At 37.7% G+C, this 102,336-nt stretch overlaps 5 protein-coding genes across 5 annotated transcripts; 1 reads left to right on the top strand and 4 right to left on the bottom strand.

Moving 5' to 3' along the window:
- Positions 1–541: 541 nt before the first annotated feature.
- Positions 542–21,822, bottom strand: si:dkey-121b10.7 (heparan sulfate glucosamine 3-O-sulfotransferase 6). The gene is made up of 2 exons (XM_041973082.1): positions 21,029–21,822; positions 542–3,412 (listed from the first exon to the last, which is right to left on the bottom strand). Exons 1-2 carry the CDS (start codon positions 21,499–21,501, stop codon positions 2,794–2,796), a joined length of 1,092 nt encoding a protein of 363 aa, XP_041829016.1. The 5' UTR covers positions 21,502–21,822; the 3' UTR covers positions 542–2,793.
- Positions 21,823–41,952: 20,130 nt separating this feature from the next.
- On the bottom strand, positions 41,953–44,912 carry msrb1b (methionine sulfoxide reductase B1b). Its single transcript, XM_041974128.1, has 4 exons — positions 44,723–44,912; positions 44,033–44,175; positions 43,827–43,944; positions 41,953–42,549 (listed from the first exon to the last, which is right to left on the bottom strand). The coding sequence occupies exons 1-4, from the start codon at positions 44,775–44,777 to the stop codon at positions 42,533–42,535; spliced, it is 333 nt and encodes a 110-aa protein (XP_041830062.1). The 5' UTR covers positions 44,778–44,912; the 3' UTR covers positions 41,953–42,532.
- A 774-nt stretch (positions 44,913–45,686) lies between these two features.
- Positions 45,687–47,120, bottom strand: neurl2 (neuralized E3 ubiquitin protein ligase 2). Its single transcript, XM_041974127.1, has 2 exons — positions 46,158–47,120; positions 45,687–45,856 (listed from the first exon to the last, which is right to left on the bottom strand). Exons 1-2 carry the CDS (start codon positions 46,924–46,926, stop codon positions 45,741–45,743), a joined length of 885 nt encoding a protein of 294 aa, XP_041830061.1. The 5' UTR covers positions 46,927–47,120; the 3' UTR covers positions 45,687–45,740.
- A 3,149-nt stretch (positions 47,121–50,269) lies between these two features.
- Positions 50,270–67,832, top strand: tex2l (testis expressed 2, like). Its single transcript, XM_041973023.1, has 12 exons — positions 50,270–50,419; positions 55,779–57,214; positions 58,974–59,174; positions 59,713–60,046; positions 60,935–61,182; positions 61,362–61,511; positions 61,602–61,701; positions 62,293–62,428; positions 63,344–63,481; positions 63,812–64,021; positions 66,588–66,708; positions 66,788–67,832. The coding sequence occupies exons 2-12, from the start codon at positions 55,820–55,822 to the stop codon at positions 66,944–66,946; spliced, it is 3,192 nt and encodes a 1,063-aa protein (XP_041828957.1). The 5' UTR covers positions 50,270–50,419; positions 55,779–55,819; the 3' UTR covers positions 66,947–67,832.
- A 14,028-nt stretch (positions 67,833–81,860) lies between these two features.
- LOC121631978 (NADPH oxidase organizer 1-like) lies at positions 81,861–85,382 on the bottom strand. Its single transcript, XM_041973095.1, has 8 exons — positions 85,115–85,382; positions 84,930–85,010; positions 84,743–84,815; positions 84,328–84,511; positions 84,041–84,243; positions 83,834–83,935; positions 83,436–83,553; positions 81,861–83,287 (listed from the first exon to the last, which is right to left on the bottom strand). The coding sequence occupies exons 1-8, from the start codon at positions 85,187–85,189 to the stop codon at positions 82,642–82,644; spliced, it is 1,482 nt and encodes a 493-aa protein (XP_041829029.1). The 5' UTR covers positions 85,190–85,382; the 3' UTR covers positions 81,861–82,641.
- Positions 85,383–102,336: the final 16,954 nt, after the last annotated feature.

Genomic DNA, 102,336 nt, shown 5'->3' with positions numbered 1-102,336 from the left:
AATAATATTTTAAAATATATGATAGTGACCTGTGCTTGACCCCAGTGTTAAATCAAAACGACAGTAGAACATGGTGCCTATAAGCACATACCCCACCACCTATAAACTAAATAGACAGCTATTGATTTGTGCCATCTCCCCTCAGTGGAGGTCCCAGAGGTTGAGAATGCAATATTAATGGATTGGAGGGAGGAAGGGGGGGAGTTTGGGGGATGTACTGCATGACTCTGTGTGTGATTATTTGTGTCGGTGTGGGCATATGTCTCTGAAAGCATGCATCCACACCCATAGCTCATTCAGGGCATCTCCATTAACCAGCATGGCTGTAGCGGTCAGCAGTTTATGGCGACCTGGATCACAGGTCAGGGGGGAGCAGAGAGGTCAAAGATTCCCCAATCACCTCAGTGAGTTGATTGCTTACTCATCAGAAAAGCCTCTGTCCTGAGTTAACTTCAAATATAGCCCTTAGATGCCTTCAGTCATATGACCCTCCCTTAATCCCCCCCACCACTTGATTCACTTCGCTCAAGTTGGAGGTGACAACTCTTTTACAGTATGTTTGAATGAGCAGCTAAATATTTAGCTTGCTCATTTGTTTTCCTGTCAATCATAGAACAGACCATTTTCCAAGTCCTCGCTGGCAGCAGCGCGCAGCCAGCAGCAACAGGAAATGAGCTGACTGGTTAAAATATACACGATACAGGTAAGATGGTGGGTGACAAGCTGAACATAACATGACGATCACAAGTTGAGATTCTTCATGACCCTTTTTATGTAGCTGTAATAATGACATTGGTACTGCTTATTGTCAAAACTTCATTCTATTGTTGCAGGAGTATTATCTAAAGTTGGGCAATCTCTTATTTGTTGTATTAAACTTTTTGATGAGGGTAGAGATGAAAAAACACTGGCCTATTGGTTTGTAGTTTTGTGTGACTGGTCTAGAATAAAGAGATGGTGATTACTTAGTTGATATGTATGTGTACATTTGAACAAGTGTGAGCATATGCTTGATGTGTATTGGTAGAGATTAGAGCTGTGGTTGTATAATTCTAAAGGGATATTTAATTCATCCTTGAAATGTTTTTTGCTTTTTTTTTTTTTTTTTTGGTGAGCCTGAAACCTTTTTCCGTTTTCCTATCTGCCATCTTCATTAACTCTAATATACTTATATTTACACATCTTAAAAAGTCTCACAAGTATTCCTTTTGACCCCAAAATTATTCATGTAGACCTTGTGGTTGCGGAGATATTCTCATTACTTTATGGGGATGCAATTTTCAAGCAGAGGCCATGAAAACAGACACAGGGCTCAAAAGGATTATCAAAAACCTTCTGACATCAGTTCACACTAAGTTTCAGTTGTGTGTTTTTCTCTCTAAAGGTTTAAATAAAACAAATTTATTTTGATAATTTAGCATTTTCCTTAAAAATATCACAGCATAAATTAAAGGAAAGGTCACTTATAGGACTAAATGTGGGAGAAATAAGCTGTATGATCAGTTCATGCACTGCTGCAAATGTAGAAACTGAAATAGTAAAAGATGGTAAGTCTTACATTAGAGAGTGAATCCAAAAAACAGTTAAATTTTTCAGAAAGCCAGCTAATGTTGAATGAGAGATTGTATTAAATAACAGCAGCTAATGGAACAGAAACCCAAGACTTCTGCTTTATACCCTTTTTCCTTTTATCCATTGAGGGATTGCCTGAGCACATTTCAAGAGCTTAACACTTGATTTTAGGGAGATTTCAACATGATGTAAATAAATGTCAGTTTTACTAAGTCTTAAAATTCTACAAAAGTGACAGACTGCGTTTTGTAGTCTGTTTTTCCCCGTGTCTGGTAATTCTCTTCCAAAAGGAAATCATCTGCCCAACAGATGTACATTGTCTTCTTCACTTGTTTGGAATGAATACAAAGAGAAGGAAGTGATTTTTTCCCCCAGAAATGCAGCACATAAATATTACTAAGATCTTTTGGAATAAAAGATTTAGTCAGAATTTTCAGCAGATTTTAAAATACAAAATTCTCAAAGAAAAAAATCTCTACAACAGTTTGTCTGCTAATAAATTAACCCTTTTATAACAATGCACAGTTACATGAAATTACAGTTTGTGGAGGTGAGACTCCGCAAACAGTTGCAGATGTTCTTTTCAGATTTATTTCCCCCAATACATTGCTGTGTAATGTATTGGGGGTAATAAATAAGAGCAAAATCACAGCATGGGTATGTTTAACATGTATCAGGCATTGAATCTTTGCTACATCTTAGAGAAAAAAATAAATAAAAACAGGCTATGTAATGATTTTGCATTGAGAACAATGAAAGAGAAATTAACTTTGTACAGCTGTATACACTATAAACGTCTTCTCAGATATCCAGAGGTGATTGAACTGAATCATGATGAATGTTATGTCTCACCAGCACGCATTCATATTCAATGTGATTGTACCATTGTGCAAAATTCAAATAAGTTGGTCTTGGTTGTGTTTGTCAAGGCTTGTAAGCCGTTTTCATTTAAGACTGTGGGAACATCTCTTTGCAGCATTGGCTAGTTTGGCTTGTGCTTGTTTCATTGCAGCAGCCCTCATAAGTTTTTGCATTTTTAAATGGCTCTGAAGGTTGAACTTGTAACAAATGTCACTGACATTACTTTTCTAAGGCTGACATATTTGTTGGCATTAGGTTATCTTCACTTAGTTAATAAAAGAATGGCATGTTTTCCATAATCAAGGGCGCAGACAGTAAGACTGATACTGAGAATTTGTAAGATCTTTGGTAAGTAGCCATTCAGTTCCAGCCAAAATCATGGCCAGTCATTTGATAAAACTTGAGATTAAATGGTCTGTAAAAATCTCTGAGTCTGAGCAGGACCTCCGATGGTATCTGAGGATGGGGTCTGCCCTTTGACTTCCCCAGGCAACGTGGCCTGCTGCTCCCCTCAGGCTTCTTCAGGCAGGGGAAACCTTTGGTCTGGTTGAAGTAGAAGTGCTTATCTGTAACCACACGTTTAAGCCCTAGAAAGTCTTGGACCCGGCCCATCTCACCTGCTGGGTCTGTCACGAGACGTTCCCCGCTAACAAAAAGAAACCGTGAGAGAGGGAAGAAACGCAGCCAGTTCTCTAAATGCTTAGCGTAGATGCCAATGCGTATAGCGCTCCAGGACGTGTCAATGAGGCCCGTGGTGGCATTGCGGAAGGCCAAGTTCTGGAAGGATGGGAGCCCGGGAGATTTGGACAGAGTCTGAGTGTAATCAGAAACAGCCCTGGTCACAGGATCTCGCACCACCACGATGAGTTTGGTGAGGCGGCTCATGGAGAGGACACGCCGAGGAGCTTCTTTGGTGATGAAATAACTTGGAGTCTTCTCCATGGTAATCTGACCCTCTAGGGTACGAGGCATCAAGTTCCTTTATGAAAAGAGAGAGAGAAAAAAAGATTACACCAAAGCTATGACAGAAATACTCTCTTCTTTGTATACAGTATATATATAAATATAAAGATACATTCCCCTGATATTCTCAGCACATTCCTTTGATGTTGCCTCACTTGCCTTAGGCTTTTTGATTTGACTTTGTCATTAGAGGACCAAATCTGTGATTACAGAGAGATAAACATGGCCTTTACTCCTGGCCCTGATAGAGCGACCATGTCAGTACTGACTAAGAGAGAGTCTGTGAACAGCTACAGCAGAAAAAGAACCACGAGGCTATATTAACATCAGGAAAGTAATTTCCTCTCATCCGCTGCTTCCTCCTAAACAAGCTCGTAGCTGCTGCTCTTGTTCCTCATCGTATTTCCCTGAAATAATAGCTCCATTTCAGTCATACCATTAGCATTTGTAATCTTATAGCAGGGTTGCATAACCATCACTGAAACATTTTGCTCTTCCTTTTCATGAGAACTAAATGTTAATTTTTATGACATTTTGTTAATATGCTACAAGTTCATTATTTATTCATTAATTATATGTGCCACTTAGTCCATTATGGGTCGTGGGTAAGCTGGAGCCTATCCCAGCATTTTAGCAGGTGAGAGGCAGGGTGCACCCTGGACAGGTCACCAGTCCATCGCAGGGCCAACACAGAAAGAGACAAACAACCATTAACACATACTCACTTCTTGAGTTTAGAATGACCAGTTTACCTAACATGCATGTCTTTGGACAGTGGGAGTAAGCCAGAGAACCCATGCATACACGGGGAGAACATACAAACTCTACACAGAAAGTCCACCGCCCCCCAGGTTTGAACCTCCCCCCAGCCGAGGCTCGAACCAGCGACCTTCTTGTTGTGAGGCTGCTGTGCATGGTGAGGATTGTAGCTCAAATTATAATGAGTTTCATAACTAGCCAACATTTACTTTACTTACTTACCCAATGATAACTTTTTGAATTAATAAAAGGGAAAAACTGCATTTTAACCTGGATGCTGTTTTTCCAGATGAATCAACCCAAAAAAATACTACTGCAATGTGGCCTGACCCAAGAATGAATGCCAAGTGTACCAATGTCCATAAAAGCCAGTGATGATGCCTTTCCCCCCTAGTGTCAAATAAGAATGAAAAAATATATGCTTTTTGTCCACCATATTTAACTATACAATAAAAAAGAAAAAATGTTAACACCTTTTCACAGCAAATTTTTGAATGACCCACAGGTAAACCCACAGGTAATACCAACATTAAAAATAACTATTTTCTCAGCAGTAATCAAGTGTTGCAGGAACCCATGATGGTGTGACATTTAGTCAATATGCAAATTATCAGAACTATGAAACTTAAAATCATATCTGTGTTTTTTAAATGTTTTCAATGGAGGATTGTTCTTGCTGACATATGAGTGGATGAACACACTTAGACAATCTCATACCTGTCACATCTTATCAAAACCAATACAAATACAAACTAAAATAAAGAAAACAAAGGCAATTAGACTACAATTTCCATTTACTTAAAGCTACTTTTTTTCAGCTTGTGTAGCTACTGAGTGATTCCTAAAGAAAATACTGCTCAATATAACTTGTTATTTGTTCTGGTCCTATCTTGATTGTTAATTTGTCAGTAGTTTTAGGCACCTGTGGCTTTTAGGGAACTTAGTTACCCAATCCTCACCTAAGGATTCACTGATTCATACTATGAGAAGTTGAAGCAGAGTGACTCCAAAAGTTCAACAAACTCTGTCCAAAGCCTGTATTTGATGAAGGGATCCTGTAGTGTGCCAGAGCAGACTTGAAATAAATTGAGGGCAATGGGAGGGAAAAGAAAACCTATTTGCCCAGTTTCATTTACTATATGCTACCGTAACTCTGACATGGAATTTTCTAACCTCTGCCTTGTCCTATTAAAAGAACAAAACATACAGTTTGTTTGATAGAGAAAGAAAAGATTTAAATAAAAGACTCAGTTTGACTTATAGGAATCTAAGCAGTGAAGAATGCCAGTGTTGCAACTTTGAAAGATCCCTCAGTTAATTTCCATGCTTCCCTTTCCCTCATCAGCAGTCATGTGGTGGTGGTTGGGTCAGAGACTTCGTGGTTGGTCTGTAAGTTGAGGGGCTTATGAAGCTTATGTCTGTGGTGATGCAGCTATGAGGGCAACACCAAACACACAACTTCTGGTATTCATGAGAAATCTCTGACTTCTCTTAGAAAGAAGGAGCAAAACAAAATTAGGAAAAATGCAACAAATTCTAAAGGGGAGGTTAGTTTTGGAAAACAATGCTGGTTGTATGGCTTCCTTTTTCTGTTGGGATGTTTTACATTGAGCATTTTGAGCCAAGGCATGAAGTTAGATTTTTGAACCATGGTTCACAAGCTATTTGCGGTCACCATATGATATGAGGGGCAATATTATATTAATAGATCTGGAAGAAAGAAGCCACATGTCATATTTATAACCAAGAAAAGCTAAAAGAAAAACACAAACAAGACAAAAAAAAAAAAAAAAAGACAAAGTTTTTTTTCTGTAAACCTCCTCAGCCTACCTCATCTACCTTTGTTTCCCAAATCTTCCAGAATAATTCTTAAAAAAAACTTCAGAGAGCATGTCTGGGCAATTAAGTCTTCCCAGTGAAAAAGATGGGAGAGCTGCATCCTTTAATTAACATTTTTTAACTGCAGTGTATTTTGACCCTTTAATACTACCTTCGCATGAGTCAACTTCTCTTCTAAACTCATCCTCCTTTCATAAAGCATGACACTGACTGGGGAAACTACAACTCTTTTGCATTTCTTTATTTCACAGAATACAAAGAAAACACTGTGAAAGATAAAATGCAAGGCTCCTTTTAATGTTTTTCTCTTTTTCTGTGTGCCTGTATGTTTGATTTTATGCAGTTGGCCTAATGGAACCCACAGTGTCCCACTTTAGGTTTACAAGGGCTTCTATTGACATGATGCTTACATGTTGGATTGCGTTCCACTCTGTGATCTCAGACCACAAAACAGAGAGAAACAGACAAATGTGGTTTACAGAAGAGAGGAGATACAGTAGAAGAGTGGACATAAATTGGAGTTTGGGAAATGGGAAAGCTGCAGCAAGTCAAAATGGCACACCATTCCATTATTAAACTTGGATTAGGACTTTGAAACATTTATATCTCATAAAGATGAAAAGGCCATTATTTTTATCTGACAGCTTTTGTGGTGTGTTTAAGGAAACCTAGCAACCTGATGTTTGTTTTCATCACACCTTTAACGTTTGCATGTGGAGTAGGAATGCCGCTAGATTTCAGTAGTACACAGATGTGAGATTATCTGTGCGTATGATTGCGTTCAGGCTGGGTGCTGCAGTCAGTGTGGGTGGCCTGAGGTTTATTACGGCATGGTTAAAGGACTGTAGACTTGTGGGCTACTGTTTATCACTAGAATGTGAGGTGTGAGCAGTGTGTTCTGACATCAAAAGCAAAAGGGCTGCTTAGTGGGGAGAGGTAGACAAACCGATAATTTGAGTAGTATTTTCCATCCCTGCTCCACAAACCAAGATGACGTAACTACACACTCAGTCAAACCTGAGTTAATGACAGAATCTGAAGCTGACACTTTTACGGCACAAAAGTTGATTATTCTACAGAAATTTGTTAATTTATTTAATCATGCATCCTTCTCTCTTCCTCATTCCTCCATCTATCTATCTTTTATCCTTCTCATACTTCTCTGGATGAGATAGGCTTAGACTTAATATTAAAGACTTCAATGTAAAATGTTGTATATTCACAAATTGGTTAGATTGACTAGTAAAACTTGTGTTTTGGCATACAAGCCTTCACCTAGGACCCAAGGAACTTAATGGAGTCCTTTTGTTTTCTTTTTGGAATTTTTCATATATATCAAATCTTTAATTAGTTTTAAAAGACTAACACACTGACCACCTCTTCTTTTAATCACGCTCCATATGAGTTTTGTAACTGAGACCGGTTGCTGTAGTTATGGATGCAAAAAAATGTTTGCCATTCTAACTTGATACAGGGTTTCAGCTTAACAGCTTGGGACCATATTTTTTGTATACATTTTCTGTTGTATAATGTAATATACTTTGAATGGTATTGTAATGAGTGCAAAATGTGGTTTGGCAATGTCTTGCTGAAATAAGCAAGGTCTTCTCTAGGCTGCATGGCAGCATATTTCTTTAAAAAATGCTAATATTGTTTATTTTTTATTGTGCTTTCAAAGATGTTCTGATTACTTATACAGTTTTTATTTCAACTGTGTGCCAGTAACGAACCATGTGGTCCTTCTCCTCTCACTGAGACCATGCAGCATGCATGATTTTTTAAAGAATTTTAGCTTTTGCTTGGCCAGACCACAGGATGGTTTTCCAATTTTAAATAATCCTAAACCAAGATAAGATGGTAGGGTTTCTGAATCTTGTAATATATTGTATATATTTGTATATATATTTTTCCCATTATGAAGAGATGACAAACTCCATTCACTGTCAATGGTTTTCAGACGTGTTCCTGAGCCAACATGGTGATTTCCAGTAAGAAGAATGTTTTGTTTATTTTTTCTTTCTTCCTTTTTTGGCTTCCTATTAGTATGAAGGTCATGCTCATCAAGTTTGGTCTTGCATGTAGAGATTTTAAATTATATGAATTTTCTAATTCTTTGCAGTCATATGTGATGAACTATTTTCTTACACAGGCATTTACACAGTAGACACTTTCCCAACTTATAAAGGACCTCTCTGGGATACAATTTTTTATATGCAACCTTTCCTATTGCCAGTTTACCTGATTATTTGTGAGCGGTTGCTTTAGTTTCACACATCCTTTCCAGTCTTTTGTTTTAACTTTCGTGAAACACATTGCAGGTCATTTAAAAATTAACATGAGCACCAACTTCTTTGGAAACAAGGAAGTCGTTCAAAAGAAGAAAAAAGGCTAGACTGACACAATAGCCTCAGAATTTTCCCTGTACTTCTTTGCAACTTGAAACAGTTTTATTGTCTGTGGTTGCTGATATTTGAATGAGGTGGTTTAAGATTTTAAAGTAAAAACAGACACCTGCAGGAATGCTGTAAACACGAGACCTTTCATTGCTTTTTCCAAAGGGCAGCACATACATCAACCATTCTCATGTCTGTTTGTGCACAAAGCATTTTGCTCTCTTTGCGCTCTCCTACGACACACACATGCACACATGTGTGCACAGTAACCAGCTGACCTTACCCTCCACAGGACAGATCCACATCTGGTAGCAATGAAGTTCTTAGTTTGTGTGTTCATGTTAATGTGTGTATGGCAGAATAAGGAAAGCGTTTTCTGGGTTAGGAAGTTTTCCTCTGGTCCTGAGTATCTGAGCTCAAAAAGCTGTGATCCATACCGGCTTTGCTGGGCCTGAGGCCAGACCCCCGGACCCTCTTAATCCCCATCAGGCTGTACTGTGCGGAAATGGACTCTTCCACCCTGAAGGTCAGCTGCACATGGTTGTGATTCAGAGGCCGAGACCACCAGGGATCACAGGGATCATGTAATGCAACATGTCATCATGTGCAGATTTCTCTCCCATGCATGTTTTGTTTCCTTTCTCCATCCCTCTATTTCTCTTCGCTTCACCTCCGCTCTTTTCTTCACTTTTCCAACTGACTCCCATTCTTTCTCTTAAAACTTCAAAGCCAGTTTGCCTCCACTGTATCCTTCAGAGGGAGAATGTATGAGAATGCATTTGACGTGTGAAGGAATTTTAAAACACACTAACAACCTTGAACCACCACAGAGTGACACCATGTTTGCCTATGTGTGTTCAAAGATCTGCTTAAACGACTGTGTGCAGGGAGAGGTTTGTCATTATACTGTCTGCAAATACAGGGCAAAGGAGTTTCTCTGGGCTGATTAGAAGTCAGCAGGGAATGTATGCAGTTCAATGAAAGGGGAAGTAAAGTAGTGCTACTCTTTGTGTCTGTTGGAGTTGGGCCATTGCATTAGATGGATAATGTTTCTGGCCCGTATTTGGACTTTTATTTAATGTACCTGCCATGTACAACTACATATCCCACTTTTTTTTCCTTTTTAAAAATTTTCTGTTGTAAGGTTGCCAACCCCAAGTTTTAGGGCCTAAATAATTGATTTAAAGTAACTGGATCAGGGTTTCTTTGCCTTTTGTTCATGTCTCTAAATTAGGTTAATAATGTTTTAACTGTGAAGTCTTTGATAGGCTAATTAATAACACATATATTTTAGTTTAAGCAGTTTTTAATAGTCAAATAGGAGCCTAAGCAATAAGACTAATATTCACCTATCCAGCACATGTGTGTATTAATCGTTTAAAATCTGAGATACCCCAATTTGGGACTTTAAGAACAGCTGATGCCAAAATATGCCAAAGGAAGGGCAGTTGTCTACCAACTGGAACATTGGTGGACCAATTCCTGACACTGAACCACACATTGCCTCCCCTGTCTATCAGGGTTTAAATGCATATAGCAGGTAAAAAAGCTCTTAGTATAAAACAATAGAAGTGCTGTGCATGAGTGAATGTGACATGTAGTGTAAAAGCCCTTTGGGTGATCAACATATGACTAGAAAAGTGGTATATAAGTAGAGTAAATTTACCATCTTAATTATTCTTCATAGGTAACACATATAGTCTACTGATATTAACACACTTAACAAATCTCACATGTTCCCTTTACTTTGTCCCTAAAAGTATTTAAATAGACCTCATGGTACCCATATCGCCATAGGTATTCAATTTTCAATCAGAAGCCTAAAAATGTGTGCATGGATCAAAGCATTAACTAATAATATATTTATGTCATAGCAATACTTCACCTAGTCAAGTTTAAAATGATAAATCTCCAGGTTAGGGAGCTTCTGATCTAATAGCACTCACTGAAAGACCAGAAAACATAACCACTAAAATAAAAAATGTAGCTCTAATGTTTCTTCCAGGAAAAGAAGAACACAGGCATTATTAAAGAAAATATAGCCTATTGAAAACCTTAATAAATATAAGCCTTTTTATTAGCTTCTAAGATTTTTATTTTTTTTTTTTTTTATGGACCTGAATTCAAAGCTTTTATACTTTCCAAGACCTGGACATACCCTGTCCTGCACTAAATTGTTAGTGCAACCCTTTTACACAATTTCTGTGTGACATAAATCCATTTTGTTCACAGCTCATGGTTCTGTAGCTCGCCTCAGTGTGTGTGTGTGTGGCAAGCTATTACACACAAATGTTGCTGTCTGGTAGACGTGCCAGGGTGGTGACAAGTATTTTTACCGATGAGGTTTGCATCACTGGGGTAGGTCTGTAGGAAAGAGTGGAAAAATGCATCTAACTGAGAGGAAAAATAGAAGGATAACAGTTAATAGACATATCTCAAGGACTGAGAGCGGTGGGTGAGTGAGACGAGGTCAGTCAGAGTTTCCTCTGAGAAACCAGGACGGCCCTAATGACAGAGGACAATCTGTCAGTTTGACAGTGGAAGAGCTGGAAGCTTTTATGTGTGAATGCTTGTGTGACTCTCAACAAAGCCACTAACCTTTAGCTAATGTTATTACTACTGTTGGTATTGCTGATACTGCACAGCTGCCAAAACCTGGACTGGGTGGACATGAGAAGCACAGAGGGAGGATCAAGCTCGTGCTACTCATAGTTGTATGTTGATTATAATGTGCACATGGAGCAGAAAAACTTTCTCACTTATGGCTACCACATACACTCATATGGCATGCTAGTGCTTTAAGTTTTGAGACTCACTGTTAGTGGAGCTAGGAGTTAGTTAACTTATTTTAAAGACTAATCTAAGCTGATTACATAACACATAGAAGGAAAACATCTAGCATGATAACAGTATTGCTAAAGCTAAATTTAAAATTAGTCACAAAAGCTAAGCAGCTCCCTATTTTATCAGGGTTTATTTGTTTGTCCTGATAAAACAGTGTAAACAGTGTTTTTTAAAGCTTTAAAAGTTCTTTTTGACAGTACTACCTGGTTGCTAGGTCTGGTTGCAAAAACGCAAGAATATACCAGTCTGTAAGTGTAACCATTAGAAAGCAAATACAGGAATTTTTCCAGAAAATTATGCAGTTGATTTTAAATGCTTCTAATGATCTTAAAATTTTTTTTTTAAAGGAAAAAATAACTTAACCAAATTAAAAACAAATCAGCCAAAACTAGACGGGGAAAACTGCTAGCATGATAAAATATTGTTCCAGCTAAATATCACATTATGCACAAAAGCTGAACCGCTTTTAGGGGTTATATATTCTTCCTCTGGTTAAACATTTTATATTCATTTTAGGCTTTGAAAGTGAATAAAATAGCTATTCTTTCCAGGATAACTTCCTGACTAAGTTTGCTAGGTGTAACAAAAACACAAGAACAGCATCAGTTTCCTCAATCAACCATTAGGAAGGAAGTAAATAGAGGAATTTCCCCTGAGAAATTATTGCCTTAAAATTGCTTTTAAATGCCCTTAATGATGTTGAATAAATGAGGAAGAAATAACACAACCAAAAAATAAACAAGTAAGTGGAAACCACAATCCAGAGTGAATGAGTGACAGGAAGAAAGGATGTGATGATTATATAATTTAGACAGCATAACAGCCTGTAATGACAGACGAAGGAATTAAGGCAAGGCCTCTAAAACTGAATGTATGTGTCCATACGAATGAGTGTAAGTAATTGTGTGTGTTTGTCACTGTCACTGATTGCTCCCACCCCTTGTGAATTATCAAATGGGAAAATCTAAAGTTGTGTTCCTGCCAGGCCCATAGTGGCCTGCTTATGTAGCTTTATCTCAGAGCTTCCTCAGGCCTGTGGGGCCACACCCTGCCTTCATCCAATGTCCTGAACACAGGATGGAGGGCGGGACACACATATTAGCTGCAGAGACGCACAGATTACATAGAAACTCTTCCGTTATCCTGCAACTTCAGTGATATCATCACATCCTTGCCATAGATGATTATATGAATGCAATATATATATATATATTATATATATATATATATATATTATATATATTTTATATTTTTTTCCCTATATATATATATATAGGGAAAAAAATATTCAGCAAAAAAATTTTTTTCCTTCAATTAGAATATTTGTCTAAAGTTGTTTTGTTTTGATGTTTGTATATAAAAGCTTGGGTTCTGGGATGCTGTAATGCACTTTTGCATGCACTGATTTTTTCTTTTACCCATAATCTTCTGGACCAAACAATTAGTTAATTAGCTAGCATGTTTATGCAAAAACATACTGTAATGTTTACCTTTCACTTTCTCTTAGATTTTCTAAATATATACACAATCACACTTCTGCTAGTGTTACACCAACTGACTTAATTTGCCCACCTGGCCAGTCCTGACCAAGGAGAACACCCATCCGATCCCAAAAACCCACCTCTGAGGATTTCCAGCCTTCATCCTTGTGGTTTCTCAGCTCATTGTTAGCAGCATCTTAAGTTGAAAAATGTAAATCCCTGCTGGTAGAGTCCCAGTTTTTGAAATTGGAAACAAACCATTCAACTGCTGCTGTTAGTGCCATCTATCAGGCTGTTCAGGGTGGACTCAAGTCTTGGCTACATTAACGCACGCATCAAACACACACCCACACAGCAGAATTTGGATGGAGATGAAGAAGGAACTAGTGTTGGTTTCCAGATTTCCACCCATCACCATGTCTTGTCTGATGTTTTGCTTGTACTCAAATTCCGCTCTAGCTCTGTGTGCCAGAGTATGAAGCATAATTAACCCAATTTCCTCTCAAAACTTCAACAGACATCATTAACAATAAACTATTTATTTTAAGCTGGGTAAGTGAAATTAGTTGAAATTTTACTGGGAACATTTTAGAGCAAACCCAGTCTGGAAAATGTTTAGGATGATATGAAAAAGGTTCATTAGGATAAATGCAGTTCTTCTGGGATTTAATTAGACTTTTATTCAATTGCAGTCAGTATGAACCAAAGATATTTCATTTTTGTTTAAATCTTTATTTCATTTATTGATATCCATATAGCATATAGCAGGATTTCAGGTCTGCAACATATTCCAAAAAAGGTGGGATAGGGGAAATTTAGACATGAGGTATGGAAAAACGTTATTTCAAACAGGTAATCTTAATGAGGGATTAAAATCAGTACTTGATGCAAAAGCAGCATTCATGAAGGGATGAGATGGGCACATAATATCAATTCTGTTCCATTTGTCTTTATTTGTATTGAGCAATTTCAACAAAGTCATCTAAAGACACTTCTACAGATCCAGTCCAATTCAACACAATTTGTAGTCGACTTATAACCTAATTAAAACAAATCCATTACATGATCCACATGATAAATTGCTTAGAAACTACTGGCTTCTGATTTAAATTCACAAAAGCATTTTAAAGCTTTTCTATACAAAATAATGTCTGAGGTTAACCTTGCCCATAGGAAGTGTCAACTTCCTTGGACCAGGAGGCTTCCACACTGAAAACATCTCTGGTCAGACGACTCAATCTGAACATTTTAAATTTGTTCAGTCTTTTTAATGAATGAACTAATTAATTACTATTATAATTTTTATTTATTTTTTATTATATATTTTTCAACATAAGAAAATAAAGACATCATAGATTGTTAACAGCAATAAGTCCAACAGCTGGGGTCTATCTGTATGGGGTGGGGGTTGTGGGGGGTATGGGATATTTTTTCAGTGCTCAAGGTAAAGGTACTTCACACTTCTTTGTTTGCATTCTAACCCAGAAAAGTATATTTCAGATTACTGCAGAGCAACATATGCTGCCCTCCAGATAAGATCTTTTGGATTATGGGATGTCAATGAATTTTTAAACAAGACAATGGAAAACCACATTCTGCTCACATTACAAAGAGGGTGCCTGACTGGTATTACTGTTGTCCTGGCCTCTTTTAATTTTCCTGTTACTTTGCATTTACCAAACTGCCTCAACTTTTCATTATTTGTTTAGTAAATATTAGGTTTCTTTTGGGGATTTTCATAGTGGATCAAGGTTATGAAAGAAACTAATGCCTATTGAAGAACTTTATAAATATGAACCTTTTTATTAGCTTCTGAGTTTTTTTCCCTTTGGATCTTCGTTTTTTCACCTGCTTTCAAAAAAGTGACTAAGTCAAACTTCCTGTGTTTGTCCTTCTTTCCTTATTTACATTGTTCTCGCTCATCTAAGACAAATGACTAATGGCAGACAGCTAAAGACAAAGAACAAAACAATAGGCTGGGCAGAAATACAGGCAGATGAAAAAGAGAAAAGCAGGAGGAAGTAGAATATGTTGCTGTCCATTAGACATGGCAGCTCATCAGTCATTTTCTGCTCTAGTCCAGGACAAGGATAATTTAAGGAGTTGGTGGCTGACAAGAAGTAAAAATGTGCTTTGAGTCTTTTACTTAAAATGCACATAGTGACTGTCTGGTTTTAAAACCCAGAAAACTGGGATTACTGTTATGAACAACAAAAGCTCTTTCCTCCTTCATTTGTTTACTCACTCAATGTTCATCACTCAGTCTCTTTATTGAGATGGCATGAGGCATGCTGGGAGAGGAGAGGTCCACAAGTGAGGAGCTGTCAAAAAACTGATGACTGAGTAGGATCAGGTCTTTGTTAAACAGCTAAAAATCCATATCCATTCCACAACAATTGATCAAGTCATGTCGGATTACGCCTTAATAGTTTTCCCAGCTTCATTCACATGTTGTATTCATTCAGACAAAAATCCCTTTACATTTAAACACCAGTACATGTCATCTTACATGTATTAGAGCTGACAGACATGGTTGGTAGAGTTGCTCATGTTTATGGATGTAACTGACTTGAGTTATACTCACAAAGTACCAAACCATGTATTCTGCACAAAGCCTTCTTTCATGCAACAAGATCTATACATTTCTTTTTTCTCCAAATTCTGCACTGAAAGCTTCGCTTCCCTTTGTCAGCCTGAAAAACACTCACCACAACATGCAGCTTCCAAGAATGTGAGCAGGGAGGAATTTCACTGGAGAATCCCTTGTGATTGGGAGACAAGTCTGACAGGAAATAAAAACCTGGGCATTCTTGTCTAGGGAGCACATCTAGTGCTCCTCTGTATTACAAAGCATGGTTCCTTTATGAAACAATGAGAAAAAGAAATGTTGCTTACTTAAAGGAGGGAAAGAGAAAGAAAGGCTGTCAGATGCAAGAATGCATCTAGTGGCTTTATTACACAGTTTGAGTGACCTGAACAAGCTAATAAATCCACTTAAGCAACCCTCAGACTGAGGGGCATAAATGTCAGCCATGGATGGGAGTAACAGCTTCTTGTCAACAAGATTGAATATTCAGAAGTTAATTCATTTCTGCCGCAACAGCATGATAAGGGCAGAGAGAAGGAAATCAATAGAAAGAACCCATTTTAGGAGATCGATATCAAGAAATGACATTTATATCTGTGGGATCTTTGTAGTGCCAAGAAAAGGCAGAGATGCTGAGACAAACAGGAGAGTGGATGGCTTATACATAGTAAATGAATCCGAGCTCACACACATGCTCACAAAACACTTGCAAACCATGAATGTCTTAGTCCTCATTCTCCACCACAAAACCACACAATCGTTTCCAGTAGATGGCAAAGCCAAGACTTTTCCACATATAAGCATTTTTTTCTGAATTCACAATTTGCCAAATGCTTCCTTTAAGGATGTCCATGTGTTTTACTTGGTTAGCAACTGAAGACAAGGGCCAGGTCTCTTTCTCTCTACTCAAAAACACAGCGCGTACTTGGAAAAGAAGAGCTCTGTCAGAGGATAAATGTCTAAGTGATAGTTTCCAGCCCACTTTCAGATGATATGGTTGGCATTGCATGCTACAGTTCAGTTTAAAATTGATCTGTAAGAATTACCGGGTTCGTAGTATGTAATTATGCTAAAATTAATATCAATTTTTGAAGAATAAATTATATTAGGAAATGCAGAATAGGCACAGAATCAGAAAGTGGAAAAGGAAGGGACAAGAAAGTCAGATGTGAAAGTCAAAAGTGATTATGTATTAGGCCACAGAACAGTGCAGGGAGAGAAATGAGGCCGAAATAAATAAATCAGTTCTTTTATTAAACCAAAAATGTACAATATTTTGAGAAAGAGAATTATATTCCCAATGTAAAATGTAGAAGAGTAATAGAGACAAAAGAAACATTCAAACAAAATTAAAAGTAATTTAAAAGAGAACAATAAAGGCCATAATATTTTCTCAGGTGCATTTGATTGAACTACAGCTTATAATTTGGAGGGTTTTATCCTATCCATTACTCATTTTAACTGCTTTAGCAATCATCATTTTAGCTTTGTTATAATTTGTCATAAAATATTATTAACAGTACACATTTTTTTTTTAAATAAAGTATTTTACTTCTACAGACATGCACATTGATGTTTTTGTCTTTTTTAATCTTATTTTAACTTTTACTTAGTGTATTGATTTTTCTATTTGATCTATGAAAATGTTTATAAAATAATATCTTGCCATGTTAATATGAAATAATTTTCCTATAAAAAAACACCTGGATCCTTTTCTTGTCCTGTTTATCACTGAGGCAAAAGTGGTAATTACAATGTATGTATGTATACTAATGTAGTTAATCTTTATACGTGGCAAAGTATTGGTGACTCAATAATATCCAATGAAGTTGCTAATGTATGATCCACACCCATGCACACATTTAAAAACAGCCTTTAAATATGTGTCCACTGTAGTGGACACTATGCATCAAAGGGTTAACCAACAATTAGCCAATGTTTCTTACGTGATATCTGCAAGTAAACAAACATATTCATCTAATACTATTGTCTTTTTATAACATTCACCTATTACCTTAATTTAAGTAGTTTAACCATTTATTGATTAATTTAGTAATCATCCATTATCTATTTCTTTAGCTACTTTAGCTAAACTTTAGCTAACATTCAAACAAAAGCTAAAAATAAATAAATACATAAATAAAAAATCCCAAACTACAAATTCCATATTTATTATCTATTACTTTAAACAACACTATTTACTTTAAACCATTTAGTCTATTGCTTGATTTAGTATCTCAGTCATTAATTATCCACTAGTCTTTAGCTGACTTTTAGCTAACATATATATATGTTAGCTAAAAGTCAGCTAAAGACTAGTGGATAATTAATGACTGAACAAACTGACTGAACAACAAAAAAGCTCCTGGTTAGAAATCTATCTGTGCCAATCAAACATTCATCTATTCCATATGAATACAGATATTTCCCTATATTTCTTGTTGCTTGTTTAAATGAAGGTGAAGTACACAACCCCGGGGTACAATAAACCTCTTCTGTGAATGAAGGTGGAAGGTGTACAAAGACTAAAACATTCGTCACACCACTGTTACGAGGTGAGTGAGTGTCTGGATGGAGGTGTTGACTAATGCTTCATAAGGCCTTGTTTAACTGCAACCAGGGCCCTAATCCATCTCAGTCCCTCTGTATGTCCCTGAGCTGTCCATGTTAATGTCTGACCTGTCATTATACTGGTCCAATTCACACAGTGCTGACATGAGCTGTCGGCAGATTAGGATGAAGCAAAAACACACTTTCATTATTACCTCAAAAGAGAGGTAGAGAAAAAAAGCATTTTATGTCATGTTTGTGTTGAAGAAAGAACAAGGTAAGGTCATGGTATTATCAACATAAAGCAGTAAAAAGAGCACTAAAAGGCCCTGTCACCTTTAATCCTATTCAGTGTATCATTCAGTAAGTACAAAGCTTGACATTTATCTTTTTCACAACTCTTGCATTTCTTGCCCAGAAATAGACACTTAAAGACCATTTGAATCAACAGACTGGATCCCATAATGTCAAATATACAATAAATTAATCACCAAGCATGAACAAACATGCTATCCAGGTTTAAAAAAGTACCCCACCTGATTGCTTTAGTCAAGCACTTCCTGAGAGTAGGCATAAAGCCGTAGAGATGTTATAACCTATATGTTCCATTGAGTAGCTTAGAAGGATCATTCACTGGATATACAATTCTTTCAAAACCTCTCTTTTTGGCTTCTTTTTAAACTTTACTTTTATTTGTGTTTCTTTTAGGAACAGGAAAACAACGCCACAAACCCATAACGTCAAAAGAAGGAAGAAAACACCCTGGGTTAAATAAACTTCTTAAAATTAAAGGTTTTATGTGACCAACATCAATACCAGTGGCACGAAAGGCCCCCATGTTGGATCTCTCCATGTCCTTATCTCTCTGAAAAAAGACAAGCACTTAAAAAGACCACGCAGACGAACTCAGGCTAGGATGTACCAACATTACTGTGCAAGAGAACATAACTCTACAGAGCAGAAAGGAGTGGTAGTCAAGTTATGCTATACAAAGGTATGTGCTTATTGTCACATTCAGTGTGCATACACGCACATTTATGTCAAGGTATGGTCAGAATTCAACTTGCCCTTTAAATGCACCACCATCCTTGTCCCAGTTTTCATGCACTGCAAGAGAAGTGCTGCTGACTTGAGTATCTCTGAAGCTACAACACAATGAACTGTGTAAAAAAAGATAAATAAATATATAAAAACACTAAAAACTTTCTTCCACATTTTACTTTTTTTTGAGACACCATCATACATGTGAGTGTGGCTGAATTTACCAATTCAGTTTGCTGAATCAGCAACAAAAAGAGCCTAACCAATGATTGAACATTGGTTAGGCTCATTGGTTACATTGGTTATGCAGTTATAACTGCAGAGTTTTGCACTGTACACCTTCCCTCATTTCAGGATCTTAGACCCGAAACAGTTAATTAATCTATCAACAAAAAGAAAAGAATCAATACAAAATTGTTTCAGTCACTTGAAAGAAAAAATATAATAAGGTGCGAGTCACAAGTAGACCATAAACTGAGTAAACCTTCTGGGATATTGACCAATAATAGGACAAAACAATCAATATGAGGATGTCACAACCAATCACCTTATCAATTACAGAGTACCTATTCCTCATATTTAATGATGATGACCTCATGTGTTTCTTCCAATGTTCTTCTCATAAAATATTTTCAAACAACACATATGGTGAATTCACTTCAAATTTAGTTTAAACTCTAATGGCAAACATGTATGTGGCGTGTTTACTGCACCATAATAAGTATATGTATTACCACCTTAAGATTATTTCAGTGTTCTTATTTCTAAAAAATAATAGCCTGTCTTTTAAAAGTTGCTCAGTAATTTTAATGTGAACTGCATGCGTCAGGGAGGCCCTGTCTCTTCCTCTTCCTCAAGCAAATCTAAACTTAGTAATGACACAACAAAACAGCACTTGTGCAAACACACTTTGATCACTGTTGTCACTTGGTGACATTCCACTTGCTGCGAACTGATCATTACCCAGCTGGACAGATCTTGCCTGGTGCCTTCCTCATACATTTCTTTTCCACACCTTCACACTGTGACCTTGCACTGCTGATCCTGATCTGATATGAGATGGTCATATCCAACTTATTTTCATTTTCAATTCCTTTCTCCGCATGCTGCTATCCCATAATCCTCACAGTTTGTCTAGTTCTCATTGAAAAAAACATAGTCTGCACAATTCATGACCAGAGGTATATCTCTATCAGCGTTAGCCACCTGAAGGCGTAGGGTCATCCACAGCACCATCATACACAATAAACCCATCCTCCCTCTGTGATAGAGACGAAGTTTTCTCAGGAGACCAACACAGACACTCAGGGAAGCAGCGTGTCAGCTCAATAAACAGCAATTTATTGGCAGGGGACTGAATACACCGCCATCCCTGGAAGCTATCAGCAGACCATCTTATTGGTACTGAGAGATATTAATGAAGAAAAGAGACTAGGAGAGAAAAAGGAGTGGGAGTAACTGATTGCATCTGATTGAGCCTTTTGGTTTATTTTTCACTCTTTATGTGCACTATTGATGGCATATTTGATCTTACTTCTGTTATTTTAGCAATTAATAAATATGCAAAAACCAGAAAATACAGAAGTAGGCAAAAAAAAAAAAAAAAAAAAAAAGGAAATGCGTCTTGAAGCTCTTCACATGTGGCATATAACTATAATATCAGTTACAGACGGTGCAGTTTGATGCCAAGAAGATTATGAAGAAATAAAATGATCTCAAGTTCTTTCTACTCAACTTCTTAATCAAGCTTTCTGGTCAAATAAGTACATTTACAAGCACTTTAGTAACTGATTGACAACACTTGTTTATATTTATGTCATTCTTAAAGAAATTAATTCGTTAAATCACGTAATGTTTCTAAGTCATTGCTCAAGTGCTTAAAGCCTTTAAAAAGTCCCAAACAAGGGATAAAAAACCTTAAATTTGTTTCACAATGCTTTTTCGGAGAGAAATAAAAGATTTCAAGACAGGAGGTACAACTTCTAATCAGAAATCCATATCATCTGAAGTAAACTTTGGCCTTTAGAGTTCATTATCGTTCCAATTATTTACCCTTTAAGAGCCTGGATTTTTTAAAATTCCGATTTAATAAGGAAAGAAAAAGTAAAAGACAGAAGTAAAGAAAAAGACGGGTTTACCTGTACCATTCCAGTCCCTTTTCGTAGAAGCGGTCAAAGAAGTGCGGCTCTGCGCCTACGGCTCTCACGTCCGGGTGGATGCGCAGGAACTCCAGCAGAGCCCGAGTGCCACCTTTCTTCACCCCGATGATGATGGCCTGAGGGAACTTTTTGCTGCCAAAAGTATTAGCTATAGAAATATTATTGGCTGGTTTACCGTTTTTTGATAGGTCTGAAAGCTGTTCCCGAACAAACGAGGCAGGGGACGCGTTATACGCGCCGCGCTGTTCAGTTTCTTGCCCATCGTTTGAGATAATTCTGTTTTGAAGATTACCCTGATGGTCATATACAGGTCGGGGCAGGGAGTCACAATATCCGCTGAGACAGTAAAAGAGGTAAGTGAAAAGAATTATCATTGTAAAGAAGACGGACAGCTTGGACTGCGCCTTCAGGTGTCCAAAGTTGAACGCAGCTCTCCATTTACTACATCCCATGGGTCGCAATCACAATCACGAGGATACAACGCACGAAACATGGCATGTAAAGTGACCTCATACTACTGTCTTTCACCGTTACTCAGAGAGTAACTGAATTCACTTTATTTGTTTGTGCCACAACAAGAGGCGCAAAACCTGCCCAAAGCGCATCAAAAAGCTCCAAATGTCCCTATAGCTCGTTATCCTCAAAGTGTGTCTGTGTCTTGATTCAAAGCACAATAGACAGCATATTGATTTCTTCAATGGTTCTTCAAAGTCTCAGCCAGTCTTCATGTTTCTGTCGCGCTCCGCTCCGTTCCGTCTGTGCGCTCCCGTGGGCTCCCTGGTAGCGGCTCTATAGGAAACCCTCAGCAGCCCTTCCAGTCTGACTGCCAAATCCACGCCTTGTTTATCAAACACACCCCCTTCAGTCCTCAGCTTGTGCCACACTGACATTACAGAGAAAATTATTAACAGAGAGGTGCTTCCTCCCCAAGTTGACAAAGCGCAAATACTCTCATGTCACCTTATCATTCGATCAATTTTAGGGGAAAATAGTTAAATTATTATGCAGTAGAGAGTTAAAAAGATCCGAAAAAATATTGAAAAATGATTGAAACTGATTGCAGACCAATGACGTATATTTTTTTTAATTTCCCTTTTGCATCACTGCAACCACTCTTAAACTATCTGTATATTTAGAAACCTTGAGCTTCAGGCTGTCTCTGCTCTGATTGTGCAGCTACTGGCCACCTGCTGTCTGCTGACCAGCCTGACCACACACCCCCCTGGTGCCAGCCATGACATACACATCTAACCCTGTCACTCCTGACCAACTGGGGCAGACAGGAGTCGTGATCTTTCTCTTTTTCTTTTCATCCTTGAGTGTCTCTGTGAAACCACAGTAAATATGGCAAACAAGTGGTAACCCAGAACACTGTCAGTTATTTGTCCAGCTATGCACTTTCTCTTTCTATTAAAATATAAAGACAAACAGGAACATTCTGCAATTATTTAGAGAGAAGTACAGAAAAATCCCATAAAAAATATTTTTTCACTTTATTTACCGGTCAGAATACATGTGCAAAACAAGTTCTTAAATACATAATATGTAAAGCTTTAACACAGTGATAGAATTCTGTTGTTATTGTGGCTGTCTTTTCTACAACCTAAGGATGTTTACTGATGAAAATCAGATGAAGTGGTGTTAGAAATACCTATATAAACGTGTGCACTCTTAATAAAATATCAAGTAAATGGCTACACTGTTACTTTTGTGATTTAGTTGAAAATTTTAATGCTACACTTCTTATAGATTTTGGTCATATGCTTCTTTGAGTCACATTTTCTAAAATAAAACATGAGTCTTCAAGTCTAAATCTTTGGTCCAAATGATCTATCAGCACCAAAATGTGAACTAACAGTTCCCTTATGATTTGGTGCAATTTAATGGTAGCTACAATGTGTTGTTGGATGGCTTAACTTTTTTCCTACAGAGTACCTACATTTTATTACTACTAAGTTAAAATGAAATACAGATGTGACAATTTTCAATTCTTGGACAGTGTTTGAGACTTGCACAAGCTTCTGAAGGTCAGCTAGTGGGCAACAAGTTCAATCTTAACTTGAAGCACATTTAGTGCTATTTCAATTTTTTCATATAATAATCCATTCTCACCACTGATTTATCTCACATTCAGCCTGGCTCAAGAGTACCCTGTTGATAAAACTTGAATCCATCAAACTTCAGTGTTTGAAACAACAACTGAAAATACACCTTGAGACCACAGTCAAATATTTAGTTATCATTGCTGTTGTAGGATTCATTGCCAAGATAGGAGGAGAAGCTTATCCACATTCATGGGGTTGTAAAAAGATATATTTTACATTAAACCATGGCATTTTCCTTAACCTTAACCAAACAAGATAGTGCCTAAATTTAAACAAGTCGAGAAATAATATAATTTAAACCAAACAATGTAATTTCCTTAAGACCAAACAGATAGTTTTGCTATTATTTTTACTCTGAACAGGTGGTTTCATAGCTTTAAACTAACTGATTATTTATAAACCTAACCATGTTGTTAAAGTCTATGCAAACTAAAATCACGATGTTTTCTTAAACTTAACCATGTACTATTGTCTAAACCTAACACAGCAATATTGTTGTCAAAACCTAAACAAGTCATACAAGGATATAATTTAAACAAAACAATATAATTTCCCTAAAGAAATAGTTTTAATTTTACTGATGAATGTTAAACAGGTAGTTTTGTTGCTTAAACCAAATTACTGTTTTTTTCAAAGAATCTTAATTTGTTGTACAGCAAGCAGTAAAAATAATCAGTCAGTGCACAATCACACAAACAACAATAAATATCTAAAATGACTTTGGATGGATGGATGGATGGATGGATGGATGGATGGATGGATGGATGGATAGATAGATAGATAGATAGATAGATAGATAGATAGATAGATAGATAGATAGATAGATAGATAGATAGATAGATAGATAGATAGATAGATAGATAGATAGATAGATAGAAAATAGAGCTACTTAATCAGCTTATTCAACAGGGCAATGACTGCAGGGACAAAAGAATATTTATGTCTGTTAGTCTTGCTTCTTGGTAGGATGTACCTGTGCTCTGATGGTAGTAGCAGGAAATCATGAGCCAAGGGGTGACTTTGATCCGCAAGGATTGAACAGGCCTTGCTTTGGACTCTAGTGTGGTACAGAGCTGAGAGGTCATTCAGGGAGATCCCTGCAATTTTCCCACACAGTCTTACAAACCCCTGCAATCTATTCTTGTTTATTAGGGAAAGGGAACCATACCAAAAGATAAAAAGAGAACTTTTAAAGGGATTCAATAAAACAAGAATAAAACATAGGCAAGGCAGTTTATTTGCATAGCACATTTCATGTACAGGACAATTCAAAGTGCTTTACATAAAACAAAGGCATTACAGATATTAAGAAATAGTAAAAGGCATCAACACATAACCAGAATCACAATAAAATAATACATTACATTAAAATGATTAAATGCAAGTTAAGTTAAAAAGTTATCATGCAGATTTCATGCATAGGCACATGAGAAAAGAAATGTTTTTAACCTGGATTTAAAAATGTCTACATTTGGTGAAAGCTTAATCTTCACTGGCAGTTTGTTCCACTTGTTTGCAGCATAACAGTTAAATGCTGCTTCTCCATGTTTAGTCTGGACTCTGTTCTGGACTAGTTGACCAGAGTTTTTGGATCTAAGAGCTCTGCTAGGTTTATATTCTCTGAACATATCACAGATGTATTCTGGGCCTAAACCGTTTTGGGATTTGTAAACAATCAGAAGGGTTTTAAAATCTATTCTGTGACTGACAGGAAGCCAGTGTAAAGATTTCAAAACTGGTGTGATGTGTTCAGATCTCTTAGTCCTGGTTAAAACTTTAGCAGCAGTGTTTTGTATGAGCTGCAGATGTTTAATGCTCTTTTTAGGAAGTCCTGTTAAAAGACCATTACAGTGATCCAGCCTACTGGAGATGAATGCATGGATGAGTTTCTCTTGGTCTCATCCAGGTGTTTATTTGCTCCAGACACTGACACAGTTAGTCTATTAGGTTGCAGTTCTCTGGTGACAGAGACACATAAAGTTGTGTATCATCTGCATAACTTTGATAATTAATGCTATAGTTCTGTAATATTTGACCCAAAAACATATGCATAAAAGTCCTGTCAACATTAAAACTATTAAGCTTCCGATAAAAAAGGTAAGCCTTCGTGCACACAGAGTCGAAATAAAGGTCAAAGGACAGTTTGTCATCCAGGTGGGTGCTCAGGTATTAGTAAGTATTAAACTGCTCTTTTGCCTGGACCTAACCATGTCATAAAGAGTCTGTGCTGACCCAAACCATTATGTTTTCCTAAAATCAATATATTTTTATTTTTACTCTTTTAAAAAAATTAAATTAAGAAAAAGTTAAAGAATTCTACTAACAACGCTATTGCATATGCCCGAGAGTCCAACCAGTATACAGTACATTGTCTACATGTTAATTCAAGTGATTTTCCTGCATGTCTATTTAAAGTGACTAGAAGAATTTTGTAAACCACCAAACTCAAACCTTAACAAACTTTAACTTAATTTTTAGGTCCGTGTAGCTTGCTTCAAAATTTCAATAACACAATATTTTATGGTTCTAAATTGTGCGATTTTTGTTCAGTAAGAGAAAACATTTCATAATTCTTGATCAAGTCCTTTCCAATAATACTTAGTAGAGCTGACATATACTAAAGTTCATGCCAATTAGTGAACTAAATATGAGCCTCCAGTTTTAACAATTTCCAAAACTAGTTTTAAATATTATGTTTTAAAGTATAAATCACAAATTATTGACACCTTCACCTTATAAACTGAAATATAAATAAGGCTCAACATGGCAGTGTATTCATAAAATGATAAATCTAAAAAAAATAACAATACTTATCGACCCTGGTTTCCTCCAACCTGGCAGTATGTCAATTTCTTAGTCTCCAAACTGAGAAGACATCATTTACCCGTCTGTACTCTTCCAGCACTCCTTGGTATTGATCTGTTGTGATGCTGAAAAACAATCAGAGATGTGCCACTGTGTTGTCAAAGTAATCAATAATGTTTATGCATGCCATACAGATCAGTGATCTCCTTGGAATAATTACCGGGTTTGAAGAATTTAGTGTAATGTATGGGCCTGTTTTCTGATTTCGGACAGCTTTGTTAAGGTGTTACTTCACACTCTGTACCACACTGTTTACATCTTCAGTCTGTCATTTTCTCTGCTCTAACCACTTTCCTTGTGGAAAACTGTTGGTTTTTCCTCAATGGATTTGCTTAAATTTAATCTAATTTTAAGCTTGTTGTTTAGCCCTACAAACAAACCTGTTTTGCTGTATAGCAAAGTAATGTTCAGTAGTCATGCCCTGGGAGTGACCAAAAACACTGTCAAAGGTTGATTGTTATTACCAGAAAGTCACCATTGTGGTTTCACATGGGATGCAGCTCTGTTTTGTTGTTCAATATTCACATTAGACATTTACATGGTATGTGAGAAATGTTTTAAAGTCAAATTCAGGTTTTAACTTATGGCAAACAGTCAGCAAATTGGAGTTGTAAACTGGCCAGCTTTGCAATATATATTCATAAGACTTCTATTACCTGAAAAACTTAATTTGATTTTTTTATTAGTTTATTCACCAGAGTTACTTTCTCTTTGTTGATAGACACTATTTCTAGAGCTGGAACAAAGTACCAAAAAGCAGTTAACGCTACAGTAAGTTAGTCATTTGTAATCACATTTCAAAATCTATGATATGTAAAAATTAAATGGGAAAAAAAATTAAAAGGGTCATTACAACCATATTGTAATTACAGACCAAGAGGGGGAAAAAAGACACACACCCACACTATCATATCAGGATTGTTATACAAGATCATGTACTGTGTCAGCAATTCAGTCCTGAATGGCTGCACTTTATGGGAACTTTGTCTATTATGAGAGCTAACAGGGGAATACCTGAACTACAGGGAGGCATTTTCTCTCTCTTTGACACACACCTGTGTCTGTGTGTGGTATCTTCTGTGTTGAATTCCTATCCAGCCCTGTAAGGTCTGCGACTGTGGGAAGACAGACAGCTGTACAAAGTCAAAATGATGACCTGTGACTGCTTTAAAGACAGGATCAGTTTCAAGTGTTGTGTTTCTCTTCCTGAGACTTTGATCATTTATTGTTGGACCCACTGGAGTACTACTGCACATGTTTTTCAGTTCAGTCTAAATTTATTTACAGTAATTTATTTAAAAAAAAAAAAACAGTCTTAAATGAGTTACCTTTTTTTCCAGATATTTCAAACATCACAGTTTGTGACTGTGCTCAGACTTCCTGTTTTATCTCTCTTTTTATAGGCTTTCTGTTTTGTTGTTTCTTATAATAGCTAATCCTGTTTCTGTTTCAGGTCAGAGTGAACCCACAAGAGCTTTCAAAGCATCTAGAAGGGCGTTGTAGTCATTGTCCCCCAAGAGAATAGAGATTATTACACCAGTATTGCTGGTTCACCAAGGACACAATGCATAAGACAAGTTATTGAAGAGCTGTTATTCACCTGGATGGAATGTGATTACACACACACATACAGAAACTTTTTTTCCAGTCTCACCTTCCCAAGACATAAACATTTAAAGAATTTAAGCGTAAATTGCTTTACAAGCCGGGACTTTTAAAAGCACACTTTACAATTATTACTAAATCATTTTAAATATATAATTTAAGTCATTAGTAATCTGGGACTTTACTACTTTCTGGCCATTTATTTACTTCCCAGTGTTCCTCAGTATATTTCTTTAGTTAAAAATACCAAAGTGATAAAGGATTTAGCTCCTTGTTCTCTGTTTTTATGAGGACCTTTCACAAAAATAGCTTGTGAATTTGGGCCAGTAATGATTTAGATTGACCGATGGGTGACATCACTGAGCTATGTCTACTTACAATGACAAATATATGCCCAAAACAAAGTATATATTAGTTTTTGTTTAAAATTTGAGTAGTGACACATGGACAAGGCATTGGAAAATGAAAGGTATTACAATTCCTTTCAAGGAGAAATTAGAATCAGATTTTTTTCTTTTTCTGAATCGTTTTATTTCGTTAAGTCTTGCTGTCATTGTACTTTCAGCACAAAAAGTAGAAGAACCATTAAAAAATAAAAGCAAATAAAAAATAAAAGTAATATAGCTATAAACATAATATTAACATAGTATTTATATAGTATTTACAGGTTGAGGTAGTGCATATTAATTTCTGTTAGTTTTTTTTTTTGTATATGATTAACTTATTTTCTTCTACATCTAATGTAGTGTTTAACTTTATATTGGAACTAGATGAAAAGATTAATCCACGGATGTTTTATTCATAATAGAGAAAATATGAGAGGAAAGCATTTTTATTGCAAACTGGCAATCCTGCTGCTGGTTGTTTCTGATGGTCCTAACATATCTCTGCTTACCCCTCCTGCTAGTTTGGTGCTGTGAGACAGCTGAAAAATAAACTGAACAGACACATACTTACCTCAACAACAAAATATCAAGGCCAAACTCTTTGAATACCAGTTACTTTTATTCACCGCAGAAAACACTGCAGAAATTTGTTCCTGGCACCAAAGATGCTGCCAAGAAAACATTACACACAAACAAAATGCATCGATACCGAGCAGTCGTCTGTTTCGTCTCTGCATTTCTGCAGAGAGAGTGCTGAGTGTTGTGCAAAAGCCAGTTGCAGGGCCATATTCTCAGCCATAACTTCAGGGCAGAGTTCTGCGGCGAGCTGGGTAAGTATAGGGCACGGCAGCTATGTACACTATCACATGGGTGTGGCTATGAACTGGCTGCTTGCAAAATGCTTTCAATAGAGGAGTAAAGAAGGCACGTAAAGTACCAGGCATGCCTGCACATGATTGTTACGTCATTGTGTGACACAGGGAAATCAAAGGACAGTAATAAATGCTGTTTACCAGTTGACAGCTGAGTCATGAGGGTGAGAGCAACATTGATACTCAGCTGTAAGTCTTTTCCTACTTACACTTTTATGGCACTACACCGGAATTAAGCAAAGGCCAATGTATATGATAGAATAGAAAACTTTTCAAGGAAGCAACATCAGTATTGAATAAACTGTAAAGGAGAGAAGCCCATAATTTAAGTTGAAAACCAAAGGGGAACAAATATATTTCAGATGTTTCTGCTAAGTAGAAACATTTTTGTTTTACATTAAAGCAAATATTTAGACTTTTATTTATTTATTTATTTTTATAAATGTGTTCCCTGCATAATAGGGTTGGGGGGAAACCTACAATGATCGGTAGAGCTTTGCTGACAGCTTGTTTACTGACTGTACGCTTCCTGCATTTGGGGCCCATTCAAAACCATGCAGAGTAGCAATACAGGGAGAGATAAGGATTCAGGTGTGCCATTCTGTGAGGTTCAGACAAAACATTAAAGAGAAAATTTTTTTTATCTCTGTTTAAGATTATGTTGTAGGATGAACAGAAAAAAAATTCTCAGAAAAAAAATTCTCAGAGTCATTTAGAAAATTGTGACTTAAAATATTAATTTTCTAGAACAAATTTAATTTATTATATTTTATTTTATTTGTTCCAAATAGACATCATTTTAATTGTTCTGCATTTTTGAGGTAGTTGAGTTTAAAATTAGCTTGAAAAGTTTGTTTACCTATTGGAGTTCTCTGTAGCCACAGAAACATTACTTATGTTCATGTTTGTGCTGTGATAAAACCTAAAGCTAAACATCTTCATTAACTACTGTCACACCCGCACCAGTCCCTGTCATCCTCTGCCTTGCCAATCTCCACAGTAATCACTCCCCTGATCATTCACACCAGTGTTCAGTCACCTGCCCCAGCTTTATAATCACCAGCTCCTGTCAACCTTTTTTTTTTAATGTTTGGGAAAGATTCAAATAAACAGATTTCCCAAAAACTTTCCATGAGCAGCTAACCCAGTTTCACAGTAAATGAACTTTGTTGGTTTTTAGCTTAGCTAAGAGCAAGCTCTATGTCAAGGCTACTTGTTTCGGTCCATACGAGGGCCACAGTCCAGCCCGTTGGTATTGTATTCCTGCTCCAACACACCTAAATCAGATTAGATTGAAGCCTATCTTTCTGCACAATGACTCATTAATTTAAGTCAGGTGTGTTGGAGCAGGGATACATGGAAAACCTGCTGGATTGTGGCCCTCGTAGAACTGACTTGACCTGTCTTTAACAAGGCAAGGCAAGGAAGAGAAAGCTTGTACAAACTTTTCACCAATGTGCCGTTTTATAACATCCTCAACTTGGGCATTTTTGTTAACCAGCACTTTGAAAGAAACACAGTGATCAGACAGCAGCACAACCTTGGAAATATTCAGACCTTTAGAGATGACTGGATCCAGACAGTGTTCTCTGTTGACAAACTAAAGTGTTATTGTGCTTCTTAGCTACTTCTGAGAAAACAAAAAGCAATTTGGTGAAACAGCAGACTCAGAATTAAAGTAATTTTGACATCTGAAGCTATTTAAAAACAGCCATTAGCCGATCAGTGTTTCAACGAACAGTCAGATTCTCTGATAGGTTATCTGACAGCTATAATTCAAAGCAATAAGACCTCCCTGTAAAATTTGCTGATTGGGGCCACGGACAGCAACTGTGCTCTTTTCATAGGTTAGTGAGTCCATCGTATGTGCGTGTCTATTAGTTATTTTAGCATGCAGGCATCCTTTTGCTGACCTTTGTCTTCCCTCTATGTTAGATCCAAACGTGTACCTTAAGATATTGGATTGCATGCTACATCTACAGTGCAATTTACTGCACAGAGAAGAGAGGATTTCCAAAACCATGCAGTTTCATGATCTCCAGTCATGATGTCATTTATGGAATAAAAACTGGCCTATAATCACATTCTGGTTACTTCTTTTCTCTGCTATGAAATTCCATGGTGGACGATGAAATATCAGAAGACTGACATGACAGTAAATTCAGAGAACTACCACACTGGTAGACCATGTGATGGCAGAGCACAGGGGCTAAATGATAATTACTATTTTGATTACAGGAACATTTCAAAGGTATGGCTATTTGATTATTTTATTTAAGCAGCAGAAATTAATGGACTGTGGTATGAGGGACCTAAGGAAAACTTCCCAAGCAGTTTTACCTCAGAATTATACCTATACGAGCCTGAGCCTGAGCCGCTGAAACAGACATGAAGCCTAAACAAACATAACCTCCTTAACCACTACACACAAAAGAACAGAGTAAACCACAGTCCAGGTTTGGGACAAAGACCAAGAGAAAAGCGCTCGATTAAATAGTTTTGGTGCTTATGCCGCTACGGTTCAGGGAGCTCGACTTGTTTGAAGCCTGTGTTTCTCTGTTATCTGCTTTTGGAATGAAGATAAACTAAGGCACGCTCACTGATGATGTTTACAAACAAACAGAGCATACCAGTACGCTGGAGAAACTCAGTCTGGAAGGCAAATCATATACTGATTTACTGGGCAGATAGATGCATGATGACACAGTCACTGAGTTGTCCAGTGGGTTTTTATACTAAGCGATAATTCTTTTATTTTTCCTGTGAGTTACTATCTGGTCGCTTTTATGTCTTTTTGATTTGGTTATTATTTAAAAACTCTTAATGACTAGCAGCTCTGTTTTTTCTGTGTGTGTGTTTCTGTTTTTGTTTTTGTAGAAGTTGTAGGAAATTTTCTGGTGTGTTCATGTGCAGGTGTAACAGTTTGTTGTCTGGTGATGGTGTAGATTGAAGGGTCATTTCCTTCTGTCTGTGATCTTTTTGTCTCCTTTCTTCTTTCCCTTTTGCTCTTTTTGCTGTTTTCCATCTTTTTCTGTCCTCTCCGGATTACTTAGATTCCGTGATTCAAAGTAAATAAATAAATAAATAAATAAATGAATCAGATATCAAGGGGAGCCTTACCCATAGCCTCCCCTTGGCAGAGCAAATTTGTTCAGCATGTTACAGCAACCAGATTATCATTTTGCTTGCTATGATGCTGGACAGGACAAGTTAGGAAAAAAAAAAAAAAATTGAGAGCTTCCCCTTTTGGCTCAGCTTTTTCATAACAGACCACCGCAGAGTCTGCATCACTGCAAACCTAATCCACCTGTCGATCTCTTGCTCCATCCTTCCCTCACTCGTGAACAAGACCCCGAGATACTTGAACTCCTCCACTTAGAAGAGGACCTCTTTCCTGACCCAGAGAGGACACTCCACCCTTTTTCCCTATTGAAGACCATGGTCTCGGATTTGGAGGTGCAGATTCTCATCCCAACCACACACTTGACTATGAGTTGCTATAGCAAGAGTTGGAGATCACGGCCCGATGAAGCCAACAGAACTACATCAACTGCAAAAAGCAGAGACCCAAACCTGAGGCCATCAAATCGGATCTCCTCGACACCTCGGCTGCAACTACAAAATCTGCTCATAAAAGTTATGAACAGAATCAGTGACAAAGGACAACCTTGGCAGAGTCCAACCCTCACTGGAAACAAATTCAACTTACTGCTGGCAATGTGGACAGAGCTCAGGCACCGGTTTTACAAGGACCGTAAAGCTCGTACAAGAGAGTCTGGTTCTCCATACTCCCAGAGATTATTGACAGAAGGTGACAACATACGTTACAGAAGTATGTGTTCAATAGAGCCAACATTATAATGTCACTAACTAGTCTGTAATATAAAAGCAGACATAGGATGAGAGTGGTTCGAGGGTATGGTGGGTAACCTACTGTTAACCCTAACAACTAAATGCTTCAGTCAGTAGATTTCTGCAGCTGCATGGACAACTTGTGTGTTTCCTCTATAAGTCATGTTTTAAGCCTAAAAGGAACTTCACTTGAGGTGCTTAAACGTTTGGAAAACTATTTAAAAAGTGCAGTTGCAATGTATCTCCATGGTAATCATGGCTCCATCACTCTGGATAATACACAAGAGGACGAAAATGTAGTTTGTTCAGAACTTCTATCATCTGCAGCTAATGTAGAAATTTAGAAATAGATTAGATTTAGTGGTTTGGATCTGTTCTGGTAACTGATCAGAGAGCGGAAGAAGAGACCACCCAGAGTACAGAACAGAGCAGAATCAAGATTTCTGACCATGATTCTTTCTTCACTTTTTTGTAAAAACATATTAAGTCCAACAGGAAAAAGTCGTTCAAGATGACGTTGCAGTCTAAGTAGCCTTTAAATTAAGTGCTTGCTTTCCACGAACAGCCAGATTCCCTCTGCTTTTGTCAGTTTGACAGGTATGTCCACATGAAAAAAAGAGTATCTACTTCTCCAACGTTTGAATGGGCAAATAAAATGTAAAACATGAAAACATTTAAGGAAAGACTGAGAGTTTGCATCTAATACACATTTTAAATGTTTCTTTCCACCTCTGTGATGGCAGGCTTCTTATGCTAACTTCAAGTCTGGCTTTTTCAAACAGGTATAATTATGCCCTTTGATGTGACTGGATGACACATTGCACAAAGAAATCAACTATGCATTAAAACTCCCATCAGTTTCAGTTGTCTGGACTGAGTAGTAGTAAACATACCGCAGGTATGGTGTATATCTGCAGCACTAACTCCTCTCTGATAGAAATTCGTTAGGATAGTGAATACCAAAATGCAGCCGCATCATTCACAAGCTTTCAGAGAAATTGTGAGACATCTTGAAAGAAGAGCAATGAGAAAGTAAAGTCCCCTTGTTTGATTTTTAACTCAAATCCAATATTGAACTAAATGTTGTCAATATTTTTCTTTGAGCTGCCTGTCCACAGACTTATTGAGCAGTAGTTCAATGCTCTGGATCTGAGCATGATGTATGGGGATTCATGTGTGGGGTCCACAGGGATTGGAGAGACGTTGCTGACATCAAGGGGGACCACAGCAGGCCTGGTGACTTAAGTACTACAGTCAACAGGCACTACATGTCAGGTCATTAAGATGGATGGTGGAGATTTGTTCTGTGTCCAGAGAAGGGAGCATAATTTAGCCCAGACGCTGGGTGGTTCTTCTTCTGCTGTGAGCTGGTGCTGTTTGCAGCCAGGACGATTTAATTCCAATGCATAATATTCACCCAGCAGGAAAAGGTCATAGAACACACATTCAAATTGTCTTACATTCCCAGACAAATTTATGGTTTTTGATAACAAGCTGATTTTAAAAAGGAAAAAAGAATGCAAGACTACATTTTTTTTCCTGTTAGTAATTTCCCACAAAACTAGACTTTTTCATTTCTTGTTTATTTGCAGGGTCCTGTCCGTTGCAGGGTCTTTTTTAAATGATTATCAAAAGAATGCCAGGTAAATTATATTAGATGAAATCAAAATCAAATGATAAATATCTGATTTTCTATTTCCTCAAAGTTTGAATGTCAGAATCATAATCATAAATTTTACTATTCTGACAATCAAATTTTAGTGTGCTGGTTTATATAACTTACTATAAATACCTTTCAGCATTGATGGTGTCTTTCCAGATGGGAAAGTTGCCAGTTTAGTGGGTAATTATGTATCCCTATACCATCAGATTTGCAGGCTTTTGAATTGAGCAGTGATAGTAAACTGGATGGTCTCTCACTTCTTTAGCATGTAGGACACCGCATTCTCAATTTCCAAAAGAAATTTTATTCATCTGACTACAGAGGTTTTTGTTTAACTTTACCTAAATCCACTTTAAATTAGCTTTGACCTTGAGAAGAGAAGACAGCAAATGAACCATGGTCACATAAATACCACTGTGAGCTATGTCACAATCATCTGAAAATCTGAAGATCGCAGGCATCTAATACTGATTTTCAGTCATTTATCTTGCAACAGCGATGTCTCTAATTTCTCTGAATCTTTTGTAGATATGTGCAGAAGATGATGGAAATATTCAAAGTTTGCACACTTTTTACTTTATTAAATTTCATTCTGAAATTGCTACACAATTTGTAGTTGTAGTTTTTGGCAGATAGTTGAGCATCTGCCAAACCCTATCTCTGAGAGACTTCTTATTTCCAATCATGTTACTGACCTGTAACCAACTGACCTAAATAGGTGCAGCATGATATTCCAGATGTTTCTTTTTAGGGCCATTTACTTTATTATCAAGTGTTTTGTGGACTTGGAAAAACCATGTCCTTTGGGGAAATCTGTGGGGGGTGCTCTGGGAATATGAAGTACTGGACCTCCTTGTATGAGCTGTTTAGACCCTGCATAACTGGTGTCAGAGCAGTAAGTCGGATTAGTTTTCGGTGAGGGTTTGACTTTGTCAAAGCTGCCGTTTTTTAGGTGTAGCCAAGGTATTGAGGAAGTTCGGTTTGGTGGCCTCAGGACTGGGTCTCTGCCTTTTGCAGATGATGTAGTTCTGTTGGCTTCATCAGTCTTTGATCTCCAACTCTCACTGGAACGATTCGCAGCTGAGCATGAAGTGGCTGGAATGAGAATTAGCACTTCCACCTCCTCCTGACAATTTGGGAAGTGCATTGAGCATTTATTTAGAGAAGGTAAACTTTCATGTTTGGCAGAATATTCCAATCATACCATGATGCTGGTGCTATAAATCTTTCAGCTTACCCTATCAGCTGAAACATTTGTGTTTGAACATTTAACAGTTAAATCTAAGTCGTGATCTAGATCGAAACAGTGGTGCTTCACTTTCCCAGAGTAATTACCTGTGTGTGCAAGCTGGTCTTAGTGTTTGTGTGTTTTGGCTCAGTAGGCCCCCTTAATATACCCTAATTACCATGATGTCATTCACCTGTTTTTTGGCTCAGGGGCAGTGAAGACTGATGGGACAATTTTGGGAAATTATCTTTTATCTGATCTGGAGCTCAAAAGCTGAAACGCAGAGAAAATAAATGTGAAAAGTTGTCTATTCCAAAATATTCTGGGGAATTATCTTCTTTTGGAAAAATGGTAGAACAAAGTTTTTCTTGGTTTTTCTAAAATAATGTTTAGAATGTCTGAAAAGTGTTTGTTTTGTAGACTAACAGCACTTTCCGTCATAAAATATGCTTTGGTTTAATTTATTCTTCAATTCTTGTCATGGTATGCGATAGCTACCCTGTTGTCCAAAGATTTAATTTAAGATTCACCTGAAAAGCCAGTAAAGGAAATGGAACACTATATAAACGCTAAAGCACCTCCTGAATCCTCTTTCCTCTTGTAAAATTGAGCAAGTATCATAATTCAGCTCTTTTGTGCTATTACAGAGATTTTTTTCTAACTAAATCAAACACAAACCCCATCCTTAAAATGTCTTAGAGCAACCAGTTAAAACAGTGCATGTGCAATAATGTCTGTACATTGTTGAGGAGATTTAACATTAACTTGATGTTCAGTGGTGAAAGCAATGCCCTGAGGTCATTTACTGTCTTATGAAAGCAGCTCTTTTTAGTAGCTGCCTTAATTTTGTCAGTGAAAAGCCTATTTTGAAAATCCCACATGGTGCATGATGAATGTAAGTTGTACAGAAGGGGTAGTAACATTAATACAATGAGTTGTGCTCAAAATGCCTAAAGGAAGCATTTTGTTAGCCACAACCTGCCCAGACTAGGATAGCAGGTCTGTTAACATATTTGTGGTCCAGACTGATGCCACTTTTTATTGTCAAAACACATTTGGGTTTCCAGAGAAGAAGCACTATAGAGCACTGACAGGAAGGTTACTGTTGTTTACTTACAATAACATAAAAGCAATACTCCTTCATTATGGATTTTTTTTATCTTGAAGATGATTGTGATAAAATATTGTAACACTCTCATATGTACTATCAATACTTGGTCGAGAGACCACAGAGTCACAATTTTAATGCAACTGGTTCCCCTTTAATTAAGATAATATCTTTAAGCCGGTGTTCGGGAAAACCACATGCCTTCCTGCCTGAAAAGGCCCAACTGCCCTGTGAACCTTTTTGTTCTCATTTCCGTGTCTCACTCTTCCTCCCTCTTCTCATTTTCCTCTGTTTCTCTTCTTTCCTAAAGGGGGTCTACAAACCCTGCCCAACAAGCCTTTACTGCTGCTTTGCTTTACGTCCCATCAAAATTGTGCATTTAAGAGTGCAATAAACAATCATTTACATCTCACTGATGGTGTGGTCCTTTTTTCAAAGGATAGGGTTGTGCAGGTTGGTTAAGTTCAAGTAACGATGCTACTTGGTAAATTTTAGGCACCAAATCTTCTCAGTTAATACACACTTAAAAATTACAATAAAGCAACAAATATGTGTGTCAGAATGTCAGAATCCACTATAAACAGGTTCTGAGCTACAAATCACAGGAGCTCTCATCTCTAATAAAGTAGTTGACAGGTGTAGAAAGGGTTTATGCTTCGGATATACAGGGGTGGATCTAGAAAAGTTTAGATGGGGGTCAGGCAGGGACAATGACCAAGAAAAGGTTGGCACAAATGAGATATACTTTTTTAAGGTCTTGCATTTATTTAATATTGAACTGATTATTACAACTAAAGCGATCATCTAATGTAAAAAAAAAACCATGGGGGGAAAAAGAAAAACCCAAGTAAGCATTGGTTTGCTCTTTCTGTTGATACATTACAGTAAAAACGGGCATATTTCAGGCTTAGTCGCAAATGGTGATTAATCATGATTAACCCATTTGTAAGCCATGATTATTCTGTGCTGTGATATATATATATATATATATATATATATTTTTTTTTTTTTTACTATTTTCAATATGCTAATAGTCTGTGTTTAAGACAGGAATTTATTATCTATCCCCTTTTTATGAACTGCCAAACGGTAGCTAGCAAATGGTTTGCTACATTGATTGTTTAAAACAAGTTGATAAAGAACACACTTTACAGAAATAAGTTTTTGTAAATAATAATAATATTACCATGTTAAAATCTATTTAGTTTTGTTCCTGAGCACACACAATAAAATTACTTTTCATGAGCTGCCAATTTACAAAACTTAGTCTGCATTAAAAAAAAAGAAAAAAAAACAGTATAACTGCCTTTTAATTTTAGCCCGTTGAATTTAGCATTTAACTCAAAACATGTCATGCTCTAAATGAGAACAGATTCAAAGGAAACTTCTTTCTTGTTTTTTTTTTTTTTTTTTTACATTTGAAGAAGAACATCCATCATAACTTGCTAAAACAAAAAAGAAAAAAAAACATGAAGAAAAAAAAATAATATGAAGAATATGTGGGAAAAAAGAACTAAGATTAAATTGAAGTCAGAGGATTCTGAGAAAACATGACTGAAAGTTAATATAGTACAAATGACAAGTTAGAACTGGTCCAGAGACATAAAACTAGAATGTGGTTTTTATCTCATACTTTGATGCACACAATGCATTTCTGTTAAATTAAATATTTCACCTCTAATATCTAATTTAGCAATCACTTTCTCCTCTCTCTGAATTTGCTGAGTAATTTGCTGAATTTTAATGTTTCTGATTTTAAAAAAAAATTGTGAATTTGTGTGATTGTTGTAACTGCAATGATGAATTATTCTTATGGCTCTTTTCTGCAGATTGTGTTGCACATTTGTAAGTACTGCCCCAAGTCTGCACATTAATGCAAATATATTCAAATCACTAAAGATTTTTGTTTGTTTGTTTTTTTTTGTTGCTCAGAACAGAAATGCTCCTTGACAATTTGATGTGTACATGATTGATATGAGACTTCCTGTTTATTTTATCATCTATTTTCAACTCAAGAAACTTGTTTTCATACACTCTTTCAATTTCCACCCCATCTATATCTATCTGTATGTGTGTATTCTTATTGCAATTGCCAAATAACATTAATTTGGTTTTACTTAAGTTTAATGATAATTTGTATCTGTCAAACCACATTTTTAGTTAGCTCATTTCAGAAGTGATCCTCCCCAGCAGTTTGTGTGATAATCCCCAGAACAAAAACTATAAGTGTCAGCTGTTAATTATACTTATTTGAAAATGTTCAAAACTTATGCGAAGTATTAACAGTTTTGGACCTAATACTGACCCCTGGGGGGGCGCCACAAGCAGTGTCCAAGCATGACAATGAATATTCCCTCAACTTCACAAAGTGTTTTCTGTTGCTTAAATCACTTCTCACCCAGTGCAAAACTAACCCCCTAATCCCATACTATTCAAGTTTATTGATTAAGATTATAATGATGACTGTGTCGAAAGCTTTTTTAAGATCTTTGAATATTCCGACCGAATGCAGTTTGTGATCTCCTCAATTGATTCTGTTAATGCCAGTGATGTTGAACTGTTTGCTCTAAATCCATATTGGCTGGCAGAAAGTAATTTATGTTTGTTTATGAATGTGTCTAATCTGTTACTGAATAGTTTTTCTAAAACTGTGGAAAATATGTGGACATAAAGATACCGACCTGTAATTTGTATAGTGGTGTCTATTCCCAGTTTCATACAGTGGTACAACTTTAGCTATTTTCATTTTGTTAGGAAATTTACCGGTGAGGAATGATAGGTTACACATGTATGTTAGTGAAATCCTCTCAATGACCTTTCTTTTACAACTTTCAAATCAATTTCATTTGAATCAGTAGATGTTTTATATTTACATTTATTTACAATATCTATTGTTTCCTTTTCTTCCACTGCTGTGAGGAACATTGAACTGGGATTTCTGGCATTCACCATATAAACTATGCTATGGTGAAATTACATAGGTTTCGGAGCCTTGGCCTGCCAAGACAACACAAGAAAGAATTTACTCAGCCTTAACAACCACAATGCAAGGTCAGGCCTGTCCACCACACTGAGGGCTCAGATTCATTTAAATAACTTTGGCAGCGTACAGAAGTAAAGACTGGAGGCAGTGACGCTCTGGATTATTCAAATTGTTTACGCTGAGAGTTCAACTTCTAGGAATGTTATGACGACCTCTGGTAATTGCACGCTACAAGAGGTAATGTTTGGAATGAAAATATGTTCAAACTGAACTTGTTTGTGGTGAGAGCAATAAAAAATGTTTCTTTTTTTTGTATACATGTGTGTATGTGTCATGCATGTGATAAAAAGACATTAGCCATCAACACATAAGTTAAAAAAGTGGAAAGTGGAGGCTCTTTTGTGCTGCATTTTCATAACATACAAGGGAAGTACTACACTTGGCACATATCTTGTTTTATTTATTTATTTAATTTTTTTGCCTTTTGCATGTGTACTTGTGTGTGTTTACTTCCTTTGTAATGATACCCCTCCACCTCTCACCAGGCGGCCAGGCTACTCCTCTAAACCTCAGTGTTTTTGCCAATTCCTGGATCCCAAAGAAAGAACATGGCCTGCAGCTGGGCCACAGTGCCCTGTTTGCTGCTGAAGTTACGGACCTCTATAATTACTGCCAGAGAAGGACATACACTCTCCCCTCATCCCAAATGCTACATCAATTAAAACATGCAGGTCATGCCAAACAACATCACAGTGCTTACATCAGTCTAATCACTATATAGCAAAAATAGGGAATCTGTACTCCTGGAGACCCTGAAAATGTGATCTAGAAGAGTAATATCTCCATCTAGAGGTTAATCTAGGAATATCATCATCATCATCACCTGGGCAATCGCTTTTTAACACAAACAGCTAATCAGCCAATCGCATGGCGGCAACTGAATGCATATAAGCATACAAACATGGTCGAGATGACTTGCTGAAGTACACTGAGCATCAAAAAGGGGAAGAAATGAGATTTAAGCGACTTTGGATGTGGCATCATCGTTGGTGCCTGACTATTTCAGAAATAGTGGATCTACTGGGATATCCACCCTCAACCATCTCTAGAGAATGATCTGAAAAAGGAAACATCCAGTCAGCAGCAGCTGTCTGGATGAAAATGCCTTGTTGAGGTCAGAGGAGAAAGAGCAGGAGTTGATAGAAAGGTAACAGTAACTCAAATAACCACTAGTTACAGCCCAGGTATGCAGAAAACCCTATCTGAACACCAAAAAACATCAAATCTTGTAGCAGATGGGCTACAGCAGCAGAAGATTTTACTGAATGCCTCCGGTCAGCTAAAAACAGGAAACTGAGACTACAATTCACACAGACTCACCAACACTGGACAATAGAAGATGGAAAAATGTTGCCTGATCTGATGAGTTTCATTGTCAGCTGCAACATTCAGATGGTAGGCTTAGAATTTGGTGGAAACAACATAGAAGCACAGATCTATCCTGCCTTGTGGCGACAGTTTAGGCTGACATTGGTGGTGGTAAAAGTGGTCCAGTGTGGGGGGATAGGGTTAGTTCTTGGCACCCTTTAACCCCCTTAGTACCAGAGTGGCCTGGTTTAACCACCACAGCCTACCCAGTATTGTTGCTGACCATGTCCATCCTTTTATGACCACAGTGTACCAGTTACTGATGGCTACTTCAAGCAGGATAGGGGATTATGTCACAAAGTTTAAATCATCTCCACCTGCTTTCTAGAACATGATGATGAGTTCACTGGACTCCAATGGCCTCCACAGTCACTAGATCTCAATCCAACAGAGCAGCTTTGGGATGTGGTGGAACAGGAGGTTCTCATCATGGATGCAGCAACTGTGTGATGCTGTCATGTCAATATGGAGCAAAAGTGGTCATTGCTTATAAATAAACTAAAAATGGTCATGAGTCATTATAAGCAGTTACTGTGTTGTGATCACATCTGTGATTTTCTTTGTTGCAGCATATCTGAAGAAGCCTGTGCCTGAACATGCAGACCTTTGTGTTGTCCATAATGTAAGCAACATATGCAGCATTTTTCTTTGCAACTCTCAGGACTCCAGAGCTTTAAGGAGAGATGGAAAATAAGACACGAGATAAAAAAAAATCTGAATGGTGCATTATACAGTCTAACCAACTAACTATAACTACTGTCAAATTCTTAATGATATACTAGAAATTATGTAAATCATGACAGATAAATGAAAAATCAACCAGATTTTATTCACTTTTTCCTTTCATACCAGCATTAAAACAATCACAAGAAAGATAAATTAAAATGTTTTGTTTGTCCCTGTTATGAGGAATGCTCACTGTGCATTACGGTTAGAAAAATGTAGCTGATTCATTCACTTTCTTTGCTGTGGGATGGAATTAAAATAAACATATAGTATTTTGGCCTCAGTGCATAGATAACATACAGTACATTTGGAAAAGTTTGACTAATATCAGTACAATACAGTTATAGACACAGTAAAGAATAATTTTATAGCAGCATTAAGTGGCAACTTCTATATAATTGTTGCTACGATGGCATGCACCTTCATGAAGTGGGACCATAAGAATAACGTAGTTAGTGCCTTTTTATATAAGTTATTTAATAAATGCAAATATAGCATATTTGCAGAGGTATTGTCCAAACCAAGTCAGAAATTTTTCAGTGGGCAGGGCGTCCCTCTCAGGCCTTTCCCCCATCCACGTCACTGGCTGACCCGACCTGCTCGTTGGACCTGGACTGGGAAAGAAATGCAGCAGCTGGAGTGTAAACTCTCTTCCTCGCTCTTTATTGCTTGTCCTTGCCTGAAACAGAAACAGCAATAAAGCACCCCTGAAGTTATTCTACATTACATTGCCACGTTTGAGAAGTCTGGAAGAAGATCCAGATTTGTTTTGAAGTGTCATAAATAAACCAGGACCCACCCAGGCAGAAATCTACCATGAATTGGAAGCTGCCATCACACTAATGTACACTCAGGAGAGTTTTATGTTTCAGTGGGCTGAGATGAGATGTTCTGTGCCGAGAATGAAGCCCCTACTCCAAAAGTTAACATCATCAGCCACCAAAACAAGTTTAGAACAGGCCATGCAGATAAAGAAAAAGCCTCCTGGAGAAAGGTTTTTATGGACAGATTTGAGTTTTTATTTTTTATTTAACCTTGATTTAATAAGGAAGGTCAGTTAAGAGATGATTCTCATTTACAACGACAACCTGGGCCAGATGCAACAGTAAAACATATGCAACAATGACACAAGTTAATAAAAAAAAGTACTCAATTACATAAAAAAGTAAAACATTTTATAAGTCTAATAAAAATATGATTCTATGAAGCAATTAATAGTAGCAGCAGCTATCACAGACAATGTTTTCCAACTAGCTTGTAAAAAAGAAAAATGGAAAAAATGGTTTTAGTTTCTGTTCTAACTGGTTGCAGTCATTAGAAGCTGGAAACTGGAATGAGAAACAGCTAAAGGATAAACGGGCTTTTAGGATGAATAATTTAATGTAACTACTGGAGCATAATTTACTATCCCTGTTATGGCTAATAAATAAGAAGCTGATGCAAGCAGAGGTTTTCTCACTTAAGGTTTATCAGTGAATTGATACCAATGGATTAGTTTAGGAGAATAAAGCAATGACCAGTTGACAAGAGAATACAGATCACAGTGATGGGTGTTGAAAGTAGATAGGCAAAGACTGAGCTGTCAGAGCAGTAAAGAATTATGCAACTGCAACAACACTGTGCCTCCTGTTGGTGGAAGCATTATGATCTGGAGCTGTTTTACTGCCAAGTGTATGACAGTGGATGTCCCTAAAAGTCCGGACTGTACAAGGAAACCAAAATTTTCTACTGATTCTGGGAAGAATAGAGGCAAAATCTGCCAGAAGACTGTTAAAGTTTGCCAGAAGTGACTGGTCAAAGTACAAAGCTTTTAAAAAGACACTTAACCCAACATTAAATACTATAGAATAATTTACACTGGAGCAAGAGAGATTCAGAGAAACTGAACTGAAAAGCAAATATCGTGCAATTCATTCAACTTCAGACTGTAACTGTGTGTGATTAAATTATAAATACCTTTGTTGGAGACAAACTTAAGCGAGTGGCTGAAGATTCAAAAACGAGACTTTCCCTCCTCCGGACCATCATTCAAAAACTCATGGCCCAGTCCATTGCCACATTTTCCACACAGGACCTGTAAATAAACAACACCATAAGTTGTAAACATTTTCTTATTTCAACAACACTTAACAACAACCATATTTTTAACATGCGTCCAAGACCTTGTAAGCAGTGAGAGTCTCCATCATCTTGGTGACGCTGTCCTCTTTGATGGTGTCTGTGAAAGCCGGCCAGGGAGATGAGTGGGGGAACTTAGACCGACTTGAGAACAGGGGATGGTTACACTTGGAGCAAACATAGATTCCTGCAGGGAAAAGTTTACAGTTGGTACTTCATTAAAATGTCAGGTGCAAACAGTCAAGCATACCTAGAAAATAAAGAAATTTGAGTTTCAATTATTCACACAAACTATTTCAATTATTATGTGTCAATTATTTCTGTGTTGTGCCAATACTTTTTTAGTAATAAATCACATACCATTAAGTCTTTTTATTTATCTTTAAATGATGCCACATGTGAAAAGAGCAGCAGAGTTTAGTATGATGAAGTATAAGCTTTGGTTTTAACATAATCATAGATTATTAATAGGGTATTATTGTTGCCGTAATAATACAACTTCTACCAGATCAAAGTAAACTAATCTTTATCGTTTCCCTACATTTTTTTTGTCTAGATTTGTCACATCAAATGTTACACAATATTTCCATCATTAGTCACTACTTTGATGTAGAAACAGCCCTAAAATTCTGCTGAAAAATAAACATGAAAGGTTAATTTTATCCTCCATAATCCAGCCAAAAGAAGGTTACATCACATCACTGCTTACTGAAGAAGAGTCGCCGTCTGCTCACCTGGTTTGAAATGATCCTTGTAAATCTCACTGCCAATAAACTGACAGAAAGACATTGTGCCTTCTTTGCAGATCGCCAAAGCAAAGCAAATTTAACCTGACTCTGTGTTTCGTCTATCCGTGTTCTAGGATGTGCAGGCGGCTTCCTGTTCCTCTCTCGTGTGAAGTGACAAGACCATGGACAAGAGCTGCTGGAGATTTAGAAGAGCTCCTCCCACTGCAGTTATCCACACCGCCGCTAGGTGTCAGTGTTTGACAACAGGAGCGCAGATGGCATCTGTTTTGGAGTTTTTCAACTGGCTTTGCCCTAAATTTACAATCCCCTGATACTGACTGAGATAAACACAATTCATTATGAAAAAAAAAAGAAAAAGAAAATACGGTGATACATTTTTGGGTATGAAAAGTGGAATTAACACAAAGACTAAAATATGCTGGAAACAAGCTGAACTTTACATTCAAACAGTTATCAGATGATCATTATTCAGTTAAAAAAATAGTGTATTTGTTATGTTATGGGAATAACCCATAGTTTATTTTGTCAATAAACACACTTGTGTCACCATTATTCTTACTCAGTTGTTGCATTCTTCATCTTTTTTTGGAGCAGCTTTACAAAGTCACCACAGTCAGTCTAATTTTAGCCTTTTAATAAGTCAGGAAAAGAAAAAATATCACTGTCATCTCTGCTTTGGGGGTTTGTTGTAATAAAATATTCATATTGTTTTTTCACAGCTGAGACCTCTAAGATGCTGCAATACAGCATTCACAAACTATATATTGTAAAAACAAAGATTCAAGACCTTATAAATAAAACAATCTATATAAATAACACAGAAAGTTTATTACATAGACAAACACAGATAAATAATGCAACATTTATCCTGTTGGTATAACTTTGTGTTTTATTTCAAAAATTAAAAACAGTAATACCAGTTTAGTTTGGAAAATACATTCAGATTTAAGGGTAGAACATTGGGAAAGTGCTGATGCTCCTTTTCACTGCAGATCTACATGCTTCATTCATACTTGCAGTAGTGCTTCAGTGCTTCAGGCAACTCCAGCCAGTCAATTGCCATCCTGTGGACGATATACTTCTGAATGGCCTTCCTGCACAATGTTTGCAAAGATGAGACTGGAGTAACAGAGGGAGACAACTGATTAGTGTAATAATGGCAGAGTGGAATTTCTTAAAATAGATTAATAAATGTACATCATTTAAAAAAATATTTAGAGCTCAATGTTGTTGTTATATTATATTATATTATATTATATTATATTATATTATATTATATTATATTATATTATATTATATTATATTATATTATATATTACTTTCTACTTTAACAAGTCTAACGGTTTTCATTCAGCTACAAAATGTTATGACAGACATTTTACAATCCACCCAATATCAAAAGTATCATGGTGACACTCACAGCCGTACTCCACCTGGACAATCCGAACACACTTTGTTGCAGCAAAAACATCCACCACAGCATAGAGAGGCTGGCTAGCGGGTATTCCTTTGGCAGAAGCTCCCATGTCCTCGCCATTGATTACGATGTGCATATCAGCCAGGTTTTGGCCTTTGGGCACATACAGGACTCCTATTCTGCTGCGTCTAGCTGTAGGAGGCAAGGTGTTGGTCTTATAAAGGTCATCTAAGATGTGACTGTAGCGTCCAGGCCGGCTACGACCAACCAGCTTGTCCCTGGGGATTCGAATACTGTCAATGTACAAGTGAGTGTCAGTGAAGAAAGCCTTTGGCCTCGTGTTGTTACCGCCTTCCTGACCTCCAGCTCCATTTTCTGCTTCTCCCCACCCAAGCCTGTGACCCCCAGCGAGTCCTCCCTCTCCAGCTCCTGGGACTTCAGCCTCCTCAATGATTTTATTATGGTTGCGGGTGATGGCAAACACCCAGCTGTCTCCCAGCTCTGTCAAGTCTGGGATGGAATATTCAGGCACCACCTCTAAGCTCTTGGGGTCCCTCGCGGTCAAGCCGACTCTGAGATGTCCACACCAGCCCAGCTCCTTATCTTCAATCTCTATGAGGAATATCTCTCCAGGCTTTAACGGGTGTTTACTAAAACAAACTCCATTGGCAAAGCTCTCTATCCGTGTGGCCTGGGTTCCTGAGTGATCCAGCCTGACATTGATACCATGGATGGGGTGAAATTCCATGAACTGGTCAGAAAAAGGCTCCATTTTCAGCTTAGTTTGCAACTACTAAAGTAGACCCTCTGGCTCAGGAAACACAACTGACTTTAAGAAATCTAAACTGACAGAAACTCTCAAATCAAACTACTTTGCGATAGTTTCCAATCCCTGTTGGCCAATATGCGGTCCATTTAGAGACACAACAAGTAGCACAAGCACAGTAAGGAGTCTGCTCTGCTGGTCTGTTGGTCACTCAGGGAAGCTTCTGGTAGAGGGCTATTTTTGAACAACTGCATATGTCAACAGATGGCAAGATATGTGTGTGAGTGTGCTAAAGGGCTGGCCAATACTCACATTCTCACAGACACACACAACCAACATACACAGATTAAGTTGGGGTTAATAAGAAAAATGTAGTTCCTCTAGGCTTCATTCATAATACCATCTGCCAGGGAGATACGTTAAACTGTGAACCTTTTGTAGCTGTATTCTAAATATAGTCCATTTAAATAAAGCCTGGCTTTCATTCTTATGTGAAGCTGCAAAAAAAAAAAAAAAAAAAAAAAAAAGAGGTTGTTGGAGAGTTTTTAGGATAATAGATATGACAAGAATATGACAAGGAAGTTTATTCAAAAGGGGCATTTGTGAACATTATATTAATTAGGTGTAAGCATGCATATAGTTCTCAGCATCAGCATAATGTGGATTTTCATTTATGGCATGATATAATCCGTAAGAATCCTGCTTATGACTGACTGACAATGCATGTTATTTTAATCTAAATTTATCCTATATTTTTATGTCCATATATCCACATTCAATAGCTCTTGTTAGCTACATAATAAGTGTAATATAATGCAATTTGCCATTTGGACATAATAATGAATTGAATTTTTTTATATTTGAATTTTTAGATTGTATATTAAGACAGAATAACTATATAGTTAACTAAAACTTAATTATTATATAAAAAAAGGAAAGGTAGCAAATGTGACATGAACTGTGAATTGCTATGTGTAGATAAGGTTGCCATGCAAATGAATTTTTTAAATACATATTTTTACACAGTTGGTTTCAGACTATTTTTCCATAAACTGAAGCCCCACTGAATTATTACACAGTAGACATTACACACAACCAGAACAACATCCATTTTTCCTAGTTAACTGTTTTTTACCTTAGAGTTTGTAAACTATATATTACAATCATAGATTAGAGACTGACAATGTAAATCATACACAGAATACTCATTTTAAGTCATTAATGAATTGACAGCGTTCTATGTAAAAAAAAAAAAAAACTATGTAAGATGCATTTATACAATAGCAGTTTTAACCCATTGCAATTTGGACAGATTAACATCATATCTAAACATTCATTATTGTCGTCCAAAGGACAGGAACATATGTACAGAAACCTTTTTCAGTTGTGGTTTTGTTCTTAGTGTAAACATTAAGGGGTTATAGGGAAATACTTTTGTCCTTTTATGCCTTACAAGAATAAAATGGTTAGAATAATCTATTCTTATTTTGGCCCTGTAACTAAATGTAATAAATAAATAAACTAAACTAATTATGTATGTAAACTGAACTAACTTATCTATGTTATATTGCTCTGTGATGTCAGAACAATTGTAGTGTATCCACCAGGAGGCAAAACACATATTAGATTGTGAACAACAGTTTTCAGAAAAGTTTTAACCATTCGGTGATGCAATAGGTCTAAGAAACTTTATGTATTAAATATGATGCATTAGGCGTAAAAGGCTTAACAAGTCTGTTATGAGTATTTGTTAAGTAAAAGTGTAAATAATTTATTACACAAGTGTATAATATCAAAGTGATTCTGCACCACTGTTTCTCAAAAACAGCCTTTTTCCAATGAGAGTTGGAGCAGATGGCTCCCTGTGATAGTGTTTCCATACCTGGCTCATCTGTGCTCAACCTCACATTAGTCTTTTAATATGTGCAAGTATGTGTGTGTGTATGTGTATGTGTATGCTTGCTTGTACATACTGGTATGTGAGAGGACACGGGGAGGGAGGGGGTTGTGTGTGTGTGTATGTGTGTGTGGTTGGGGGGGAGGGGGGGCATTGTTTTAACCATGGAAAGCACTTTGTGCTGCATTTTTGTATGAAAAGTGCTCTATAAATAAAGACTGATTGATTGATTGATTGAATTACAAGTTTTAACATTATTGTGGTTAAAACTCCTTAATTAGACACGACAGAAACAAATCCAGTTTCTGTCATGTCTGTTGTCTTGAGATGATAAAGAACAGTTTCTGGGAAGTTTGTACCACAAATTCTAATTTAGTTTATTTTAAAAATGAGTAGAAACCTATTTTATGTTGTCTTATCATAAAGGCTGCAGACATCCTGGTGACTGAAGCAAAAACGTTAGCTTAAGTTAAAATTTACTCAAATTGCATACTAATGTCGGCTTCTGGCTTAGCAACTGCAATCTAGATGAGTAAAACAAGAAAGCAGCTATGGCTCTTATCATTAGCTTTACCCACAAAAACAGCTGGAGCTAAAAGACGCGAGGATGCGAATCATCTTCAGTAAAGTTACTTAAAAACCAGCTGTGAGAAACACAAGAGAGCATTAACAGATGAAGCTAGAATAAAAAGACAGAAAGTGACAGAAAAAGAGATAAGACAAGGTAAGACAGGGGGCGCTAAAGTGCTACAATCTACCAAATTTCAGTAGTGTTACTTTAAAGAGGCAGGCTTTTTTTTAATTAAAATGTTATAGTAGACCACTAATGAAATATTGAATTTGCAAATAGAGCATTAATAGGGCTATTTAAAACCATTTAAGCTTAATTAGTATTAATCTCTGTCACACAGTCATCATATGAGTCTCTTTCTCAAGCCAGTGATGGATGGGGGTCACTGCATCTTACTGCCTGCATAACGTTTTACCCCATTCCTCAAACTGTCATTTCTAGGTTTTTAAGTTATATAGGTCAGTAGGTAGGGACAGGAAAGTGAAAAAGAGGGGCGATTTATTCTGCTTTATATAACATTTCAGTAACTATTTTCTCCCCAGTAAGCCCACAAATGAAAGCCCAACAAAAACAAAAGTAATAGCACCAGGATACCGCTGCACATGATCATGAGATTAGTCCATCATTTTTTTATACAGTAGCTTTACTGTTCTCTGTGTAACACAGTTAGATTAATGTTAGATTTATTTATACTTTATATATTATATTTATGCACATTTTTGTTGCGTCTGTTGGGGCTGCACGACTCTTTAATCTGGATTATCATGCAACGCGGCCATGCTTCCCGTAATCAGCGTGAGGAGCTCGCTGTCATTCGCTTCAGCGCGTGACACATCTGGACTGGGGAGGCGTGCGTGCGCGCGCCTGTGACTGCGTAAGGGAAAGAGAAAAAAGAGAGACAGAGACGGAGGCTTCTCATTTATCGGTCCTTTACGCGCGCAAATGGAGCAAGAACTGACCGTAGCCTGCACCGACTGGCGGGTCTAAGGCGCATTTCAGCACATACACACACACACAAAACAACCTTTCCGGTAAGTGAACATCACCTCTCATGCCACTTTACATGCTTCATTTCTCTCCATTTTAATTGAAAGTGATGCTGTGAGTGATGCACTTTTACTTATCCTCACTTTCAAGTTCCACTTGTGATGTCGCGTCCATGTAACACCATTCTTCTTCTGGATGATCCACAGAGGGGGATTGGAGTGAAAGCGTTGACCTCAATTTCAGCTGCATGCTGCATTGCTTACTGATATATTTTGTAATGCATAATTGCTTTTGGAAATTACATCCAGCTCATTAAACTGCTTATTTTTCTTTTTAAATTATTACTCTTTATTGAGACCTGTTATAAACCGTTCATCGGTTTTAGTTGCACATTATTGGTGCAGAAATTCTCACGAGAGCTCACATAATGTAGAAAATATAGGGAATACTGTATCTTTTAGTTAGTTCAAAGTATCTCAATAAAGAGGTAGGTCAGATGTCCTTTTAAAATATTTAACCATTAAAAATCAATAAATACACAATAAGTTTGGTATCTTTGTATGATTCTTGGGTCATGTCCAGACTGCAGAGCTGCATTAGGTCAGATGCCAATATCTCCCATAAGTGTTTACAGAGGCTGTGTAAGATTTGAGTCATACAATTTTCAGCCCTCTGCCCTTTGTCATTCATCTGTGTTTGACTTTAAGCCCACTGCCAGCAAAGGGACTCTGGGATTGTGAAGTTACTAATAACAATCAGCACTGGGTCACAGAGATGAGCTAGCTTGGAAACACACCCCACCAAATGTTGGTTTAGCTCATAATCCGGCTGTGTGATTTGTCAGATTTCACCCTAAAATCCCACATGAATGTTAATCTGAGATTGTTGCTGTTCCTGTCTGATCGGAATGGGTGGGAGGGGAAAGGGCACAAAAACCCCATACACACAGATACAAAGCCATATGCCGGATTCATTCTCTCAGTAAGACTGTAAAATTGATCACACGCTTTGCTGCAGCCTCAGAGTAGATTTGTAGATGTATTGGTGATATGGAAGTTTATGGAACAGTTCAGAGGGTGCCTGAGGTCTTAATGTGTGCAGCATAACATGCTACTTGTGAAGAACCTGAAATAATTGATTGCCACAACAAAAATGAGTCCAGAAAAGTGACAGACCCTTGGAAATATCAGATTTCTTTACACTTTTTGCATGACTTTTGAGATTGTTACAGCTGAATACCTTTAACAAGACAGTCCAATAAAAAACATGGGATCAAGTCAGAGGAGTTCACAAAGATTACAAAAGAGCTTCATAACATTATTAAGATTTTATTGCATGTATATATTAAGAAGAAAAAATGACTATTACCAAATTAACATCATTGTGATTGGATATGTAGCCATTTTCAATAACATAAGTCAGTGTAAAGTGGAGGAGCCTTAAACCTGCTTTCTTAGTAACAGTCATCAGGTAGCATCCACCTTCCTGCAGTCATAAGCTGTTTTCACTCCCAGCTCCTGTTCTGGACATGTTTCATAGTGGTGGCATGTCAGCCTAAATGTCTGCTGCATTGGCTCCATCCTATGGAGATTTCCCACCCAGATCTCTTTTAAAATCTCTGGAACGTCAGTGGATAATCAGTACATGGAAATGTAGGCAAACATTTTATGCTGCTCTCCGCTTGCTCCCCACTAGTAGTATAACTTTATTAGCTATTAGTATATAATTACAGCTATAATATAAAGACAGTAAGAAGCCTTATCTGCTATTCTGAACATGTTAAGTAAACAAAGTGATTTCCACATTATGTGCTGCCTCCTGCTCAGTTTTGACAGCCGTTCCCCAACACCTCCTCCCTCACAGTCTCAGCCAGGAGAGCTTATCTCCACCAGAAAGCCTCCTGCTGTGATGTGCTTCTGTGAGCAGCAACTGCTGAAAAAGACGAGTTAAAAATTATTCAGGCTTTCTTAAAAAAGTCCTCAGTGTTCATGTGTGAAAACAGCTACCAGTTATTAAAAATATTGGGCTTGTGTGCAGTGAGGCCAATGTGTTGCATGGATCACCAACTCTGGTCTTCGAGTGCCAGTATCCTGCAGGTATTGGATATTTCCTTGCAGCAACACACCTGATTCAAATGAATGGGTCCTTAACAGACTTGTGCAGAACTTGACAACAAGCTGGTGGAGATCCACTTTTTTAAATCAGGTGTGTTGCAGCAGGGAAACATTCAATACCTGCAGGATTTCGACCCTCAAGGACTGGAGTTAATTCCTTAAACTGTAATATCACAGCTTCCATTAAAATACTGTATTTGTTAAATCATCAATACCAATAAATATGGGACTGCAAGGTATTGAAATAACTTCCTACAATTGCAGAATTGCAACTTTGCTTGATACACTGGTCACAGAACTCTGTAGGCAAGCTGGATTCACGTTAGTCCTAATGCTGCAGAGAAGTGACACCTCTACACTGCAGGAACGCGGCTAGAAGAATACCAAGCAAGTACAATATCTAGGCAATACATTTGCAATATTTGTCTTTCTGGGATGTGATGGGTTGTTCAAATCCTGAAGACACAGACATGATTACACACTCTTCCCTGTAGCACTTTTTTTATCTGCACAGCAGGTTACAAAAACCAGGAGGAGTATAATCAGTGGAAACACCAGTACTCACATTCATTTTTATAGCAGCACTGTGAAATGGATGAAAATATAGTTTACGTTAAAGAGATGGCTAAATTTCTTTGTTCCACTGTGTCTGTGTTGATGTGGCCGTAGAGTAGAAATGCTGGGACTACAGAATGGAGTACACTGTCCCACAAGCTAAAAAGCCTGCGCTCCATGTGATACTTAGCTAGCTAGCTATTTTTGAGACCATTCTGAGTTTCTCTCTGATCTCAGCCCAAGCCATCAGAACTGCCCCTTCGTAAATATTAATACCCTGTGCATTAGCCAACCAATTCAATCAGGGCTGATAAACTCAAAGCTTTGACACACATATAGGATTCAATCAATGGCTGTGTACACATCAAGGGGGAAAACTACTGGCAGGCATAGGATTGTAACAAACTTATGTTAGTAAATTATTGTTGACTCAGTCATAGAATGACTTAGACATCAAAATATTATTTCTGATGTTTTTGCAAGTCTGCATCAGAGTTTTGATGTAGACTCGTAGAAAATGGAGGAGATATTTCTAAATGGACTTACTGGTTTTTTATTTTTTTATTTTTTTTTTTATTTTTTGTTTTACATTGGTGTTTATGCTCTCCTCCATCGTGGTAATGCTTGCTTCATTGGACTTAATACATAATAATAGTAATAATTTGACAGAGATGACACTTTAAACCACCCACTGTCAGGAGAAGTGTCAGGATCTTATGGCATATTGGATTAAAGATTTCTTTATTTTCACTGTACAAAGTACAGCAAAATGCAAGCAGTTTACAATGATGGATTTATTGATATAAACAGTGTGATCCAAGTTAGGAAAATAATCATGCCTGACCTCTGTCCCAGACTAAGCTAGCTGTCATTTCTAAGTAAATAACTTAATTGGCGATGTAAGATGTAGTGCAGGCAAATCTTTGGGTGTATATATTTATATTCTCTCTACAGTTTTCAGAGAAACATCTTAAGTGATCAGATTTTTTTATTTTGAGACACGAAGGGAGCACTGCAGAGATTTTGATTGCTCTGGAGCTCAATAAGACTTCAGTCTGAACTTTTTACCAGAGTGGATCCACAAGCATCTGCTTTTGGCAAAGGCTCGTGGTCCTGTGGGAAATGAAAATAAAAAGATAAAACATATTAGGAGACTGGTAAAGTGAACTCCCTAGTCACCTCTGCTTAGGAGCTTAGCTTTTCCAAACAACCCCTGTGCTTTCAACCCATGACGTTGGATAAATCTATATCTTTTGTCCCAAAAAAGCATCTTCCTGATGAATATTGAACTACTCAACTAAAATATGTACATTAAGCTCCTAATCTGATCCTTTCACTACAGATATATTTATTTAATTTCCTTTTGCATCAAAGTTATGAAAAAGCCGACTTATAGTTACAGTGATAGATATAAGAACATGTGGCTTAGTGCAAACAAGTACAGCAGCGTAAGTCCATATACAGCTTCCTAAGTGCACATAATAACTCAACACTATAGTGTTGGAGCTCTACAGTCAGCTTCAAAAGACAAGCATCACCTTAATAGTAGTTTAGTCTGTTGTGTGTGAGTGCATTTAACACCTTGCATGTTGTAGTTCCTCTTTCAACCCTGTGATAATCTGAGTCAGTGCTGCTGATTTGCCTGCCTGTGTGTCGGTTAGGTTACCCCCCCCCCCCCCCCCCCCCCCCCCCAAACTCCACCCATTTTGAGTGAGAGCAGATTAGTTTGAATCTGCCAGCTGCTGTTGAATTGGATGAAATTGTGCCACACAATTCTGTAATATAGTTACGTAAATCTGACCAGTGAAGAAGTAAGGTTAAACTTGTACATAGAGAGGATGGAAAATGAAAGGGTTCCAGTTTGGCCTCTGTGCTGGTTTCCACCTTGTTTCCAGTGATACAAAAGTGCTTCTTTTCTTTCATAAAGTCACAGCTAAAAGTACAGTTCTGGTCTGTGATGGGATTTTGCATGTAGCATGTTAACAATTTTAGATGTGGTGGTTGTATGTTGTGGGGAAATATGCAATATGACAGAGAACATCTTTGAACTTTTCTCACCATTCATCTCAAGTTACATAAGTTACACTGTAAGCAGCTTGAGAAGACATGACAGGGAACGTTGTGGCTGTGTGTTTTCTCAGCTCATAGTAGACTCTTTAGGCGATGAGGCGGGGAGATACCGAGTATTACTTCAGAGAGCAAGTCTAGTAATTCCTTAGATCAAAACATGTACTATTTTTAGATTACAATTGAAAAAATTGACAAATTTAGAAAAACAAAGACTATATTTATCTCTAAATGAAGCTGCTTTCTTTTCATGACCTTGTTCTTTGCTCTTGAATTTAAAATCAACATCCAGTCAACCCCAGAACACATCAGATCCAAGCTTTAGCTGCCCTAGTTTGTGCAACATTTTGGGGAGAAAGTCTGTCTTGTCTATTTTTGCAAGCCTCTAAATCTCATTCATTATGTGGAGCGGCAGCTGTGGGAGAGGTGCTTTTGGCTGTGATACAGGCTACCAAGTTTTGAGATTAATGTAGCTTTTCATAATTCTTCAAAGCTAAACCGAGCGAAAGTCACACATTAATGCACAGTTGGGGCTAGTAAGCATTTTCTGTGAAAATGAGGCACAAGTTAAGGAAAGATGCCCTTCCTCTCTTTATCTGCTTTTACATGTTCTGCCTCAAAAGCTTAATCATGTAGCTGACTGTGTTCTTTATTAATTCTCTTTTAGTGACACACAGGTGCCTTGGTTTGGAGATGTAAAGTCAAGAAATGGCAGAGTGTGGAAAAAATGGGGAAAGAGGAAGTGAGGATGAAGGTAAAGAGGGTGGCAGACCAAAACAGGAGCCTTGCAGCCTCTCCCCAGTTGGCTCCACCTCCCTTGGGACAAAGAGAAATCTTGCCCGTGGAATTGTGATCCAGCTGACTGGGACAGAGGGGCAGTGGGACAGCTTGGATGAAAGTGAGCTAATTTTCTCCCTTGACCGTGATGAGGACTACCCACCTATATCACTCTCTAAAGAGAGGCAGCTTTCAGCTGAAGATGATGGAGGCTTGAAGTCACAAACTTTCCATGTCCCTCTCTCTCCTTCATCCCCTGGCTCACTGGGGAACTGCTCCAACATGGCACCCAGCTTCCTATCCCCCGGTCCTTCCTCACCCACCCATCGGCCCCTGGCAAGTCTAGTTAAGTCACTTTCTACAGAACTTGAGCTGAAAGAGGGCTCCACTCTGAGACCTAAGCCTTTTCTCAACCTTGTGAAGTCAATCTCCACAGAGCTCTCCCGCTCAGAACCTGAGGTGTCTCAGTCCAAATCAGACTCCCGGCTCAATCTCCACTTGTGGAAGCAGCTGACCCAAACAAAAACCCGCAGCAATGGCGACTCTCGTACTGCTCCCCCGTCTCCGAGTTCCCTCTCTCCAACTGGGGATGGCACAAAGGGGGGCTTCTTCAAAATGGAGTTGGAGGACACCAAGAGGAAGCTCTCTGAGGCTATGCATGAACCTCTGAGCAGCATGTTCAGTAAGATCATGAGAGAAGAAAGCGGAGGTAGCCCCAAACACCAGTGTAAGGCCCAGATGGTTCACCAGAGCAGCTGCAGAAGTTTGGGGCGGGAAGGTAGCATGGACACGGTTCTTTCTGAGTCTCCTGTGAGAAATACAAGAAAAACAGATGCTGATGTTTTGCCTGCGTTTGATTGGCCTTCGGTGAGACACCTGACAAGAATCCGGCATGGCCCCTGTCCCGTGCATCACCACAGACAGCATCACAGGGATGAAGAGCTGGAAATATGTACAGATGGTGACATGATGCAAGTGTTCGCCATTGAGACTCAAAGACAGGCAGGGAGTTCACCTGCTTCTCAGACTCTAACAGCACACTCATTTAGGACATCTCCTGTCCCCCAGCCCCCACATCCTTTGCCACGTATGAGTTTATTTTTTGTGGCAGTCATATCCTACGGCTACTTTATCCTACCTCTTAGTACATACTTCTCCGGCCTGGCTCTGGGATTGGCCCTGGGCTTTTTACTGGGACTGTTTCTTATTCGATTGGGTTCCTCTAGGTCAAACTGCTTGGCACCTACTAACAAACCAACACAGACGCTATTTGCAGAAGGAACGCTTACGGGTGGCCTCGTCTGCACAGAGCCCGACACCCTCAAGGTAAATGAGTGAGTTGTAAAGAAGCAAAATGACACGTTATTTTCAGCCATTTCAATTCCTGTGCATTACTCATACATTCCCTGCATGTCTTCATTTTCAACATGTGAAAGAGAAAAGTGATGCCATAATGAATTACAAGTTGTCAAAGTGAATGCAAATGCAAACAATAATTTGTTTAGTACATAGGACTGTACAAAAGTCATGAGCTGTCCTCTTATTCTTTATTTTTGTATTTGTATTTTTGTACCTGACAATTTTCAGAAGCATATGTGTGTTTTTTTTTTGTTTTTTTTTTTATCACTTTTTGGTTGGTTGTTAAACCAACTGACCTATGCATCATCTAAGCATTAAAAAGGCCCCCAGGTAAGAGGATGAACTAGTGTTATAATTACACATAACATACAAGTTAGTAAAGAAACAATTTTAAAATTTATATTTAAACATTTTGTTATTAGCAACCTGTTGCAAAGATGTTTGTTTTTGTCTGGGGTTGCTTCAGCAGCTTAGTTGGCTGTTTTCTCCTCAGATTAAAGCCACTTCAAAAAGGCACACAACTACACATGAGCTGCCAAGAATGCAATAAAAATCATCAATAATGAAAAGTGCAGGAGCAGCAGTGGTACAGTAATTACTGCTCTCCCTCTGTCTGAGCTTGACACAGAGCTGCTGGAGAGAGCAGCCACCAACCAAACACTGTCAGTACCAGACGCAATTAGCAGGGAATACAAGTAGGAATGGTCTGTAATTTGTCAGTAAGTTTAGCAGGTTGGGGGATGAAAGAAGTGAGAGGAAAAACTTCACTGTCTTAGTGATGAGATAATTCCCCAGTCAAATCATTAGGAGTTTTCTTTCAGTCTGACGGCTGCTGAGAAGTGACAGAGACTTCCTAAAAACTTAAGTGTATATTTCTGAATGAACAGAGTTTTATCTCAATAGTCTTTTGTTGTTATTTTTATTTTATTTTATTTTATTTTATTTTTTTTGTAGGAATTTAAATCTAAATATTCATGATTCTGATTCTGGATGATCTGTTTTAGTTTTTTTACATGAGAGGCAAGGCAGGAGGAGGCAAGATTGCTCCTTATTCAGTATCCCTCTTGTAATATTTCTGTTTTTCTGCCAGCTGCTGCCAACTGGGGTGTGCTCAGAGATCTTTCCTTTAGCTGCATACAAAGTGCTCTAATAGGGGAATACATTGTAAGTGTCATGCAAAAACAGCATAAACCTTTAGTTTTTGAATGCTCTGAGAATTGTATGTAGTTTGCTTTCTTAGATGAACTCCTTATGAATAGTTCATACAATCCCAATAAAAAATATTTTAGAGTTTCCTTACATCTTTACCATAATGATGGATTTGTATCCATCCCAACAACTTCAGCATGTTCTAATCTTTTTTAATTCATTACCTCTCACCATTTCCACCATAAAAATTAAAATAGATAGAGTTTGCTCAGCCTGGAAAGATGCATTACTTGGGAAGTTAGATGTGGGACACAGTGTCCGAATTTCACGCACATTCTTTAGTATTAAAATTTTTATGTGACTGCTCCTATGAACTTTCAGCTAGGCGGCTTTAAGACCTCACTATACTAGATTCACTGGAATCCACAGAAAAACAACTTACAGAAAAAGAAGCCCATCTACATTTTGCTCTGTTTATCCCTTTACAAGCTGATTACAAAACTGGAACAATTCAGATGAAGTGTTTATTTCTCACTGGAGTTGATTTAGATGAATACTTTCTGCCTGTCTTTTTCAGGGCTGGATAAATGAGATATATGATTATGACCCAGAAACCTGCCATCCAGCTCTGACTCATTCCGTCTTTGCGACCCTGGAGGGCTCCTGTCTCCGTCTGGACTACCCACGCACTAACATCAGCCGGAGGGCGACATACGATGAGCGAGTCCACGAAGCCACCTTTATCAAGTCGCGCTGCTTTCAGCTTGCAAAGAGTAAAGTATGTCTCCCTTAGGAGCTGTGTGCTGCTGTAGCTTTGATATGTAATTCAGAGAGTGAGGACGTGCAACTGTGTAGGCAGAAGAGGAAAAGTCATTCATTTTTTATTAATGTATCCTTTGTGGGTCCAAATCAGTTAATGAGATGTTTCACTCAGCACCATAAATGTCAGCTAGATTAGTGTGCAAGCTGAATTTGAGTGTTAAAAAAATATGGTGAATGTGACAGTAAAATCTCTAAAAGCTTCTTGTTTTTTAGTAGAACTAAAAAATAAATTTTAAAAAAGATGAGTGAATCAGTGTGCTGGAACTTTGTTTATTGTCGTCAATGTCAAATTAATGAATACACAAATGAATGAATGATTTTGAATAATTTATTAGTGACATTTATGGTGACATTTTAGTACTCAATGCACAAGCAATACATTTCTGAAAACAACAAAGGGTGGGAAAATTTGTATTTTTTTTTTACTTTTTTTTTTTTTTTTTTCTTTTAGCTTTTTGTCTGACACATCTAAACTCTGCCAATGTTGTCTGAAGGTTTTCCTGCTGCCATCTGTATTGGCTCGGAAGAGAGTGTGGAACCCAAAATATCCCATCTGCATTCAACTAACAAGCGAGTCCAAATCTCATGAGGGTAATAGAGGAGGGTCTATGGAGAACCTGGACGAGGAGTCAAGAGCTGTAGCCACAGAAAACCCAAATCAAAGCACTTTTAAACCATCTCCTGATTGTCCCACCATACTATACCTCTTTGGCCGCACAGGAAGAGAGAAAGAAGAGTGGTTTCGTCATCTCCTGCTTGCATCTATGGATACAGAGAGGGAAAAGGAGGGGGACAGACAGAGGCCTGGCAGATGTGTGTCCCGATCCGGTATGAGAAACATTAATAATGCATTAGGAAAGAAAAGAGAAGGCCTTTAGATAAGGCATCCATACAAATACTACATGTGTGTGGATTATGGATTACATGCTCCAGTTCTTTGCATTCCAAAGCCAATCCCTGCCAAGGGAATGCACAATCTGATGGATCAAAAGCATTAAAAAAAAAAAAGTCAGACACAAGCCTTGTTTTGGGAATATTACTACGCTAGTAGAACAAACGTGCATTTCTGTTCCTAAAATAAAATGTTTTTTATCTGTCATGTATTAAACTTAGTCTCTTTTGAGACTTTAGTTTATTTGATTGCTCTGCTGCTGCTCCATCAAGTTTCTGCAAAAGGCTGAGGATTCATCCGAAAAGAAATGTTACGTGGCAACATTGATGCTTCTGTTATATCTGCATATCTCTTTGCAGATCTGAAAGCAGTGAAAGCATAAAAATATCTTTATATGTGGGAAAAGGGAAAATTGCAAGCCTGATTTTGCCATAGGAGTTTCAATGATTTGCAAAGTCAAAGATCTCTGACCACTGGGTGCAGCTGAAGGTTGCAACAGTCAAGAAAACTAATAGGACAAGTATGATTAGAAAATTTTTAAAGTTTGCAACTGAGCTTATGAAGAAATGCAATGTGTTAAGGCAACTTTAGCTGAAATATACATCATTGTTCAATCTAAATTTTATCCTTATAGGCTGATTTAGAAATATAATAGCGTATAGCTTTATATCAACAGTAACATTATATAAGAATCAATTATTTAATTTTATTTCTGTTGAGACACACAGAAAGCAGTGTGATTTGCTTTCTGACACATGACATAGTTTACTATAAATGAACATTGAATGATTAGCCTACAAGATAAATGTGTTGTGTTCCTCCAGGTGATCCAGCACAGGGTATTAATGCCCCAAACAGCAGAGGCCCCAGCAGGGTGGGCAGCAGCGACGATGACACCCCCTCCACACCACCAGCCCATTCCACCATAAAAGCTCCCTCCAGTAGCACCAAGAGACTTTCTGCAATCAGCTACCCCTCTTACATGGCTCGACTCCTGGCTGCAGAGGAGTCAACCCCCCTTTCCAGTCCTAGTGGCAGCAGCACAGAGGCAAGCCCCACCATCAAAGGCAATGTAAGTCATATTTGCTGAGAAGATTAAGTAAAGCTGCCTGGAGATTCCAGAGCTGGGTATTGCTTTTAATAAAATCTGATCATGATTGATGTTTACACCTACAAGACAGCATACTCTAAATATTATTCTAGTATATTGTTCTAAACCTGTACTTTTCTTCTCATGTCCTTATTGTTCAGTGTACCTGTGATCTAGCAGAGCACCCTGGAAAAATCCAAACTGCATGGGCTAATGCTCTAATTGGTCGAATCTTCTGGGATTTCTTGCAAGAGAGAGTGTGGGCAGACGCTGTCTCCCACAAGATTCAGAAGAAGCTCAGCAAAATCAGAGTGAGAGCTGTAGTGAAAGCTACTGAGTCACAAAAAGGCCAACGACAAACACACTGCATTTTAAACTTTACTCTTTGTTGTTTTCTACAGTTGCCTTATTTCATGAATGAATTGACGCTGACTGAGTTGGATATGGGCTGTGCTATGCCCCTAATCACTGCTACCTCCAGACCAGAGGTTAACCACAGAGGTGAGCACAGGCTGGAGATTAAACATGCAGGCAAATCAATCCGCAAACACGTGTAGCAGCAAGAGATGAGTGAGAAGATGACCCTTTGCTAATGTTATTACAGCTGAGCACTGTAGAGCATCAGATCAGACCCTGTTATCCCATCGTAATCTCACAGAACAGGGCAGCCATTAGGCCACCGCCTCCGACATTTTTAGTGCTTATTTGCTGTTGTGTTCTTTCAAATCAGGCAACGATTGAGCCTCTGATGATGAATTTAGGGAATTTATGGGACAAGTATAGGTGTGTGACCTTATAATTTTTCTCTTTCTCAATATTCTCTGCCCCATGTTGCTGTAACACAATCTCACATTAACAGATCATCCTGTTTGTCAGCTTTTCCCTCCTTTTCCTACACAGATCAGGTCAGCTCCTAAAGAGGACTTATAATCCACTGTAATTTATTATTAATTTAATTTCAAGGCCTGATCATCTCAGTGAAAGCTGTTTAATCTGCCCACTAAGCAGTGCGGGTCCAGATTAGGCTGCATGCAGGAGATTTGTCTTCATTTCAGTAGTCTGGCGTTGACCTCTTTGTGATGCCCCTCACAGGCCTGTGGCAGGAGCTGCAGCTGGTCTACACTGGCAACCTGCAGATGACCCTGCAGACCAAGTTCAATTTATCCAAGCTTGGTAAAGAGGGAGGTCAGGATACGGCACACTGTTTGAATATAACCGGTAGCCCACGGTCAGTGACATACACCGACACTCACACTGCTCACACACATAAACCAAGATGTCCACTTTGATGCTGTTTCTTCATGAATAGACTTCATAAACACTCTTTTAGCTTCACTTTGTGCCATTAACGGTGGCTACATTGTAGTAGCATAGTGCTACATTCAGTTTTCATATTATATTCTACACTTTTTTATATATGTTTATGAAGCTGAAGCTGTTTTTGAGTGTGTTTTGGGTGGAACCTGTTAGTGTTTAAGTCCAGTAATCATGTGAATTAACTTATACAAAGTTTTATGTACTTCTGAGAGAATAAGTAATAAAATAAGTAACACCTCTCTATTGTCATTATCTGTAAAGCATATCTTACAAACTACAGCCACACTGGAGGAAAAAAACACAATGCTGAGCTCTTGGTGGTGTCTATCTTTGATGCACAATCAATAATGCTTTGTGATATTGCCAAGTCTGAATGACGTGAGTGATGTCTGGAATGGCTCTAAAAGAGGGATTTTCATCCTCATCCTGAGTACAGCACACTCACACCCACACACCTCTCTCACCCCAATCCCTCTAGACTCTAATCTACACACATTACATTGATTAGCGTAGACCTGCTTGTCATAAATCTGCAGAGGTTGGGATTAAAGTCCATGCAAAGCTTCACATTAGCTGTTTCTGTGCTGTATCTAAAGTTGTACATTAACATGTTTGTTAATTCTTACAAACACAGCTATAGGCATGGGACATTTTCACTCACTCATGGATTTGTTTTAATGCATGTGCCCAAATATACATGGAGGTAAAAAAAAAAAAAAAAACTCTTATAAAAAACATCTCAAATGCTATTAATGATGCTTCTGTCAACACCTGTATTCTCGCCACCCTTCATTTGTATGTGTGTGTTCACCTCCCCCCCGTCCAGCTCCAGGCCCATCCTCAGTGTGTTGGCAGACAGTGATGAGGAGTCCTCAAGTGCAGGTTCATCTGATGAGGAGGACCTGCTTCTGTCTGAGCCTCAGGGTCTGGTTGGGGAGAAAGGCTCAACCCAACCCACTGAAGGGTAACTGCTTATTTTGAGCTATGCTGTTACAAAATCATTGGAGACATTAAATGACATTAAATGAGTATGTGTGATTTTCTTTTATCTTTATGAAGTAGATGAAATAGAGTCTTAGCTGCTGCATGAAGTGTTATTTCTTCCCTTCTGTCTTGTGAATGCTCATTTTCCAACTGCCAAAAATAAACTTCACTGACATCACACTCCAGATGGTTCTTGCTTTCATTTACATGTCAGACCGACACCTCTCCTCAAATTTTTGACTTCAGCATCTGAACAGTGTATCTGCTGCCAAATGTAGGCTCATGCTAACACTCTAATCCTCTCTTACAGCACAGGGGGAGGAAAGACTGGAAGGAAGATTTTAAGATTTGTGGACAAAATCGCTAAATCCAAGTACTTCCAGAAGGCGACAGAGAATGAGTTCATCAAGAAGAAGTTTGAAGAGATGTCCAACACCCCCTTGCTGCTCACTGTGGAGGTCCAAGAGCTGTCAGGGACACTGGTTATCAACATCCCACCACCCCCTACTGACAGGATATGGTATGAACTGACATACTGACCCAGTACAGCAACACATGAGGAAGAGCAAGGCAGAGCCAGTTATAACATTTTGAGTTACACGATAAACTTCCACAACACACATACACAAAATAAAAAATAAGCTGAATTAAAAACATATTTTGGCTCCATAGAAAAATCAGTCATTGAGGCTTATTTAAGAGCCAGATTAAAGATTAAAGGGGATTGAGCTTTAATAACTCATATACATCATAGCTATGAATGCTCATCAGTTTAGTAACTGGAATGACAGCTGTGTGTGCATATGGAGGGCACAGATATTATGGACAGAAAGCAGTTTAATAAAACATGTCTATTCACTGGCCACTTTATTAGGTACATCCTAAAGTACGGGGTTGGACCCCTTTTGCTTCCAGAACTGCCTTAATTCTTCATGGCATAGATTCAACAAGGTGTTGGAAACATTTCTCAGAAATTTTGTTCCATATTGACATGACAGCCTCACATAGTTGTTGCTGATTTATTGGCTGCACATCCATGATGAGAATTTCCCGTTCCAGCACATCCCAAAGCTGCTCTGTTGGATTGAGATCTGGTGACTGTGGAGGCCATTAGAGTCCAGTAAACTTATTGTCATGTCCAAGAAAGCAGTTGGAGATGATTTGAGCTTTGTGACATGGTGCATTATCCTGCTGGAAGTAGCCATCAGAAGATGCTACACTGTGGTCATGAACAGATGGACATGGTCAGCAACAATACCGTGATATTTAAATTATGCTCTGTTGATATTAAGGGGGCCAAAGTCCAGCAGCCTGAACTGTTGATACAAGGCAGGATGTATACATGCTTTTATTTTGTTTACACCAAAATCTGACTCTACGATCTGAATGTTGCAAACTCATCATATCAGGCAGCATTTTCCATTTTCTGTTGTCAGTTTTGGTGAGTTTTTGTGTGTAGCCGCAGTTTCCTGTTTTTAGCTGACAGGAGTGACAGCCGGTGTGATGCTTCTGCTGCTGTAGCCCATCTGCAGCAAGGCTGGACATATTGTACAATCAGAGATGGTATTCTGCATGACTTGGTTATACACAGTGATTATTTGAGTTACTGTTCCCTTTTTATCATCTCCAACCAGTCGGCCCATTCTCCTCTGACCTCTGATATCAACATGGCATTTTCATCCAGACCACTGCTGCCAGTGGATATTTTCTCTTATTTGGACCATTCTCTGGAAACCCTAGCGATGGTTGTGTGTGAAATTCTAGATCATAAGTTTCTAAAATACTCAGACAAGTTATGTTCAAAGTCTGTTTGAACTACAACAAGTCATCTTGACCATGTCTACATGCCTAAATGTTCTGTGTTGCTGCCATGTAACTGGCAGATTAGTGATTTGTTTTAACAAGCAATTGAACAGGTGACCCAATAAAATGGCCAATGAGTGTAGAATGAAATAACAGTAATCACTCAAAAATCTTTCAAAGATAAACACAAAGATATGTGCTAATTGGCACGAATCAGATAGTGGGGATAGATTAAGCAATGAGTATAGTCAGTTCTTCAACTTACTACGTTAGAGCCAAAAGCTCCTTTCACAGATGCGACAAGCTTTTGGCATGCAAGCTTACATGTTCCACATTACACAATTTGTGTACACGCATGTCACAAATTTATATGCACCAGCTTTTTGAACACAAAAATGATCACATCTCTGAAGTTAAGAGTAAAAATCTATATGTGATGATGTGAAAAGTTTTTATTTACCTGAAGCTACCTGAAACACATTTGTAAATCAGGTACTACACATTTTGTAACAGTGTATAATTTTCACATTTGGGCCTCTTTTCATACCTATCAAACAGAGGCTGCTCAGCTTAGCAATTTAGGTGATGACAGCTCAAATCCAACTTGCAAAAAAGGCTTCTTAATTCCAGTTTAATGATTTGTGTTAAGACCATTGTATTTCCTTTACTGGCCATGTGCTTCTTTTACATGAAGAAAAAGCTGTAGCTGGATGCAGTATTGGAAGAAGCTGACTGAGGCAGCATCGTTTCTAGACCTAGTGTAGACCAGATTATTTATCATTATCATTATTTTTATTTAATTTTATTTATTTATTTATTTATTTTGCTTTTTAATTATGTTCAAATATGTAAAATCTAAAATCTAAAATTAATCCTTTTCAGGCACATAGTTTTGTGAACATGCCAAAGAGTACAAAGACTAATTTGGCTTGTTATTTCCCACAAAATACAGTCAAGCAGCTATTGGATCTGCTGGAAAACAAGTCAGATTAATGCAAGCTCCACCTTGCAACTTACAGGACCCCAAAGATGTGCTGCTAACATTTTTGTACGTGAATTACGTACACAAACGTTAAATTTCTTTTGATGTGTTTTGTTTTTGTTCTCAGATTAAAATGCTTAAACTTAGTTTACATCATCTGGTGGTTATGTTTTTCTTTGTGAGACTCACTTTTCACATTTAATCTCATGTCAAATAAACATTTACTATTCAGGAAGTAAATTTGGTCTAGTTCTGAGTCTGGTTATAAATGTAATGCTTTATATTTCAATTTTGTCCGCAGGTACAGCTTCTGTGTACCACCTAAATTAGATCTACGTGTGCGTCCCAAACTGGGGGAGCGGGAAGTGACTTTCTGCCATGTAACTGAATGGATTGAGAAGAAACTCCAGGATGAATTTCAGGTAAAGAAAGAGAAAATCAATCTTCAGCCATGAAAGCAAGTTCTGTCATTTTAGTTTTTCCTTTTATTGTCATCACCAGAAAGTGTTTGTGCTGCCAAACATGGATGACATCTACTTACCCCTGATGCACTCCGGGGTGGACAGCCCACAAGCGTCTGAGTCTCAACGGTCTCAAAGCTCCTCCACAGAATCCATAGAGAAGATCCTGCCTGAGCTCACCAGGGCAGGATGTGACTAGTGCCTCATTGTTCATGAGCAGTGGAAAGCAGTCAAAATGTGTCATTACATTCAGATGAATTTATTTCTGTAGATCTTAGTAGCTCTTAGACATACTTCCAAACTTTCATTTCTGAACCAGGAGTTTCTAGAAGTCCAATATTTAGCACTGTAGATGTTTAGATGTTCATTTGTATCATCTATAAGACTAAACTAAATGCTTTGGTTCAGTCAGACTAAATGCTGTGAAACAGCTGTAAGTTATACCATTTGCAAATGTTTACAAGTGAATGATCACAATGAAAATGTATTTCACTTAGTTGATGTTTACAACTCCATGTCCTTTGGATAATGAGATGAATGAATTCATTAAATGAAAGCTGAAAAATTATTTGTGTTTATTCTGCTGCATCAGTACCAGCAAAGGGTTATTGGGATGTTTTTGTTGACACACATTGCTGCACCTGAATCAGAGATACTGCTTTTAGACCGGCAAACTGCAGGGTTGATGCAAAAGTCAGATCTAAGTGCATATTCCAGCTTTCAGGGTAAATTATACTGCTCGGTCTCCTGGGAAATGTTGACTGGTGTTCTACCAGAGTGCTAGAGATTGACTTCACTCCAGTATAGTTCACTGTTGTAAATACCTCCTAACGAAAGAAAGACAGAAAAAGGACATATGAATTATTTTAAAACAAGGGAAGTATTTGAAGACGAACAAAGGGGAGCACGTCCAGATTGAAATCGACGCTGAGCCTCGACAGGCTGGCCGCTTGAGGTGCCTCCTTGGAGAAATGGCCAAGGTCATACCCTTCAAGATTTAGCCATGTTTTCTGTTAAATGCAAAAGTTAAAAACATCTCCCTTTTTGTGCCTTTTCAACAGCCATTAGAGAACTTTGTCAATATATTCTGTGAAGTATTTGCTTTTGAAAAAAAGGAATAAATGTTAAAAATTAAAGAATTAAAAAAAAAAAAAAAGTTTCCTTTCCAAAGCTCAACAAGCCACATCTCCCTTTCACAACTGTAGTGCTTGTTCATGTGTATGTGAGCAGAAAGAAGCAGAGAGTGACTTGGGCTCGTGTGTGCAGAAACCGTAAAAATCCTTAGAGACTGACTTCACTCCAGTATAGCTCACTGTTGTAAATGCCTCCTGAGGAAGGAAGAACAGAAAATAGGACATATGAATGATTTCAAAACAAGGGAAGTATGTGAAGACGTGAAGTGCTGCGCATGCCTGAACGGGAGCAGTTAAAAGCATCAGAAATGCTCTGCTGACAGGGCTACTTGGTAGCTCAAGCCTTTACGCACTCGGCTCGGGAACCTCGCTCCGCGAGTTCAACTCTCACTCTTGCCAAGCAGCACACTCAAACTTTCTCACAAGTTTGACAGACGTCAACACTGCCGCCGTTGGATGAACGGCGCAGAAACTTTGCTGTATAACTCACTGTTGTAAATGCCTCCAAAAGAAAGAAAAAATGATAAACAATCCAATTATTTAAAGACATCAATTGCTGAGCCTCCCTGAACAGGAGCGTTTAAAAGCATAACAAGCCTACTGGTAAACGGGCTGCTTTGCAGTGGAGCGGAGCTGCTGTCGGAGAAACCTGGCGTGGCAAACATTTAACGGATTCGCACCCAGGCCCCAAACTTCAACTATTAACATGAATCAGTATCTCAATAAATAGGATCCCACCAGCACATTCTCTCAGACGAGCTCACAGCTACAAGCACGCCTTGGCCAAGAATCTTTGGAGCTGCCTTCAGCATCACAGCAACTATTCACGCGGCTTCAGGAATGACTTGAAAACCAAACTAAACCGTCATGCTCAGCGCTCATCTCAACGCTGCCTTTGTGCAAGCGCAACGTGAGATCTCTGTTGGGAGCACGCTGGGCACCTGCCACATAGTGGAGGCTTTCCTCGGAGAGGGCTCTTACGGCCTTGTATGGCGGTGTCGTCACACGACAACCGAGAGCCGAGAGGCCGTCAAAGTTAACAAGAACCGTCCCGAAACTCTGCGACAGGAAATTGACATTCTGAGGCGGCTGCGACGACTGGATCCAGACACCTGCAGCATTGTCAGGTGGAACGGCTATTTCTTCCACAAGGAGCTCATCTGCTTGAGCTTCGAACTCCTGGACCAAAGCCTTTACCACTACATGAAGGACCGAAGCTTTGTTGGTCTTCCAGTCACAGAGCTGAAACCCATCTTACATCAGCTGGCCTCAGCCTTGTTCCACCTGAGCTCGGTGGGAATTGTACACGCCGACCTCAAACCAGAAAATGTCATGGTTGCGGACCGACATCAGCGGCCACTCAAAGTCAAACTAATGGACTTTGGCCTGGGGTTCCATGTGAGTGCAGCGCCTCTTGGGGCCTGTGTGCAGACCATCGGGTACAGGGCACCAGAGGTGATTCTGCACGCACCCCTTAATGAGGCCATTGATATGTGGTTTCTGGGCCTCGTGGCCGTGGAGCAGGCTTCAGGGTGCCGACTCTACCCGGGGGAATCGGAGCATGAAGTCCTCCGCTTCATTGTAGAAGCTCAGGGCCAGCCAGCTGATTACATCCTGGACCGTGGCCTTCGAACAGAGCGTTATTTCCAGGATGAAGAGCATGGTCATAGGCACTGGAATTTTAAAACCTTGGAGCAATTCCAGCATAAGATGGGAAGATACTTCCAGGACACAAGATACCCATCGCTCAGGTCCCTGTGGGACCTCCAGGTCAAGATGAAGTCGATGCCAGGACCCCGCTCTGAGCAGCGTCTGTTGGTGGCCTTAATCGAAAAAATGCTAGACTTGGACGGAAGTCGACGCATAAAACCCTGTGAAGTTTTGCAGCATCCCCTCTTCCTTTGCAGCCCACCAATGTGCACCAAATTAGATGTCGTGAGCCAAACAGCGGGCAACAAACTGGGGGAGACCGAGTTCCATCGGTTGCCTCCACTCTGGCAGGCGGCTGCTACGCATAGCGTCGGACGAAGGTTCCAAACCCCAAGCGAATCCGTGCCTGCTGCACGCATGAACAAAGGGGAGCACGTCCAGATTGAAATCGACGCTGAGCCTCGACAGGCTGGCCGCTTGAGGCGCCTCCTTGGAGAAATGGCCAAGGTCATACCCATCAAGATTTAGCCATGTTTTCTGTTAAATGCAGCAAAAGTTAAAAACATTTCCCTTTTTGTGCCTTTTCTAAAGCCATTAGAGAACTTTGTCAATGTATTCTGTCAAGTATTTGCTTTTGAAAAAAAGGAATAAATGTGTCCTTTGAAATCAATACTTCTACTACGACTGTGAATTTCTGTTGCCCTTTACCTGAGATTCAAGTGTTGTCTGATCTAAGTGGAGCCTGACGACAGGAATAAGGTCTGTCCATATGGCTAAAAAGAATTAAGAACAAAAAAAAAAAAGTTTCCTTTCCAAAGCTCAACAAGCCACATCTCCCTTTCACAACTGTAGTGCTTGTTCATGTGTATGTAAGCAAAAAGAAGCAGAGAGTGACCTGGGTTCACGTGAAGACTTGTGCTGAGCCCGCCTCAACGGGGCATTTAAAAGCATTAGAAATATTCATTTACCACTACTCCTTGGTAGCCCAACCCTTTACACACTCAGCTCATGAACCTTGCTGCGCGAGTTAACTCTCACTATTGGAAAGCAGCACACTAAAACCTTGTCACAAGTTTGACGAATGTCAACACTGCAACTTTGCAGTATAGCTCACTGTTCTAAATTCCTCCTAAAGATGGAAAGACAGAACAAAGAAAAGAACTTTTCAAAACAAGTTAAGTGTTTGATGAGATGAAATGCTGACCCTCCCTGATGTTTAGCCCTTGATTGCATTAGAAACTTTCTTCTAATTTGGTATTTGTGTAGTTCATCCCCTTTTTGCAACCACTTCCTGTGCACCACTCTAGGGGTTCAACTCTCAATATAAGGCAAGGCAAGGCAAGGCAGTTTATTTATATAGCACATTTCATGTACAGGACAATTCAAAGTGCTTTACATAAAACAAAGATATTACAGATATTTAGAATAGTGAAAGGCATCAACACATAATCAACACATAATCACAATAAAATAATAAATTACATTAAAATGATTAAAAGCAAGATTAGTTAAAAAAAGTTACCGTGCAGATTTCATGCATAGGCACATGAGAAAAGAAATGTTTTTAACCTGGATTTAAAAATGTCTACATTTGGGGAAAGTTTAATCTCCACTGGCAGTTTGTTCCATTTGTTTGCAGCATAACATCTAAATGCTGCTTCTCCATGTTTAGTCTGGACTCTGGTCTGGACTAGTTGACCAGAGTTTTTGGATCTAAGAGCTCTGCTAGGTTTATATTCTCTGAACATATCACAGATGTATTCTGGGCCTAAACCATTCTGGGATTTGTAAACAAGCAGAAGGGTTTTAAAATCTATTCTGTGACTGACTGGAAGCCAGTGTAAAGATTTCAAAACTGGTGTGATGTGTTCAGATCTCTTAGTCCTGGTTAAAACTCTAGCAGCAGCGTTCTGGATGAGCTGCAGATGTTTAATGCTCTTTTTAGGAAGTCCTGTTAAAAGACCATTACAGTAATCCAGCCTACTGGAGATGAATGCATGGATGAGTTTCTCTTGGTCTTTCTGGGAGACTAAACTTTTAATTGTAATATGTGTTTGTGACATTTGTAAATCATTGTATTGCATTCTGTTTTTAAACAGTTTCACATCTTTGTTGGTATCGGGGTTGTAATTTGTCAATGCAACAATGATAGAATGCTCCTAGAACATAGAAGCAGGTTTACAGTCCGTATGTGAAAACTGGAGAAAAAATGGAGATTGGAAAAATTGCTTACACTTAAACAACCTGACTTTAATATTTAATGATATTTTTCCTAAAGTTGATAACAGTTTAAAGTCAAGGGGAAACAATTATTAAATAAAAAAAGAACTTCTTGCCAAGGATAACCAATGGCTCCTGCATTGTCCAAGTTTGAGTACATTCAGGAAACCAATACCTTAAAACTGAGGCACATTTTGGTCTTTTAGTGAATAGGACTTTATGCTAATTTCAAGCATTCTTTTCAATCAACAGATTCGTACTCCAATGGCAGATTTTTTTTTTTTTTTTTTTTTTTTGCTTGATATTATTTGATTGAGTATTTTCCTTCTTCCAAATTGAGGCGTTTTTGCAATATTGATCGTCACTCCTCAGTGAAATTAAATGTATGAGTAATTCTTTTCTCATATACTTAGAAAAACAGTCCTATTTTAGTAATCCTTTTTTGTTACCTAGTGTTTGCACTAGCTAAACACTAGGTAAAAAAATGTGCCTAGTGTTTTTCTCCTATGAAACCATGAATGAATAATTAGGATTTGATTCACTTTCAATGAAAAATGGCAGATAAAACAACTCAGATAAAGTAATCACATTTCATTAGCTAATTGTTCCTGCCTTTTACTATTTCTAATATCTGTAATGCTCTTAATGTTTTATGTAAAGCACTTTAAATTGTCCTGTACATGAAATGTGCTATACAAATTAACTGCCTTGCCTTCAAAGAGAGCAAGCAGGCATTAGAGGGCAGCACTTGTTCATCATTTAGCAGGAAGCACTGCAGCATTACTTTCTCTGACACCAACATCTCTTCATCCTTTACCCTTAATAACTGTTGAGGTATGAACAGTTCAGTGAACAGCAAACAACCTTAACCACTTTATTTATTTATTTAGTTTTTTTCTTCTAAAATTTGTGTTTTTTCCTGAAGTATTTTGCAGACTGATCGTTTTGCAAGGGTGAGTGGAGTATTTATCAGCCTCATCCACTAAAATCAGTTGTGGATCCTACATGAAATCAAATCTTAAAACTGTTCATGTCATGTCTGTGTTTCTGTGGGACTGTAACGACAATGTTTAAGAGCTGTAATACTATGAAGACAATGGCCTGATTTTTCTCCAAAACAAGCATCTGTTTGAATTATTACGCTCAGAGGAGTGTAGAAAAATTGAAAGAGTAATTTTAGCAATTCTTATAAAGCTTCTGTTCTGGCAACAGCCTATGTGATAGGCATTAAATTTAATGTACTTGTCCTCTTGCCTGCTTCCTAGTCTTATTAATGTGATATTTCAGGATCATTTTCAGGGAATTTCTTTGTATTTGACACAGGATGCAATCAACTCTAAAACAGTAACAAGATAAAATGTCAGCTTTGTTTTAAAGTCATAATGTTGTGCAATAACTTCTTTAACCACCAGTGAGTGCTCAAACTCTGGAAACCCATTTCATCTCTAGTGGTTTTAAAAACTGTAGTCATGTGAATTTTTGCTTCTTCAGAAAGTTCTTGCTGCCTTCAGTTTCTATGAAAGGGTTTAAACCTTTTTCTTTTTTAAAATAAATTTGACAACATTCATACAAAAATACATTTTTAATCACTAGTGGCAGTTCATTCACTTATTCATTGTCTACCCAGCCATTTTCCCATACAGGGTTACAGGAATGATGAGTCTGTCCCAGATGCCATGAGGGCTGCTGTAACATTTGTTTTGCTTTGAAAGCAAAGGAAAGAAGAATGGATGTAACAAAAAAGGGGACTTGTAAGCATGCATTTAATCCAGCCAGCTCAGAAAGCTGGAGTGTAACGTAAGTATAAAATTACTTTCAGTCAGGGATCAAAAGATATTGTATCTTATCAGTAACAGTAAATCTGCTTCAGGAAGCCACATAGTAGCCAGATTCAAGAAGAAAAACCACCACAGGCCAAAACATGTCCTTTGAGAATGTATGTTTATGTATTTTGAATAGAAACATAATCCTAAGAGCTTGAATAAAAGGCAACTGGACTTCTTTTCTTGGTTCTTAACTCACTTAGGATCACAGGTGAGTCAGTGACACTCTTGTCACCTTTAGTGAAATGTGGGTCATTTAAGTTATTGTCACTGTTTAACTCTGTTATGTCCAAAATGCCTTCAACAGAATATCCTTTATCCATGAAGTGTAGGATGCCCTTTGCACAGAGGCTTGACCCAAATAGTAGGGTCTGTTTACAGAGACATTCAAATTGCCTATCATCTATGTGATCAGCTGAATGTATAAAAAATGAAAGGCTGACACATTCAATGCATTGGATCTAATACATGTAACCACTTTCATGTGCAGCCTTTAATAATGCTGTAAGATTGTTGCATAATTTGTTTTTTAATAGTAAACGTAGATGAAGACATTACTGAAAACAAGTTACAGGAAACAGGAAAAATGTAGTTCATTATGTAAGTTTATCAGTTGTGCCAAGGAAAATATTTCCTTCTCTACATACTTTCCTTCCACGCATAAGCAGCAAACCGGTTTCTCCATGCAATGCTTTTTTCAGATACAAGAGTAATACACCTTTTACATGAGGAACAAAAAAGCTTTTAATGTTTCATTATGAAACTAGGCTGCATGTCTGCAAAGAGGTGTAGAACAATCACTGAAATGTAGACACATCTCCAATGAAACACTAAGAAAGTGAGCAACATCCGATAACTTAATACGTTTGTGAATGCAACTGTGCATGTTTTTCTTGACTTTTTGCATGATTTCATTGAATTGCTTGAAAGACAAAAATTAACATATTCCACAATAAATGTTATATTATGATTTGTGCATCTCCTTAAATGATGATTCCAAATACTCTGATAAATTTAGTACCTATATGATTTTAGGAACAATTTTTCTTATGGTGGCTTTTTTTGTTTAAAGATAAAAAGTACAGTAAATATACACTGCACCCAAAAAATGCAACCAGCAGTATTATCCTTCTAGTCTCTTCCTTGGAAAAAGAAACAGAACATCTTTCAAAGAAGCGTGTCTAAAGTTTTCTGTACCCATAAACGCATGGATATCTGTATCTGTTGCAAACCTTAGTTCGTTCTGCACATAATGGTGATGGTAACATGCAGCGTAATCTTTGTGCACTGCAAAAGATTCTCTGTCTTCATCCACAAATATTCAGTAACAAAACTTGTGCCAACTCTTCCAGGTATCGGGTTTTTATAGAGACAAAACACTGAAACTTACATGCACACAGCTTTATTTAAAAAACAGGTCTGTTGACGATAAAAATGTGTCTGTAGGGCATATCTTTGCATCACTGGCTTACTCCTGTCTAATTATTCACGTTAGGTTTCCTTATCATTTTGAGGAAATGCATTAAACCCTTTGACGATAACTGAGCCACCTAAGGCAAACAGAAGAATCATGTTTCTCGTAAAAGCCAACTGCCCTTTTACCTGCTTCCTTCTGTGTGCAGCAAATGACCACAGACATTTATGTGTCACCTTCTGAGTCCTGTGTGTTATTGTTTGCACATTTAATGAGCAATGAGGGCAGAAATATATGTTAATGAGGCAGCTGCACAAGAAAAGTTTGATACTGAATTTAAAAACTGATATCATCAGTTTGTTCTTTTAAACCTTGGTTTTAATCCGTGGTATTTATTTCACTATAATGAGGGTGTTAATGCCTAAAGACAATAAGTGTTTGAACTGCCACTTCACTGATGAAAGCACAAATTGCTCATAAAACTGGGTGAGACCTTAAACTCCCTTACACTATTCTGTCGTTGATGTCTTGAATCTGACCCTGCTTATCAAAAACTTTATTTATTGATTAATCATAATCCCGATGTCGGGAGCTTTGTAACTCCACAACCATCATTGTGCTGTAGCACAGTTTAAAAAAATGTTGAACAGAGATATGGATCATGTTTCAGATCAGATCTGAGATCTTTGATGTGTTTCTAACTAAACACTTGGAAAGTTCCGATTGCAAAACAATACTTACTGTGTTCATAGGTTTGCACAGCCTGGTCTCACCAGAAATTATGAGACATGCTCGTTTCACAATCAGGGCCTAAATATTGAAAAATAACAGCATATTGGTATGCAAATGGTTTTCTGATCCTAATTATGTAATTATATTTAATTATTTAGCCATGTAGATTAACTCTAACACACAACTTTCTAGCCTTGAAACTCTGTGCTTCTGACTCGTTTTGATGGCACACTGCTATTTATAACATTATAACATTTAAAACACATTCCTGGAGCCATTTTTGCCCTGTTGTGTCTAGAGGCTGAGAAACAGCACTTTATAAGTGTTTCCAGTCTGGGGAATTAAGTAACAGCTGTGTTTTGTTTTACAGAACTGAGTCACATGCCAGCATTGGGACATCAATATGCTGACAGTTTTAGAGGTGAACATCAGTGCCAAATTTTGTGTCAATGCATTATGCTTACACCAATATAATTCACTTAAATATAACCTTGACATTATTTTGGTGTGGAAAAAAAGAGATATTTGAGTTCACCAGAACCTATATTCTCCACCACAAAATTCTGCATGGAGATTTATGGTATATAGATCTTCACATACTTACAGTATATTATCTTAAAGCCATGATAAGTTTTCTTCCAGGGAAACTCACATAAAACTAAAATGGAAACACATTTGTTCACAAGCACATCTTTTTTCTATATTTTGGAATTTTGCTCCTAATTTAGGCAGAAATGTTTGTCAAGAAGCCAAACTGATTCCACAGTTTTATAACAACCTGATGTTCATTAAATTACTGTATTTAAGGCTATACAAATCTGTTTTTATCTTGTAGTGGCATGAGTGACAAGGAAATGTTAGATAAAACCTACTAAGATGTCTTTGACAGTAGTTAAAAATCATGCAACATTATAAATGCATCATCCCATCACCAACACTTGTTTATTATATATATATATTTAAAGTTAAGGCAAACATCCCATGCTGGAGAATGCAATGAGGAATTCAATTTTTACTTTCAATGCTGTAGCCAACATCAGGCTGTTCACTTGTCTTGCAGCAGGTTAATAATCAGCAAGTTGTTCAGGCTTGGAAAATAGATTTAGTTAAGGCAGTCAAGTGAGGGGTAAGGAATTCCCCAAGTTTAATCAAGCAACAACAAAACTGTGGACATAATATTTCTGTGACAGCTTGTTTTTATTATTTATTATTATTATTATTATTATTATATTTTAGCTGAGTTAAGGTCTATTTTAACCATTTTAACTGTTTTAAAACAATAAATCTCTTGCATTTTTCTCTTTCTCTCTTTCTTGTGATTGTATCTTCTGATAATATCCTTTGTTTTTTTGTGTGTGTTTTTTGTGTTTTGTTTTTTTTTTTTTGTTTTTGCATTCAACATGACCAGTGTGCTGATCTCCAGTTGCTACTATGTGATGCAGGTCCATAGAGTGAAATATACTTTAAGGTGATGCACAAGGAAAAAAACAATATAAAAGTTTTGAAGTGTAGTTTCTCAGTCTATAGATGCTACTGGGCCACTTCCCTAAGAATCTACATAATTATTACTGTGCCATTAAAACTAGTCAGAAATTAACTTTCAAAGTCATGTAGTGCTACTTTAAAGGTGTGAAAGGTGCACCTAAAGTTTCAGACTTACAGATATCAAATTGACACTGCTTACAAATCCCAAAACGGGAATTTACTTAATCTGTTCATCACAACAAAGCTTTTGTAAAAATCAGCTTCCCTCGTCACTTGAAGATTACATTTTTCACGTCGCGACAAGGAAAATATCACTACATGTAAAACCTTTTAAGAGCTTTAGTAGGGATGCTGGTATGTGTTGCAGTTGGATCATTTGCTAAAATGAGGAGACTGCAGGCCCTTCTCAAAGCTAAGAAAAAGACACACTAAGGAACTTTTAAAATGTTCTGTGATGCACCGCTGTTGACAACTAATTCAGCATCCATCTTATATCCTACCTGTACTGTAAGCTCTCTCCAGCCAGTAACAGAGATGCTGCTGGACAGCAGCGGCTCCTGAAATGTGCATAATAAATGTCACTGTGCCATCAAGTGAGTCAGGAATGCTGAATTTTTATGTTGGAAAGTTTCATAGTGCGTAACACTAGGTAGTTTAACGGTTCGTATTTCGTAGATGCCACATCATCAAATTTCAACAAAGGTTGCCCAATGTGAAAGGATCTGTCGAAGGACTTAATCCTTTGTCCTTTGAAATTTCACAGAATGCTTCTGTGTAGCTGATATTTTTGTGTGTGTGTGTGTGTGTGTTCCCAAACACCCACAACTATTTGCAAATATTCAAGTCTGAAAAAAAATTTCTGTCTGCACAGTATATATTTAATATATATATATATATAAGTATTATAGTATACAGTATATATTTAATATATATATATATAAGTATTATAGTATACAGTATATATTTAATATATATATATATATATATATATATATATATATATATAAGTATTATAGTATACAGTATATATTTAAAATATATATATAAGTAGTATAGTATACAGTATATATTTAAATGCAAGTTAATTTGTATCAACATGGACAATTGACATACTACTACTACATCTATTCATCTAACTGGATAAGTCTAAACGGGTCCATGGTCCACTTATGCATATCTGCATATTAGTTGACCCTTATACTGTTTGTAGTTCAATTTTACTCCATCCAATATAATTCTCTGTCCAAGTAATACACAATGCAGCCCAAATGTCTGTACAAAGTGCACTAGATTGTCAGGAAGCGAGGGGGAGAATTTAATAAACTGCTGACCAAGCATTTGAAGATAATGAACTGATGTAATGTTTGGTTTAGAGTGTGGTTGAGTTCTGCCTGGCTTTATAGTTATTTTCCCAAAATGTTTTTTTCCCCCTTCTAATCCACCAGACTTTGGTATTTTGGTGGCCAGGCACTCAACTTTTGTGTAGCATTGCTGTATCGTATGCAAAGTTTTTTATGTTTTTGTTGCAGTGCTCTAGGTACACTATGCCTGTTCCTCTTAGTTTCTATTTCTGCTCCACAAATGCCAACGGATTAACCATCTAGATTGTATTGTCAACACAAATCTGCAAAGGTAATAGACACACCCACTGTCACAGATGTCAAGGATGATAATTGTAAGTTTGTTGAATCATTCATAAAAATGTCTTCAGATGCTTTTCAAAATTCCACAGAATCCAAACTAAATAAAGATAGGGCAGGTTATTCCACAGTCTGGGTGCTACTGCTTGAAAAGATCAGTCCTCTCGAGTCCTAAACCAAGTGCAAGGGACCATTAAAAGATTCTGATTGGATGACCTCAGACCACGACAGGACGCATATAGCTGAAGCAGGTCAGCAATAAAAAGAGGAGCCTGACCATGAAGAGCCCTGAAGGTTAAGCCTAAGATTTTAAAATGAATGCTAAAATCATCTGGTAATCAGTGAGGCAACTTTAAAACGGATTACATGAGCTCTTGTGTTTGAGCGAGTCAGAAGTTTCACTCCGGAGTTCTGAACCGCCTGAAGACAGACTAGTTCCTTCTTATCAAAACAGGAGAACAGACTACTGCAGTAGTCTAATCATGAAAACCATGAACTATCGTTTCTAGTTCACTTGACACCAATCTGAGTTTTGAAATTTTCCTCAAATGAAAAAAAAAGCTGTTTCTTGTTAAATTTCTGAGTGCTGTGCTTGAAACAGTTCATCAAAAATTACACCCATGTTTCTGAGACTGGGCCTAAGTGAGGCTCCTAAATCATCCAGTTTCTGTTTATTGTCAGGGATGGCATTCTCCGGTGCAATAATCAAGGTTTCAGTTTTATCAAAGTTCAGCTGAAGATGATTGTTGCTCAGCCGCAGTTTTTGGACTTTACAGGGATCGAATGAGCAGTGTAGTTGTATATCATTGGTATAAAGATGATAAGAGACAATCCTGAACTGTTTTATTATCTTACTTAAAGGAAGCAAACGTAACAAAAACTAAATATGCCCTAGAACGAAGCCCTGAAAAATTCCAGGTGACAGTTCTGATGACTCAGACAAGACCTGATTTACAAGCACACTGAAACTTCAATTATGTAAGTATAAAGAGAACCAATTTAGAACTGAACCAGCCATTCCAGTGCGACCCCTCAGTGTTACTATCAGAAGCTTATAGTTGACTGTGTTAAAAGCTGAGGATAGGTAACAACACTAGGGCTGCCAGTGTACAGTACACCTAGCTTGCCTAACTCACCTCACCTGTTTCCATTTAGTTCTTCTGTGTATTTAAGCCTGTTGGTTCAGTTTCTCTTGACCAGTCCATTGTTAGTGTTTGTGACTTAGTCTTAACCTAATGTCATTCATAGTCTTTTGTTTTTGTAACCTTGTTCCTGCACCAGCCTGCCTTTAGTCTCGTCAGCTGCCTGCATCTGGGTCCACACCTCAACCATATCCACGCCTTGTTTCCGACACCTAAATCATATTTAGAAACCTTTCCTGGGAACTTGAAGATGTAGCTGGGTCAGCTGTGTCAAGATAGTGTTGGTATGCAGTAAAGTGATGCTCTGCTGCTTCCCATGTAAACTGCTTCATATTTTACTTGCCACATATTATGCAACAAATCTGCCTTGTGTTTTGCCTCATACATGCCACTGCTGCTGTCACCCAGCCTGATTTCAGCTACTGTCACAAAGCCGTTGATGTGAGGACCCAAGTGCAGGCTTGAAGAAGCAGGAGACAGACTGGTGCAGGTAAAAGGTTTTATTAACCAAACTAAAACGTACTAAACAAAAAGACTCCGGTGGCAAAACTCTATCATGGTACGGACTGGAACACGGGGCAACAAACAACACTGACAACAAATAAACAAAGCATGAAGCAATGAACTGGCAAGGGAGGATCTGAAGGTTAACGAGGCACAGGTGAGGTGAATGAACAATTCAGACCAGGTGAACTAATGAGCAGAAACCAAATAACACAGAACATGACACTAAACACCAAAAACCAAGAACAAACCAAAAACCAAACACAAGAAACCAGAACATAAACCGTCAATCATGACAACTACATCATAGCTGGAAGAGCCCACAGCGCAGAAGAAGGAAGGAACCTTTGAAGAAAGCTGCTGCAGATTTAAAGGACCTTCCTCTCGTTAGGAAATACAATATAACCTTCTATGCTTTGTATATATGTACTTGTAGCTCTAGTCCTCATAGATCACCAAGCAACTCTGTGGCTTCATCCACACCAGCATAGAATAAAAAAAGATAGAGATCTGCAGATTTTCACTGAGCACAGCAACATTTTCAGGAAATACATAATAAGGAAAGGTTACAAAAGGTTACAAACGGGTTATTTAATTAGAACATGCTCTACTTGTTTACCACACCCTTCTGAGGTGTTAGACCGATAAGCTTCAGTAGCTCCAAAAGACACAAAACAGTGACTTGCATCTGGAAAAACTGATTAGGCATAAATCTCAACATGTTTAAAAGAACAGTCTGTGTAATATAGCTGACTGTAATAATTTTTAACAATCTGCTTAAATTTTCCTTTTGTCAAAGTTAAAATGAAGACAAAAATTATACATTTGTGTTTGTTTAATTATTTCTCCCATTTAATTATAGCAATTGGTGTTGCTACTCAAGAATTGGTGATTTTTGTGATTTTCCAATGCAGCATAGTCACAAATTTCCCTACTTTATATTTGATCATCTATTTACTTGCATCTTTTAACCTTTATTAAACTCGGATTACTCACTTCACTGTCACCCCAACCGTGTAAATGTTTCTACTTTATTTATTTTTTTTCACAATCTTCTTCTTAATTTGCTTCAAACATAGTTGATAATTCTACCAAAACAGGAAGAAAGCTGAATTTAAAGGTCTTTCCCCTGAAATTAGAGAAGAGAAGCTATTTATGCCCTTGGTGGCACTGGTAGCTGTCAAAACATTATATACATATACTTATTTTAAGTTTTTTTAGGCATCATTTCATAGTAGATGAAAAAAAAATAAAATATGGCCTGACATATTAAAACATCTTTTAAGTAAGTACTTCTCTCTTTCTGACCTTTGATATTCCTGAAAAGTGACATGCACCAAATTATACACCCACTCATCACCAACACCTCAGTGTAAATGTGATTTTATTGACTTATTTAAAGCTTATGGAGTCACACTGAATTCTTCCACGTCATAACTCAACACAACCAAAGAGAAGACAATATATTTCATACAATACAACAGTGAAATAGAATTAAATCAAAACATCCTCCTGCAGGAGGATATGTGAATCATCTATCTGCTGGCACTTTATTCGTCTCTTTGTCCCCGCTGGGCATTCAGCATGCTCACATGTGATTTCATTCCTTCATCTCATTATAAACTGTTTAAACACAGCATACAAACTTGTAATGTACAGTTAAGAACTGGAAATACCATGAATGGCAAAGCAGAGACAATGTACACAATCAGTTCAACCTCAATAACCTAACTAAAGGTCCCCCAAACCAACTTTAAAGCTAAAAGAAAATGTATTTTCCTATACATATGACATATATTTCATTCATTTCTTTGTTCGTGGTGCTTTTTAATGCTTCACAGAAGCTACATTAGCAAATAGTCAGATGTAGGATGCTGCATTTCATTACAAAAAAATGAAACATTTAGACATCAGTTTAGAATGATCAGCATATAACTGTCCTGTCCAGGTATTTATTTCCACTAGCTTTAAATTTAACAATGAACATTACTGGCCCTAACCCATTTCATTGTGTGTCTGAAGAGGTTACATGTCTTATATTATAAAGCATATGTGTGTATAATGAAGAATAAAGATTAACAGAAGAAAGAGAGCTTGATGAAGACTACAACTTAGTTCAGGATGCTGTAAAGCAATGACCCACTTGTGTCCCTAGCGACTATAAATGGACTCTGGTTGAATCTGAAGCCGGGTCTTGGTGGCCAGGGCCGCCTTGCGGGTCATAGTTGTGCAGCGAGTCAGGATCTCCTCGGTTTTGGGTCTGGGAGGTACCCTGGGAGCAACTGGGGCTGTCTCACTGCTGTTCGAGCTGATGGATGTGGAGCTCGTAGAGCTTATTTTGGAGCTGCGGTGATTGGAGAGGCTGCCATCGGAACTGCTACCTGTTCTGCTGTCGACATCATCTATCTGGCTTTGTGCCTCCTCTTTCAAACCTGAGGAGGAGTCACTGCTGGAGGATAGGTCAGAGAAGATGGACTCAGTGCTGCTGCGTCTGTTTGAGGTTGAGGTGTCCACCTCTGTCTGCGTCTGCAACCAGGACTCTGAGAGAACATCCAGGGACTGGGCCTTATGGAGACGCGCAGGGACATCGGGCTCATTTCTGGAGTGACCAGCAGAATCATGTCTTGAGCTGTTTTTGTCACTGAATCTGGTTGGAGAAGTAGCCTGAGGATGCATGCTGGCTGCAAGGTTCAGAGAAGAGCTATGCAGCTTTCTGTGGAAGCCATAGAGACCAGCCCGTGGGTTGCTGTATGGCTGCAGGTACATGGAGGGGATGTAACCAGCTTTGCCATTGAATCTAAGGAGATGAAGAAGAAAAAGAAGTTGTTTAAGCAAAGTTTTTCTAACTTCATTATTTGTAGCCAGACAATGGTAAGTTTGTGATGACTGCATGCAAACACAATGACTTAGTTTTGGTCTAAGCATTTGCAGGTAGATAGGTTTACCTGATGAGCCACCAGCCATCGTCAGACTTCCGCAGTACCTCCACCACAGAGCCAAGGGGCACAGACACCTCATCATCCTTCTTGGACGAGTAACTCCTCATGGCACAGTACAAAGCACCTGTTGGCAAGAGAAGATTCTTGTAACAGCAATCTAAGGACTTCTGTGTGAAACAGAGTTTAATGAAAGGGAATAGAAACCTGCTAACCAGGTAAAGAGAGCTCCCTAGTGTTGGTTGTTTGTAATAGCTATACCTCACAGTGAGGTGTAATGCCCCACTCAACCCCTCTCCCTGATATATTTAATTTTATGTAATGCATAATAAATTATAATAAATTATTTATATTATTTTATTTGTTTAAAATTAAATTGTAAATGGAATCATAAGTAAATATCACACCTCCCAGGGATCCATCTTCATCCTCATCCTCTCCATCCAGCTCCAGGTAGGGAGCAGGAAACCAAGCCAGACGCTTGTTCTCATTCTCCACCAGCCACCAACCTGCCGAGGAAAAGCACAGGGTTTAGCTTGGAGGTGGTTTAAAGCTCTGAAAAAGCGTGTGTGTAACGGCAAAATAAGAAGCTGTTTCAAAGCTTGAGCACTGACCTGCCGGGTCTTTAATCAGGACATCCAACTTCTCGTCCACAGCAACTTTAAATGGTCGGTTCTTGGTGTCCTTTGTCTCATAAGCTGCCACACAACGGTAAGTCTGGGTGACAAAAGGGTGGGTGACGTTGCCTGCATGGTGGTGGGCAGCACCCCCCCCTCCTCTGCCATCTGGCAGATCATCAGACATCAGAATCATGACACTGTGTGTAAGAGATAGATTAGACACCTGACAGCCAAGAACTATGACTGGTTTCACATAAGGTTCTGTTGAGTGGAGGGCCTACGTGTTTTTGGTGAAGTCTGGCTGCAGGTCGTGTTCCTTGGGTGTAAAGAACCGTGTAACCTCTGGGCTCTGGGTCACAGTTTGGTCGCACTTGAGCAGTTTGCCACAGTAGCTCTCCAGGAATTTCATCTGCCTGACAGACTTCCTGGATCCTTTCTGTTGGAGGCTGTTTCTCCTGGCCTTTCCTGATAAGAGGACAGGAAACTTTATAATACAGCTTCTAATACAGCATTTTTGTAAAAGTGTCAAAAGGACATTTTTGAATTTAGAAAGCAGGTGTGGAATTATTATTTTCAAGAGAAAGGGAAACTATATTATCTGGTTTGGAGATATTAAAATGATTGGCTAGTTGTTGCATTATGATATGGAATTGCTTCTAATTTATCTGATAGCCTACACTTCAGGCACAAACTTACCACTAAATTTGGGGATCACTCTGTCATTTTTCCTAAAAGGTTTCAAATTAGGGAACCTCTTTTTCATCAGCCTCTGTTGAGAAATAAAACACGACAGGCTGAAGATAAGAACATCAAGACAAGAATCCACCAGATAGTTTCCACAAATAAACCTGTTAAAAAAATGTTTTAATAGATTTTGACCTACATGAAATATCTTAAAATCCTGGAAAGATCTGTAGATGACTATTTCAGTCTCATCAGTCCATAACACAGATACCATGAACATCTGAAAGATTAGAAAAGAGTAAATCAAAGTTAAAGTCATTTTAACGGTTCTATAAACATATAACACGATATAAAGGAATGAATGTGTCTAAGGTGTAAACTCACTTTGAGTTTTGGTTTGTCCCTGCGGACGCCTCCAATAATACGGGCACTGAAAACGCAGCGCTGATCTCCAGTCATCGTGTTCTGCTTCAGATCGCGGGATGGATCACTGCTTATCGTTGCTGCCTCCTCGGCTCTACCCGGTCAGAGGAGTCGGCTGCGGTAAATATAGGCCACGCGTGCATAAAAGAGGCGGAGTCTGACATAACTGAGCGCCGTGGAAAAGGATGCAAACGTCCCAAGATGCGGAGCGCAGGACCGCTGTGCAACGTCACAGGGATGATGGGAAAGAATGCAGCAAAACTTGTTCATTACACAACAGCTTGTCCTAAAGAGCAAACGTTAAAAAAAAAAACACACACACACACACACACATAGAGAGAGACGTTATCTTATGTGTTATTCTGTTTCCATAAAAAATTTATGACACAATCAACTGAAAAAATTAGTAATCTTTTTCGTCAATTACGGGTAGCCAAACAGCCTTTATGGTATGTTAATTTAATTTCATTTGCATATAGCAACTTCTGTTTTTGATGATATTAAATTAAATTAAAATATTTTAGGAATGACAGCCTACTGTGCACATTCATCTTCTATGTTCACTTTTTTCTAGAATTTGTTAATTTAATTTATTTTCATTTCATTTCATTTCATTTCATTATTTGGAATGATTCCTGGATGAATTTATTATTATTATTATTATTATTATTATTATTATTATTATTATTATTATTATTATTATTATTATATTATTATTATTATTATTTTATTTTATTTTATTTTGGATTAACAGTTTAAAACTAATCTCTTTTGCCAAAGCAAGAATTTATTACAAAGGTTTATTATACTATAGTTGCTCCACGCCTGTCTGCCTCATGCTTCCTGGCATCTCCACATCCTCAACTACCATTTTTTTTTTCTTTCTGCACGTGCGTTAACCTCACACTTGTCATCTGATTGCAATTTTACTTATCAGAAGGTAGCCAGAGAGAGCTTTCTGTCCGCGTGTTATTGTGTCCCTGTTGAAACTGCCTCCTGAGCAGTTTAAGGTGTGTATGTGTGTGTATGTGTGTGAGAGTGTGTGTGTGTTTTGTGAAAACAGGTGTCTCTTCAAAGTAAGGATTGCATGAAAGGGCCAGAGTCTCAAGGGGTTATCCCAGCCGCTTATCAGATGAACGGGAGTGTGGAGTCCCTGTATGAAGTCACGCCAGCATTTCATCAAACTCGCACAGACATACAAACACAGCTACACACAACACGTGCCGTGCCGTAAAAGGTCAGGACTGTCCAGCTTTGTGCGTGACCCGAAGGGATGTCAACACCTGAGTGTAAGGCATGATGAGATTTCCAACAGGGACCAGCCATGAGTACTCTGAAGTTTTGGAGATCTGCTTATGATAAACACCGTAACTGCAAAACACTCATACGGAAATATACAGATATGATGTAAATGTGTGTGTGTGTGTGTGTGTTAGGGCTGGGTACAAATAACTGACTAGTTAAAAAGTTGGCACACAAAATTGACTGCTATTTTGAAAATATGGCTGTTTTTGATTGTAGGAGAATTATGTGTAATTGTTTCATATTTCATTTTCATATCTCTATAGTTAGAGCAACAGACCAGAGCCTCATGGTTGCACTTTTACAAGACCAGATGGAATAAATAATAAATTGGAGCTGAATGCTCTTGTGAACGCGGTGTTAAGATCACGACCACTAGAGGCCACAGCCATTTCATGCAGCCAGATGTCTCCCTTCAGCACTTTCTCATCTGCCTGCTGTACAAGAACATTAGAGCCTGCACATCATAATATATATATATTAAACATAAACTAGAAAAACAAAAACGCATGTGTGTGGAGCTCACAGATTATACACATAGCATTTCAGGCGCATTTTACAATTTTTGGGGATGAAGTTGTTTTTTTTATTTTATTATAATTTCATAATAGATGTCCTCACAGTGACTTTACAACTAATTTAAATTACATATATTTATATACATATAATGGGCTTTATTTTATCTCATCTCCTTGTATTAGGGTCCTCTTGTAACTTCCACTGTAAAAAAATTTGTCTGCATTTGGTATTCTGAAATATTTAAGTTTATTTTGAGAAACTCTGAAGATTATTAGTAGAACATGACGTCATTTCTACTGTCCATAAACATGGATGGGTTGAATCATTTTACAGCATACTGGCACTGCAATAAAATCTCTCCAGAACGATGAATAGGCTACAAGCTGACGATGAAACATTTTATTGAAACCTCCTAAATTAAAACCTCTGATTACTACTTTTCAAAAAGGTAATCTTTGTTCAAGACTGTTGAGCCTATAAACAGTCTTTAGTGCAGGAATTATAAAATGTTTTGGTTAATATATATATATATATATATATATATATATATATATATATATACTGTATATATATATATATATATATATGAATAGGGACCAGATTTTCAGAAACAAACATTTCTTTTTATGACTGCCACCAGCTTTTCTTTGTACCAAAATGTTTGGGGCCTCTCTTCAATCCAGTTAAGTAGAAAACAATTCCGAGTAATTAATAGGAGCTTCTCAAGAAATATTTAATTTGATGCAGGAAGCTGTAGTACCTTAGAGGGAAGGCCAAGAAGAAAAACACTTGAATCTTTCTTTATCTCTACTTCAAAAACGTCAGTGATTAAATTGGCAATGTGAGTGCAAAATCTAGAGATAAGTCTGCGATTCCAAAAACAATAGAAATAGGTCCCTCTGTCTGATTTACATTTCATGCAAAGGGGTGATATTGTCTATTTTATGCAAAACAGCTGGTGTCAAATGCAATCCGTGGAGTATCTGTGGAGTTTCCCTCAACCTGTTGTTTTATCACATCTATTGACTCTTTCCAGTCATCCTCAATAAATTCAGTGCTCAAGTTACCTCACCATTTATGGAACATATTGAGTGACTCATATGTGTCATGGGAAAGCAATTGAGAATACAAATCAGAAATTAACCGCTTTAAACTTTTAAAGTTTAGAAGAAATGTTTTCTATTCACTAAGGAGCAGAGCAGTAGAAGAGAAATTATTACAAGAAGGTGTAAAGTGTCTTACTTGTAAACGGCCAAAACAAAAATGTGACTTGGGAATTTCCAAGATCTCCTATAACTGTTGAACAGACAAAAAAAGTTTTGTCTTTGAATGGAAGACAAAGTACATGAATACCTTTATTTCGCCATACAAAGAACAGAGATTAACTGACACCTGCAAGGAAGTCAGGGTTATGAGTAATAAGGGACAGTGGAGATTTCCTGTTGTCGCTCCCCAAGTATTTAGATATATCACACCACACTTTAATACTATTATACAAAACAGGGTTATGTTTTATTTTAGTGTTAATATTATTTGCCTCACATGCAACCAAACTCCATGGGGAGTGTGGATAGCAAGCCTAGGATTCACTGCAGGTCTCATCATTAATAAAAGAATGTAACCATGACCAGAGGTGGCAAGCATGGCCAGGCCCAAATATACAAAATTAATCAGGTAGAGAACAGTCTCCCATGTTGATGGCTAGCTCTAATATTTTCAACCTCTCAGTTTTTTGCCATGCTAAATAAATTTTGAGATTCCCTTCTCCAAATCCCAGTTCACTTTTTTACTAAAGTATAGCAGAAGAATTTGCAAGGGTTATAGAAGATGGGGAGGAGATTCATTTTAATAAGACCATTTCACCAAAAAAAAATGACAGAAGAAGATTTAGAAGGACTGTCTAAGTCTTTTTTAACTGCATTGCAGACTAGGGTGAAATTAAATTTCCACAACTCCTTCAAAACAAGAGGAACCTTAACCTCGCAGAAATGTATGGCCATGCAAATGTAAAGTCATTTCTAATCTCTGTATTGCTCAAGCCTCCATGCAGCATGACCTCTGATTTATTCAAATTGATGCTATAGCCAGATATAGCACTAACCTCGTTAAAAATGGTCATGGTAGCTGGAATAGATAATCCAGGAGATGACACAAACAGGAGAATGTGATCAGCATACAGGGCAATTTTATGGACAACCCTTTCTTCTGGCTGAAGTCGGACGATCTCTGCTAGATGTTCTAATGCCAGGCTATAAGGAAGAAGTGGACTTAGTGGGCATCCCTGGAGAACACCTCTGGCCACAGGAAAAGGCTTCGATTGACAGCCATTAGTTATGACAATAGCTTTTGGTGATGATAAATAAGCTGGGTCCATTTCATAAAGTCTCCCCCAAATCCAAACCTTTCCATAATGTCAAATAAGTAGTGCCATTCAGCCCTGTCAAAGGCCTTTTTGACATCAAGATATGCTGTCTGAGAAGTATATTGTACAATGTTAGTATATTGTACAATGTTTTTTACACAACACTAACTATAACCTGTCGGAACCAGGACTTTACCTCCTTGGAGATCACCAGTGACTTCTAAAACTTTATCCTTGCTAAATGTTCTGGTCAGCTGATGAAGATGGGAATGCTGTCTTATCAAGAAATTTCCTCCTAACCTGTCACACCTGCACCAGTCCTCGTCACATTCTGTCCAGCCAAACTCTCCAGTAATCTCTCCCCTGATCATCCACACCTGTTCCTGATCTTCTCACCCTGCCACATTCACTCCAGTCCTGCACTACAGCCAATCACTCTCCGGATCCCTAAACAGTCACACCTGCCCCCAGTCTCTTCACCAGTCCTTATATACCCCAGTACCACGTTCACTCCCTGTCGGACCTTGTTGTTGCATAACTACTGGACTGAGCCTCATTCCTTCCCCAGCTCCATGTCTCCAGGATCTTCTGTCATCTCCCCCTGCTGGTTTTCCCAGTTGTAAGATCATTCCTCCTGTTCCTGTTCCTTTCCCTTCAATAAATCTGGTTAATCATTCTTCTGTCTCCAAGGGGTCCATTTGTAACATAATCTCTTCAGGGGAAGGAAGGAAGAAGGAAGGGATCATATTAGAATTTGCCCGTCCCATGTGCAAGACGAGCAGGCAACCGGCCAGGTTTCTTTCCTGGTTGGAATAGTCTGTGTTTGGCAAAGAATATTTGCGATTCTGCTTTTGTGTTATCTGGTTCAAGACTGAACTGGCTGCCTCTAAGCGTTTTGCCAGATGTGTATCTGGTGAAAGCCTGAATCGGGTCTCAAGATTGTGTACCATCTCCTCCAGCTCTAATTGTCTCTTTAAAACCACCTTTTCTGTGCAGAAGTATAAGATATAATGAAACGCCTTTGCTGATTCCCATAGGATAGAGGCTCATGTCAGGGGTTATATTCTCAGTAAAATAAATAAAATAAAATAAAATAAAAATAAAACCAATAAAGCCTTGATAGCTTAATAATAAAGGTATCAGTTGCACGTGTCATGAGGAGGGGTCCCTGTATGATGGGCAGATGGTTACAGAAACAGGAGAATGATCAGATATAAGCTGGATGCATTTTGTAGATTCCACAATTCTGAAAAACAATATTCTAAAAAACACTTGAGGGATACTAAAAAAAAAGTGTATTCTTTATCTATAGGGTGTAGTATTCTTCAAACATCATACAAATCTAAATCCTTTAAAAATTCACTCTTTTTATTATTTAGTTGAAGAAGCTAAGCAGATAGAGGGTGTATCCAAGCAATGATTAACTACATAGTTAAAAATAACCGCCTATTAGCATATATGAAATAAAACAAACAATGCCAGGTCTATCATAGATGTTTAAGTCATACACACAACCAAAAACAACAGTTTCACCATATTAAAAAAAAACAGAAAGGAACAGCAATCTTCTTTCTCAGATATACATAATTTTATCAAAAGTAAAGGACAAACAGCCATGTACAAGAATGGCCACCCCTCTGCTTTTTTAATTATCTGAGGAGTGACACACCTAGCCCACCCTGCTCCTCTGTAATTTAATAGGTTCTGAATTAGATTAGTTTCCTGGAGAAAGGCTATCTTTCTTAAGAAAGGAGATCATTTTCTGACGTTTGATAACATGAGTAATACCATTCACATTAACAGATTATTTTAGTGTTACTCACACCTGATTTTCATATTGTGCAATGATGGGACAGCAGACAGCAAAGGACTGTTGTGGAGCAATTCATTGAAGAATTCACTAAAAAGGTCCCATTGTATTGTTGCCTCAACCTGGAACTGACAGCACATCATGGTGTGGTGCCACCCACACATTTTCCTTTCTACAAATGAAAAGGTTCATTTGTGGGAAGGAATAGAATAAGAATAATAATTGATAAGAATTTTCTTCTATCTGAAAATCGATTTTTAGACGAACTATAACACAAACAATGCTCAGTTTAATACACCTGTTTCATGCTAAGTAGCTAGCTCCCTCAACCCCATATTTAGAGAGTAATCTGGGTTTTTATACCAATGTTTTATGTTTATGTTTGGCTGAACATCTAACCTTCTGTGTTTAATGTAGTGCTCTTTCGGTGCCTTATTGTATTTGTATTATATTTCCTATAAGAATCATAAAACCTGAGCAGTCTAAACAGGCAGTTGGCGAGATAATGCTCTAAATGCTGCATTATGATTAAAAACATTGTAGCATTAGTGTAGAACATCACATAAATGTAAATTATATAATGCATTCTGCACATGGGAATCTGAGGTTTATCCAAGTAAATGTCAGTTTACACTGATTATTTGTTCAAATTTGATTGTCTTTTCTTGGGGTGGCAGCTTGGGAGCCCAATCATATTTGAAGGTGTGACCCATTCCCCTCCAGGTCACCCCTTTGGCCCTGCCACCTTTGCTTGTGTGCTTTCTGCTTGTATTGTTTTGTCATTGACGTTTTGTGTTTTCTGTATTTAGCTCTTGTTAGATCTGTTTCATGTCACGTGTTGCTTTGCTCACTCAGTCTGTTTGCAGCTTCTTAGTGTGTGCTTGCTTTCTTCTAACCTTGTAAACAGGGATTTATTTAGCAACTGCAACCACCTTTGTTAGTCTTCATTGCCCTCTGTTTAAATACTCACTGGTTCCTTTGTTCCTTGACAGAATGTCACCATTACTGAACCGACTCCTTATTTTCTAGTTAAATATTAATGAGAACTAATAGTTTGGCTACACTGTGAATCTTGGCAAACTGCCATCATTTTATAACTAATGGCACCAACTTACCAGAGTTCTCCACATTGCACCACACATCATTTATTTAAACTGTTTTGGATTGGCTACACAATCACCTCTTTGTTTCAGTTACCTAGAAACTGATAATGGAAATGTCAGATAAACCATCTGAGTGCCTTGCTATTTACTGGTTTTCTTTTTCCTCTACACTAACAGGAGCATATCTGTCCCTTTGAATATTGTTGACAGAAAAGATACTTGACAGGAAAAAAACACAACCTGCAGGTTACTAGTTGTATAACATGGTCCTTTTTAATCTAAAACGATTCTTTAAGAACGAAGTCAAGGAAGCAAAATTGCCTTCCCAGACACTATTCTAGTAACAAGGAAAGAAATCCTTTCTGTCATGTGTTTAACCATAAACAGGATTATTGTGTTTGCTTTTATGGCAGCACTTGAACTTTCACAAGAAAATCTATAAGTAAGGGCCTGAAGTGAGCACAATTTAAAGCTAGTAGCGCCTCAAAATAAATACTTCCCTAAGTGTGTAAACGCCCTACTTGAAAAGGTGTAGGCTAAAATGTCAATGATGAATGATCAAATAGCAGTTTGATGAATGTGTGTGTGTGTGTGTGTGTGTGTGTGTGTGTGTGTGTGTGTGTGTGTGTGTGTGTGTGTGTGTGTGTGTGTGTGTGTGTGTGTAAGATCCACAACTGGGATTTCTGTCATTGCAAAACTCCACGAGAAACTTGTAGAGTTTAACACCAAAATTGTGAAATGATGGTAATGTTGCTAACAGATGGCCTTAGCAGAATGTGTTCAGTCAAGGTAGAATTCTAAAAGATGGGTTTCCTTAAGTGGATGCCTTGGAAATATGTTGGAGAGGGTTTTCTAGAAGTATCGATTACATCCAGGGAGAAGTCAGCAGACAACACCTTCAGGCAGCTGAATAATCTATAGCTACTGCCAGAAAATCAGAAAACAAACACACATACACAGGATCTGAGATCTTTGTGATACAAACGCATCTATTACAGACTTCGGTTTATTTGGACAAATATTAAAAAAAACGTGTCACATCTTTGCATGTTTTGAGATAATGCTCTAAATGCTGCATTATGATTAAAAACATTGTAGCATTAGTGTAGAACATCACATAAATGCAAATTATATAATGCATTCTGCACATGGGAATCTGAGGTTTATCCAAGTAAAGGTCAGTTTACACTGATTATTTGTTCAAATTTAATTGTCTTTTCTTGGGGTGGCAGCTTGGGCGCCCAGTCATATTTGAAGGGGTGACCCATTTCCCTCCAGGTCACCCCTTTGGCCCTGCCACCTTTGCTCGTGTGCTTTCTGCTTGTATTGTTTTGTCATTGAAAATTAATGTTTTCTGTATTTGTTTGGTTTAGCTCTTGTTAGATCTGTTTCATGTCCTGTGTTGCTGTTTCGATTTATCAGGCTTTTTAAAGATTTACTTTAAATTTGACAATCTGATTAATTTTAAAGACCTTGTAGATAAATGTAACCTGTACTTACAGCTACTAAAAAAAAAAAAAAAAAAAAACTACAAAGAAAAGCTTTTACGAGCCAAAATTTTATCAACCTTTTCTCTTTCATTAGCAACATGGGCAGTTTTAGATGTTTTATTAATATACTGTACAAAGAGGAACATGAAAGCATAAGCAAGTTTTTGTTAAACTTAAATGATTTAAGAAAAAAATGCAAATAAAGCAGTTGTGTTTGATTGTAATATTACACAATGATAGCTTTATTTAATAAACCTATCATTCTAAAGGCTACTGTCACCAAAGATCTTAAAACAAACATACATACAACAGTGGTGGTTTAAGGTAATAATTCCTGAAACAAGTGCTATGAGAAAAGATCATGTTGCACACTGATTTCTAAAAGAGCCTCAGAGGCAAGATCAGTATTTGCAGAGCAATCATGGTGGAGTCACTTTCTGTTGGTGACATTGATTGATTGATTAAGCACTATAAAAATACAGTGTATTACGTTGTTTATAAGAGGATGTACAATACAGGTCAAAAGTGTGGACACACCCATAAAATCAAAACGAAACGAAAGAAAGAAAGAAAGAAAGAAAGAAAGAAAGAAAGAAAGAAAGAAAGAAAGAAAGAAAGAAAGAAAGAAAGAGGGAGCCCACCCTAAAACATGGTGGTGGAACTATCATGCTAGGGGGCTGCCTTGCTGACATTACTGGAGGAACTCAGTGGGTCAAAATAATTTTGTAATCTGAAGCGATTTTAGAGAAACTTTTGGCAGATATCCAACAGAGATAGAAGTGTATTCTTTATTTATAGGATGTAATATTCTTCAAACATCAGACAAATCTACATCCTTAGGAAGGAGATCATTTTCTGATGTTTGATAACATGGTTAATACCTTTCACATCGAGAGTGATTATTTTAGTATCACTTATCATTCATGCAAGATGAACTGGCCAGCTATCAGTCCTCACATGAATTCCACTGAAATGCTTTGATGAGACCAGAAGTCTGACATTGCAAAGAAAAAAATAAATTAAAAAAAGGACTCCTGCAACCTTTAAAAAGCATAAACAGACAGCAGTGGAGTAGGGGCAGAAACTACCAGTAGACAAGTGCAAGAAGCTTCTAGATGGTCACATCTAACAGATATTCAGAGGCTGTGAATGACAACTAAAAATCAGTGAGCAGTGATGGAAACTCTGTCCACAATACATTCGGAGTTGGTATTATATCACTAATATAAGGTTTGATATTTTATTTAATTAACCTCAGATATTTAAAGTACAAATCAGCCTGATAATTCTGACCTTGATGGCACATTAGTGACCGAACTTACTAAAGAGCTTGATAGTTTCAACACAACACATCCCAGTATAATAGGTGTTTAAAGTACACATTCAGTCAAACAACTTAAAGGCAAGCATCTTATGTAAAAACTAACAGAAAACAACCTAACCCCACATATGCAGGAAGGAATTCTAAAAATGAAACAAGGAGGTAGAGAAGAGGAAGAAAAGGAAGTAGAAGAAACAAAAGCTTGTTTGAGATATCATTTTACACTGGGAATCAGAGAGAGCAAAGACAACTGGGGAAAAATAGCTAGGATTATTTAATGAGTTAATGTCTAATTGCACAACACGCACTCTTTATTTCGGTTTCTATGAAAGAGGTCACATCTGGTTATGTAATTTTAAACAGTCTTTCTAACAAGTTAAGTGGAAAAAAAAAACAAAAAACAAAAGAATAACGCAATTTATTATATTAGCCTAATTCCAAAAAGCAAAGCGTCACCACTATCATTTGGTTTCCCAGCCTGAATGGAACCCATAAATCAGATTTTTTTTTTTTTTTTGTTTTGGGTGTACGTGTGTGTGTGCATGTGTGTGTGTGTGCATCTTTGTGTAGATATTGACATTTGATTGGTTGTGTGGTTTCCACCATTTGGCAAACTGTGTCATAACGTTATACAAACGCTCTCTTTTGACAAGAAGTTTATTGTCTCTCTCTTTCCAACCCTGTCTATTGTTCCGAGAAGGAACCAGAAATCTCTGTGCCAACAGTATAATTTTTAACAAAGCTTCTGTGTCAACCGATGAGCGATGAATTCTGCATCAGTTGCACGTCTACTTTAACAACCATTTCACCAGAATCAAAGTGTCCTTTCAGTTTCAACCAGTAACATACACACATGCCAGTTGTGGATGTAAATGAAAAAATAAATGAACGAGGAAAGATATCTTGAAATGCCAGTTTACAGACATAACATTTACACCTTCTTTTGACCTACATTTTTATTCTAGAGACAATAAAAAAAATCACTAATGGTCACTAAAATCGCTAACCTGGTCATTTAAGATATTCCGGTTACCAGCTGACCTCATTAATGTGGCTGAACCTAAACATGACCAACTGCAGCGACTCCAGGTCATAGCATTGCCCCACAGGCTTGTACAGTAGGCATGAGGCATGGTGGCTGCATCACTTCATCTGCTTCTCTTCTTACCCTGATGCTCCCATTTACTCCCATGCTCCCATTGTGTTTGATTGTAATATTACAACCCCCCCCCCCAAACAAACAAATGAGCAGAATGAATGAAAGACAAGACACAATACAAGATATTTAATAAACCTATCATTCTAAAGGCTACTGTCACCAAAGATCTTAAAACAAACATACATACAACAGTGGTGGTTTAAGGTAATAATTCCTGAAACAAGTGCTATGAGAAAAGATCATGTTGCACACTGATTTCTAAAAGAGCCTCAGAGGCAAGATCAGTATTTGCAGAGCAATCATGGTGGAGTCACTTTCTGTTGGTGACACTGATTGATTGATTAAGCACTATGACTATACAGTGTATTACTTTGTTTATAAGAGGATGTACAGTACAGGTCAAAAGTGTGGACACACCCATAAAATCAAAACGAAAGAAAGAAAGAAAGAAAGAAAGAAAGAAAGAAAGAAAGAAAGAAAGAAAGAAAGAAAGAAAGAAAGAAAGAAAGAAAGAAAGAAAGAAAGAAAGAAAGAAAGAAAGAAAGAGGGAGCCCACCCTAAAACATGGTGGTGGAACAATCATGCTAGGGGGTTGCCTTGCCGACATTACTGAAGGAACTCAGTGGGTCAAAATAATTTTGTAATCTGAAGCGATTTTGGAGAAACTTTTGGCAGATATCCAACAGAGATAGAAGTGTATTCTTTATTTATAGGATGTAATATTCTTCAAACATCAGACAAATCTCAATCCTTATGAAGGAGATCATTTTCTGATGTTTGATAACATGGTTAATACCTTTCACATCAAGAGTGATTATTTTAGTATCACTTATCATTCATGCAAGATGAACTGGCCAGCTATCAGTCCCCACATGAATTCCACTGAAATGCTTTGATGAGACCAGAAGTCTGACATTGCAAAGAAAAAAATAAATTAAAAAAAGGACTCCTGCAACCTTTAAAAAGCATAAACAGACAGCAGTGGAGTAGGGGCAGAAACTACCAGTAGACAAGTGCAAGAAGCTTCTAGATGGTCACATCTAACAGATATTCAGAGGCTGTAAATGACAACTAAAAATCAGTGAGCAGTGATGGAAACTCTGTCCACAATACATTCGGAGTTGGTATTATATCACTAATATAAGGTTTGAATTTTTATTTAATTAACCTCAGATATTTAAAGTACAAATCAGCCTGATAATTCTGACCTTGATGGCACATTAGTGACAAACTTACTAAAGAGCTTGATAGTTTCAACACAACACATCCCAGTATAATAGGTGTTTAAAGTACACATTCAGTCAAACAACTTAAAGGCATCTTATGTAAAAACTAACAGAAAACAACCTAACCCCACATATGCAGGAAGGAATTCTAAAAATGAAACAAGAAGGTAGAGAAGAGGAGGAAAAGGAAGTAGAAGAAACAAAAGCTTGTTTGAGATATCATTTTACACTGGGAATCAGAGAGGGCAAAGACAACTGGGGAAAAATAGCTAGGATTATTTAATGAGTTAATGTCTAATTGCATAACACGCACTCTTTATTTCGGTTTCTATGAAAGAGGTCACATCTGGTTATGTAATTTTAAACAGTCTTTCTAACAAGTTAAGTGGAAAAAAAAACAAAAAAACAAAAGAATAATGCAATTTATTATATTAGCCTAATTCCTAAAAACAAAGCGTCACCACTATCATTTGGTTTGCCAGCCTGAATGGAACCCATAAATCAGATTTTTTTTTTTTTTGTGGGTGTACGTGTGTGTGTGCATGTGTGTGTGTGCATCTTTGTGTAGATATTGACATTTGATTGGTTGTGTGGTTTCCACCATTTGGCAAACTGTGTCATAACGTTATACAAACGCTCTCTTTTGACAAGAAGTTTATTGTCTCTCTCTTTCCAACCCTGTCTATTGTTCCGAGAAGGAACCAGAAATCTCTGTGCCAACAGTATAATTTTTAACAAAGCTTCTGTGTCAACCGATGAGCGATGAATTCTGCATCAGTTGCACGTCTACTTTAACAACCATTTCACCAGAATCAAAGTGTCCTTTCAGTTTCAACCAGTAACATACACACATGCCAGTTGTGGATTTAAATGAAAAAATAAATGAACGAGGAAAGATATCTTGAAATGCCAGTTTACAGACATAACATTTACACCTTCTTTTGACCTACATTTTTATTCAAGAGACAATAAAAAAAATCACTAATGGTCACTAAAATCGCTAACCTGGTCATTTAATATATTCCGGTTACCAGCTGACCTCATTAATGTGGCTGAACCTAAACATAATATAATAATAATAATACATTTTATTTATAAAGGCGCCTTTCTCACACTCAAGGTCACCGTACAATAAAAACACAACAATGAATAAATCCAAATAAAATACAAGAAAAACATAAAACAGTGATTGCAACAATGTACATATTATAATGAGTAAGCCAGTTTAAACAGATGTGTTTTCAGTTTGAACATGACCAACTGCAGCGACTCCAGGTCATAGCATTGCCCCACAGGCTTGTACAGTAGGCATGAGGCATGGTGGCTGCATCACTTCATCTGCTTCTTTTCTTACCCTGATGCTCCCATTTACTCCCATGCTCCCATTGTGTTTGATTGTAATATTACAACCCCCCCCCAAACAAACAAATGAGCAGAATGAATGAAAGACAAGACACAATACAAGATATTTAATAAACCTATCATTCTAAAGGCTACTGTCACCAAAGATCCTAAAACAAACATACATACAACAGTGGTGGTTTAAGGTAATAATTCCTGAAACAAGTGCTATGAGAAAAGATCATGTTGCACACTGATTTCTAAAAGAGCCTCAGAGGCAAGATCAGTATTTGCAGAGCAATCATGGTGGAGTCACTTTCTGTTGGTGACACTGATTGATTGATTAAGCACTATGACTATACAGTGTATTACTTTGTTTATAAGAGGATGTACAGTACAGGTCAAAAGTGTGGACACACCCATAAAATCAAAACGAAAGAAAGAAAGAAAGAAAGAAAGAAAGAAAGAAAGAAAGAAAGAAAGAAAGAAAGAAAGAAAGAAAGAAAGAAAGAAAGAAAGAAAGAAAGAAAGAAAGAAAGAAAGAAAGAAAGAAAGAAAGAGGGAGCCCACCCTAAAACATGGTGGTGGAACAATCATGCTAGGGGGCTGCCTTGCCGACATTACTGAAGGAACTCAGTGGGTCAAAATAATTTTGTAATCTGAAGCGATTTTGGAGAAACGTTTGGCAGATATCCAACAGAGATAGAAGTGTATTCTTTATTTATAGGATGTAATATTCTTCAAACATCAGACAAATCTCAATCCTTATGAAGGAGATCATTTTCTGATGTTTGATAACATGGTTAATACCTTTCACATCAAGAGTGATTATTTTAGTATCACTTATCATTCATGCAAGATGAACTGGCCAGCTATCAGTCCCCACATGAATTCCACTGAAATGCTTTGATGAGACCAGAAGTCTGACATTGCAAAGAAAAAAATAAATTAAAAAAAGGACTCCTGCAACCTTTAAAAAGCATAAACAGACAGCAGTGGAGTAGGGGCAGAAACTACCAGTAGACAAGTGCAAGAAGCTTCTAGATGGTCACATCTAACAGATATTCAGAGGCTGTAAATGACAACTAAAAATCAGTGAGCAGTGATGGAAACTCTGTCCACAATACATTCGGAGTTGGTATTATATCACTAATATAAGGTTTGAATTTTTATTTAATTAACCTCAGATATTTAAAGTACAAATCAGCCTGATAATTCTGACCTTGATGGCACATTAGTGACAAACTTACTAAAGAGCTTGATAGTTTCAACACAACACATCCCAGTATAATAGGTGTTTAAAGTACACATTCAGTCAAACAACTTAAAGGCATCTTATGTAAAAACTAACAGAAAACAACCTAACCCCACATATGCAGGAAGGAATTCTAAAAATGAAACAAGAAGGTAGAGAAGAGGAGGAAAAGGAAGTAGAAGAAACAAAAGCTTGTTTGAGATATCATTTTACACTGGGAATCAGAGAGGGCAAAGACAACTGGGGAAAAATAGCTAGGATTATTTAATGAGTTAATGTCTAATTGCATAACACGCACTCTTTATTTCGGTTTCTATGAAAGAGGTCACATCTGGTTATGTAATTTTAAACAGTCTTTCTAACAAGTTAAGTGGAAAAAAAAACAAAAAAACAAAAGAATAATGCAATTTATTATATTAGCCTAATTCCTAAAAACAAAGCGTCACCACTATCATTTGGTTTGCCAGCCTGAATGGAACCCATAAATCAGATTTTTTTTTTTTTTTTGTGGGTGTACGTGTGTGTGTGCATGTGTGTGTGTGCATCTTTGTGTAGATATTGACATTTGATTGGTTGTGTGGTTTCCACCATTTGGCAAACTGTGTCATAACGTTATACAAACGCTCTCTTTTGACAAGAAGTTTATTGTCTCTCTCTTTCCAACCCTGTCTATTGTTCCGAGAAGGAACCAGAAATCTCTGTGCCAACAGTATAATTTTTAACAAAGCTTCTGTGTCAACCGATGAGCGATGAATTCTGCATCAGTTGCACGTCTACTTTAACAACCATTTCACCAGAATCAAAGTGTCCTTTCAGTTTCAACCAGTAACATACACACATGCCAGTTGTGGATTTAAATGAAAAAATAAATGAACGAGGAAAGATATCTTGAAATGCCAGTTTACAGACATAACATTTACACCTTCTTTTGACCTACATTTTTATTCAAGAGACAATAAAAAAAATCACTAATGGTCACTAAAATCGCTAACCTGGTCATTTAATATATTCCGGTTACCAGCTGACCTCATTAATGTGGCTGAACCTAAACATAATATAATAATATTAATACATTTTATTTATAAAGGCGCCTTTCTCACACTCAAGGTCACCGTACAATAAAAACACAACAATGAATAAATCCAAATAAAATACAAGAAAAACATAAAACAGTGATTGCAACAATGTACATATTATAATGAGTAAGCCAGTTTAAACAGATGTGTTTTCAGTTTGGATTTGAACATGACCAACTGCAGCGACTCCAGGTCATAGCATTGCCCCACAGGCTTGTACAGTAGGCATGAGGCATGGTGGCTGCATCACTTCATCTGCTTCTTTTCTTACCCTGATGCTCCCATTTACTCCCATGCTCCCATTGTGTTTGATTGTAATATTACAACCCCCCCCCCCCAAACAAACAAATGAGCAGAATGAATGAAAGACAAGACACAATACAAGATATTTAATAAACCTATCATTCTAAAGGCTACTGTCACCAAAGATCTTAAAACAAACATACATACAACAGTGGTGGTTTAAGGTAATAATTCCTGAAACAAGTGCTATGAGAAAAGATCATGTTGCACACTGATTTCTAAAAGAGCCTCAGAGGCAAGATCAGTATTTGCAGAGCAATCATGGTGGAGTCACTTTCTGTTGGTGACATTGATTGATTGATTAAGCACTATGAAAATACAGTGTATTACGTTGTTTATAAGAGGATGTACAGTACAGGTCAAAAGTGTGGACACACCCATAAAATCAAAACGAAACGAAAGAAAGAAAGAAAGAAAGAAAGAAAGAAAGAAAGAAAGAAAGAAAGAAAGAAAGAAAGAAAGAAAGAAAGAAAGAAAGAAAGAAAGAAAGAAAGAAAGAGCCCACTCTAAAACATGGTGGTGGAACTATCATGCTAGGGGGCTGCCTTGCCGACATTACTGAAGGAACTCAGTGGGTCAAACCAGTTTTCACAAAAAGCTGGAACAGGATGATGTTTACCATTGTGTAGCATTCTTTCTTCTTTTAACAACTGTGTGAAAACGTTTTCCAAAGTAAAGAGACCAGTTGCTGGAATGTTGTCCCATTTTTGTCTCATGCAGGATTCTAGCTGCTCAGCAGGCCTGCCCCTGACAATGAATGACCTGGAATTTCAGCTGCAACAACTGGCATGTGCATGTTAGAGGGTGCGGTAGAAAGGAAGCTTTGCTTTTATTGACATGATTATGAAAGAAGAACTGCATCTGACATGTTTGGTATTTAATGGTGTAACAAATGTATTCAACCAGGAAAAGATCT

The sequence above is a fragment of the Melanotaenia boesemani genome, chromosome 21, assembly GCF_017639745.1.
Source record: "Melanotaenia boesemani isolate fMelBoe1 chromosome 21, fMelBoe1.pri, whole genome shotgun sequence".
Taxonomy (NCBI): Eukaryota; Metazoa; Chordata; class Actinopteri; order Atheriniformes; family Melanotaeniidae; genus Melanotaenia; species Melanotaenia boesemani.
This window is presented reverse-complemented; position numbering and strand designations above follow the sequence as displayed.

What these genes read in the sequence shown, in the direction of transcription:
- neurl2 (XM_041974127.1), bottom strand. Translation starts at nt 46,926, where the DNA reads ATGGAGCCTTTTTCTGACCAGTTCATGGAATTTCACCCCATCCATGGT. An exon ending in TGTCCAGGTGGAGTACGGCT is followed by an intron (nt 45,857 to 46,157) that starts GTGAGTGTCACC and finishes CTGTTACTCCAG; the next exon opens with TCTCATCTTTGCAAACATTG.
- tex2l (XM_041973023.1), top strand. Translation starts at nt 55,820, where the DNA reads ATGGCAGAGTGTGGAAAAAATGGGGAAAGAGGAAGTGAGGATGAAGGT. An exon ending in AATATAACCGGTAGCCCACG is followed by an intron (nt 62,429 to 63,343) that starts GTCAGTGACATA and finishes CCCCCCGTCCAG; the next exon opens with CTCCAGGCCCATCCTCAGTG. An exon ending in AACTCCAGGATGAATTTCAG is followed by an intron (nt 66,709 to 66,787) that starts GTAAAGAAAGAG and finishes TGTCATCACCAG; the next exon opens with AAAGTGTTTGTGCTGCCAAA.
- si:dkey-121b10.7 (XM_041973082.1), bottom strand. Translation starts at nt 21,501, where the DNA reads ATGGGATGTAGTAAATGGAGAGCTGCGTTCAACTTTGGACACCTGAAG. An exon ending in AAGGGACTGGAATGGTACAG is followed by an intron (nt 3,413 to 21,028) that starts GTAAACCCGTCT and finishes CTTTTCATAAAG; the next exon opens with GAACTTGATGCCTCGTACCC.
- LOC121631978 (XM_041973095.1), bottom strand. Translation starts at nt 85,189, where the DNA reads ATGACTGGAGATCAGCGCTGCGTTTTCAGTGCCCGTATTATTGGAGGC. An exon ending in CCTGATTAAAGACCCGGCAG is followed by an intron (nt 83,936 to 84,040) that starts GTCAGTGCTCAA and finishes TTTCCTCGGCAG; the next exon opens with GTTGGTGGCTGGTGGAGAAT. An exon ending in GATGGCTGGTGGCTCATCAG is followed by an intron (nt 83,288 to 83,435) that starts GTAAACCTATCT and finishes TCATCTCCTTAG; the next exon opens with ATTCAATGGCAAAGCTGGTT.